The 121,896-nt window shown below is 37.6% G+C and overlaps 7 protein-coding genes, 1 long non-coding RNA gene and 1 pseudogene across 18 annotated transcripts in view; 4 read left to right on the top strand and 5 right to left on the bottom strand.

Moving 5' to 3' along the window:
- The first annotated feature begins 8,427 nt into the window (after positions 1-8,427).
- Positions 8,428-18,852, top strand: LOC127415379 (protein-serine O-palmitoleoyltransferase porcupine-like; annotated as a pseudogene).
- A 2,979-nt stretch (positions 18,853-21,831) lies between these two features.
- Positions 21,832-55,905, top strand: LOC127414853 (cold shock domain-containing protein E1-like). Of its 6 annotated transcripts, none has more exons than XM_051653204.1 (21): positions 21,832-21,897; positions 29,750-30,453; positions 37,049-37,222; positions 37,969-38,167; positions 38,518-38,627; positions 39,304-39,390; positions 39,647-39,744; positions 39,826-39,907; positions 42,983-43,111; positions 43,389-43,514; positions 43,638-43,853; positions 43,943-44,083; positions 48,857-49,024; positions 50,295-50,402; positions 50,587-50,762; positions 50,839-50,951; positions 51,055-51,174; positions 51,366-51,544; positions 51,671-51,834; positions 52,021-52,153; positions 54,392-55,905. In XM_051653204.1, exons 3-21 carry the CDS (start codon positions 37,079-37,081, stop codon positions 54,437-54,439), a joined length of 2,541 nt encoding a protein of 846 aa, XP_051509164.1. In that variant the 5' UTR covers positions 21,832-21,897; positions 29,750-30,453; positions 37,049-37,078; the 3' UTR covers positions 54,440-55,905. The 6 variants fall into 6 exon arrangements, with proteins under 6 accessions (XP_051509164.1, XP_051509163.1, XP_051509161.1 ...); XM_051653203.1 differs by having other exon boundaries at positions 39,304-39,396; XM_051653201.1 differs by having other exon boundaries at positions 38,518-38,684.
- Positions 55,906-57,908: 2,003 nt separating this feature from the next.
- Positions 57,909-61,416, bottom strand: LOC127414858 (ras association domain-containing protein 8-like). The gene is made up of 3 exons (XM_051653211.1): positions 61,344-61,416; positions 60,612-60,714; positions 57,909-59,589 (listed from the first exon to the last, which is right to left on the bottom strand). The coding sequence occupies exons 2-3, from the start codon at positions 60,712-60,714 to the stop codon at positions 58,250-58,252; spliced, it is 1,443 nt and encodes a 480-aa protein (XP_051509171.1). The 5' UTR covers positions 61,344-61,416; the 3' UTR covers positions 57,909-58,249.
- Positions 61,417-62,381: 965 nt separating this feature from the next.
- LOC127414862 (DNA-(apurinic or apyrimidinic site) endonuclease 2-like) lies at positions 62,382-69,624 on the top strand. Of its 2 annotated transcripts, none has more exons than XM_051653214.1 (5): positions 62,382-62,825; positions 62,938-63,033; positions 66,085-66,228; positions 68,433-68,502; positions 68,798-69,624. In XM_051653214.1, exons 2-5 carry the CDS (start codon positions 63,023-63,025, stop codon positions 69,599-69,601), a joined length of 1,029 nt encoding a protein of 342 aa, XP_051509174.1. In that variant the 5' UTR covers positions 62,382-62,825; positions 62,938-63,022; the 3' UTR covers positions 69,602-69,624. The 2 variants fall into 2 exon arrangements, with proteins under 2 accessions (XP_051509174.1, XP_051509175.1); XM_051653215.1 differs by having other exon boundaries at positions 68,761-69,077.
- Positions 69,625-70,270: 646 nt separating this feature from the next.
- On the top strand, positions 70,271-77,278 carry LOC127414850 (ligand-dependent nuclear receptor-interacting factor 1-like). 2 transcript variants are annotated; one of them, XM_051653193.1, is made up of 4 exons: positions 70,271-70,399; positions 72,457-74,182; positions 74,397-74,627; positions 75,916-77,278. In XM_051653193.1, the coding sequence occupies exons 1-4, from the start codon at positions 70,392-70,394 to the stop codon at positions 76,855-76,857; spliced, it is 2,907 nt and encodes a 968-aa protein (XP_051509153.1). In that variant the 5' UTR covers positions 70,271-70,391; the 3' UTR covers positions 76,858-77,278. The 2 variants fall into 2 exon arrangements, with proteins under 2 accessions (XP_051509153.1, XP_051509151.1); XM_051653191.1 differs by having other exon boundaries at positions 72,457-74,284.
- LOC127414866 (tumor necrosis factor receptor superfamily member 14-like) lies at positions 76,929-83,345 on the bottom strand. The gene is made up of 9 exons (XM_051653223.1): positions 83,096-83,345; positions 82,621-82,710; positions 78,937-79,062; positions 78,679-78,831; positions 78,476-78,560; positions 78,204-78,379; positions 77,835-77,860; positions 77,650-77,699; positions 76,929-77,559 (listed from the first exon to the last, which is right to left on the bottom strand). The coding sequence occupies exons 1-9, from the start codon at positions 83,187-83,189 to the stop codon at positions 77,517-77,519; spliced, it is 843 nt and encodes a 280-aa protein (XP_051509183.1). The 5' UTR covers positions 83,190-83,345; the 3' UTR covers positions 76,929-77,516.
- A 5,413-nt stretch (positions 83,346-88,758) lies between these two features.
- Positions 88,759-95,612, bottom strand: LOC127415378 (tumor necrosis factor receptor superfamily member 14-like). Its single transcript, XM_051654096.1, has 6 exons — positions 94,582-95,612; positions 91,931-92,086; positions 91,691-91,778; positions 91,400-91,549; positions 88,883-89,082; positions 88,759-88,814 (listed from the first exon to the last, which is right to left on the bottom strand). The coding sequence occupies exons 1-6, from the start codon at positions 94,613-94,615 to the stop codon at positions 88,759-88,761; spliced, it is 684 nt and encodes a 227-aa protein (XP_051510056.1). The 5' UTR covers positions 94,616-95,612.
- Positions 95,613-96,350: 738 nt separating this feature from the next.
- Positions 96,351-117,125, bottom strand: LOC127414864 (tumor necrosis factor receptor superfamily member 14-like). 4 transcript variants are annotated; one of them, XM_051653219.1, is made up of 9 exons: positions 116,921-117,123; positions 116,160-116,531; positions 115,100-115,225; positions 107,358-107,513; positions 107,027-107,114; positions 106,775-106,944; positions 106,127-106,143; positions 105,990-106,029; positions 96,355-97,081 (listed from the first exon to the last, which is right to left on the bottom strand). In XM_051653219.1, the coding sequence occupies exons 2-9, from the start codon at positions 116,284-116,286 to the stop codon at positions 97,068-97,070; spliced, it is 738 nt and encodes a 245-aa protein (XP_051509179.1). In that variant the 5' UTR covers positions 116,287-116,531; positions 116,921-117,123; the 3' UTR covers positions 96,355-97,067. The 4 variants fall into 4 exon arrangements, with proteins under 4 accessions (XP_051509181.1, XP_051509179.1, XP_051509177.1 ...); XM_051653217.1 differs by lacking the exon at positions 96,355-97,081 and adding an exon at positions 105,415-105,802 and having other exon boundaries at positions 116,921-117,119; XM_051653221.1 differs by lacking the exon at positions 106,775-106,944 and having other exon boundaries at positions 96,351-97,081; positions 116,921-117,125.
- A 4,205-nt stretch (positions 117,126-121,330) lies between these two features.
- Positions 121,331-121,896, bottom strand: part of LOC127414882 (uncharacterized) — a 2,357-nt gene continuing 1,791 nt past the window's right edge. Inside the window, exon 4 of the long non-coding RNA XR_007892865.1 lies at positions 121,331-121,896. This exon is cut by the window's right edge and continues 849 nt beyond it. This is a non-coding gene — a long non-coding RNA (uncharacterized LOC127414882).

Here is a 121,896-nt window from a genome sequence, read left to right as displayed (position 1 = left end):
CAGTAATATTATTTTATATTTTATATAGTAATTTAAATGAAACCAGTTAATTTAGATATTTCAACATGTAGCGCATTTATAAGATATCTGACAAAACATTTTTAGAGTGTAGTTTTAAAGTGCTTTATAAATCAATTTGACTTTGACTGCATGTCAGCAGTTGTCTTATTTGCTTCAATTAGCTTTTTTCCTCCTAAGTAATTTTAGGAGAAACATCTGAGACAAAGTTGATAAAACATAACTGGGACTACAAAAGAAAGCTATGAATGAGCAAACTCTGAATGCTAACATTTTTCTTGGAGAATGTACAGTTATACCTACCTTTAGAAATACTGTGTCATGTCGCAGCCTGAAAGCCTTCATCTCAACTCTCAAATCAAAGGAAGCACAGAGGAAGAGAGAGAAAAAGAGAGAGGTTGACAGAGAGGTGCGCATCTACTGCAGGGACCCTGCATAAATGACATGTTACAAGACTTCAGATAGTGAGGGATTTGACAAGCAATTATAGAAGACAACCCTTCCTCCTGCACAGTGCTGTTAGAAGACCAGAGAGAGTAAGAGAGAGAATCAGAGAGAATAATAGAGAGATAGTAGCAGTTATTGAAGTCTAGGAGACAGTTTTATAAGAGGTTGGCATTGGTGGGATCTAAAACAGATGAGGAGAAATTGCATTCTTCAGGGAAGAGTGCAGGGTTATGGATTACTGCCCCAAGGCCTCGAGAATGAGAAGGCACCTGTGTCTGCCTCTCTAATTAACTATAGAGAGCAGATATTCCAGACACAGGATCACAGATCCTGCAAGTGCATTATTCTTTAATGTGTTTGGCCATTGAAAAATGCCAATTGTACCTTTCTGGAATATTAAAATGTTTTAATTCAAGAAATGTATACAATGTCTCATTTCAAGCAATGTGAAGTTCTTTTAAAGGAATAGTCCAAGTTCAATACAAGTTAGTCTCAATCGACAGCATTTGTAGCATAATCTACATAATAAAAAAATTATTTTGACTCGTCCCTCCTTTTCTTTAAAAGCAAAAAAATAATAAAAAAAAAATACAGCAAAAATATGAGTTACAGTGAGGCACTTACTTAAGGCCAAATTTTAGAATGTTTAAATGCAGAAATGTGAAGCTTTTAACTTTGTAAAATAACACATTAATTATTCAGTTAAAATTAATGTATTATTTGCAGGGTTGGGGAGTAACGAAATACATGTAACGGGAATATGAATTTAAAATTCAAAATATAAGTAACTGTATTCCACTACAGTTACAGTTTAAATCATTGGTAATTAGAATACAGTTACATTCAAAAAGTATTTTGATTACTGAAGAGATTACTTTGCATTTTATTGTCATTTGTTTCATTTAATATTTAGTCTGTTCAGTTGGAATACATTTATACATATAAATGATGCAATCCAAAGATTGTTTGATCAGTGGTGGAACACTTTCTTATGATGTGTTACATTCATACGAGCAGACAGAGAAAACGTTTGAAGTAAGTTTGGAGCAGCAGAAATTGAAATAATCCTTGTGTAAATTGTCATGTGAACATTTAGCTTTATGCTAAGCTAAAATGCTATTTCTAGCCATTTTACATGCACCTGTTAACTGGCATGTTCATATTTTTAATCAAGAAAATCCACATTAGATATAAGGGCAAAAACTGTATTCTTGATGATAATTTTTGTATTGTTTTTCTGTAAAAATATCTAAAAATCCTACATTTTACAGCATGTATTCTGTAATCTGTAGTGGAATACATTTTAAAAGTAACCCTCCCAACCCTGGTTATATAGTTATGGCAACAAAGTTGTCAAATTGTATATAACTTTACACAGAAAAGATTAGTACGTGATTTTTTCACAGTAAAATCATGTTAACACATATTGTTTATGTCTTGTGGCTATACTTTTGAAACATTGAGTATTTTAACATTTACGTATTGGCCCCATTCACTTCCGTTGTTAGTGCCTCACTGTAAACCAGATTTTAGTTTTTTTGAAGAAGCGGAGGGTCAAGTCAAATAATTTTTTGTGGTAGTCCACATTATGCTGCAAATGCTGTCAACTGAGTTTAACTTGCACTGAACCCAGAATATTTCTATTAAAAAATCTCATTAAGGTCCCTAAAGTTCCTAATGATCCATGTCCATATCTTGTATATCTTGAATTGTGGGTAGAATATACTGTCGTCCTATAATATAGACTACTAGAATCCACAGGATCCATGCAAACCTACAGAACATCTTGCTGAGAAAAATTAATTACCTCATTCGTAACTCATGTAAATGCATTGTGCTTCCAGCAATGAATAAATATGGAGCCCTGTTGTGAAGAAAATTCCACAGCACTTCACAGTCAGTGAGGAGAGGGGGGAGGGAGATTTTCCAGAAATTAGCCTGAGGACAAATTTCATACAACCACACTCTCCAGTTAGGATGCTAGAATTTATAAATTCAAGTTGCAATATATTTAACAAGCAAGCCAAAAAGTGAAGAAGATTGGATTTTACGTTGCATTCATAGTTACAGGGCTTAAAAGCCTATAGCCCAAAATTACTCTGAAACTGAAAGATCTGATTGATTCTCAAAAAGTATGGTCCTCTGAGATAGGTGATATTGAAATGAATGTGTTTGCAATTAATCAGAATTTTATTCTGTTCATGCAAATATTACTTGCCCTCAAATTGCTCTAAAAGCCATTTGAAGAACCAATTAAGAAACTGAGGGGGGCCACCCCTCCCTCAATATTCTGAATACAGTTTGATTACCAATCCTTAAACTTTTTCAATTGTTTCCCCCAATCTTGATAATTTGGTAATATCCTCATAGTATAATACCCAAGACATAAATATTCTGTGACACAAGGCCCTGGCAGAAGACGCCCCAAGATTTATGTCTGAGGAAGAGGTCAGCCAAGAGGAATAGATCCTTAATATGTCACCGTCTACAGCCGAGACATCACTGTTTACAGACTATTATTCTATATAGAGAGCCATTCAACATACAGATATGATCTAAAATCTGACATTTGTAGATATTGACCAGATCTCCCAGTCTTCTAATTAAAAAAAACACAACACAGTCACATTGCAATATAATACAATGTACAAAAATCTGTTCCTCTCCTTGCTTTTGGGGGGATGGAATACATCTAGAGAGAATGAGAGAGGAAAGCCTGAAGGTACGTGAAGTGGACAAGATGGAGAATGGATTGGGGGAGGATGGAGAATAATGGGGGAGGGCCAAATGTGGTGAAGCATATGTGTAATTGTGGTTTTGTGGTGCAACCTCTTATTCTTGAGGGACAGATTGATCTGTAAACTGTGTCCAATAACACAAATGTGCATTAGATAATTTACAATGACAAGAAAATATAGAAATGGAAAGCTATAATTTTATCCAAAATGTCTCTTCATTGGTGTTTCTATGTCAGAACGTACTCATTTCACATCGGTATGAAGTTTCTGAGCAAATCTGATTCAATTGTGTGTCATATCTCAAATCAACCGAGACCTTTTGACCCAGACATGATCAATTCCAGTTCTCCTCTATTATTGAGCCAAACTGCTCGTAAATAAGGGCACCTCTCTTCTCTCCTGAGGGCAGAGAGGCAATAAGCAGAACTCAATCAGCTACCCCAGGGGCCTTAAGCCACGTCCTCTCTCCAAGGGCAGCACTGTGCAGTTCATTTAATTTCCCAGCATTCCCAATACATTCCACATCTCAAATCTGTACGAGGCAAACATGTCCCACTGGCTGACAAGCATGCCTGTTTTTAATTAATATTTCACCCTCAGCTGATGTGTGCCAATCACATTGTGTTAAGACTCTCGCACGCGGTCCAGAGTGTGAAGGATAAGGGAGGAGTTTGAGAAGAGAGATGCTGTGATTCAGGGCCTAATTCATCAAGTCCTATACCTGTCTCATGTGGGTCATAGTGGGGGAAGGGAAAAGCGAGTCTGCATAGGTTTGGTGGTTGAGAACGAAGCAGATCTCAATGCCCTCAGACAAGCAGAACAGAGAGTTCCAGGCAGTAATTCGTACATTCTTGCAATGAGAGCAACAGAGACATCTAGCTCACAGTGGCTGTAACTAGCGTCTACACTCACTGAGCACTTTATTAAGAACACCTGTACACCTACTTATCCATGCAATTATCTAATCAGCCAATCGTGTGGCAGCAGTACAATGCATAAAATCATGCAGATAAGGGTCAGAACCATCAGTTAATGTTCACATCAACCATCAGAATGAGGAAAAATGTGATCTCATTGATTTCGACCGTGGCATGATTGTTTGTGCCAGACAGGCTGTTTTGAGTATTTCTGTAACTGCTGATCTATAGGGATTTTCATGCACAACAGTCTCTAGAGTTTATTCGGAATGGTGCAAAAAAACATCCAGTGACACGGTGAATGGTCAGACTGGTTCGGGCTGACAGAAAGGCTACGGTAACTCAGATAACCACTCAATTGTACAATTGTAGTGAGCAGAATAGCATCTCAGAATGCACAAGACGTCGAACCTTGAGGCAGATGGGCTACAACAGCAGAAGACCATGTCGGGCACTAATAAAGTGCTCAGTGAGTGTAACTATCAGGTAGAAGGCATAGCTGATGGCAAACTGCTTCATTATTACAGTATGCACAATTAGAAATGTATTTCAGTCATTTTGCATTATTGACTGTTAAACTAATTCAATATTATTCTTTCATTGTAATTATGTTAATAATTTTTTTTTAGTAAAATAAATGTATATCAGGAAGACTTGCAGACTTGAGTGAAATTCAAGATGACATTTATTTGATGAATATAAAACAGAAAATGTAATATCTCTCTTTGGCATAAGCCCCGTCTGGTGGTCCGAAGAAGTTGTACTCGGAGGCAGGGGCGAGGAGCCTACCCCCGTGCAGGACGGGGCTCAACTAGTGGTGGTGGGGTGGTGGAGGTTGCCGTGTTAGCACACTGAAACAGCAATGTGATAGATTTTGAGCAGACTTATAAAGCAATGGCTTACATGTGATTGGCTAGGAGTTACCTAGCTAATGGTGCGATGATGCACAGCTGCTAGTCTTCCCACTAGAGCTACGCTGCGCTTACATAGATAGCTGGAAATTGCTCATTTCAGTCCAGCCTAGAAACAGTGCTTTTAGAAGGTATTAATGCTGTGAGATGTGCTTTCCTATTGTCTTCCCATTGTTTCTGTGCTTTCTACCATAGTCAATATCTGAATTCCCTTGATTACACACAAACCTATGAATTCATTAGAGGAATTATGTTATCTCTACTTAACCTGCATCTAATCACCCAGCTGATTTTTTTCAAGGCCAAAAGAATTAATAATGAATCTTTATATTTGTATGACTGTCTATTGACAATGCGGTCAATTACATTTACAGAAGAAAAGATTCAAGGAAATGAGAGACAGGAGTCTTGCATGCAAGAACTAAATTTAGACTGAGCTTGTCCAGTGTCATATGAACAATTACCATGGAAACAAGTGTCACAGTGTTCCAGTGCCTCACTTGCAGCTCTGTGAGTTACAGTGCATCCTGAAATCAACCACAGCAGGAGACGCACCACTGCAAAATAGCATTACAAATCATAAAAAAAAAAAATTTAAAAAAAAAAGGTAATTAGACGTCATTAATTCATCAAAACTGTTGCTCATTCAAAAGATTACAAATAATTCTTACATGTACAGGGCAGAATATAGGAAAAAAAAAATTTCTGGACTGATCTAGGTTGTTTGATTGTATATATTTAAATTTAAAATAAAGATGACCGCTTTGTACTATGTTTGTATTACTCCAATTAATATCTCATGATGGGCTTATTTTTGAACGTTGTTTTGGTCTATAAACACATAATAATAATAATAATAAAAATAATAATAATATTTTTATTTTATATAGCGCCTTTCTTGAACCCAAGGTCGCTTTACATGAGAGCAAATACATGAAATACAGCAAATGGACAGATAACCCATACATTCCAAAAAACAACAACAACAAAACAAAAAAATCCCTAACAAGCAGCCGAGAGATAACACTGAGTACCTACCTGAGTACATACCTTGAGGAAGCCTTGAATACAAAAAAACAACTGAAATTGTTTTCCTTTTTTTGCACAGGAAAACAAATACAGTTCATTCAACACATTTTCTGCATACCATTCCAAAAAATTAAAAAAATTCGCTTACTGCACCTTTAACCCTTAAATGCATGGGAATTTCATGAAACACTCTTACATATTCATCTAAATTGATGCACGACTTACATAATTTCAGTAGTACACCCAAATGACAATAGTCATATAGTGTTCAAGTGTTGTAATTGTTATTGTTTACTTCCATGTTGTTTCTTCATCAAATAGCAATGTCAGATGTAAATCAAGACAATCACTAAAACATCAGTGCCACTTTGAGTAAGAAATATCATGTAGGCCTACAATATGTATGTGTACACGCATATGAGTACAGATAATTCACAATTGTTGATAAATCATTGTTGCACAGAAAATCAACGTGATATAGTATTTATTTGTATGAATGAAATAATCATAAAAAATTATTTATGGAAGTGCAAAAAAAAATGCTTTTGGTACTTAATCCATTATTATTATTATTATTTGCAATTTTGGCATTTATTTATTTTTTGCAATTTTCGCATTTATTTATCTATTTATTGTTACTTATGAAAGGGAGACTGAGGAATACTAAAGAGATGTGGTCACAACTCAAAAAAAATAAATAAATAAATAAATTAAAAAAAGGGTTGATGTAAAGGGGATGGAATGAGGTCCCAGGTCACTAAAATGTAAAGATTAAAGCAAATCTGAAACACAAAACAATTCATGAAACAGCCACATTTGAAAAGGTTACATACAAAAATATAAAACCATTGTAATTAATGAATTATATAAAATTACAATATAATAAATAGGCCCACCCTTGTCCTAAGAACCTGATTAACATTTTCGATTAAAATCTGCTTTCACAATATTGTTAAACCTATAATATAGCAATAATAGGCAATAAATAACAATTTAATGCATTCCTTTGTGGTTCTATTGTGTTTACTTATTTAGTCTACCCAACAGCTATTACAAACATAAAATAAGAAGAAATTGCTTTTGAATGGATTTCGATGATAATTCAAAAAGAATACAGAATGTGTATCACTTTATTCCCATTATAAATCAAAGCCTCCTCCAGTCCAAAGGCACTCCAGCACCTCCACTGGCTCTGCGGAGAAACTGAACACAGCACGCTGCTGGAGTCAAGTTTGGTTGAACTCCGACTCCGGTATGTTTATTAGAGTCTTACAGATGTTTATGATCTTTCTATCGGAGTGGAAATGACAACTGGACGACACATTTTTATCAGACATGTTCACATCCCACTTCCGCGTGTAATAGTCAGGCAGGCAGTATTGCAGCATCAGGACCCGCACCAGCCAACTTCATGACAGCTTCTTCACCCAAGCAATCAGACTTCTGAACTCTTGATCTCTCACGATCAATTTACATCAGCACTGCACTTTATTAGTCTTCACAATGGCCTCAGTGTGGACGGACCATGTGAGTTCCTCAGTGATGTGGACACCGAGGAACTTGAAGCTGCTGACTCACTCAACCAGTGCTCCACTGATAGTGATGGGACTGTGTTCTCTGTCTTTTCTCCTGAAGTCCACCACAAGCTCCTTTGTCTTGCTGACGTTGAGGGAGAGGTTGTGCTCCTGACACCAGCGTGTCAGAGTGAGCACCTCCTCTCTGTAGGCCGTTTCATCATTGTCAGTGATCAGACCTACCACCGTCGTATCATCAGCAAACTTAATGATGGCATTGGAGCTATGTGTTGCCACACAGTCATGTGTGTACAGGAAACACAGGAGTGGGCTGAGAACACAGCCCTGTGGGGCTCCAGTGTTGAGGGTCAGTGATGAGGAGATGTTGCTGCCCATTCTAACCACCTGGCGTCTGCTTGACAGGAAGTCCAGGATCCAGCTGCACAGCGAGCTGTTTAAGCCCAGAGCCTGGAGTTTCTCATCAGGCTTGGAGGGCACTATGGTGTTAAATGCTGAGCTGTAGTCTACAAACAGCATTCTCACATAAGTTTTCCTTTTTTCCAGGTGGGAGAGAGCAGTGTGTATTTTAGATGCAATGGCATCATCAGTGGAGCGGTTGTTGCGGTAAGCAAACTGCAATGGGTCCAGTGATGGAGGCAGCACAGAGCAGATGTAATCTCTGATTAGTCTCTCAAAGCATTTGCTGATGATGGCGATCAGAGCAACAGGATGCCAGTCATTTAAGCAAGTGATTTTGGATTGCTTTGGTACAGGCACAATGGTGGACGTTTTAAAGCATGTGGGGACCACAGACAAGGCACTGTCTGTGTAACAGTTTTCCAAGGGCATTGCTATGGATTCCTTTGGGAGGCTGGAGTTCCTGCAGGCTCTGGCAGAGGGTTGTGTGCTGCCCACTGCCCAGCAGGGTGTGGAGCAAGTGTGGCAGCTCCTGCTGGTCTACCTATTGTGTCGGGTCATCTGTATACTAGGTGAGTTCATCATGCTCGCACAGGGCACAACCATAGCCCTCTAACACCTGTTACACTGACCCAGAGTTCCCCCAAAGGACAGGACCAAAGCTGTGCTGACTGATTTCTTTAGGATGCTCTTCAAAGCCAGATGTTACAATTGGGGATGGGGCTAGTAATGCCTCTTTATTTGATAAATCACAGGTACGGCATACCAAATGTACTGCTCTAATGTATTGGTATTCATGAAGGAATGCTTAGTTGTGGTATCATGGGTTGTCTGTACACAGTGAGTACATCCAACACAGACCCCTGGGTTTACCTAAAATTTTAAAATGTACCCATTTAATCACCCTCATATCTTATGAAACTCATGTGTTTTTAGAAATGGCTCAAGATTTTTACTTAATAAAGAGTAGAATAATTTTTGTAGCTTGACAGTATAAATCACAAATCACTTTCAGTATATGGAAAAAAGCAGCTTGGATATTCTGTTACATATCTAAATGAGGATAAATGATGAGGAAGTATATATATATATATATATACAGTACTGTGCAAAAGTCTTAAGAAGGCACATAAGATGTTTCACAAAATCATTTGTCTTAAAATGGTTATTTATATCTTCAGCTTTAGTGTGTCAATAGGAAATATAAATGTTAGATTCCCAAACATTACTTTTGCAAATAGAAAAGATTAGAATAGAAGAACAGGGAGCGCTGCAACAGATGTCATAGCCCCCACAAAACCCCCCACTGAACATCGTGTCAGTCTGGGATTACATGAAGAGGCAGAAGCAACTGAGACAGCCTAAATAGATAGAAGAACTGTGGTGAATTCTCCAAGAAGCTTGAAACATCCTATCTGCCAACAACCAAGAAAAACTGTGTCCAGGTGTACCTAGGAGAATTGTTGCTGTTTTTAAAGGCAAAGGTGGTCACATCGAATATTGATTTAGCTTTTTTATGTTTACTGGACTTTGTATGACATTAAGTGATAAATGAAAACTATTTATGTCATTGTTTTTGAAGACATCCTCACTATGCAACATTTTTCACAAGTGCCTAAAACATTTGCACAGTACTGTGTATATATGTATATACAGTATATGTCAGTATATATATATATATATATATATATATATATATATACACACACACACACACACACACACACAGTATATGTCAGTTGATTAAAATGTTTATTCGCGATTAATCACATAATTTTTTGTTGTGAACTGCGATTAATCACAGATTATAAAGTGCTGAAATTTGACACTATATATACTTATTTTCTTGTAAAAATTCATTTATTTGCATTTAAGGAAATAAAACAAAACAATATGTAGCAATATAATGCTTTATTAACATGTTCCATACAAACCCTTCCACAATATAAAGATAGAAATGCACTAAAATATCACCAATTCAAGTAACATTAAACGTTTCCCAACGTCTTAAGTGTGAGTATGACTAATTTAAATAACTAGTCCCCACATAGGTTGCTTAATCACTGCAAAGGGCATTAAATACCTTAAACTCTCATCGTCCACACTATTAATCTGCCGTTAGCCTGTGGCTATCCATTTTTCAACAGCAATCGTGAAGCTGCGTTCATGATTCACATCAACACCAGCGTCGTGGGTCACTTTGAACTTGCCATGAAAAGTGCTTGCAAATAAACACATCTCATTCTGCGTTTTGGTGATAGTTAAGACTTGATGTGCTTCTGTGGTAATTAAAATGAGCCTTACATAGGCTGAAGTCCCATCTGGGCTTGTTTTGTACATCAAAAAGCGCTAAGAGCTCCATCATTTTATCACTGACAGGGAAGCGCTGTCAGAGATTCTTTTATTTATCGAGATAACCTTAGTGGCTCTATCATAGGAGAGAGCGTAACGGTCAACTAGTGTGTTACAACAGTACCGCCCCCTTTTGCTGTTTTATGCTAAGCTTGTAGGCTCACTTGGTTAAGGGCTCTGGTGCTGTGGCGTGTGCGTCAGTGTAATGACTCCGGGCGGACACATTTCAAAGTTTCCACCCTTCACACCAGTGTTTATGCTGTATTAAAGGTCAATGCATTAATCACAATTAAGAAAATTTGACGTGTTAAACTTTTTTTAAATTAATTGCATGTGTTAACGCATTTATTGTGACAACTCTGATATTTATATACTGTATATTAGACTTGCCACAGTATCATAATTTTCACACCGGTGCGGTGTTCACGTTCAAACCGACTAACACAGGTATTACAGCTGGTTGGGCGCTAACTGGTACTATGGGGTAATTTTCATTAAGCAATAGCCTTCACAATAACGCAAGGCAGCTTGATTTCAAACTTTGAATTTGATATTTTATTGATTTTAACTAAAAATTAAAATGAAACTGAAAAAAAGTGCATTTAAAATAGTGTTATTCAACTTTATAAAGATGGCTTTTCAACAGTTGTGAAGGGCAACATCTCTTTGGAAACTAACCTACTTCATCCATGCATTCTGGTCACAATATTTTTCACAGTTTGATCACAATATTTTTATTAAAAATTACGGCTTTAAAGTGGTTCTGGGTTACTGACCAGAAGGTCAGGGGTTCAAGTCCCAACACTGCCAAGATGCCACTGTTGGGCCCTTGAGCAAGGCCCTTGACCCTATCTGCTCCAGGAGTGCCGTATCATGGCTGACCCTGTGCTCTGACCCCAGCTTAGTTGGGATATGCAAAAAAAAAAAAAAAAAAAAAAAAAAGAATTTCACTGTCTGTTCCAGGGGTGCTGTATCATGGCTGACCCTGTGCTCTGACCCCGGCTTAGTTGGGATATGCAAAAAAAAATAAAGTATAATGTGTGACAAAATAAACGCTTCTTCAACTGCTCTGTGGAAATAAAGCAAACTGAATTCAAAGCACCTCCTGAAGTCTGAGGTCATTTGCAGCATTCTCATAGACAATACTATTCTTGCATTTTTTTTTTCAGAAAACTGAAACAAAGAAAGAGTGAGAACCCTTTACATATGCGTGTTCCACGAGACTGCACGCCTCCGAACAAACAGCGCATCAGACATGCGCATAGATAGCTTTTCTGTCATCTGTTCTTAAAAATATAATAAAGTGTGTTTCTTCAAGTGCGTGTCTGTGTGTCTCACATCATTTCTTGTGTCATTCTGAATCCGAGTCATCTTACAGTTACCCACCATGCACATTATATTTGCTACCTGCAATTAAACGTCTTCTGTCAATGCACATACTTTGCTGCCTGTGTAATTTGATACGTTGGTAAAGAACATCTGGCTTTCAATGCGTTATTTAGGTTCATTTATCATGGGTCACAAACTCTTCATTAGGCAACTATTCCTTATTTTAAGGCTGTTCTATTCGTTAGGCTATTGTATTGATATTGGAAGTTCTATACATAATGTTTCCACCGGTATAAACTTTCACCCCGGTGTTGTCCCTTGTACCGAGTAAAACCAGTAACACCGTACACCGTGGCAACCCTACTGGATATTAGGGCTGGGAAATTTATCGCACAGATTTCTGCGATTAAAACTTAACTGTTAAAAAAAATGAATGCAGTATCTGGTTTTTTTTTTTTTTTTTTTTTTTTTAACTTTCTGAAACTTCACTAAAGTTTTTCCCCACTTCCTGTGGCTAAAATTGGAATATATAAATTTCCAGAAGGAACACGCTCTACTCGACTGAATGTCCTAGCACACAGAAACTGATTGTGTAGAGCAGTGCACGCTTAATTATTATAAAAATGGGAGTGGGTTTACTGTAACGAGAATGGAGACTTCACCCACAATTGGTGAGCCAGGTGTGGTAGAGTTATGACCAAGCTGCTATTTTTCTTCGCATTGCCCGAAAACACTCCCTCACTGTCATCTGAGCCAGTGTCAAAAACAAAACTGTGCGAGAGACACCTCGCTGTTTGCGCGATAGAGACTGAACAGCAGCCAGAGAAAATAACAGTTTTGAGATTTTAAACTTTAGCAAATTAAACTTCAGCATTCAATTTGTTTTATATCTGTATAGGGATGGGCACGAGTACTCAGGTACTCGGACGTGGCAGCAATGATCGATCATGAAAATGATGATCGATGGTGATCATGCATGATGTGACTTTTCACTTAATTCGAAATTCAGTGACAATTTCCTGACAACTAAACACAAACGTATCAAAGAGGGAGCTTATTTTTAATTTTGAGATTGATTATGTTGTGATTTTGAGGGGTACACTGATTGTCAGAGACGTCTCACAGCTACCAAACTGATATACGACGTTAAACAATGCTATCGTTACGATAACGTTACGATTACGGTAATTAACCATGTTTTGAACACCGCTCTCTGCAAAACGTTTGCTAAACACGTTTTATTATCATTTAATGTAAGAACTTTGACTCGTTAATGGATACTATTTAATAAAAGTAAACCTCCCTGCCCTGGGTGCCGAAATGTTTGCGTTATGTAACACACACCTGCATCTCGACGAAATGGGAGTTGAAGATCTCCGCACGAGTTTCCAAGTTAGAAGTCCAACATAAAGTGTCCTTCCGTTGCACTTACCCCAGTTGAAAGGTGGAAATTCCAGGTGTCTGAGTTGAAAGGAACGCTTCATGAATAAACACAGTAACAACAATACGGAGCATCGCGGCTTTCCCCACAGGAGCGAACACTTGGGGAGAAATACACACACGCCAGGCGTGTGGCAGTGGACTCAACGCATATACAGCACGTGAATGTTTCAAACAGCTAGACAGAGCGCAGCTAAATGGAACAGAATGCAGCAGCTTAAAAACTGAACTTCAACTTAACACGCATATTAAAGACGCTATGGTTATGGCGTCTCCTACACATCTGGGATGGCATGAAGGTGAGTAAATGATGAGAGAATTTTCATTTTTGGTGAACTAACCCTTTAAATCAAGAACATAATAATAGAAATTGATAACAAAATAATATGTGTAATAATTTAATTTGATAAAAATCTGCTGAATGATGTGCAGTTTAATAAGAACTCATTTCTGGTTTGACGAGAGGTACTTGAGCCTTGCTGATGGGGTTGTGGGGGTTACGTAAGACAGAAAAGGTTGGGGAAACACTACTTTAAACAATCTCCCAATGTGTCTTCCAAACACACAAACACGCACAGCTGTTAACATTTAAATCAATTAAATGAGGTCCGTTTTAGGCTATTAAATGGGAAAATAATTGTTTCTTTGATGAAGAAAAGATAAGCTTTATTGTGCAGGACACATTTTCAATCAGTTGAATGCTTCTTATTTAATAACTATCTAACTCTCTCATGCAGAGTGTTGCCTGGCTTGGAAAGATTGCTCTGAGCTTTCTGAGGAGTCAAACCTGCCTGGTTATTTCCAACTGTATTGCTCCTTATCTCTTTCCTTACTTCATTCCTATCTATGGAGACGGACTTCCTCGTAGGTGAGCCACGATCTCCCCCATCCCATGCAGCGATTCTACATCAAGAGGATGTTTGAACAGACTGGCTATCTTGAATGTTTAAATTTAATTTATTTCAATAAATGTGTTATGTTGTTTTTATTTGCTTTTTGTCCTCAGGTTGCTTCATACTTATGAAAATGCAGTGTCCTTCACTTCAGTAATTATTTGTCAGCTACTTGAGTGAAACAACCACTGTAATGGCTGGAGCTGGATTCTCTGAGTACAAAGACAACCTCAAATTGTCAGTCAGATGTATTTATACTTTATCTCTCTTTCTGTAAGTTTCTTTGTTAAATAAAGGAGTTATTGAAAGATCTAATAATCTAATATTTTGTCATTCAAAGGGATATCAAAGTTGCTAAACCTGTGAATGTGGAATTGCCGAGGTCCATGGTGGAATTGTTACTTCTTGGAATCTACCCACGTCAAAGTGGCTAAATGCATGTATGTGCCTTAAGAATGTGTTGTGCTTTCAGGTTTTTGACATATTAGTAATATATATACAGTAGCTCCAAAATGTATTTGGACACTTAAGCTGCACTTAAAAATGTAGGAATGTCATTGCATATTATCAAAAAATATTTATCTGGGGGAAATATAACATTTTTCAAGAGAAACATTTCACAAAAATACATTTGTTAGGATTCAAACTATAAACAATAGATACAGTATAAAGTTTAGGATTAAAAAAGAAGGTATTTGGACACTTTGTGGTTGTCAGAGCTTAGTGGAACATATCCATATTTAATTAAATTTTTAGTGCGACTTGAGTGTTCAAAAGTGTCCAAATACTTTTTTGGGGCCACTGAATAACACATTCACATTCAAAAATGTATGTTATCACGTTTTTGCACAGATGTTTTTAAAAGTGCACTCAGATTTGGGAAGTTTCCTGCTATCTTGGTGACCTACACAGCCAGTGCATTATTACATGTCAGATTGATTTGCAACTCTCTGTTTGTTATCATTATCCTCAGCGGTTTACTGGATTTTTTATGGAAGGTTTGTTGGCTAAGTATCAGGTTCCATCTGTTTAAACAGATTTTAGTTTTGTTAGGATTAAGAAAACAGTGGATCCAGAAGCCAGTTTCCCTTTAAACATGGCAGCTAAGATAAAGATGGTTTCTTATCTCAAAACACCACAACCCAGATTTAAAATGCCCTCTACAGCTGGTATGGTTTGATAATTCATTCACTGCTGACTAGCTTGCCCCATGTCACTTAGCAAGCATTGTAGTTTTGCCTGTTAGGTTGTGGCCTAGAGTGTAGCACAGATAACACTGTATATCATTCATGCTATATACCAGTTTGACCTTTAAGAAGATTTAGAGGTGCTAAAAGTCATTTTTTGGGATAACACATAAAATGTCCCTACTCCTTTACATATCACTGAAATAGGTGTCCTGAGAAACCGCACCTGTCTCTGTGACAGCCCTAGGTGCTGTAAATGGCACAAAAGAAAAGGAGCAGCCTACCAATTTTTTTTTAGCCAGTCAGAACATAGCTAATCAGAAACCCTCTCTGCCTTTGGATCATTTTGCATGTTTCTGTTTGCTGACTTGTCTTTGAAGTGGGGTTTTGGAGCGAGGGTGTGGTTGAAGGGATAGGGGTGGTCCAATTTAGTCGGCTAAGTCTGGTGAAAGAGAGTGAATCTCGTTCATAGAAATGTCTTTTCAATAAATTATCATAGTTGGGTGGAGACCTCTGCTGGTAATTATTGGACATTGCACGTTTCAAAGTGATCCTAAATGTACTTTTTTCAGAGTTGATAATTACATGATTAAGTCATTATGTGTTGTTTGGCAGGGTTTCAGCTTCCATCTCGGAGCAGTGCTGTTGTCTTTGGGTTTCATCACTTATGTTGAACATGGTAAACTATTTTATTCTTGCATTCATGGCATGGCATCCATAAAATTACAAGAACTTTAATAAGACAATCAGTTAATCAGTTTATTAAATTGAAACATTAATAATGTTTACAACCAACATTTCTATGCAGAATCCTTTTTTTTTTTTTTTCTTACTCTCCTGTCACTTTCCTGAATGTGTAATTATTCTAACATCTGTGTGGTGAAGCTGCAAATTGTCCCCTTACTTGAATGTCCAACATTACTGTCACCAACTGACTGAATACTGACTAAACTATCTGTCTTTGTTTCCTCCTCTAGTTCTGAGAAAACGGTTGGCGGCTATTTTCAGTGCCTGTATACTGTCAAAGTGCTGTCCAAGTGACTGCCATCACCCAAATAAGATGGTGATCGTTTTATTCTTTTAGTTCTAGGGTTGTTTTAGTCTCTGTTTACAGTAACAGTGCAGGGTCCCCATGGTCATGGAAAACCAGGGAAACATGGAATATCAGGGAATTTTATAATTGTGATTTTAAGTCACAATCAAATCTTTAAAACAATGAAAAAGTAATGGAAATGTATATAGTGAATATACATTTTTCTAGTTTTCCTCTGCTTAGAAATATCTCATCAGCCATATATTGATTTTGTTGTAGAGAAAAACTTGTTCACAAGCCATAGTGATGTATTATTTGTGAGCAAATTGTTCTTTTGGGTCAGTGAATAGGTCAAAACAGTTTACAAATCAGTCTGAATTATTTGTTAACTAATTAGTCTGAATCAAAATGACTTAAAAATCTGTATCCAACAAACCTAAATAACTGGAAAGGTCATAGTATTGTATTTAGTAAAAAGGGTGAGAATCCTTATAGTAGCTGCTGTAGTTAAGGGAAACTCCTGCACTGCAGAATCAGTTGAATGTTATTTGTAATAGAATCAGTTTTAATGAAGTTTGAGATATCAACATCACAATTATGCCCACTTACATTTTTTATGGAGTTATATATACAGGTGCATCTCAATAAATTAGAATGTCGTGGAAAAGTTCATTTATTTCAGTAATTCAACTCAAATTGTGAAACTCGTGTATTAAATAAATTCAATGCACACAGACTGAAGTAGTTTAAGTCTTTGGTTCTTTTAATTGTGATGATTTTGGCTCACATTTAACAAAAACCCACCAATTCACTATCTCAAAAAATTAGAATATGGTGACATGCCAATCAGCTAATCAAATCAAAACACCTGCAAAGGTTTCCTGAGCCTTCAAAATGGTCTCTCAGTTTGGTTCACTAGGCTACACAATCATGGGGAAGACTGCTGATCTGACAGTTGTCCCTTCACAAGGAGGGTAAGCCACAAACATTCATTGCCAAAGAAGCTGGCTGTTCACAGAGTGCTGTATCCAAGCATGTTAACAGAAAGTTGAGTGGAAGGAAAAAGTGTGGAAGAAAAAGATGCACAACCAACCGAGAGAACCGCAGCCTTATGATTGTCAAGCAAAATCGATTCAAGAATTTGGGTGAACTTCACAAGGAATGGACTGAGGCTGGGGTCAAGGCATCAAGAGTCACCACACACAGACGTGTCAAGGAATTTGGCTACAGTGGTCATATTCCTCTTGTTAAGCCACTCCTGAACCACAGACAATGTCAGAGGCATCTTACCTGGGCTAAGGAGAAGAACTGGACTGTTGCCCAGTGGTCCAAAGTCCTCTTTTCAGATGAGAGCAAGTTTTGTATTTCATTTGGAAACCAAGGTCCTAGAGTCTGGAGGAAGGGTGGAGAAGCTCATAGCCCAAGTTGCTTGAAGTCCAGTGTTAAGTTTCCACAGTCTGTGATGATTTGGGGTGCAATGTCATCTGCTGGTGTTGGTCCATTGTGTTTTTTGAAAACCAAAGTCACTGCACCCGTTTACCAAGAAATTTTGGAGCACTTCATGCTTCCTTCTGCTGACCAACTTTTTAAAGATGCTGATTTCATTTTCCAGCAGGATTTGGCACCTGCCCACACTGCCAAAAGTTGGTTAAATGACCATGGTGTTGGTGTGCTTGACTGGCCAGCAAACTCACCAGACCTGAACCCCATAGAGAATCTATGGGGTATTGTCAAGAGGAAAATGAGAAACGAGAGACCAAAAAAATGCAGATGAGCTGAAGGCCACTGTCAAAGAAACCTGGGCTTCCATACCACCTCAGCAATGCCACAAACTGATCACCTCCATGCCACACCCAATTGAGGCAGTAATTAAAGCAAAAGGAGCCCCTACCAAGTATTGAGTACATGTACAGTAAATGAACATACTTTCCAGGCCAACAATTCACTAAAGATGTTTTTTTATTGGTCTTATGTTGTATTCTAATTTTGAGATGGTGAATTGGTGGGTTTTTGTTAAATGTGAGCCAAAATCATCACAATTAAAAGAACCAAAGACTTATACTACTTCAGTCTGTGTGCATTGAATTTATTTAATACACGAGTTTCACAATTTGAGTTGAATTACTGAAATAAATGAACTTTTCCACGACATTCTAATTTATTGAGATGCACCTGTATATATTGAGGGTTTTTTTTTTTTTTTTTTTTTTTTTTTTTTTATAAGAGTGGGTGTATGGTGTTAACCTGTTCTTCAGTGCACTATCAATATTTCATCTGACATACCTGGGCTCACTGATTAACTCTGAAATGGACAACATGAATGGTGAGGAGGTGAGCATTTTCATGTGCATTCTTTTGTTATATACAATTAGGGGTGGATAGAATATGTAAATGTTTCATTTATTGAACTTATATTATAGAAACACATTGCAATAACATTTCATTTTACTGTTTCATTCCTTAAAATTGGTCATGAGGACAGGTATCTACTTGGAAATATCAATTCAATAAGAAATTTTGCTTGATTTGCTGTATTAAAGATTTTGTTTTCTCCCCACACTCAGGGTTACATGGCCAGTTACACCATTCAGAAATGGTCGGAGCTAAACTGGGCCAGCCATTGGTGATGCTTGGCTGTTTTGTGTTTTATTGGCTCATTTAAAAAGCAGATTATAGGATTTAATCTGAACCTTAAAGATGAGGGTGCTTGTTTACAAGCCTTTAGCTGCTGAGGTACTATGGACTGCAGCCAGAGTTACCACATCAACCCAGCTGTCCTTCAACTGGAGAAGCGCGTCATGGATAAAGTGCCTTGTTATGACTCATATTGTTAAAAAATATATGTTTTCATAATGTTGATTACATGTTCTTTGTATTTTGATTTAGATTAGGTAGAATTTTGGATTAAGCAAATGGAAGAAAATTATATTAGAATGTATGTCAAGTGTTCTTTGTATCTCTTTTGTTAGGTGATAATTTGTATGGCTTTATATAGAGAATAACATATTCATTTAGTGTCACTTGTATAGTATATGTCTTGGGCCTGTATACATGTTTCATATTTTTTTAACAAAAGGTGTAGATTAGATCCGACAATTATATATATTTTTTTCTAATAAAATTGCTACCACGCCTATTTTTTTATGCCATGTCATTTTGTTATGTTTACTTCAGATATTTGCCAGTTTGGACACTTTTTATTAATTTAACTGCAGAAACATTTCCCCTGGGAACTGCTTGGATTGAAGTGCCTTATTAAAGGGATAGTTCACCCAAAAATGAAAATTCTCTCTTCATTTACACACCCTCATGCCATCCCAGAACAGTGAACAGTGGCCAGAAATCTGAAGGTCCAAAAAGCAGCATAAAAGTAATCCCTAAGACTCTAGTTGTTAAATCCATAATTTAAAAGGCAATATGATATGTGTGGGTGAGAAACTGATCAATTTTTAAGTCCTTTTTTACTATAAATCTCTGAAAGTCACATAAGGTGCCTGTTTAGTTTCATTTTCACATCTGAAAGTGAAAGTGGAGATTTATAGTAAAAAGGACTTAAATATTAATCTGTTTCTTACCCACACTTATATATCGCTTTTAGAGATATGGATTTAACCACTGGGGTCAGATCAATTACTTTTATGCTGCATTTATCTGCTTTTTGGGCCTTCAGATTTCTGGCCACTGTTCACTTACATTGACAGAGCAACAGACCAACTGAGCTTAAATATTCTTCTAAAAATCTTCGTTTGTGTTCAGCAGAAAAAAAGAAAGTCATACACATCTGGGATGGCATGAGCGTAAGTAAATGATAAGAGAATTTTCATTTTTGGGTCAACTGTCCCTTTAAGGCTACAATACTTTGTAACTTTGTAACTGTTCTTTGTCATTTAGTAAATACTTTTTATCCAAAGTGATAATCACTCATGTTGATAGAGCAGCCTGTAACACCTCGACAGACCTGAGACTTATGCAAGGATCCTATTTGTGGACTTCAGTTCAGCCTTCAATATCATCATGCCTGATCTTCTCTCAACCAAACTGACACAGCTCTCCATGCCAGCCACAATCTGTCGGTGGATCAATAGCTTTCTGACAGAAAGGCAGGATCTAGTAAGACTGGGGAAAATCACATCCGGGACCCTCACTATTAGCACTGGTGCTCCTCAGGGATGTGTTCTCTCTCCACTGCTCTTCTCCCTGTACATGAATTACTACACTGCAAAGGACCCCACTGTCAAGCTCCTGAAGTTCACTGATGACACCACAGTCATCGGCCTCATCAGCGATGGTGATGTGTCTGCATTCAGATGGGAGGTTGATCAGGCTGTGAAATTAGGCTGACAATTAATTGTCAAACAAATAATTGCGATTATGACAATTAATTGCCTGTTTTAGGGCTATGATGATTAATTGTCTGTTTTAGGTGGTTCGCAAATATGACGATTAATTACCATACAAACTCACTATGTGTGCTTATGGAGGTTGATCAGCTGGCTGTCTGGTGCGGTCACAACAACCTTGAGCTGAACACACTCAAAACAGTGGAGATGATAGTGGACTTAAGGAGAAATCCCCCCCCCCCCCCAAGAAACTACAACGGACAGTCAGGACTGCTGAGAGGATTATTGGTGCCCCCCTGCCCACCCTCCAAGATCTGTACGTCTCCAGAGTGAGGAAACGTGCAGGTAGAATCACTATGGACCCCACACACCCTGCCCACTCCCATTTTGAACTGTTGCCCTCTGGCCGACGCTACAGAGCACTCAGCGCCAGGACATACAGGCACAAGAACAGTTTTTACCCTCAGGCCATTTTTCACATGAACAATTAAACTGCCTCTGGACTCCATTAGTGCAATAATGTATAAATATGTCATGTCCATATGTAAATTCACTCCTGTTTAATTCAATAACTGTACATACCCCTACCTTGCATATATATTACCACTTGCACATGTACATATGCCATTCTATGCTATATATCCTATTTTTGTGGTATGTCTATTTATACTCTTACCTTGTTTTATATTTCGTCTCACTGTAATGTTCTGTGTGCACTTGTTTCTCCTATCACCAAAAAAATAAAAAAAATTCCTTGTGTACGTGAGCACACTTGGCAATAAATCTCATTCTTTTTCTGATTCTGTAATGTGGCAGTCCCACTGTGCAGTGATGGTATCAGATAGTAATACTATGGTACTTTGATAAAATACATTAGTACTACTGAATGATTACCTATTCTTGTGCCGTATTTACAAAGTACTTCAAAGAAAACCATTATTACACAGGTACATGTCCAAAACACATGGTAGTGCCATTATAGCAATTAAGAACAAATGTACAAATCATTGTACACAATAGTGGCTTTTACATTTTACACAGATATAAGACTAAGGTTGGAAAATGAGTGTATGCATAAATGGAAGAGTCTGGGTAAAATAATGAAGACTTCTTTCCATTTACTCAATCTGATATAAGCATTTGAAGTCGGAGCCTTTTTATGCAAACATTTCTAACAGTGTCCCAAAACGTGACCTCTGACCGAGTGGCGTGTCCCCATGGAGCTCGCACGGGATTGTGAAATATCGCGAGAATTCTTATAGCCCCCTCACTACTACGTAATGTGCCGTGCTGCTTATGGCGGCGCTGGTGACAGTGCTGAAAGCTGTTGGGGTGAGTTTTTCTCTATTTTTAAAAGAAGTTGGAATGTTATAAGACTCTGACAAGGATATATGATCGTAAGGAGTTTCGATACGTACATTTAATGTACTGTATGTCAATTATTTTGCGTGTTTTTAACAGTTAACGGTCTAGGGTGGGGTGGGGGCAGTGTTTCCCTGCGTGTGCTCTAGCCGCTAATATAACTGTTGCTGGCTAACAGGCTAACCCACTAGACTCCAGCCAGCAACACTTATACTAGAGTTATTACATCTAAGAAAAATGCCATTTACAATCAATAAAACCGACGTTTAGATATCTACCACGCTTCTCTGTCGAGGCAGACGAATCGCTTATAAAAATCAACCAGCGCGTCCTCCAGTCGTGGCGACAGCGGCGGCCCAGCGTGCCGATGCAGTGTGTCTTTTGTTGTCAGGCTGAGTTATTATTTTAAGCCCGACTGGATCACTGTCTGGCTCTCTTCATCAACACACACGTTTACTTTTGACATGGCTCTAGCTAAACACGAAATCCATCTTTCTATCAGGGCAGGAGTTGAGTCATGGTTGAACAGATGTGGCTTTTATTAAACTAGGGGGGGAAAGTCGCCTCAAATCCAGTCGAGATAATCCCTGTTGATATTCTCTCGTTTAGATATAAAAAGTCCTCGATTCTACTGTTTAAACAGTTTTCTTGTTAGTCTCCGTTTCACCTGGTTTTAAGTCAGTTCACACCCTTGGTAAGTGTCTGACACTTGTTTACCTCGAATAGGACAATGTTCATCAGAGTACTATGTATTGGAGCTGTCTGCCAGTGATTTTCTTTCTGGAAGAACTCCAGATGGATCTGCTCCAGCTGTTGCTCAAGCGCTGTTGCGTCACCTGGTTTCATGTCCTCATTTTGTCTTCTTGTATTACAACAAAAACAAGACTTTTAATGTAAACATTTACAATTTTTGACAGTGTTTAGGACGAACAGTGGTCGTTGTGTGAACTGGACACTTTTTATTATTATTGTTATTATTAATTTAATGTATATATTGGAGTCGTTTTCGTGCACAGTGTGTCCACGTCACGCGCTAATGTCTATTAACTTGCTCTCAGGAGGTGAGATCAAAGTGCTAAATCAGATCGCTTAAAATGGGGTTTTCTGTCTTTCTGCTTTCTTTGGGCTCTTTCCCTACATTTCTTAAAGGGTTCACTCCGAAAGAAAAAATGTGTCTGAAAGAGAACTGTCATTCTTTCCAAACCTGTATTTACCAATGAGATATTTTGTGGAATGACTGAGAAGGTTTTTTTTTCTTTTTCTTTTTTTTTAATTTAACGAAAGGGAATGGTGATTTAATATTCTCATGCTTACAAGAAGCATTAAAAGCAGTCCATACAACTCCTGCGCTATATTCCAACTTTTCTGAAGCATGAAAGAGATTTGAAAGCTACAGCGGAGGAAAGATTTTCACCAGAAATCGACTGAAATTTTGGCCTTTTGTCACACAAGGCTATTGTATTGTGACTTCAGAAGACTTGGAATACAGCACATGATTTGTATGGTCTACTTCTATGTCCTTTTTGGGGCTTGACCGTATAAATCATCATTCACTTTCATTTTATGGAAAAAAGCAGCACGGACATAATTAAAAAGTCGTCCTTTTTATCTTACTGTTTTTTTTTTTTTTTTTTCTCTGACTTTGAAGTCATGGGCAGAACATTGGTTGGCTAGATAAGATGTTGTCTCCCTCCCTTTTAAAGTAATAGTTCACCCAAAAAATGAGAATTCTCTCATTTACTAACCCTCATGTCATCCCAGATGTATATGACTTTATTTCTTCTGCAGAACGCAAACGAGGATTTTTAGAAGAATATCTCAAATCTGTAGGTCCATACAAGGCAAGTTAATAGAGACCAAAATTTTGAAGCTCCAAAAAGCACAAAGGCATCATAAAAGTAATCCATATGACTCCAGTGGTTAAATCCATGTCTTCCGAAATGAATTTAAAGGCCCTTTTCACACTTATGCGTTCGTACAACAAAAACTTAGTTTTGTAGCTTGTGCCGCAGTCTGTTTCAATTCAGTGCCCATAGTGCCAAATTATTATGGTGTATTTTATGTACAATTTATCTCAAATACTTGATCTAAACAGACCTACCTCACTTTCCAATTAGGTCTAATGATTATTTTGATAATTGACTAATCTAACGATTATTGGAACAATTATTTGACTATTCGGGCGATTATTGCTAATCATTAGCTCTTAACCGACTGTTCAACTTGTGCCCTAACTTAAAAGGTTGTATTAAACATGCTTGCTAATAATACAGAGGACAAAATCATCTTTTAAAAATACCGCTAAATGACATTCACTGAATTACAGGAAAAAAATAACTGCAAAAAATCCTATTGTTATCAAGTGTTTTTGTCTTGATTTCCATTTAAAATGGTCAAAATAAATTAACAAGATATTTAGACTTGCTTTAAGAGACAAATATAAGTGTATTTTTTCACTTGGTTATACTTATGCAAGTGCAGTAAAGACAAAATATACTTATTTAAGATCTATTCTCTAAAAGCAAGTCTAAATATGTTATATGCTGCTTCTCAGGTGAATGCATCTTTTTTTTAAAGGAATTTTTGAGATATGTATTTTTAATATTATATTCAACTTTCTCAGATAATTTTTTTTTCTTCTGCAGTATAGCTGCTTAAGTAAATGTATGTTGTTTTAAAGGAGTTTTAGATATTTATTTTGGAAAACATGCCAAAACAAGCAACTTGTTTGCTCTTCAGCGAAGAGGCGCTGACCGCACAGAGAAATGCCAGTTTCGGAGTTTGTAGTTATTTACATGACCTGCTCCCTTTTTATTTCAGCCCTCTACATTGTGAGTAAATCACTCGCATATGCAAGTAAATTTCGCACTTTGCGACCAAAAAACATCTGTTATTAGCCACTGGCAAGTAAATATTAAAATTTCATTTGCCAGTGATAGAGTTGTGTAGTGTCGAAGCACCGAGGCCCTTTTACTGAATAAAAAGCAGTTGATTAAGAAGCTGGATTCAGCCTCGTCTTTCACTGCATGCTGTCTCATGAGCACGCAGGAAAAAGCACTTGTCTCATTCAGTTGAACTCAGAGCATCTCAGAGAACCGCATCACGGTCGTCACGAGCAGCTCTCTTGAGAGCGTGTGAAGATGAACCACTTCTCAAGCGCTCTGATATGCACGCCGTCTACAGGGGCTTGCGCCAGACTCCTGCGAAAATATAAACAAGGTATAAACGTATTAATTTTGTGAACGCAAAGCACTCCAGTTTCACTTAACGGCCATGTAATGGCAAATGTCCGTGGTCATTGTGGGTTTATTCACGCAGTATTAACACGCAGTGAGACAGAGGAGATGCCCTGCTCTATTTCTGTGGAGATGATAAAATACAAGAAACAGAATCTCAAAGTCTTCCTTCACAAGAAATAAGGGCTTTTGAGTTAATCAGAGAGTCTTAATGTGTGAAAGTGAAGAATTTAAGGCAGAAATATTTTACTATAATATAATAGCTATACATGTTGGCTGGGTTACAAAAGAAAACAAAACATTGAAAAAGTCCAATGGATCAAAAGTAAATCAGACAAATAAGAGAGAGATTTTAGTTTAGACATATTTTGATAATTCAAATATTATTTTAAATTTTATACTTTTATATTTGACTGTCATTCATAAGTTTTTGAAGCCTGAAAAGGAAATCATATACCCTTATTTTATTATATGACCCAAGCTAAATTTGTATAAATGAATTTGTGTGCATGAAGCACACATAGTGAGTTTGTATGGTAATTAATCTTCATATTCGTGAAACACCTAAAACAGACAATCATCATAGCCCTAAAACAGGCAAATAATTGTCATAATCGCAATTATTTGTTTGACAATTAATTGTCAGCCTAATTTCACAATCGTGACCCCTAATTTTCATTATTAGGTTCCTATCTGTGAATTGTTTTGTTAAAAATGTGTACGAAATTTCAAACAGTGACAACAGTTTGTATCATTATTAAAAATGCGATTTCATGACATCATATAAATTGATTCAGGATCAGAATGTGAAATTTGTACATTTTTAAAAAGCTAAAATGTGATTTAAAATCAAAGTAAAATATATATATATATATATATATATATATAAAAAAATAATTACAATATACTATATTGCATGAATATAAATGAAGAGGCCCCCTCTCTGTTTGCTTAATATATTTTTTTGTTACATTATGCTTGCATATCTTTAAAATCTGGCAAGTAGAAACTAAAATGTACTAGCCAATGACGATTCTTTCTCCAACATGATCGTAGAGAGTTGTATTTGAACATTAATAAAGCTATAACGCATTAAATATAACTGCATTAAAGATGTAACGCCGGGATGTTTCCATTAAAGACACTCGACATGCAAGTTTTGCTTAAGCGGAGCGGAATGAACATGTTGCAATAGAGAAACAATGACAATAAAAGATTTATACACAGTGTTTTCAGACTCTAGATGAGCACATTAATCTTTTGGGAATCCTGAACAGTGCACAGCTCCTCATGAACCGGGAAATCTTTGCCCTGATAATCACCTCGTTCCAGATACTTTTATACATTAAAGTGGAAAATGACACACATGGTGAAATGCTGTGTTAAGCCAAAGAAACAATTTAAATGGTTAATGTTTACTGCCAAGTCCATCTAAGTTAGTTTAGTTTTATTTATAAAAACTGGCAATCATCCATAGACGGATCTGTTGGCGGATGTTTGATTACGTTACTATTCGGATGTGACAACATGCAGACTGTGATTAAGGCCTATTGGTTTTGGGTGACAACAGACCAAAATTTATCTCCTTTTTCACTTTGAATCTTGACATCAGCAGTCTCCTTGGCGATCCTGATTTCAAGTGATCATGATTTCAAGCTCAATTACACTTCCTAGCGCTCTGCGCATGCTAGAAGCACAAGGAAGTGTAATCGAGCTTGAAATCTTGATTGTGCTTAGAGTCTGCAATAGCAAGATGTACAGTGAAAAAGGAATGATATTTTGGTCTGTTCTCACCAAAACCAATTAGATCATTTCAGAAGACATTACGTTTATGCCTCTTATGTGCTTTATGAAACTAACTTTTGATCACTACCTACAGATCTGAGATATTCTTATAAAAATCTTTGTTCTACAAAAAACAAAACAAAAACAAATGTCATATATATCAGGGATAGCATGAGGGTGAGTAAATGATAAGAGAATTTTAATTTTTGGGTGAACTATCCCTTTAAGGCTATATGTGATCTCTCAAAGCATGTCATGAACTGGCCTATATATCAGTCACTTAGAACCTTTCTTCTCGTGTGTAACAGCAGTGAGAACTGAATGATTGGCATGCTGGATATTTGCAGTTGTTGACCGATTGAATTAAATGTATTCCATAAATACTCAGCCAACTGCTTGTTCATGCTGAGGCTTGTTGATCCTCAGGCTTGTGTGTGTTGTTAGTCAGCTGCCCTTGCAGCCTGCACATAAGGCCACTGAGGAAACTTTATTTTTAGGCCTGTGTACCAACATGAGAATAACATGTCAATCCGTTTTAAAGGAGTGGGTCACTCAAAAATGAAAATTGTCATTTACTCGCCATTATGTTGCTTCAAACCCGTATGACCTTCCATGAAACACAAAAGGAGATGTTGGACAGTATGATGGCATCAGTCACAATTCACTTTCATTAAATGGAAAGAATGGAGGTAAAGGGTCTTCCACGAAAAAATTTCATATAGCTTTGGAAAAAATGACACCCTCACTGATGATGACAATTTGAATTTTTGGATTAACTCTTCCTGGAACATTGTCTGGGGATGCATAGACCTTATTTACAGCAGCGGCATCTTTAATTTTTGACAAGAATGACAACAAGGTTGTGAGGGATAGATGTGAAGTCTCTTCATTGGGTTGTACAGTCATGTGAAAAAATTAGGACACCCCATGAAATATTTAGTTCTTTTTTAAGAAATATGGACATATCAATATTTGATCTTCTTTCAAACAATATATATAGATAAAGGTGATGTAATTGAACCAAAAACAATGAAATTTGAACCATGATATCATTTATTTAACAAAAAATTTACAAAGATGCCAATTCCTACTGAGGAAAAAGTTAGGACACCCTATGCCCTAATAGCTGGTATTGCCCCCTTTGGCTGAAATAACCTCAATAAGATGTTTCTCTAACTGTCTAACAGTCTCTAACACCGACTGGGAGAAAGTTTTTCCCACTCCTCCATGCAGAATTTTTTCAGCTGTGTGATGTTTGAGGGGATTCAAACAACCCCACAGCATCTCAATAGGATTAAGGTCCGGACTTTGACTTGGCCATTCCAGAACTCTACATTTCTTTTTTTGAGCCATTCCTTGGTGGATTTACTGGAATGTTTTGGGTCATTGTCATGTTGCATAGTCCACATCCGCTTCAGCTTCAATTTTCGGACAGATGGTCTTACATTTTCCTCAAGCACTCTCTGATACAATGAAGAATTCATAGTGGATTCTATGATAGTGAGCTGGCCAGGCCCTGCTGCAGCAAAGCAGCCCCAAACCATGACATTTCCACCCCCCATGCTTCACAGCCGGTATGAGATTCTTGTGTTCAAATGCTGTCTTTGGTTTGTACCACATGTCTTCTGTTACTGTGCTCAAACAATTCAACTTTGGATTCATCTGTCCAAAGCACATTGTTCCAGAAGTCCTGGTCTTTGTCTAGGTGTTCTCTGGCAAACTTTAGTCTTGCCCTGATGGGTTTTTTTTTTTTTTTTTTTTTTTTTTGACAGCAAGGGTTTCCTCCTTGCACACCTCCCATGCAAATCAAACTTGTGCAGCCTCTTTCTTATGGTAGATGCATGTACTTTGACATCAACTATGGCAAGAGCTACCTGTAGGTCCCGAGATGACCTTTAGGATTGTTGGAGACTTCTATAAGCATCTTGCTGTCTGCTCTTGGGCTGAACTTGTTAGGACGGCCTGACCTGGGCATGTTGGCAGTTGTTTTAAATGTTCTCCATTTGTAAATTATTTTCCGGACAGTGGATTGGCTGATTTCAAATTGTTTGGAGATGTTTTTTTTAAATCCCTTCCCAGACTCGTATGCATCTACAACCTTGTTTCTGAAGGCCTCAGAGAGCTCTTTTGATCTCACAATGGTGATTTCACTCACTTCAACAATCAAGAGCAAACCAAACTAAATGTCTGAGGTTTAAATAAGACAGGCTCCTCCACAATCCTCTCTAATGATGTTCTAATCTTTTGCACCTGATGTGGTGCACCTGATTCTAATTTTATGCATTTTAAATAATTTAAAAAAGACATTTCTTCAGTTTTATTCGTTTATTTATATTACCTCCATCTCTGAATATTGTTAAAATGAAGATCCAATGTCCATATGTTGAAAAAGACAAAGGTTTTCATGGGGTGTCCTATCTTTTTCACATGACTGTACATATGTCTTAAGTGTTTTTGGATCATTATGCTGACAACACATTTAAAATATATATTTACAAGAAGTTTCAGTAGACAAAAACTCTAGACAACATATGTAGAAAATTAGTTGTGATCTAGGAGCATTTTGATATCTTTATACAATGCATGTCATTAAGGGATAGACTTAACGTTTTCAGCCTCGTTTTCATTCCCGTCAAAAGTGGCGCTACTGTGAAAGGTCTATTACCTCCGTGTTAAATCTGTAATGTCTTGAGGTGATATTCATCTAAAAATGAAGGAGCTTAATGTGCTTTAAAATTATTTGTGGAATTATTTTATGGCATCTAATGTTCTGTGGCTCTTTCTTTCTTTTCTCCAAACAGTATGAAGTGAAACAGAATTGATTTTGTACCATCTGAAACCTACTTCAAGTTCAGATCATCGATCGGTCAGAAGAAACATCAAAAGAAACAAACGAACATCCCCAAAACGACCCAACAGTACAACAACTCTGAAGTCAAGACAAAGAACTGCACTGCTGGAAAAGAGAGAACTAAAGCAACCCGAAGCAACCAAATTAACAAACCAAAGATTTAAGAAACAATCAGGCTGCAACCGACCATCAACGTTAACAGCGAAGGCGAGACCTGATCTGAGACAAGAAGTTTGTGCCTACTCAACAGCTTTGATAAAGCACACGTCCCAACGCTGCACCAAGCCCTCCTCATCCTCCCCGCACCTCTTCCTCCTCTGGGGTGCGGAGAGGGCTGCTGTCTGCTAGTCTTTTCATTTTAACCTTTTCTTTGTCAATTGCAGACCGAATCCTCCCTGTTGTTTTTTTGTTTTGTTTTTTAATTATTATTATTTCAGTTCACTTTTCTAAAAGCAGTGTGTCTACAACTGCACTTGCCTTTTTATTTGAATTTTTTTGTCCCTGATTTTGCAACTTTTGTAATTAGAACGTGTGCCAGAAAGCCGAAGCTTACAATAGTGTGTGTGCGTGCGTGCATGTGAGCAGAGTCTGAAGCATCGTTTAAGTGATTTGATTGGTCCAAATCATTACCGCCTTCCGAGACAACAGAACAAGGTATGCCATAAACTTTGCTTCCACCTATTTATTCTTTGCTTAAAGGAATAGTTCACCCCAAAAAACTTGTCATCATTATTCACCCTCATTGTTCCAAACCCATATGACTTTCTTCCTTCCGTGGTCCACAAAAGGACACTGTTTTTAAACAATTAAAAGGGAATGGTGACAAAGGCTATCCATTCTGCCTAACATCTCCTTTTGTATTCCACGAAAGAAAGTTATATGGGTTTGGAACAATATGAGGGTGAGTAAATGATGACAGTGTGCTCTCTGGGGGAATTATCCCTTTAATAAAAATTCTGATTTGTTTTTCATTTACAATGTTAGTGCAAAATGGGCCAGTTGTTCATGGCATTTAAAGTGCACTTTCTTAAATTGAAAAGGTAAAAATTTAAGGTAAATGGTTGATAATACAATCTGATTATGAATATACTGCAGTTGTTTTGAATCCTTATATATTAATATCCTTGTCTTATCCTGTTTGTCTTGTTCTCTAGATCAATATAGACATTGAATGAACTTAATCTCTACTAGATTTAATTGTTTACACAAGCACAAACTTCTAATGACCTCTAATGGCAAAGGTCAACATGACCACATGGCAAGTGTCATTGCAGCAAAATGTTGCTTTATGGCACAACGTGACTCTAGTTTTGCTCAGGAAATGACACTGAAGAAGTCACCCTTCTAGTAAGCCAGAAAACATCCCTGCTATACTTCAGATATGATGTTTTGGGTGGATTTAAAAACTCTGAGAAAAATATGCAGCAGGTTGTGGCACGCTTGCATGTTTTTTGCAGGGTCCTCACCCCGATACAAACTCGCAACCCTTGACTGACCTGACCCCTATTGTGCTGCTTTGTTCACTGGATGTTCTTGTTGCCTTTCCCTTAGTTTATTTTCACCCCCTTCCCTCCTTTCTTCACCTTTGCAGAAACCCAGAGGTGTTTTGTTGGGTGTGTAACGAAAAGGAGAGGGGAAAGGGAAGCTGCAACACAACAACGGAATAAAAAAGTTCAGAGAAAAAGAAAATCTATATACTGAAAACGGGTGTAATCCGTTCAATCCCAAGTGTAGTAGATTTGGCCACAGTGTATAGGAGAATTATGGGTAGTACCTGGAAAGGTTTTGTTGAGTTTACCTTGCCGGCGTCACCACCTGCAGCATTTGTTAGCACTGACCTGAACAGCACCTCGCCCATCGGGCTCAGCCTGTCACCCTATGTCCGATCCGTAAGTGCCCTGCCTTCCGCTCTCCACCCCACTTTACCCTACTCCCGTTCTCCCGAACTCGACTTGTTCCTTCATCGCACACCCACTGTTGCCCCTCTTTGCGCTGTTCCTTTACTTCATCACCCTGATCAGCAGGCTTAGAGGCTGGCCTCGATCACTTGCCGTAGAGAGGAGCAGCAGCAAAGGAGACAAAGTAGAAATATTTGATGCTGTTGCCTTCAGAAGACTAATATAAAGGTTGTTACAGTTCCATTTCAAGTGTGGACTTATCTAGTGGGTGTTTGAAACCAGCATCAAAATGGTTAAACCTGTTTACTAATTTTTTTTGGCTGTCCTCTTGATTTTCTTCAAAAAAAATAGTCTTATAGTCTTCAAAAAAGGCCAAATAGGGCCTGGGTAGCTCAGTGGTAAAATACGCTGGCTACCACCCCTGGAGTTCGCTAGTTCGAATCCCAGGGCGTGCTGAGTGACTCCAGCCAGGTCTCCTAAGCAACAAAATTGGCCCGGTTGCTAGGGAGGGTAGTCACATGGGGTAAACTCCTCGTGGTCGCTATAATATGGTTCGTTCTCGGTGAGGAGCGTAGCGAGTTGAGCGCGGATGCCGCGGTTGATGGCGTGAAGCCGCCTCAAGCGCTGTGTCTCCGTGGCAATGCGCTCAACAAGCCACGTGATAAGATGCGCAGGTTGATGGTCTCAGATGCGGTGGCAACTGGGATTCGTCCTCCGCCACCTGGACTGGGGCGAATCACTACGTGACCACGAGGACTTAAAAGCACATTGGGAATTGGGCATTCCAAATTAGGAGAAAAATGAAAAAAAAAAAAATATATATATATTATAAAAAAAGCCAAATAACTGACCCCAGATTATTTTTATAGATACATTTCGACAAAATTGAATGTTGATGGACGGCCACCTGTGTCCCAGCTGTATGTGCGGTTATTGGTCTTGAGCACGGCGGCTGTTGAACCGTATCTGATTGACAGTGAAAGTGGATTTGGTTTTGTCTTGTCTGACACCATGAGTGATTCTAAAGCATTTATGGGTGTGAAAGTCCTATATCTGTTTCTCTAGAATGGCCCAGTGGTCGAGGCTGGTCGGAGTCTGTTTCATCTAACCATTTGCTCGTACCATGTAGTCTAGTAGTGCCATTTCCAATTGCCTCATCAAACTAACATATCATTTTGATTTATTTCGAGCATGTCTCCAAGCACAGGGAAGTGTAATAGAGTTTAGGCCTATTCACTCCAAGAGCTATGTGACCAAACCATTTGAGTTGCAGCCGAAAATCGGCAACAAACTGGAGCAGCGGAACTATGTCCTGAATGGAAGCGAAACATGCTCCAGACATTCTCATGCTATAATGCCCGATGCAACCCCTTTGACTCAATACAGATTTGATGCAACCATCGCAAAAATGTAACGGATATGTTGTCATTCTCCAGGAAAGGAGCATTGGTGTGATAGTGTGACATTGGAATGTCTAACCGTGCAAAGATAACGGTCTTCTGTTTTTAATTAAGAGTAGTAGTAGAGCTGTTGTTATAAATATGGTGATAGGTATAAGTATATATCAGTGCTGACAAAATTGAAATGTGATTTTTTTTTTTGTTTGTTTTTTTTGTTTTTTTATATATTATTTATTATTATTATTTAGCAGCCAATTTTATCTAAAGCAAGAAAAAAAAAACATTCTTGCCATATTACTATTCACTCCCGATTGTTTGCTGCCACTATCAGGTTTTTGTTTCTTGTGCTTCTAAACCAACAATATCAACAGCTTGACATTAACCTGACTAAAGGTGCGGTCACATTAAACTTAGCAACGAGGAATTCTGCGGGTGAAACACTGTCATCTTGGAATCCACGCAATCATGAATTTCACACGATTGTCTTCCGGTGGCAAAATTTTTCCAGAGATCGTCCATATTGCGATAACAACCTACGCGCTTTAACCATAGGAGATAACGTAATGGTCAACTAGCGTGTTACAACAGTAAGTCACCATTACATATGAATGGGGAGAGCCGTAAACTGACACCTACCTGTCACAAAATCGTCCGTGACTTCCTTTATAAAACAGCAAATTTATCGTAGTGAACTCCACACATAGTTAATTCCAAAAAGATTATTTAGTGGAAAACAAGAAGATTGCCATACCGTCGGTCAGATCATTAAGTGATGAGCTGTTTCCTCACAAAAGCAGTTTATTCAGCACACTGAAGCATCTCCTCAATTAGACATCCATTTAAAAAGAACGGCCTCTTGGCTTCTCACCAGTGTACTGTAGGGCTGCAACTAACGATTATTTTGATAATTAATCTAACAATTATTAGAACGATAATTCGACTATTCAGTGATTATTGCAACAATTAATCCTTAGCTCTTAACAGATTATTAAGCTTGTGTCGACTTAAAAGATTGTATTAAAATTGTATTACTAACAATAAAGAGGACAAAATCATCTTTTAAAAATACTTCTAAATTACATTCACTGAATTAAAAGAAAAAAAAAACTTTTTAATTCAGTAAAGAAATTCACTGCAAAAAATCCTATCATTATGAAGTGTTTTTGTCTTGTTTTCCATTTAAAATTGTCTAAAAATCCTTAAAACAATATGCATTTACTTGAGAATCAACGTATAAGATATTTAGACTTGCTTTAAGAGAATGCATATAAAATATGTGTAATTTGTATATGTGTATACTTCTGCAATTGCAGTAAAGACAAATTATACTTGTATTAAAGATCTATTCTCTAAAGCAAGTCTGAATATCTTATATGCTGCTTTTCAGGTGAATGCATCTTTTTTAATTTTTTTTTATTATTTTTTTTTTTTTAAAGGATTTTTAGATATTTTAATATATTTGTATTTTTAATATGTGTAACAATGTTAGTAGTTCAGGGAAGGAGGAGGCGGGAACCGGCAAACGTTCAAACACTTAATTATAAAATAAACACAAAACGAAAGTAAAGCGGCTGCCCCTCACGGACGACAGCAAAAAACACACCGTAAATAGTCCAGGCCTGGTCCTCTCTCATCCTTCACTGTCATCACTCCTCCTTTTATCCTCCCGGAGCTCCTCCATGAGACACGAGTCCGGTGCAGCACGCAGGTGACGCTCATTAGCAATCGCTCCAGCAGCCTCGCTCCGTTCCCACGGCTCTCAGCCCCGCCCTGCTTGCCACATACCCCCCTCACTGGCAGGGGGGTACCCTCGAGACTGTGCTCTACTCCCCTCCTGTCACAGTGGCCGCAGAACCTGGGGTAAGGACAGACGAGGTGAAAGAAAAGGAGACCGAGGGGAGAGAGAAAAAAGTCTCGGTTTGGTTCCCAGACACACTGCCGCTCGGTCCTCCACCAGCCGAGAGGCCCTCACTCACGGTGCCATGCGATGGTATTAGACGCTCCTCAGTGGACGGCTTGATACTCCTCCGCCTCCTGGCGGCTGGCGATGGCTCCTCCGTTACGGCGGCCAGCAGAGAGCTCCCCGTTCCATCTGTCTGCCTGCTCCTCCCACATCATGCCGTACGGCAGCAGGTCTGACCTCAGGCGAATGGCGGCAACCCCTCCGTCCCCTCACGGACGGCAGCCACCCCTCCTCGACCCAGGAGAACGGCAGCAAGCTCTCCGTCCCACCTGTCATTCACTCGCTCCAGCACCACCGCCTAGGGCAGCCACTGGTGGTCGCCACTCCCTCGTGCTGCCCGACCTCCTCAGCAGCGAGTGCTCTCTGACAGCATGTCCCTCCTTCCGTCCCGGGTTTCGACATCAGTGTAACAAGGTTAGTAGTTCAGGGAAGGAGGCGGGAACCGGCGAACGTTCAAACATACGTTAATTATAAGGCCTGGTCCTCTCTCGTCCTTCACTGTCGTCACTCTTCCTCTTATCCTCCCGGAGCTCCTCCGTGAGACACGAGGCCGGTGCGGCGTGCAGGTGACGCTCATTAGCAATCGTGCCAGCGGCCTCGCTCCGTTCCCATGGCTCTCGGCCCCGCCCTGCTTGCCACAATATTATATTCAACATTCTCAGATAACAATTTTTTTTCTTCTGCAGTATAACTGCTAAAGAAAATTTAAATTGTTTTAATATTTATATTGGAAAACAAGCCAAAACAAAAACGTATTTTGTTGCAGTGTAAAATGGGGCAAAGACTACCCTCTCTCACCTTTCTGTTCACTTCAATCCATCTTTAACTCACAAAAAAACAAACTTTCAATTTTCTTCATGATAAGAAATGCACAGTGACACACATACTGTATTATGATACAGTAAGTTGTGAGCCAATATATTATAATCTAGCTGCAGCATGCGCTCGAGGAATGAGCGTCCCTGTGACAGAGTGTGCCTTAGCCTTCAATCTCTCCCACTTAGAACGGGACATTCACGCAACTCATAAAAGAGGCATTGAACGCACAGAGGAATGGCAGTTTCGGAATTTGAAGTTATTTACATGATCTGTTTCCTTATTTGAACTTTAATAAAGCTATAACGCATTAAATATAACTGCATTAAAGATGTAATGCCGGGGTGTTTCCTTTAAAGAAGCTCAATGCAAGTTTTCACTGTGACAGGCGAATTCTCTGCGTTGACCAATAGGAAGTTGCTTGGTTTGACAGTGACCTTTGTGTGGGTGGTGCTTCGTACACAGTTACACTGACTATTCACAATGGACAATGATATTATTTTAGTGGCGAGTTTCTTTTTAACTTCTCTCAAATTATAAAGTGCAGCATTAAAAAGAGGCTGCTCGGCAATTCGTTTCTTGCTGGATTCTCACGTGTTAAACATCTGCCCACGGTGCCTTTTGCATGGCTAAATTCCGCAGGCAAGGTAAATATGACTGCACCTTAATTGGTAGGAGTTTTTAGCCAAGCACTTTTTTTCTTAGCAGCCAAAAATATTTTTTTTCCGCTTTTTAAAATTAACACTCCATGCGAAAGGGGTTTTGAGGATGCATTGTTCCATGTTAAGATCTTGACGCAAAGAAAACTCGTGCTCTGTGTGAATAAGTTATTTTCCACGATGACTCTTAAAATTTTGTATCAACTATATTTTCTGGAAGCTATTCATTTTGTTTGGACTAATACAGATTAATTTCTAATGCTAGCACATAAACAAAAGGAAGCATGTTAAATTTTGGTGTTTTCACTTTGGCCTTTGGAGTTACATCGCTGTTGTGTTATGGCCTCTTTGATGCATTTTATTTTTAGCAGTGTGATTTTCACAGAGAATTGAATTCCCCCGTCAGATGCTCTGATTGGTTCTTGATGCCATGTTTGGCTCTTTCTGATTGGACATCCTCTTTAGCTGGTATTTTTTATAAATACATATATCTACTCCTCCCTTATCCCCCAGTGTCCCCCCAATCCTTACCCTCACCTGACGATGGAGGTCTCTGATGCACCCGTTGCTGCCCCCACCCCATCCACCTCAAGCCAACCAATCCCTCGCTCTGCCTCAGTCTCATGTCATACCCCGCGTGCAGTGGGGGGTAAAAAGCAAAAGCGGACCCCCCTGTACCAGCGCTCTGTAAGTGGGCATGATGGGTCAGTGTGTGCACACCAAACCCTTTGAGCTAGTGTGTGCTCAACTGGCATCCTCACTGGCAAATATACCTAACACTGTAACCGCATGCTCTAAGGTTTATTGTGTTCAGAAGAGGTTGATTTAATGGAGCTTTTTTCAAACCCATAGAATCCGTATCTGTTTGTATCTAACTTTTTAGGACCACATGCCTGCTGACTGTTCACTTACAACTCACTCCGTTTGCTGTTTGTGGATGGAGATGGTGTCCACAGAATGGCTTGGTCATAGTCCAGTGTATTGTTTTGAGGTTGTGTTTGTGTGTGAATTCTAATATCTAACTAGATCCTTGTGCATTCTATAAGTGCATGAACTTCATTTCTAGGTTTAATATGAAAAGCAGGTTTCGTACGCAACACTTTGTGAAGTGATTATGTAATATAATATGGAGTAGGTTTAGCAGATCTAACTCCGAACCAGTGCAAGCAGACCAAACTGAATGTTAAATTCATAAAATTGTTTGCTTGTGAAACCAATTTCTGACCATGTTTTCTACTTCTAATTTCTTCTGTTCCATAGTTGCAAATACCAGTTTTTTTGTTTTTGTTTTTTGTTTTTTTTAAACCCTATTTCATCCCATTTTACCATTTCCACACCTAAGATCTATTGAGAATCAGTTAGATGTTTGGACAAAACAGAATATTGAATGTTTAAGCTTTATTTTGAACATATCCTTGTTCTTTTCTCCACAGATGAGTTTTGACCCCAGTCTGCTGCATAATAACGGCCACAGTGGCTTTGCCAACGGGACCGGCATGGGAATCCGAGAGACGGGTGTGGTCGAGAAACTGCTTGCATCATACGGCTTCATTCAGTGCTCTGAAAGACAGGCCCGCCTCTTCTTCCATTGCTCTCAGTACAGCGGCAACCTGCAGGAGCTTAAGATCGGAGGTATGGGCAGAAAGGAAGAAAAAAACAGAAAATGTAAAGAACCTCGAGAAGGCTTAAAGACTTTGCAATATACACAGTATTTTCAAATCTGGTGTGCCCTTTGAATGACCCAATGTATCAAAATTGATGTTATGTGGCATTTAAAGCACGTGTGTTAGCTTTGAGGCCATCTTAGCAGATGTGTGCTAAGATGGGGGGCGGGGGGTAGTAGTCTTTAATGTCTTTCAATAGGAAATACGTCAACACCGTAAAGAACCTGCACTCGTTCAGCGATTTCACGGGGTCTTTAACATGCATATTAATGTAGAAGTTGTCTTATTCCATTTGTTGTCTGTCGGTTCCCTTTTCAGATGATGTGGAGTTTGAGGTGTCGTCTGATAGACGCACTGGCAAACCAATCGCGGTGAAGCTGGTAAAAATCAAAGCAGAAATGTTGCCAGAAGAGCGAATTTCTGGGCAGGTGGGGCCTGACTTGCACGCCTCTCCTTTAACTGTGCTGCATGGTTTTATTCATCCAGTTAAGGAACACATTTTACTTTCATGTTTTTATTGTCCTTGTCTGATTAATGTCAGTCATTGTTGGGATTTCAAGCTCATCATTAATTGTTGGGATTTCAAGCTCATCATTAATTGCTGGGATTTCAAGCTCATTATTAATTCATATTGACCTGGCCAGAAAAAAATGCATTGTTGTATGACACTGTAAATTTTTGCCTGGAAGTCATAACTGCCAGCAGTCCAAATTTGTTGTGCTCTAAACAGACCTGACACTAAGTGTTATGTTGTGGATTCACAATGAGCTTGATTTGTCTGTTTTGTGTCTTGTTGAGGGTACTTTTCATCTTCATTTAATATACAGTTATGATGGAAACAGTTCTAGATTTGTTCTCTGTTTAGGTGTCAATCATGTGCTTAGATATTAAGAGTATGTATGACTGATTCCTTGAACACAGATGTACAAAGATTTTTTTTTTTTTAATAAGTAATGACATTAATAGTCCATTTAATTCTGTAAAGTGTTGAATATCTATGTCCAGTGATGACCTCCTTAGCATTTTAGCATGGTTAGGTGAGCCTCTCTCTTACCATTGCAGTCTCTAACCCAGTCTGTCTGTCTGCATGGTCCTGCTCTTCAGGTAGTGTCAGCTATCCCTTCTCACCTGGATGGGAAGTCTGCACCTGGCCAGGTGCCCACAGGCAGTGTGTGTTACGAGAGGAACGGGGTGAGTGTCAGTATCCTTTCCTGCGGGTTTTCCCATACATTTTTACAGTCTTTATGTATATTGCTTTGTGTGAAATAACATTACCATTTGCTGTTTTGTTTTTTTTCTCTCTTTTGGAAACAAAGTCTTTGAATTTATATAAAAACAGATTTTGCTGATGAAACCAGCAGAAGATCAAGTAACAGTTCTGTGGTTCATTGGCAGGTCCTTATCAGTTGATATTCTAAAAATGTGTGTGGTTTGAATCTTCTCACAGGAAGTGTTTTATTTGACTTACACCCCTGAGGATGTGGAAGGAAATGTTACTTTAGATACTGGAGATAAAGTCAGTTTTTTCATGGAGACCAACAAGCAGTAAGTTTATCTATAATGTCTGAAAGCTAAAATATGATGAGGATCAACTTTATTTATGATGTGATTAAATTTTTGTTTCAGTACTGGTGCTGTTAGTGCTCACAACGTTGTATTGGTAAAGAAGAAACAGTCAAGATGCCAGGGAGTTGTTTGTGCTACCAAGGTACGGAGTCGATTCAGAGATGAATGTGGATAATGTTCTAATTAGCTGCTTGTTTTATAGACATTACCCCAACATTTTTTACATTTATTTACTCAATGTTCATGTTGTTGAATATCTGTATGACTTTCATGGGATACAAAAGGAAATATTGGGCAGAATGACTGCTTTAGTCATCATTCACATTCATTGTATGGAAAAGATGCAGTGAAAGTGAGGCTGACAGTCCCTGCCATTTTGGCTAACATCTCCACAGAAGAAAGTTACAGTTGAAGTCAGAAGTTTACATACACCTTAGCCAAATACATTTAAACTCACTTTTTCCACAATTCCTGACATTTAATCGTAGAAAATATTTCCTGTTTCAGGTCAGTTAGAATCACTACTTTATTTTAAGAATGTGAAATGTCAGAATAATAGTAGAGAATGATTTATTTCAGCTTTTATTTCTTTCATCACATTCCCAGTGGGTCAGATGTTTACATACACTTTGTTAGTATTTGGTATCATTGCCTTTAAATTGTTTAACTTGGGTCAAATGTTTTGGGTAGCCTTCCACAAGCTTCTCACAATAAGTTGCCTGAATTTTGGCCCATTCCTCCAGACAGAACTGGTGTAACGGAGTCAGGTTTGTAGGCCTCCTTGCTCACACACACTTTTTCAGTTCTGCCCACAAATTAGATTGAGGTCAGGGCTTTGTGATGGCCACTCCAGTAAGCCATTTTGCCACAACTTTGGAAGTATGCTTGTGGTCATTGTCCATTTGGAAGACCTATTTGTGACTGAGCTTTAACTTCATGGCTGATGTCTTGAGATATTGCTTCAGTATATCCACATAATTTTCCTTCCTCATGATGCCAACTATTTAAGTGCACCAGTCCCTCCTGCAGCAAAACACCCCCACAACATGATGCTGCCACCCCCATGCTTCATGGTTGGGATGGTGTTCTTCGGCTTGCAAGCCTCACCCTTTTTCCTCCAAACATAACGATGGTCATTATGGCCAAACAGTTAATTTTTTGTTTCATCAGACCAGAGGACATTTCTCAAAAGTAAGATCTTTGTCCCATGTGCACTTGCAAACTGTAGTCTGGCTTTTTAATGGTGGTTTTGGAGCAGTGGCTTCTTCCTTGATGAGCAGCCTTTCAGGTTGTGTCAATAGAGGACTCGTTTTACTGTGGATATAGATACTTGTCTACCCATTTCCTCCAGCATCTTCACAAGGTCCTTTGCTGTTGTTCTGGGATTGATTTGCACCAAACTACGTTCATATCTAGGAGACTGAATGCATCTCCTTCCTGAGCGGTATGATGGCTGCATGGTCCCATGGTGTTTATACTTGCGTACTGTTTTTTGTACAGATGAACGTGGTACCTTCAGGTGTTTGGAAATTGCTCCCAAGGATGAACCAGACTTGTGGAGGTCCACAATTTTTTTTCTGAGGTCTTGGCTGATTTCTTTTGATTTTCCCATGATGTCAAGCAAAGAGCCACTGAGTTTGAAGGTAGGCCTTAAAATACCTCCACAGGTGCAACTACAATTGACTCCAATTAGCCTATCAGAAGCTAATTGGTTTATTGCCTAAGGACTTGACATCATTTTCTGGAATTTTCCAAGCTGCTTAAAGGCACAGTTAACTTAGTGTATGTAAACTTCTGACTCACTGGAATTGTGATTATAATCAATTAAAAGTGAAACGATTTGTATGTAAACAATTGTTGAAAAAATTACTCATGTCATGCACAAAGTAGATGTCCTAAACGACTTGCCAAAACTATAGTTTGCTAATATGAAATCTGTGGAGTGGGGGAAAAAAGTTTTAATAACTTCAACCTAAGTGTATGTAAACTTCTGACTTCAACTGTATATGGGTTTGGAACAACATGAGCGTGAGTAAATTACCATTTTTGTTTAAAAAAATTTAACTATCCCTTTAATAATGTGGTCATTAGGGATGTGTAAAACTACCTATTTAAAATTGACTAGTCAGTCAGTTGTTTGAATGACTATTCAGTGTTAAGGATAATAATGTATAATTGGGCTCCGTTATGGTCACGTGACCCCGATCAGACACGTTTCAGAGGGATACACGAACGCTAAGCGCAGCACTTCAACAAGGTGACCATTTTGTTTTTTACTGGACTGTCCTGCTGTTAATAACGATACAACGGCTCTAATCAGAAAATTCTTTATTGGATGTGTTTAAAAATGTTTCACCAGGAAAACATTTAGAATTTCCATCAAATGCCAAACTGAAAGATCTTGCAAAGTTTTTCTTGTAACAGCTACTTTGATCTTGCCATGAAAATAGCCATTGATGCTGATATGGCATCAAAAGAATAATAAGAAAGGCAGGTAATAAAAGAGGCTCCAATAAAGAATGGCACAAAAATGCTTATACGCATCCTTAACGCAGAATGATGCTATTCAAGGTAAACGGAGAGCTTGGGAGTGGCAATCCTCGCTGCGCATTCAAAAGCGCAAAACTGCAAGATGTACACATCTAGTTCAAGACATCGAGCAGTTTAATATTTCTAACTGCAACTATTGATTAAGTCCATGTCAAGACAGAATCAGCAAAAGACTAAAAGACAAAAGACTTTCCAAAGCACTTTCCAGAGAACATTATTCACAGCAGAAGATTTAACATCCGACAGTGATCGTCCTGTAATATGTTCTTTATGCAGCGCTTTGGCTGTAAAAGCAGCGGTGCATAAATGGAAACTTCTTGCAGAGGGTTTTACTATGCTGACTATAATCTTTTTTTCAGCACAGCAAGTTATAATCACGCAAAACGCTCTCTAAGAAGTTGCGTCTCCAATTAAAAACACCACCATTAAATTTAATGTTAGTAGTCAGTTGTTGTATGACTAGTTGATTATTCGACCACCGTAGCAAATCCCTTGTGGAATGGCAGATGTTCTTTTTAGATTGCTACTATCTCTACACTTTGCTTTGAAGATCTGGTTTAGTGAGTGCTCACTTCTGATACCTGTAATTTTTCTAAGTATCTAAGACGCATCAATGTTTAGGAAACTTTTTTTTGTCTTGTTTCAAACCCATGATTGTGTTCTGCAGGAGGCCTTTGGATTCATTGAACGAGGAGATGTGGTCAAAGAGATATTCTTCCACTACAGTGAGTTTAAAGGAGATCTAGAGGCTCTACAAGCTGGAGATGATGTTGAATTCACTATTAAAGAAAGAAATGTAAGCACATGTGGTAAAATTATATTATTTCTTAAACCACTGAAGAAAATATCCCTCATTTTTAATTGATATTCAATTAGTCTTTTGTACAGGTACTGTATCAAGTATGTTTGTTTCTGAAATTAAAGAGATTATAATAAAAATAATTGACAAGACACCAATAGATTTTAATTCCATACTTTTTGATTGGAAGTACCAGTCTTGAGATACATTGCTGTTTCAAGCAGCTTTATTTGGGACCTGTATTTGTTAAGCCTTTTTTCTATATGTCAAATAGGGCAAGGAAGTGGCTACAGATGTAAGACTGTTGCCCCAGGGCACTGTTATATTTGAAGACATCAGTATTGAGACCTTTGAAGGCACCGTCAACAAGGTTATTCCCAAGGCCCCAACTAAGAATCAGGTTTGTGTTCAAAGCTCAGTCTTCAAAAACTCACATGATAACATTCCCATATAATTGTGATTGTGTTTGTTTGTTTGTTAACACTGAAAAAGCCTGATAACTTTTTTTTTTTTTTTTTTTCAGAATGACCCACTGCCTGGGCGAATCGGTGCCAGAATTAATTTCACAGACAAAGAGCTGCTATTCGGGGAGAAGGACACCAAGTCCAAAGTGACGCTGCTGGAAGGAGACCATGTCCAGTTCAATATTTCAACTGACCGTCGAGACAAATTGGAAAGGGCGACTAACATTGACATCCTCCCTGACACCTTCCATTTCACAAAGGAGGCCCGTGAAATGGTGCGACTGGAGAAAATTTCGACTTGTGTATTTTACTGCTTTTTTCTTTTCTGCTTTTGTTCATGTCTGTTCTTTCTCCATCTCTGCAGGGTGTGATAGCTGCCATGCGTGATGGTTTCGGCTTTATCAAGTGTGTGGACCGTGATGCACGAATGTTCTTTCATTTCAGCGAGGTTCTGGAGGATAGCCAGCTGCACATTTCTGATGAAGTGGAGTTCACTGTTGTTCCTGTGAGTTCTTAGACATCACCAAACCAGAACCAACGTGTGTTGCTCCTTTTCGCTCTACTTTTTGGTGATAGATCAATGTATGGTTCAGGCTAAACGATTTGGAAAATATATGATCTGAGGTTATCAATCGATTAAATTATTTTTAATTGTGATTAATTAAACGCATGTTAATATTTACTGAAAGAGGCCAACAAATTAAGTTAATTTAATATATTATAAATATAATATATACATAATAAAAATTATAATGCTAATTCAAATACATATATTGTGGGAGCAGACAAGCATTTACACAATACAAAACATGGCTTAAGTCAAAATATTGTTTGTTGTATTTCCATATCATTGAACATAACCCTTTTATTGCCCTACTTTGTGCTGTTTTTATTTGTTGGTCTATGTCCTCGTGCTTCAGAAGGATACTTTAAGAACATCTTTGGTTGCGTCGTTTCTCAATGGTTTTCAGCATCTCTAGTAGGGCTGGGTAAAAATATTGATTTTCCAATGCTTTGCAATCTTCATTTGAAGGATATAGATTCTTAAATCTTAAGATCGATCTTTCACTTTATATGGCAACCCTCTATAATGCAAGTAAATTAATGGAATGTGCAACCAAATCTCACACTATGTGACTTAAAATGCCTATGATTAGCCAATGTCTGGAAAATGGCCAGCAGCCATATCACCCTGTAGCTCAAGACCGGTTGCCCACTGAAGCTAAGCAAGGTTGAGCCTGGTCAGTGCCTGGATGGGAGGCCTCCTGAGGAAAACTAAGGTTGCTGCTGGAGAGGTATTAGGGAGGCCAGCAGGGGATGCTCACCCTGTAGTCTGTGTGGGTCCTAATTTCCCAGTAGTGTGATGGGAAGCTATACTGTAAAAAGGCACTGTCCTTCGGATGAGACGTTAAACCGTTGTCCTGACTCTCTGTGGTCATTAAAAATCCCAGGGCACTTTCACTGCAAACTGCAAAGTTTGGTTTAACTCATTCTGTGTCCCAAGACGAGATCCACAGATCCATATGTCATTGTTGTTGATTAAAAAACAAAATAAATATTTCATTTTAATCACACATGGATGCGCTAAATAAACCACGCATGTCTTCTCTTGTTATATGTGGTAGTCTTAAAGAGACAGCACCAATTTAGCATGTGTTCTACATAGTGTAAATACTTGTAAAAAGCACATTATACAAGTAAACAATAAAAATTTTATATATATATATATATATATATATATATATATATATATATATATATATATATATATATATTAGTGTGTGTGTATATATATATACATTTGTGCTCAAGTTTGCATACCCTTGGAGAATTGATAATATATGTGCCATTTTTAAAGAAAACATGAGTGAGCAGGCAAAACACTTCTTTTATTTCTTATGGGATTCATATTCAACTGTAGGTTATAAAAGTATTGCACTATCATAAAACAAAATATGGCAACAAAGAAAAAATGAAATGACCCCTGTTCAAAAGTCTGCATACCCTTAGTTCTTAATATTGTGTATTGCCCCCTTTAGCATCAATGACAGCGTGCAGTCTTTTGTAATAGTTGTCTATGAGGCCCCAAATTCTTGCAGGTGGTATAGCTGCCCATTCATCTTGGCAAAATGCCTCCAGGTAATGCTAAGTCTGTGGTCGTCTTGCATGAACCACACGTTTGAGATCTCCCCAGAGTGGCTTGATGATATTAAGGTCAGGAGACTGTGATGGTCACTCCAGAACCTTCACCTTTTTCTGCTGTAACCACTGGAGGGTCAACTTGGCCTTGTGCTTAGGGTCATTGTCGTGCTGGAAAGTCCAAGAGCGTCCCATGCGCAGCTTTCATTCAGAAGAATACAAATTGTCTGCTAGTATTTTCTGATAACATGCTGCATTCATCTTGCCAGAAGCTGTGAGGCATGTCAAGGTGTTGTCGGGCATATTGTAACCAGGCTTTTTTGTTGCATTGGCGCAGTAAAGGCTTCTTTCTGGCAACTCAACCATGCAGCTCATTTTTTTCAAGTATCGTCGTATTGTGCTCCTTGAAACAACCACACCGTCTTTTTCCAGAGCAGCCTGTGTTTCTCCTGAGGTTATCTGTGGGTTTTTCTTTGTATCCCAAACAATTCTTCTTGCAGTTGTGGCTGAAATCTTACTTGGTCTACCTGACCGTGGCTTGGTATCAAGAGATCCCTGAATTTTCCACTTCTTAAGTGATTGAACAGTACTGACTGGCATTTTCAAGGCTTTGGATATCTTTATATACTTTTCCATCTTTATAAAGTTCCATTACCTTGTTACGCATGTCTTTTGACAGTTCTTTTCTGCTCCCAATGGCTCAGTATCTAGCCTGCTCAGTGCATCCTCGTGAGAGCTAACAAACTCATTGACTATTTATACACAGACACTAATTGCAATTTGAAAAGCCACAGGTGTGGGAAATTAACCTTTAATTGCCATTTAAACCTGTGTGTGTCACCTTGTGTGTCTGTAACAAGGCCAAACATTCAAGGGTATGTAAACTTTTGATCAGAGCCATTTAGGTGATTTCTGTTATTATGATTTAAAAAGGAGGCAAACAACTATGTGATAATAAATGGCTTCATATGATCACTATTCTTAAAAGAAATTTTGCATGATCAGTCATATTTTCAAAATAAATGCTAAAATTTCACAATTTCTGCCAGGGTATGCAAACTTTTGAGCACAACCGTGTGTGTGTGTGTGTGTGTGTGTGTGTGTGTATATATAATATATATATATATATATATATATATATATATATATAATTTCAAGATATTAATTGATGGAATAGACTAATATTCATAATTTTTCAATAGCTAAAAGTGACCGAAATGAGAATGCAAATGGAAGACTGCTACCTTGGCTAAAAAGATATACAAAAAGAATCGTATAAGAAGAGATGCTCATTGCCGAATGGGGCTGATATCAACATCAAATTGGTCACTTTTTAGAGTTGAAAACGATGAAGGCACTCAATCTCCAAAACCAATACTCCAGTCTTAGGCAACAAAACATTAAAAACGCATATCTGCAGACTAGCTGCCTTCGTCAAAATAATTATGTATTAGAGTGCTTTGCTCTTTCAACTCTAAAAAGTTACCAATTTGATGAAAAAGCAAATGATAAAATATAGTTTGTAAAATTAATATTTTTGAATTGTACCTAGAAGGGTTTAGAGGTCTGCACGGGCAAAAAAAAAATGAAACCTGTACCCAAGACCTTGTGGCCCGACCCTACCCGGCCCGAACGATACCATCAGATTTTAAGCCCAAGCCCGAACCCAACCCAAAATCGCTCACTATCTTTATAATTTCTTCTAGCAGGAACTGTTGCTATAGGCTGTATTTTATGTAAGCATATAGGCAACATTCCCAGCAGTATTGAAACTGTAAACATACAGTTTTAACAAGGCATAGTTCTGCTTGGTGCAGAACAATCTGGAATAATATGAAACAATGCAACTGTCCCCTCTTTGCAGCCTGAACTTTAGAATGTTGAATTTTTTTGATGCCTGCGCTAAAAACAATCTAGACGCAGCACAAAGAATGAAACCGAGCACAGGTGTATCGACATTTGAAAATTTGAAGTTCTTTTTAACATTGTGTTTAAAATGTGCTGGTCCTGTGCGAGACACTGAAGAAACAGCGAGACGCTGTGCAACAGACAGACACATTCATTCAGCTTGTGTTTACATAGGAAAACAATGGGAAAACGGAACACACTCACACAAAAACACGTTCAGTGTGAATGGCCCCTAACGTTCGTGCTTGTCTGTCGCCGAGTGACGGCGCATGCGTGAAATGAGTTCAGTAGGCTGGTTTATTTGTTCATTAATTACAAACCTCAACTCGAAGTCCTACTTGAAAAACTGACCCGAACCTGGGTTGCAGACCTCTAGAAGGGTTGCCTAGAAGTTTCCTTTATAGTTAGGAGCATTAGCTGAGAGAGAATTTCTTTAATATTTAAGCAAAATGAATATGAATCTCAACCCATATGAATCGAGATCGGAATCGAATCGATAGCTTGTGAATCGAATCGGAAAATCTGTATCAATACCCAGCCCCAAACTTTAGTCATAAGCACAGTGTTTTTAGGGCGCTGTGTCAAGTTAAATGTAGTTTAAAACTTTGAAAAACGCATCTCGAGATCCCTGAATTCTGTTGTGCTCCGTTCAGCTGTCTTTGAGTGCAAGAACGCATCATCTGTGGAAGGCTGTGCTGCCTGCTCTCGTTGGTTTGACTAGGCGTGTACAGCTGGAGCTTCGACTGCCCCCTATTGCCACATATTCGTAAAACATCAGTGTGGTACATCAAGCTTGAATTGCTCCGATGGTAAGAACGTTCCTTATTATGGAAATTACGTACGGGTCAGGGGAAGGATTAATTGCGTACATATTTTTTAACGCGTTATTTTTCATAATCGCACCAAATTAATGTGTTAAATCGACAGCCCTAATATAAACATTTTGTATTGGAAGTTTTTTTGGACACCAACATCAGCCCATAACAGTGCCAGCTTGGTCGAAGAAGGCTGCCCATTTCAGCAAGCACATTTCTTGTTTTTAAATATTTTGGAATGAAGTTTGTGTCAATGTGAATATTGTATTATGTATCAGTTGGTCATCGGCCACCCTTTTTTTTTTTTAGATATTAGGATCATACATTGAAAAACCTAGATCATTAGACATCTAGTAGTTTTTGCTGTACACAAGGCAGAGATAAAGGTAAAATTGACATCTTGCATACCCTCTTAGGACATGCTGTCAGCCCAGAGGAACCATGCTGTGCGGATCAAAAAGCTACCCAAAGGCACTGTGTCATTCCACACTCAATCTGATCTGCGTTTTGTGGGACTGGTGGAGAAAGAAGCCGTGTCTGCAACCGCCACCAAGATCTCCAGTCCCAGCAAAGGCAAAGAGAAGGTAGGAGAGCTTTCTACTTCCTGAGTTAGACTTGACTCCCCAGAAAGACCAAAAGGATGCTAATCAAAGTAGAGGGAACCACAATTTTCATAAAGGTCTAATAAATCTGTGAAGATTTTAGGAGAACCACCAGCCATTAGTGGAAAATAGGGACTTTGAACATGGTAGAAAGTCAGTATTTTTCTCTACTTGGAATTCTCCAAATTTTTATCTGCCAGTTTTTGTTTTAAACGGTCTCTGTGGCTAAGTAATGAAGTACAAATAGCATGGATTGAGTTGAGACAAATTTTTGCTTTTGGCTGCTTTTTCTGATCTTCTTTCCTTTTCTTTCCTCTTTCCTTTTTTTTAAACCATGCTCCTCTTCATTAGAAAAAAGACAAGGTAGGCTGCTGTTTTCTGCATGCTGCCTCTTCTCAACATAAACAGCTTAGTCATATCTGTTCTCAACTTTTTTTTTATTTTACTGAAGAGGCATACACAGGATGTGGTTTACCCTGTTGTGATGTTACTTTCACAAAGGTTTTATTTTAACTCCTCTGCATGGATTGTAGTTGAGTTACAGACCTGCCCCCAAATTGAACTTGCTAAATTCTTGCAGTATCTGCAAATCGCATACATGCTTGGATTTGGTTAGCAAAGTCATAGATTAGCACAGATCACTGTCTAATCCTCTGCCTTTTTCCTTTTTTAAGGGTAAAGTTGAAAAGGTCAGTTTGATGTGTTTGACACTTTTTGGGGAACACGGGCTGTTGGCATGAGCAGAGATTGATTTGAACCGCTTTAAATCATAAGATGCGTCATTAACTTCAAAACCATGCCAAGTCAACCAAGCTCTGCCACTCAAGAGTGTGCATTCTTGTGTTAATGTGTGCATGATGACTAACTCATGTGATGCATTAAATATCTGGATTTATTTTGGCTTTTCATTCACTCATCATGTAAATGCACATTTCCCCATGCTTTGCGGCTTTTTGGAGATTTGTTCTGCAAGGCCATATTAATGGAGTTCCAAAATTTCAAACTACTGTTATCCAGAGACAAAGTCTTGTTTACATATGGTCCTCAAGTATATGCAGTCCCATGCTTCTCCACAGTTCACAATACAAGTTCTTGCTCTTACTTTGAACTAATCTAAGAAGTTATTTTCCTAGGAGAAATAAACAACGCATTAGTCCAGAGCTTTGCCAAATCGGTATATTTGAAATCAGTCCTAAATGTATTGTTTGTTAAATGTAAATGGCTGCTTATGTGCTTATGTTTGTGCCACCAGGATGTAGAGGAAGGCTTGATTGCGTTTGAAGACATTGGAGTGAAACAGTCTATTCCCTACCATATTAAAGACCTGGAGGGAGCCGCTTACCCACAACTTGGAGACAAGGTACTTTCAGTTTTGACTGACTGAAAGGTTGAAATGCTTTAATTTTTTAGGATGCAAATAGAAATTAGTTCAACCAAAGAAATCTATATATGTGCACATCTTTCTCATTTTCATTTTAAAATCAAATGGGTGATATTAAATGGTGGTAATTGAGTTTTTAATGTAAGCCTCATATCTCCACTAGGTGGAGTTCTCTATCAGTGAGGTGAAACGCACTGGACAGCAGAGTGCTGTGTCCATCAAGATCCTTAATCGCACTGTTGGCTCCAAGAGACTTTTGGGATACATAGCAACGCTGAAAGATAACTTTGGCTTCATAGAGACGGCCAATCATGATCAGGAGATCTTCTTCCACTATAGGTAATGCAAGTTTCTTACTGGCTTTGAATGTCATCATTATGTTGTGAATTGTTGCTGAAATGTGTTCTCTGTGCAGTGAGGTATGCGGGGATGTTGATAACTTTGACCTGGGTGATACAGTAGAATACACTCTCTCCAAGGGCAAAGGAAACAAAATCAGTGCTGAGAAGGTCACCAAAGTTGCTGCTGGTATGTTGTTTTTAGCCTTTCTTTGTGGCTTCTCAGCTTGGTTTAAGACGTCAATAATACTTGGTCCATGCAAGTGATGCAACTGTGTGACTGTCTGTCTCAGTGAATGGAGTGGGAGAGGATGTCAGTAGTACAGTGTTCCTGGGGAAATTGGTTCGGCCCCTGCGCAGTGTGGACCCTTCACAGACTGAGTACCAAGGCCTCATTGAGATCACAGAGGAGGGTGAGTGACATGATACAAAGACCCAGTGTGTTTTTTCCTCGATGTGAAAAATGGGAAGAAACTGTCCTAGTTCTTTCGTATGCAGTCCCTCACAAAATCTGCATCTTCATTCTATCAGAGTTCCTTGAAACCTTTTAATAATTATACTCAATTGTAATTTCATACTGTTCTCCGATCAATCACTTTACCAGGCTCCAGTAAGGGTCAGAGTTATCCATTTGGCATTGTTGGTATGGCCAATAAAGGTGACTGTCTGCAAAAGGGGGAGATGGTAAAATTTCAGTTATGTACAGTGGCCCAGACTGGACAAAAGATGGCCTGCAACATAATGCCTCAGCGTAGAGCCCTGGTAGAGTGCGTCAAAGATCAGGTATTGAAACATGTCCATTGTGAGTTTAATGATAACACACTGACTTGAAAAACATTAGCTTGAATTACTGCTGTTGTTCCCTGTTATAATGAAGACTCTGGCAAACTGTGGTCTGTATGTCCCCAGTTTGGTTTCATCACATATGAAATTGGAGAAAGCAAGAAGCTGTTTTTCCATGTAAAGGAGGTGCAGGAAGGTCTGGAGCTGCAGACAGGAGATGAAGTGGAGTTTTCGGTTATCTTGAACCAACGCACAGGCAAGTGCAGTGCCTGCAATGTCCACAGAGTCAGGTAAGTGTTCGCATCTCGGTAGTATCTTTTGTTATAAAGACCCGATTTGTTTTCTGAATGATGATTGTTGTAATAGATTCTGAACTGTAAAAGGTGTATTATAGTCTTGTTTACCGCTGTTTTGCATAATTTTGCCCTCTTCATTGTTACTCGATTTAACCAGTTTAATTCATTTATTGTTTACAGTGAAGGTCCAAAACCAGTAGCAACACCTCGACCTGACAGACTTGTCAATCGCTTGAAGAGCATTACTCTGGATGACAGCAATGCCCCCCGTCTGGTTATCATCAGACAGCCTCGTGGCCCAGACAATTCTAAGGTAATCGGAGGAGTCTACACTTCCAACCATGCATTTCTCAGTGTTTAATGATTTCATAGATGCATGCACACATGGTCCGGAATTACCTCTTTACTTACATTTTGACATGGGATGCACTGATGTACCAGGCCACCATTATGTATCGGCCAATTATTGACCAAATTAAAACCATCGGCAAATCGGGTTAAGCATAAAAAGCAGATATAAAAAAAACTAATGGTTCATTCATAATTATCAACACTTTTTTTTTGTTGTTGTTTTTTTTTAACAAAGTGAATTCAAATTCACAATCAATAAATAATGATAGCCACAAAATGTGATATAACATTTTTAATCATTCTCTTTCTCTCATTGAGGAAAAACCATTGTTATGTGACTGTTGTGAAAGTGGCACTTATACATGAGGTAAAATCATCCAAAATGCTTTCAAACCAGCAAACTTTGACTTCTAAGACAGTGGTATGGTATCCATTAAGGCTGCAGAATTAATTGAGTTGAGATTGAAATCGCAATATGGTCTTGTGCGATTACAAAACTTGAAAGGCTGCTTTTTAAAACAGACTGCAATAAGTGCTTCAGCCAGCATTGTGTAAGCTAGCGGCACCCTCTAGCGGTGTAGATGGCAATATCCATTATCTATTATGCCCCGAAAGAAGGGCATTTTGTTCCTTTTTGGTTTAAAATGTTTTATTTTTCCATGATATGGTTGACATTTCCGTGGAATTGCCCAACATATGCATTGTATGAATTTGTGATGATCGATTATATACAGTACAGACATGTAAAATGTATGTTCTGTTATTTTGAACTGCAAAAATATTTTGGAATTACAAAATAAATCACATCAATCATCATGCTATGGCATTTACTGTAGTTATTTAAAAAAAAAATCTTTTATCCTCTATTTGTTTTTGATTGTGGCCCTCTTTATATATATATATATATATATATATATATATATATATATATATATATATATATATATATATATATATATATACACATATATACACACACACACACACACACACACACACACACACACACATTAGTATTTTTGGGGGGCCTGGGTAGCTCAGCAAGTAAAGATGCTGACTACCACCCCTGGAGTCGTGAGCTCGAATCCAGGGCATGCTGAGTAACTCCAGCCAGGTCTCCTAAGCAACTAAATTGGCCCAGTTGCTAGGGAGGGTAGAGTTCTCGTGGTCGCTATAATGTGGTTTGCTCTCGGTGGGGCGCATCTCCTCGTATGTCTCCGTGGTAACGCACTCAAGCCACGTGATAAGATGCGTGGATTGACAGTCTCGGATGCGGAGGCAACTGAGATTCGTCCTCCGCCACCCGGATTGAGGCGAGTCACTACACCACCACGAGGACTTAGCGCGCATTGGGAATTGGGCATTCCAAATTGTGGAGAAAAAGGGGAGGAAAAAATATATATTTTATTTTTAATTAATTTTATCCCCTTTTCTCCCAATTTGGAATGCCCAATTCCCACTACTTACTAGGTCCTCGTGGTGGCGCATTTACTCTCCTCAATCCGGGTGGCGGAGGACAAGTCTCAGTTGCCTCCGCTTCTGAGACAGTCAATCCATGCATCTTATCACGTGGCTCGCTGTGCATGACACCGCGGAGACTCGCAGTATGTGGAGGCTCATGCTATTCTCCGATCCATGCACAACTTACCACGCGCCCCATTGAGAGTGAGAACCACTAATTGCGACCACGAGGAGGTTACCCCATGTGACTACCCTCCCTAGCAACCAGGCCAATTTGGTTGCTTAGGAGACCTGGCTGGAGTCACTCAGCACACCCTGGATTCGAACTCGCGACTCCAGGGGTGGTAGTCGGCGTCAATACTCGCTGAGCTACCCAGGCCCCCTTGGCTCTCTTTAAAATTTTGGCCTGTCATGTGTTAAACAGATCCAATCCATGTTCAATTGAAATTATTTGTAGTTAGAACAATAAAAAGCTTTTGTACCTCTTTGTACATTTTTAAAACTTGAGCAAAACAGTGATCTTTTGACAAAATAAGGTAAGTGGCATAATATCTGTATCGGCCTATAATTTTTTATTAATATCGGTATCGGCCAAATATTTTTAGATCGGTGCATCCTTATGACATCGGTGCATGAGTTCTGGTTTGAGATATTCTAGAGATTTTTAGGCATGAACCATTGTTAATGAGAGGATGTTCTTGTAAGTGAATTTATGTTTTCTGGAACTTTGTTTATACAGGGCTTCAATGTTGAGAGAAAATCCCGCCAGCCTGGTGTTACTGACTGAGTACTCTTCACCCCCTCCTCGTTATGGAAGAAACGCCTTGAGAAGAAAAGCAATCAGACAAGGACAGGGGAAGGGATTTGTGTTTCTGTCCCTCTTTCTTTCTTTCTTTCTCCCTCTCTCTCACCCACAGACACAATTCATTGAGTACCATGCACATCAAAACTTGACAATAAGCACACAAGTCCCTTCCACTGTCACAGAATCCCTTGCAACAAGACAATTCTCATCTCATTTGTCTTCATTGTTTGCGTTACGTTTTTGCAAAGTACAACCCCCTGTTGTATGAGTGTGTGTGGGTATGCATCACATGTTTGGAAACTTGTAAGGGTATGATTGTTATGCAGAGGTGAGAGGGGAAAAAAGGGGGGTTTGTGTTCTCACACCTTTTAGGTTGAGGTGTTTGACCTGTTTCATTTCTGCTGAAATTGAAATGCCTGGAATTCTGCACCTGCTACTGTGTGAGTGAGTTGTTTTGTTTGTTTTAGAGTAGCTTTGCTTGTCTATATTTCAAATTTTGTTATATACTTTATTCTTCCTGTATCACTTGAAAACTTGTCCCTATGTTGAGTTTCTTGCCCAGTGACTAAATATATCTGGGCTCTTTTGGGTGAGAAGTAAATGTGTCCTAAGTTTTTCTCATTTTTTTTTTTCATACTCAATTCTATTTCTAGTGTAGCTTTTAACATGACATAGATCTGATAAACAACAAAATAAATAGCTCTGGCCTCAGAACTCTCTTGTGTATGCTTTTTCTGATTGTGTAAATTACCTTGGCCTTTTTCCGTAAAAGCCTTATATATATATATATATATATATATATATATATATATATATATATATATATATATATATATATTCCTGTCCTGATTTCACAAGATCTCTGTTTTTTTGGGCAAGTGCAGAATTCCTAATGGCATCTTGTAGCCTGCAGTTCTTTTTATATAGATTTTTCTTTTTTCTTTGCACATGCATTTCATGAGTTCAATTTAAACTCAATGTCTGCTAATGAATAAATTAATAAAGAAAAAGGTCCCTAAAAACAGAAAAAAAAAAGAAAAAAAATGTGGTGTCTCTATCCCCAATCAGCCACTGAAATATAAGAGCAAGTTTAGGATGAGTATTCCCAAGTACAAAATACTGGTGTGCATACTCCCGTACCTGTGGGTTGAAATATACTCTTATGTAATGTGTGCTTTTACTTGGGTGGGCTTTTAAAAACCTAAATAAATTAAACAAATGTGTGTATTGAGGAAAAGGGGGAAATGTAATGAGTAAAAATTAGCAGGAATTCAGTTACATGGATAGAAGCTATTTGCAGTGCTGCTTATGACAAATGGAACTATAACTGTCATAAGTTTTCTCTGGAGCACCCTGGGTTTGTGTTGAACCTTAGGATTCTATATACTTTTGTTAATGGTCTTGAATGAAACAATTGAAATAAACATTTTATGAGAATCAAAGATGCATCACGTTTAATTTTGTACCAGCAAGAACTGTTCAGAAACTCAAAACTCGCCTTTAAATACTAACATTTTGTGACAATAAAGGAATTTTCTGGGTTTAATACAAGTTAAACTTCATCAAAAGCATTTGTGGCATACTGTCTACCACCTTTTTTTTCGCTGATCCTTTTTGCCCTTTGTTTATTAAAAAAAAATATATATATATATATATACAGGTGCATCTCAATAAATTAGAATGTCGTGGAAAAGTTCATTTATTTCAGTAATTCAACTCAAATTGTGAAACTCATGTATTAAATAAATTCAATGCACACAGACTGAAGTAGTATAAGTCTTTGGTTCTTTTAATTGTGATGATTTTGGCTCACATTTAACAAAAACCCACCAATTCACTATCTCAAAAAATTAAAATAAGGTGACATGCCAATCAGATAATCAACTCAAAACACCTGCAAAGGTTTCCTGAGCCTTCAAAATGGTCTCTCAGTTTGGTTCACTAGGCTACACAATCATGGGGAAGACTGCTGATCTGACAGTTGTCCAGAAGACAATCATTGACACCCTTCACAAGGAGGGTAAGCCACAAACATTCAAGCTGGCTGTTCACAGAGTGCTGTATCCAAGCATGTTAACATAAAGTTGAGTGGAAGGAAAAAGTGTGGAAGAAAAAGATGCACAACCGAGAGAACCGCAGCCTTATGAGGATTGTCAAGCAAAATCGATTCAAGAATTTGGGTGAACTTCACAAGGAATGGACTGAGGCTGGGGTCAAGGCATCAAGAGCCACCATACACAGACATGTCAAGGAATTTGGCTACAGTTGTCGTATTCCTCTTGTTAAGCCACTCCTGAACCACAGACAACGTCAGAGGCGTCTTACCTGGGCTAAGGAGAAGAAGAACTGGACTGTTGCCCAGTGGTCCAAAGTCCTCTTTTCAGATGAGAGCAAGTTTTGTATTTCATTTGGAAACCAAGGTCTTAGAGTCTGGAGGAAGGGTGGAGAAGCTCATAGCCCAAGTTGCTTGAAGTCCAGTGTTAAGTTTCCACAGTCTGTGATGATTTGGGGTGCAATGTCATCTGCTGGTGTTGGTCCATTGTGTTTTTTGAAAACCAAAGTCACTGCACCCATTTACCAAGAAATTTTGGAGCACTTCATGTTTCCTTCTGCTGACCAGCTTTTTAAAGATGCTGATTTCATTTTCCAGCAGGATTTGGCACCTGCCCACACTGCCAAAAGCACCAAAAGTTGGTTAAATGACCATGGTGTTGGTGTGCTTGACTGGCCAGCAAACTCACCAGACCTGAACCCCATAGAGAATCTATGGGGTATTGTCAAGAGGGAAATGAGAAACAAGAGACCAAAAAATGCAGATGAGCTGAAGGCCACTGTCAAAGAAACCTGGGCTTCCATACCACCTCAGCAGTGCCACAAACTAATCACCTCCATGCCACGCCGAACTGAGGCAGTAATTAAAGCAAAAGGAGCCCCTACCAAGTATTGAGTACATAATACAGTAAATGAACATACTTTCCAGAAGGCCAACAATTCACTAAAAATGTTTTTTTTATTGGTCTTATGATGTATTCTAATTTTTTGAGATAGTGAATTGGTGGGTTTTTGTTAAATGTGAGCCAAAATCATCACAATTAAAAGAACCAAAGACTTAAAATACTTCAGTCTGTGTGCACTGAATTTATTTAATACACGAGTTTCACAATTTGAGTTGAATTACTGAAATAAATGAACTTTTCCACGACATTCTAATTTATTGAGATGCACCTGTATATATATATATATATATATGAGAAAACTGGTACAGTAAGTCACCCACAATGGAACTGAATGAGGCTGGTCCATAAATGTTTAACAATTTTAAAAGTATAGCCAAAAGACAAAAAATGATATGTTAACATAAATTTAGTGTGATAGAATAGCTTACAAATTTTATCTGTGTAAAATAATATTCAATATTACAACTTCATTGTCATGAGGATGTAAGGCTGGCAAACCCTGTAATCAGGTCAAAATGCTATAATGCCAGTTAATCCCTGATTTTATCACACTAAAATCAAGGTAACGTATAATGTTTTCACTTGTGGCTATGCTTTTGAAACGTGTATTTTAACAATTATGGACTGGCCCCTTTCAATTCCACATGCCTTATTGCAACAGATTTATATATATATATATATATATCAAAATTATTTTTTGTGGTAATCAACATTATGCCTCAAATGCAGTCATAACTGACAGAGCATAACTTGTTTTGAACCCAGAACATTCCTTTAAGCATGCATGAGGTGTCAGTGAACAGCACAAGGCAGATTTAGAACTGTATTTATTTGCCTAAACTCTTGTGCTTCCAAGGTGTATGGTGATTTCAGAGCGATGCACAACTTTTGGTTTTGTCCCTTTTGATGGATTCTGACTCTGTGACCATCGCGTCCACCATTCCCTCAGGTCTGCTGGTCCACTTGATGGGGGATGTGATATCTGGTTTGCAGAAACAAACACGTATGGAAGTTTGGACTCCAGTGTTGTGACTACACTTTTTGATCCATTGTCTCCATGTAACACATCCGCTGACATCGGTGTTTGTTTGATGCTTGGGTCAGCATGCTGCAACACAGGATTCGGTGTGTCCACTTGACTATTCTGTCCAGTGGCATTTTCATGCAAATGTCCCATTTGAAGCTGCAGAGTGTGTCGCAGGTCCATAGCTTGGCATTTCTGTTTGTATTCTTCTAATTTAGCTTTGCACTTTGCAGCTTCCTCCTTAATCTGAAAGAACTGCCTCTGCAGGTCTCTCTCGTGGCCTTCCTCTGCCTTGAGCTCATTCATCCAAAACTCGATCTGTTCCTCTTCTTCCAACAGTGACTCGAAACTCTGTCTGGAATCTTGTTGCTCTTCAAGCTCACTGATCAGCTGGTCAGTTGATTCTATTTTCAGTTTGAGATTTTTCAGACTTGCTTGTTGTTGGATGATCAGTCTTCTTAACTCTACAATCTCCTCACTTTCAGTTTTAGGAATCTGTGGAATCATTGCCTTGCCAGTTGTGATGGTTTTCAACTCCTCTGTGTCTTTTCTTATCACTTCCTCTTTTCTCACACTCATACCATACTCATCATTACATCTGCCACGTTTCCCAAGGCAACTGATCAAAGGCTGATGTAGAGTGACTCTATTTTTGTCTTTTTTGTCCTTTCCTTGTAGTGCTCCAGAGACCAAGGTACTTTTGGTTTGTTTCGGAGATGCCTTATCTGAGTACTCATTTCCTTCTTTCCCCTTATCTTGTCCTAATTGTGGCCTCCCGCCTTTGCCCAAGTTTTCCAGCCAACCCCATGCTTCCTCCATTAGTGTCAGCGACTTCCTCTTGGGTCTCTTTGGTTCCTCGGGGGGCGGCTCGGAGTGGAGGCAGAGACGCGATAGTGGTGGAAGACTCTGTCGGTGTAGGGCAATTCCCCCACTGCCTCTCCTTGCCCTCCCGCCCCCTTCTGCTCGCCTCATTTGAGCTTTGGGCTGGCTTGTTTCTTCCCCAAGGGATGGACCGATATGCTTCAAAGTAAGCTGCACCTCCTTCGCTTGTTCACCATATTTTTCCAAGGACTCCAGGAGCCGTTCATCCGGAGTTACATTACGTTCATACTCTTTGAACTTCTCTCTCAGAGTATATCGCCCAGTGCGACCTAAGTGTAAGAACAACATTAAAAAGTGGGAAACATTATAGGGTTAATTTTACTCTGCCCATGTACTGTATTTCCAACAAATACCTGCAACCTACTAGTAGTATGTTCTCTTTGGTCATGTTATATGTCATATACACTCACTTAGTGCTTTATTAGGAACACTTATGTTCCTAATAAAGTGCTCGACATGGTCTTCTGCTGTTGTAGCCCATCCGCCTCAAGGTTTGGCATGTTGTGCATTCTGAGATGCTATTCTGCTCACTACAATTGCACAGAGTGGTTATCTGAGTTACTGTAGCCTTTGTCAACTCGAACCAGTCTGGCCATTCTCTGTTGACCTCATCAACGAGGCGTTTCTGTCTGCAGAACTGCCGCTCACTGTATTTTTTGTTTGTTTTTGGCACCATTCTGAGTAAACTCTAGAGACTGTTGTGCATGAAAATCCCTGGAGATCAGCAGTTACAGAAATACCCAAACCAGCTCGTCTGGCACCAACAATCATGCCATGGTTTAAATCACTGAGATCACTTTTTTTCCCCCATTCTGATGGTTGATGTGAACATTAACTGAAGCTCCTGACCTGTATCTGAGTGATTTTTGCATTGTACTGCTGCCACACAATTGGCTAATTAGATAATCGCATGATTAAGTAGGTGTACAGGTGTTCCTAATAAAGTGCTTAGTGAGTGTATATCAGATTATGCATCAATCGTTGTTTTTTTTTTGCATGTTTATGCTATAGTAAGTACCCTCCAGGTACCCTTTAAAGGAGTCCCAAATATCTATTTATGTACTCTAGTAACTTCAAAATATTTTTCAAGTGCCTCAAAGCTTTTCCCTTATCATGGATTTACTGGATGAACCATTCACAGTCCTTAGAGTTCTGGTAGAAACTAAAAGTTTCTCAGAGACCTGAAAGGCTGTCTGAAAAACCTCCAGAGGATTCTGCCAGTGTGGCACCTGAGGAACCCCAAATGGTTCTTTAATATCTTTAAATATGTACAGTTCAGACATAGACTTACCAAGTGCCCGTGCTAAAGCGATGACCACCTCCTGACACGTTGTTTTTTCAGTGACTCCACAAACGATGCGCTGAACTCCTTCAACATACACCTTTACCTCCATCTAAAAACAAAATATTCTATCTCAGGCTGTTTCTATAATTATAATTAATTAATAATTAATTATTCTCTAAACTTTATTGTAAGTTCTACAATGTCCCGTTCTCAAGACAACTATTTAATAAGACAAACACCAACCCAACACCATTCATTATCAACTGAAACTTAAAGCAAAGAGAGAAAATTTTCCTCATGTTCACTGTATTTAATCCAACAGTGACATGATCATTGGTTTAGGCTCTTTGTAGAAAACAATTACCTAATCTAAACAAACAATTCGATCTTGGTTGTATTATACATTTGGGAAACACTACAATGAGGTTGTGTTCATTACCATTAACTACAATAGTTAACAAGAACTTAATAATTCAACAATATTTTTACAGCACTTATTAATCTTGGTTAACTGTGGTTAACATACTCAAATAGCTTTTTAGAAAAACTGAAAAACAAATAGCCTAGACAAATAGAACCTCGTTGTTAGGTGTTAACCAAATTAGAAAAGAAACAAACAAATTATTGGCATGAAAATTATTAAAAAATATGCTTCACTAATCAAGAAATTTTCCAAAAATGGGAAAAAGAACATAGCAGACACTAACCACTGTTCATTATGAAAGGTGTGCACTGTACCTGTCCTTCAGCTGATCTCAAGATTCTTTCAGTTGAAATGTGTCTTCCAGTAAAATCCTTGCATTTAGATGAGGGGCAGTTCGGTATATGTTGTCCTGTACATGGAAAAGTCTTGTCACCATTGACTTAACTGGACATGTACAAACCCTTCCCTTCAGTAAACACTCAGATCAAGACTGATAACAGTTTCCCAAGACAAGTTTTTTTTTTTTTTTTTTTTTTTTTTTTTAATGGATGCTAATTATTTTGAATCTGAGTAAACATGTTTACACTGAACTTGAGTCCCTAAACATGCTGTAGAATTACTCTCCTCCTAAAGTATCTTAATATTTTTGTTTAGATAAATAGGCAACATTAAGTTGTTTTAAACTTTAACTTAAAGGAATATTCCAGGTTCAATACAGGTTAAGCTCAGTCGACAGCATTTATGGCATAATGTTGATTACCACAAAAAATAATTTAGACCCATCCCTCCTTTTCTTTAAAAATGCAAAACTCTGGATTACACTGAGACATTTACAATGGAAGTGAATGTTAAAATACTCACTGTTTCAAACGTATAACCACAAGATGTAAACAATATGCATATTAAGATTATTTTAGTCTGATAAAATCGCTTTCTAACCTTTTCTGTGTAAAGTTATATTTAATTTTACACTTCGCTGCCATGACGACGTAATGCCGTAATCCTAAAACGACTGTAAAAATGACTATTTAAACAACTTTACAGCTCAAATAATACACACGTTTTAACAGAAGAATTAGTGTAAGTGCTTGCATAACATTATAAGCTTCACATTTCTGCCTTTAAACCCTCCAAAAATTTGGCCCCATTCACTTCCATTGTAAGTGCCTCACTGTAACCCCCTTTTTTTTTTCTTTCTTTCTTTTTTTTTTTTTTTTTTTAAGAAAAGGAGAGACGAGTCGAAATAATTTTTTGTTATCAACATTTTGCCACAAATTCCCGTTGATTGAGCCCAAACGTTTAAAGACTTTTATTTTGAAAAGCTGTGTGATTTCCTCTTCAAAGCGCAGCAGTTTGCATACCGATCAATGTTCAGGTCATCTGACGTTGTTTGACAGATTGTAACATGGAACATCAACGGGATACGAACATTTTAAAATGGCATTAAAAAAAGCTCTAGATTCATTCGATGCTGATATCATCTGCGTCCAAGAGACTAAAGTTACTCGTAACTGCACGCGGGTTTTTGAATGGGTTGATAGGAGCTCCTTCTTTTAATTTAATAACTCTTTCAGTATTGCATAATGCATAACATTTTTCCAGGTGACCTATTGGATGAAAAGACCGCGATTGTTGATGGCTACAATTCACACTTCAGTTTTAGCCGAGGACGAAGTGGATACTCCGGTAAACGGCACCATAAAACAACCAACAAATTATAGGAGTTGGTACGAATGGTTTCGCAGAAGATTCATGTCCAATTAGTCCTATGTTTTGCATTTGAAATGTCTCGTTTTGTAAGTAAATGTCAAGCATCTCATGTTACATTATTGTAAAAGATTTACAACTTTTCATGGTTGTTTAAACCATGTTCATATGGTATCTCCTTAATTTTTTTCATCTGACCAGGTGTTGCGACCTTCTGTAAAGATACTGGTACTCCATTCCTGGATTGACAGGTCTGCTCACCAGTCATGAAGGAGTATTGGTTGCTATGGTGACCAGGTAGAGTTTTCTAGTGACAACGTGGGAAGAGCTGTTAAAGGTCCAAGAATGTTTAATATGGCGTTGATATTTTTCCGACTTTAAAATTTTACTGTTTTTTTTTTTTTTTTTTACTCTTTAAGATAGACTCTGCATGTTCTTTTTTATTTTTTCAATTAAATTTTTTTATTGATTCATAGACATATAACAAAGAGAAAAAACAACATATATACACTGAATCAACATTTAACCCCCACTAATACCCCTACCCCTCCCCAATCCCCAACCCCACCCTGACCCCCCCAAAGAATACCCCTGTGGTCACAAATAAGAATACACACACACACACACACACACAAAAACAGAACAAAAAAAAAATATATAATAATCATACATAATTAAAACTTAACTACTCTCTCCACAGCCCCTCCCTGAGAGTCCTCCAAAAACACTTAAGCACTTACCCCATTTCCTATCAAACAAATTCCGAACCCCCAGCCTTCTGCTTGACCCCTCCTCGAAAGCAGCCACCCTCCCCATCTCCTCACACCACTCCGGAAATAAGGGGGCTCCATCCGACTTCCATCCCCTTAAAATAATTAGCCTGCCAATCATAATACTGGTTAGAACCCAATTTTTTATGTGTTTATCCCCCAAATTTATGGCCGCCCCATCGCCCAAAATACAGAGTCTGGGGCAAAATGAAATTTAAGTGCCCAAAACGTGACACATAAAACCAAAATTCTTGGATCTTGACACACCCCCAAAAAACATGGGTTGTGTCTCCATCTTCTGATTGGCATCACCAGCAGGTGGGTGTCTTTAAGACCAAGCTTATATAATCTAGAGGGGGTCCAATAGAATATATGTAAAATCTTGAATTGCATAAGGCGCACCCTTGCATCTCTAGATACAGACTTGATGTTTTTTAGAATCCTAGCACACACTCCCTCCTCCAATGCCAAGTTTAAATCTTTCTCCCATAATCTCTTGATAGAAGTTAAAGCTCCATCCCCCAGACTCTGAATTAGCAGGGAGTAATACACTGATGCCTCATGACCTTTTCCAAAAGCAGTAATCACCTCTCCCAGAGTATCTGCCGCTTTAAGGGGGGTGTGTGCTACTTCCAAAAACAATACAGCGCAGGTGGCGCAGCTGTAAATACCTATAGAACTGAGATCTGGGAATCCCCAAATGTTGAACCAAATTTTCAAAAGATCTCAACACTCCACTCTCATATAGGTCACCGAGTGTAGTAACCCCCCTCACAATCCACTCTGACCAGCAGAAAGGGGACTTGTTGATAAATAATTTAGGGTTCAGCCATATGCTTGAGGCAACATTTAAATAAATGTCTGAATTAAACACTCTGGATACTTTTGTCCATACTGAGTGCAAATGCAAGATAACGGGGTGTAACTTCTCCAATTAGTTTGATAGGCTTTGCAATGGTGAAATAGGGGCAATAACTGCCTGTTCAATACAAAACCAGGGAGGGGCTCTCTCAGGTGGAAGTGACCAATGAGCCAAATGTCTGAGACAGAATGCATAATAATAAAACAAAATCTTGGGTAGGCCTAGCCCACCTTTGTCAATTGGCCTATGTAACTTATTGAAATGTAATCTGGGACGCTTACCATTCCAAATGAAGGACTTCGCTATGCTATCAAATTGCTTGAAATAAAAGAGGGGGACATCTACAGTAAGAGATCATAGTAGGTAGTTAAATTTTGGAATACAATTCATTTTAATAACATTAACCTTCCCAATCATAGATAAATGTAATGAATCCCACCTGCCACATCATTCAAAAACCTTTTTCTTAAAGGGTCAAAATTAACTAAGTAATCAAACAAATTTGCTGGGAATAAAATACTCAAATACTTAATGCTCTGTTTGGGCCATTGGAAGGCACCCGGCTGGAAAGCTGTTACTGGACAGTACACAGTCAGAGCCAAAGCTTCAGATTTAGACCAATTGAACTTAGAAAAGGAATTAATAATTCTATGGAGGCAAGGCATAGATCTAATGGGGTCGGTGACGAATAATAAAATTTCATCTGCATAAAGCAAAAGCTTATGTGCCACACCTCCTGCCATCACCCCTGGAAAATCATCTTCCCTTCTTATCGTGGCTGCTAATGGTTCCAGGGCAAGACAGAACAATAATGGGGAAAGAGGGCAACCCTGCCGGGTGCCCTTATCCAGAGTAAAATAATCTGAAATTAATCAGTTGTTTGTACTGCCGCTACCAGGTGTCTATAAAGTAACTTAATCCGTCCAATAAAAGTATTCCCGAACCTGTATATTTCCAAAATCTTAAAAAGATAATCCCATTCTACCATATCAAACGCCTTTTCGGCGTCAAGTGAGATGGCAGCGACCGGAGTCTGATCATTCGCCACTGACCACAAGATATTGATGAAATGCCTAATGTTATCAGAAGAGCTGTGGCCCCGAATAAACCCCACCTGATCTATATGTATAAGAGATGTCATAACTTTACTTAATCGGTTAGCCAGAATATTTGACAATATTTTTACGTAGGGAATCAGGGAAATTGGACGGTAACTCTTACACTCGCTTGGGTCGTTGTCCTTTTTAAGAATCGGACTGATCCGGGCTTGTGTCATGGTTGACGGAATCTTTCCATTCTTTAATGATTCCGGATAAACTTCTAACAAAAGTGGAGCCAGTTCTACAGCATAAGATCTAAAAAATTCAGTGGCAAAACCATCTGGCTCCGGAGCCTTGCCTGTAGGCAAGGCCTTAATTACCTCGCCAAGCTCCTCCAAGGTTATCTCAGAATCAAGAGAATTTTTGCTCAGTCGTCAGTTTAGGAAGTTCTAATGGTTCCACAAAGTTTCTAATATTTTCATCAGTAGACGAAGATGTGGAACTATAAAGATCAAGATAGAATTCTTTAAAAGCATTATTTATCAATGGCCGAGGTAAAACAATTTCACCACCAGCAGATGGAATGGTAGAAAAAGACTCTCTCTGACTTTGCATGTTCTTAATGCTTCATATGTTTTTGGATGTCAGAAGTTGTTTATTGATTGATTTTTCTCAGTGGAGCAGACGGACCAGAGAAGCTGACTGTGAGTAATGTATACTGTCCCCATGCTGATCTGGACAAACTGGAGAGAAAACAGTACAAGCTTCAGTTTTACAGGCTCCTACAGGTCAGAGCTGAAGCCATTTTGAGCTCAGGGAGGTAAGAGAGACAGCACTGATTGGAATCATGACTTTTAAGGCTTATTTATACTTCTGTGTTGAACCTATGCCGTATGCTCCGTGTTTGCATTTATAGTTCTGTGTTGGTGTGTCTGCATCATTTTGTGAGTACACAACCAAGTGTTAGTATATTGAGAGAAAATGTCTTCATTTCTGAAATAATTAAACATTTGATGAATAAAAGCAATATAATTTGTGGATTCAAAAGTATTTATTCATTATTGTAGCTTTAAAAATGAGTTCAGGTTTAGATTTAGATCACTGATATATATATACATATATAGAATTGGACCACTGATGCAACGGTAAACTGCCAGCAGGAGGTGAAGCGACCGGAAATGTTTGAGCGGCCATCTTGGTATGCCCAAACTGCCACAGAGCATCAATGACATCGATAGATGTCATAAATTACGTGTTCGTTTGCCATTTAAATCTAGCGTATCAGTTTAATTTTAACCAGCTATGCTTTGCATGTCTCCCTCAGGCGCTGCGCTTGTGAGAGAGAGCGCACGCTCTTATTCAAGTGACCGTGAGAAAAAGGCACTTTTTTTAATGAAAACATAAAACAAGTAACTGAATAAACACTTTGTTCACAATAAATAAGTCTGAAAATGTCTTTTTGTATCTTACCTCAGTTTCGGTTAACTCATGTACATTCAACTGATCTGTTCACCATTTAAGTTTGTTAGAGGTGGATACTGTTTGATTCAGATATAATTCACTCAAGTTTTCAAGAAACAGGAAAAATTCCCAACTTCAAATAAATAAATAATTACATGTGTAGGACGTTTGCGTTGTAGGGATGTACATGCAGATTTCAGATATCAAATCGGTGATTGAATGTTTGGGCATAGCAATAGGGCGGTGCAGTGGCTTCACTGATATGACATCATGAGCAATCCAGTTCAATATATATATATATAAGTGATTTAGTTACATATTTATTGTACATGTTGTCTGCCATGCAGCGAGAAAATAAATTACGTAGCCATATTCTGTATGCTTGCTCTTAAGCTGCTTAAATAATAAATATTTTGGCATATTTTTGACACTCCATGCTGTGGAAAAAAGAAAATCATCAAAATAATTAATGACTACTTGCTTTACCATTTTAACGGAAGTTAATGAAAATTCTCTCAGTCAAGACTTTTAGAAGAACATTTCTGCTCTGTAGGTCCATACAACGCAAGTAAGTGGTGAACAGAACTTTGAAGCTCCAAAAAGACCATAAATGCAGCATAAAAGTAATCCATGCTCCTGTGTTTAATCCATGTCTTCTGAAGCAATTGAATCAGTTTTGGGTGAGAACAAACCAAAATATAACTCCTTTTTCACTGTACATCTTGCCATAGCAGTCTCTAGGCACGATCATGATTTCAAGCTCGATTACACTTTCTAGTGCTTGACGCATGAGCAGAGCACTAGATGGCACTAGGAAGTGTAATTGAGTTTGAAATCATGATCGCCAAGGAGACTGCTGATATCAAGTTTTGTAGTGAAAAAAAGTTTCATTTTGGTCTGTTCTCTCACAAAACCGATTGGATCGCTACAGAAGACATGGATTAAAACACTGGAGTCTTATGGATTACTTTTATACTGCCTTTGTGCTTTTTGGAGCTTCACAGTTTTGGTCACCATTCACTTGCATTATATGAACATACAGAGCTGAGATATTCTTCTAAAAATCTTCATTTGTGTTCTGTAGAAGAAAGAAAGTCATTGAAAAAGTCATATATATATCTGGGATGGCATGAATTTTCATTTTTGGATGAACTATTCCTTTAAAACTTAAAAGCTGGACATTACAGTGCATATAGGCAATATAACCAACTTTAAACAGGTGCATTTTAATCTAAGTTTTAACAGCCAAATAATGCAAGTGTGTTTCTAAAATTATATGATTAAAACCATTCAACAACTGGCTCCATTCAGTTCCATTGTAAGTGTCTCTCGGTAACCTCGATTTTTGCTGCTGCTGCTGCTTTTTTTTTATTTTTTATTTTTTTTTATTTTTTTTAAGAAATAGAGGGGCGAGTCGAAATTATTTTTTGTGGTAATCAACATTAAGCCACAAATCTGGAATATTTCTTTAAGTACACCTTAGACATTCTTCTTCTCAAAATGTTGTTGGCATGTGAGATTCTTCTTTTTGTTTGATTTATGCACCCCTCCATCTGTCTTCAGTCATGTGATTGTCTTGGGGGATGTGAACACTTCTCATCAACCCATAGACCACTGTGAACCAAATGATGTGGTAAGTCCTTTAGCCATGTTTCTCCATCTTCTCATGATTTCAGTTAATGCCATGTACTAACCAGGTGTAACACAACTTAAATCGACACAAGTTGATGTTTAATATAGTTATGTGGTGCTGGATTTTGGAATGATGAGATTTCAATGTGGGCGGGACTACCCAGTGCAATGCCACAGAAATAAAACCAGGTGACCAAAGTTCCCTGTCGTTTGTTGCGGTTATGGCTTTGTTGATTCCTTCCGTCATTTCCACCCTAAGAGGTCCAGTGCATTCACATGCTGGTCCACACTCACAGGTGCCAGGCAGACCAACTACGGCACATGTATCGACTACATCTTTTCCAACTGCTCTCTGGTCGAAACTGCTTTTATTGGAGCGGACATTATGCGTGGAGGGATCCAATCACTGCCCTGTATGGGCACAGCTCATCTGTACCCTCCTGCCTAGTCCCAAGTGCCCACCCCTGTGCACGCGTCACATGCCAGAATTCACTGGCAGACAGCAGAAACTCTTACGGTTTTTTGTCAGATTTTCTGAGAAACAGAACATTTCCAAAGACTCTGAAGAGAGTCTTCCTGGATCACAGGATTGTGAGGAAATCCGAGAAAACCTGAATCCTCTAGTACAGGGAGAAAATGTTGCGAAGAAGAGATCCACAGATAAAGAGGCGGAGACAACTGCGCACAAAGCCAAGAGAAGTACGCAGACAAAAACAGAAAGTAAACCTAAGGGCAGTCTTTTAGCCTTTTTTAAGCCTACACAAACACAACTGAACTTGAGCCTGAAACAAGTAGAAAGCTCTGAGCATGGCAGAGGTACTGAGAGTTCAGGGTGTCAAATCACCAATACTGGACTGACTGATGAAACAGACTGCAATACTATGCACCACAGTGGTATGCATAAGGAAATGCATCTCTCCTTGGGAGCAAAGACTGAAAATCAGGATGAAGTGGAAGAAGAATCTACACCAGTACACATGTCAAAGGACTGTAACAAAGGGCTGTCCTCTGGCTTTTGGAAATTGGTCTTACATGGACCTCCTCAGCCGCTGCCATGCAAGTCACACAATGAGCCCTGTGTCCTACGAACTGTAAAATAGGCAGGGCCTAATTTAGGCTGGCAGTTTTTCGTATGTGCCCAACCTCAAGGACATGCCTCCAATCCTCAGGCCAGGTGTAATATTTTTGCCTGGGTTGAAAAAGTAGATTAAACTCAAAGGAATCTGTATGAATACTGTGCTAAATATTTCATTGTATGTATTTGTATTATATGTAACATTTCTATTGTGCTACTTGAATTAGAATTTTGAAATGATACATTTTACTCTAGAAATAATGTTCTTTTCAGCTTGGGTACTTTTGCCAGAGCATTTCAGAAAATGTACCTTCTGCAATCTAGTAATAATTCTGTAATATCTCAGGTTCTGTCTTACACTTCTCTTTATTATCCAAGGAGAAAATTCCAAGTGTTCCAAAGGACCTTAATAAACACTAAGTGTTAAATTTGACATTCATTAACTGAGCAGGAACGATTATGGTGGCATTAAGTCCTCTAAATAGGTATTTTATTGTTATTTAGGGGTATTATGTTTTAGATGTAAGTGTCATGACTAAAGACTAATATGGCAAATGTAATGTTTAGTGTGAAACCATTTAGGGATGGCAAATACTGTGATAATTTATTTTGAAGGTTTTCACTTTACATATTTTCTTTCCGTTTGAGAGTCTTCGAACTAGTGTCTTTTATTTTGATATAGCTACTTCCGTTGGCCGGATTTCATATCCTTTCAAGAGAGCGGTCTTCAATTTGGTGGATAAAATCTAACGGTGCGGTAAAGAAAGCATTGACAAGAGTTATTTCTTGAGGTGTGATGTCTACAGACAATCGCGATGGAAGGGTAAGCTTTTCAACTCCACGTTTAAACGCGAACTGTCGTGTGTGTCGTTGGTCGAGCGTTCTAAACCCATGCAAAATGGCGCGTGTTTTGGTGAGTTTCATTCGAGCGCACCCCGTTATAGAAAACACGAAGAAAACGATTAAAAAATACCAACGTAAACTCTGAGGTTGTTCTGGAAATATCTACGTGACTGACGGTGAATACATGACAATTGACCGGGGGTTCAGGGTTATCAGTATTTGCTGTGAGACGATGTTGAATTGCTGCATTTTACACACCCTTTGTAACTACTTGACAATTCTGAAGCGGTTGTCTTTTTTTTTTTTTTTTTTTTTTTTTTAATTATTTAACAACAGAAATTCTGGGACTGTTCTGGAAAGATCCTCGTAACTGACGAGTGAATAAATGATAGTTGACCTATGATTAATGTTATCAGTCGGCATATTTGCATTGATAACACGTTCATTGCTACGTTTTTACACACGTTTGGTAACTATTTGAAAATTGTAAAGCAATTGTTTTATTAATTTGTCCTTTGTGCGTCAATTTAAAAAAGTTACTCAGAGGTCCTTAGAGGACAAAAATGTCCGCATAAAAAAAAAAAAAAAAAACTTAAATGAGTTAATTTTTTTTAACCAACATCAGTCCTGATCATAACTACCAAATATTCATTCATTTTCTGGATTTTAACCCTTTAAATGCCAGTTTGTTTACATAATGCCCCTGTTGTTGTTGTTTTTTTTTTTTTTTTTTATGAAAAAAACTAAAAATGAATTATTTTCCATATACGAAATAATGGGATTTGTGGATGGTCTGGGATATGTCAGTGATAAGCAACAACATTGATTTTGATGCACTATTATTTTTTAATAGTGTCAGATTAAAAAAATAAATAAATAAAAATAAAAATCTGCCATAAATATTATATATTAATATTATTTTCCACTTACACCTGATCATAACTACCAAATCTAAATTTATTTTTAGGATTTTAACCGTCTTAATGCCAGTGTGTTTACATAATGCCACTGTTGTTTTTTTTACACACACACACACACACACATTTCTCAATACACACATACAAAACACACACTGACATCCATACCAATGCACCCACACAATTTTAGCTGCATCATTTATTCAATTGGTCTGCAGTGCTCTATAATACAGTAAACAGAAAATAGGAAAAAAGCATCTATTTGCTCCATAGGCTAAACATAAGAAAAAGGGCGCCATCTGGTGGAAAATATTAATAAATACAATTTTGAAGCCAGGGAAACCCATGAAAGCATAATATCATAGAATTCATGATTTTATGCTTTAATGACACTGGGATCACATATTGCAGTTTTAATGGGTTTCAATGGGGACATTTTTGTCCTTGAGGTCCTGAGTGTAACTATTTTGTGTACACAGTGTATTATAGATGTATTATAGGAACTGAGGTTGAAATTCCCCCAAAAATACACACCTTTGGCAAAATGTATGCCGGTGGCATTAACACAGCCAAAATTATTGAAAAAACAAAAATGAAAAAGACAAAATTTTCCCTACAGTCTTATAACAATTTGGGGACTGTTCTTCAGAAAGACCCACGTAAATGACTAGTGAATGCAGGACAGATGTGTAGTGTTATCGGTTTTTGTTGTGAGAACACTTGCTACATTTTTACATACGTTTCGTAACTAGACATTTTTGAAGCAATTGAACTTTTTCTATATATAATTTTATTCATTTAATAATTTTACTATTAGAAAATATTTGAACAGTCACTGGAATGTGTTTAGATAGTTGTTAAAATAGTATTACACATAAAGGTAAAACATCTAGTTTACAAGAAATTGTCATTTATTTACATGTTCTGGAGACTGCTTAGGTTTTCTCTAGTCTAATAGATTTTTTTTATTAACAATTCACATTTTGAACTCTGCCCTTGAGGTATTTTACATGTTCACAGTAAGTAAAAGTCTGTATTGAAGCTCCATCCAGTCTATTTGTGATTATTTGATTTTTTGTAAGAAAAAATATATAATTTTGTTTTCTTCATTTCCTGTTAGTGGAACTGGAGTCTACTACCAAGCAATGCCTGCAGTGGGACCGGATGGGAAAAATGTCATGAAGTTGATCCCTGTCCACAAAGTGAACGGACAGTTTTTCCAGACACCGTTCATTGCAGAAAGGGACAATGTTGATATACAGCTAAAAGTTCTAACAAAACCTGTTCATCCGTCCCCAGCCCCTTCATCTCAGCCACAGACTAGACTCCCATCTGTTCAGCCTATAGCAGATGGACGGTATGTCTTAACGCCGCCAGAGGTCAGCACTTTATTTAACTCCAAAAAAGTTCAAAACAGTGGAACTAATGAGTTATCCAAACTCGCTCCTAAGCAAGTGCTTGTTCCTCTTGCAGTGCACACAGTTTCTCAGTGTGCAGTACAGTTACCCCCTCAAACCAATGGACAGACCATGGCAGTTGTCCAAAAGCTGCCTGTTACCGTAAAGTCACCTGTTCTTCCAAATGGTCATTGCCTTCAGATCCCTCCAAATGCGAAAGTTAGGACTCTTCCAGCCTCTGCACTCCCACCTTCCATCAAAAGCCGGATAATGAAGTCTGTAAATAACATCTCTAACAATGAGAAGAGTCCACCGACAGTTGTGTTGGTGTCCCCTGTGAACTCTGTGAAGATAAATTCTGACCAACAAGTGTTGTTGGCAAACCCAAGTCAAATACAGAAGGCCTTGTCTCAAAATCAGCCTGCAAACTTTGGGACAAACCCAACTGTTTGTTCCCCATCCAATAAAAAACCAAGTGAAAATGTGAACACTCCAATTAAATGGGTAGTTCAGGAGGGGACGGGTGCATTTGCTCCTTGTCTTGTACCTGTATCATCAACACACGTGAACTCTGATTCCATAGGAGTCAAGCATGTAGAGTCAGTCACCACAACAAGTGAATACTTGGCAAGCAAAGCCACGCCTGCTCAAATCAGCCAAGAAAAGATCAACCCAGGCAAGGACAATGCCCTTGTCATGTGCAATGGGAAGGTCTACTTTGTGGCCAAAAAGAATTCGGAGATCGCAAGGGATGTGATGGTCAGTGAAGGTGGGAAAAAGGGGTTTATCAGCACCTCTCCTGCTCTGCCCTCTAGCTCTGCTCTGGCATTAGAATCTTCTAAGGTAACTAAAGAGCAGAACTTAAAAATAAATGTAAACAGTGGTACTCCAAGTGAAATTATTGATCTCTGTGATGATGACGAGGAGAGTTCCACATGCCTGGGAGGTTCCCCTGGCAATTTGCCCACACCAAGTCAAACAGAAGTGGATGAGAGTGATGAAGACTCTAATGTAATATTTGTATCATATATTCCACCAAAGTCAGAGACTCACGCTGGTGAGAAGGAGACAAATTCTGCCTCTTGGAACAAAAGGATAGAAATGGCACACACAGAGATGGAAATGTCTGCAAAATCCACCTCTCAGAATGAAAGGGAAGAAATGGCACACGCAGGGATAGAAATAAGTGAAAAATCTGCCTCTCAGAACGAAAGGGAAGAAACGGCGCACACAAAGATAGAAATTTGCAAAAAATCTGGCTCTCTGAGGGAAAGGGTTGAAACGGCACATGCAGAAATGGAAAAAGATGGAGATCAGGAAAATCCTGCTGCTATGGATGGTGATGATAAGATGGGTGTGGATGAGAAGGCCAAGGAATCTGAAATGGCAGAGAAGAACTTGAGTTTTCTATCTGAAAATGAGGATATGGAGGATAAAGAATTGGAGAGTGTAAGTCCATCGACCACTTTGTTGGCAGAGTCAAAATGCCAAGACGATGCAGCCGTTGGTGAAACTTTCAGCAGTGGACATCTCCATAATGTTTGCACTCAAGTGACTGATTTTACTGAAAAGATAATATGCAAAAAATGTGTATATATAATATTCATCCATCATCATTTTAAACCACCGTGTATTTAATACTTTCTTTCCTCCTCTTTTTCAGTCCTTGGTAAATCCAGCCCCTGATCAAGAGAGTCAACACAAGAGCGACCTTAAGCTAAGACAGGAATTTGGCATCATCTCTGACATACAAATTTGTATGCAAAGAATAAATACAACTGCAAAGCCAGATCTACAACCAGAAAAACTTGTAGTAAACAAGCTCACATTAGACGGCCTTCGCAAATTGATCCAAGAGTCACAGCTACAGTCAAAAATCCAGCAGATGATTCAGGTGAGTTACATACATTATTCTTCTGTTTTATTTGTAACATCTGAAATTTCTGTACATTCTATTCTAGATCTAGGTATACAAATTATTGCATAAAACCTAAGATATAATAATTAGGATAGAGAATTTATGTTAATACTTTTTTTTAATTGAAGTATTTGACAAAAAAAAAATTAAATGATTGAAAACAAATGCCCTCGTAAAGGTAAAAACGCCCTTGAAAATCAAATCCAGCGGGCAGAATGTTAAAGGAATATTCCCGGTTTAATACAAGTTAAGCTCAATTGACAGCATTTGTGGCATAATTTTGATTATCACAGAAAGTTATTAAATAAATTGACCTTTTTTTTTTTTTTTTTTTTAAGAAAAAAAGCACATCAGCAAGGCACTTAAAATGGAAGTGAATGGGCCCGATCCGTAAACGTTAAAATACTCACTGTTTCAAAAGTATAGCAACAAGACGTAAGCAAATGCGTGTTAACATGATTTTAATGTGATAAAATCACTTACTAACTTCTCTGTGTAAAGTTTTATCCTAGTGTACAACTTTGTCATGACAACGTAATGCCGTAAACCCTGCAATCCTGCAAAAAGAGATTTGATGTTATCGACATCGCCGCCAAATTTAAGTGCTTTACCTTATTGATATGATTTGAGAGCGAAAAACAACTTAAATTTAGTTCTGTTCATCAGAGTGATCGTATTGCTTTAGAAGACTTGGAATAGAGTGCATATCGTTTACTTTTGGTGTTTGGTAGTTTTTAGTTTTTTTTTTTTTTTTTTTTTTTTTGGGATGTTTTCGAGCTTAATAGACCAGAGTCATTAATCACTTACATTATGGCAAGTAAAAGAATGTGAAAACTTCTTCACCCAAAATTAACCTTTTGTGTTCCATAAATAATGACAGAATTGTAATTCTTGGGTGAACTAGTCTTTTAAATTGGAATATTAAATACAATTCATTGCTTTTCAAAATTTTGTGACAAACACTTATTGAATTGTGATATTCAATTCGGTCAAGCACATCACAGATAGTGTTTGTTAGTGTGGTACATTTGCTCTAGATGTACAAGACTTGACCTAAAAAAGCACATTAAAGAATACTTGTTTATATGCTGTTGAAAAATCCCAAAACTAAAATTATGTAGGTCCTAAAATGCGTTAAAATATTAACTTGCTTTGATCAAAGTTTTTGCAAGGAAAGCATTTACACTTTTTTGAACAGAATATACTGTGGCAGAAACAGCATTGAAGAGTTGAATAACCCTTTGCTTGACGATTGTACTTGTAGGAGCCCCAAACAAAGATTGAGGAGGATAGAGGCATGAATGAAGTCGAAAGAAAAAAGCTGGAGCAAAATGGAAAGGGTGCACATCAAGATGTTCCCTCACTCAGCACCACAAACATTTCATTTGACTCTAAATGCAAAGGCAAAAAGTCACAAAATGTTTCAGTTTCTTCCATTGAAAACAGTTTGGTTTCACAGACTTTTCAAGATGAAGTTTGTTCATCCAGTCAAAATTCTGGAGAAGTAGCAGAATCTACAGCCAATAAGGTTCAAATGCAATATGAAATTCCAGGAGATATTACTTGTAACACACATTGTGTTACTCTCTCATCAGAACAAGCTGTTACACAGACTACTAGTCAAACCCTCTCGCCTTCCTCTGCAACAAGAAAGACACCACCACGTGCAAAGAGAGGTAAGGTGTGCACGGCCTGTCCCTGTGGGACTGTGTTAGGGACTGCAGAGGCAACTTCATCACTCCAACCACAAGAGAGGCCGAACCCACACACTGTTGTTGAGTCACACAAAGAGGCAAGAAACTGCTTAAATAAAACACCAGTGGAGAGCTGTCAGTCTGACACTCCTCAGCCAACAAGAGAATGTGATCCTGTTAAGAAAGCAGGGAAGAAACGGTTATCAAGCAGTCCACAGAATGACAAATCTCTGTCTAAAAAGTGCATTAAAGAAACCTCACATGCTATCTCTGAGATGTCAGAACAAGACATTAGCCATACACGAATAACATCAAACGAAACCAGCATGCGGTCCAATCCTTGGAAACAGCAGGGTCCTAAAGTAAATGAATTGTCAACTCAAGATCTGTACTCTGTGGAAGTTCTGGATGCTGAGGAGATAAAACGCCGTGAGAGAATCAAACGCTTGAAGGATCTTCTTAAGGAGAAGGAGGCTGCGCTGGAAAGGATGCAACGAAGCATGGATTTTTAGTCATGTCTGATTCTGTTTAAAAGACTACACCACATGACAACAACATGAATATAACTGGGAATACCACCATCAAATGTATAAGAAATTTATTTATTTTGCACAGCATCTTTGTTTGCTCTTACCTTTTTTCCCTTTTAATATGTATTGCAAATTTCTGTCATATTTTATTGAAACTTTGTTGTGATACCCAAGCACCTTGTGTTATGCGTCTTATTTATAGTTTGCAGTATATTTAAGCAACACTAGATGCTGTCTGTTTTTGTCATCTTTGTGATTTGATTTTAGGTGCCTTTATAAATATTTTGGTATGTTTTTTTTTCTGTATAAAACTACAGCCTAATTTTTTTTTTTTTTATATAACAAACTTCAAATACATAGTGTAAATACAATACAAATAAAATATGAAATTGTTGTAGTGTCAGGAGTTTGTCTCTGCTGTACTTTTATGCTGATTGTTTACATACAAAATAGCTGCCCAGCCTGCTCAGGAGTGTTCCAACGATGGCTGCCGAGTGAACTGACTTGCCTTGAAAGGGATTTTGGTCAATGTCACAGCAATCAGAGAGGATTACAAACTCTGCACCCTCCTCTCTCATTATATGTATTTCATAATGGAGTGACCAGTGAAGGGATAAGAGATTGATACGAGGCTGAACATTTTAGGTTACATTTGTTATTTCCTCTCCTTCTGTGATTTCCTCCCTGTGAAAAGAACAAATATAATAGATGTATAGAATATTGTGTCACCTTATCAAGTAGAAAAATAAGACAAAAGAAAGATGTCACTCTTACAGTTTGTCCCATGATGTTATTAATGTAGAGTTTGTTTCTTGAATAGGAGACTGTTGAATATAGCACCAACCAATTTCAGACAATGTGTCAGCATGTGATTCAAGGCAGCATCATACTGTTTATGAAACTGACATAAGATCTTAAATTGGCCTCAAGATATTATATAAAAATGCTGAACAACTTACATGCAAAACATTTTGCAGTTCAGGACCTGGAAAACATTAAAAGGGAAATTATCTAAGTTGAAAATATTTATAATATGACAAAAAAAAAAAAAGCAATTAACAAAATTGCAATCACTGATGCATATTCTATTATTTTATAGCCTTTTCAAACCACGTTTATAAAATTAACCAATACTGTAAACAGTATTAGCAGATTCATATTTGAAAACCTTAATTTTTGCAGATGATAAATGAGGATACAACTGTTTTTACTACCACTGACAAATAATATTTATTACGGCCATACAGATTTTTTAGCAAAATCTCAAAAACCAAACAGTCCTGATTGTACTCTGCAACAAATTCAATTAAGATAAATCCTGCAAATACCTGTATCAAGCTGTGGAACTTCTGACCTTGTGCAGTGGAATATGGTCAGAACAGTAAGAAAAGCTGCAAGACCTAGAGCTACTATGAGGCCATATCTTGCCCTTGTTTTCTGTGCACATGTGACATCTTTAATAGAACTGCCGTCTGCTGTCTCAATTTCATTTCTGGTGGCACAGCTTAGATAAAATAATGAGAGTAAGTAAGATATATACACACACACGCACATACATGCAAACAAGGCAGAGCACACAAAATAATGTGTAAAAACTTACTCTGTCCATTTCTTGCAGTTCAAACCTAATGAAGAATAAAACCCATTATCACAGTCCACACATACTGTATCTGATCTCTTTGTACCTGGAAGCAGAAACAGTGACTTAAAATTTTCAGAGATCGACCTTACCTTGTGGGGGAAATTATTGACTTTTACATGGGGAAAAAGTTTAAATTGTTTTTAAGCATTCAGAAATAGTACCTAATTTTGTTTCTTGACCTGGTCTACATACACTATGATTTCGAGTATAGATGCATTCTGAATTGTGGTATTCAATGCAGTAATATCCATCAAGCACATCACAGATGGTGTTTCTTATTGTGGTACATTTGCTCTGGATGTACAGGCCTTGACCTAAAAAAAAGGACATTAAATACCACTTGTTTACATATTGGTGAAAAATCCCCAAACTAAAACTATGCATTTTATTCCAAAATGCATGTGAAAATATGAACTTACTTTGATCACAGTTTTTGCAAGATAAGCATTCATAGTGGCCATTTGGTTGATTCATATATGTTCCTTGACTACAGAGATTGCAAGTGGTACTGGAATCTCCAGTGCAGTCTTGGGAAACCACTGACCCTACAAACAACACACAGTGACAATAATTACACTAAACATTCAGTAATAAGTGGGCTTTGGGGAATGCAGGGTAAGGTATAAGAATAAATGAATACAGAAACCCACTATTTCATAAAGGTACACAGTAAGTGTTTTCCTCATTTAAAAAGTTTTGCTTCAAAAGAATAGTTATTTTGAAAAATATGTATAAAATCATGACCACCTGTGAGATGAAGAGTTCAGTCATATCAGTAACTTTATAAAAGCTCTTTTATTCTACATGTGGCAGGGGTGCCTCATGGGGGCAGCCATTTTATGATCAAATGACCAGCCAAATACTACTTGCTTAATCTCAGTAACTACCCTGTTATTGGACACTTTCATACATGGATTAAATCAATCCTGGCTTACTGTACATAGTGAATTTCTACAATGGCATTGGTAACTGAAAACTACTGTTTGAATTATGCGGCATCCAGGCCACTAGGTGTCAGTGTAAGCCAATGTTAGCCACTTTGACATTCTTCAAAAAATTACTGAGTGCACCTTTAATAAATGTGAGGACGATTTTAATAAATGATCCTCTTTTTGAACCATATGCGTATTTTCTATGTATTATGTGGTATTAACAATGGGCTGAAATAGGGCAGATTCAGAGATATATGCACACTGATTTCATAAGCTGTCCCTATTGTACACGGGGCTGTTGTGAGGGCAGAGGACAGGGTATCTGCATGTATCAGCACATCCAATTTAATTCTTTTTAATACCATTTTCAAGACCATTTCAAAAATATTTAAGACCTGCACATCACTTCAATCACTATCGGGGTTAATGCATATACTTACCCATCACTAGATGCAACATGAAGTCACATATTAAAATGACTGCTAATGCGAGAGTAAAGGGCTGGTTTGATAGTGTATACCTACTGTGTGTATTTTTATGCAGACATCTACAGTAGTTATTAAAGCTCATTACTTATGTTCGTACTATACCGATGGTACCTCGACTGGACGCCACTCCAAAAATCTTACATAAACATCCATTTTTCTGTTTTTCAGTGCATTAATTGAGGTTCTCATCAAACATGAGCACAAATGGCCCTGCGTTATTAACACTACTAACAAGCTTCTTCTTGAACTAGGCTATATTGAATTATATAAGTCGTCATGCCACATGTGAAACTTTTTGCTTTATCTGAGCTATATTTTTGCTATATCGGGGAAACATTGTTTGAAAAAGCTGGCAAATATCTTTGTTCAACCTGTACTGGAACTTTCATTTTGTGAAATTTATTCACTTTTTTTTTTGGAACCCATTTGAATATTTGATATCAGATATACATTCTCCAGCTATCACAAACATAGTTGGCTTTTGTTCCAAATTGCATAAAGACTGCATTTAATATGTACAGTTTTACTATTAGCTATGTAGCAGATATTAAAATTAATCTTCAATTATTGGTATGTATGTGTATGTGAGTGTGTGTGTATATAAATATATATATATATATATATATATATATATATATATATATATATATATATATATATATACACACACACACACACACACACACATATAGCATATTAATGTAAAGTTAATTCCACCATATTGTGGGATATCCTAAAATAATCTGTATTGTTAAATATTTAATTTTTACACTGTAATTAAATTAATGTTCGTATTAATTTCAAAATTAATTAATTAAAAGTGAGACTTTTATTTTGAAAAATATCACCAGCATCTCCTCTCATTGAGCAGTTCAGGTTGTAGTCCACAAACCCAGAAGTGAATTTGCCATGGGTTCCCTCTGGATTTTTCTATGGGTTTTTATAATGTTTTTTTTTACTTGTGCATAAAATAATGAATGTGGTAAACATTACTTGACGATTCGTGGATATTTTGTTCTACAACATAAATTACACACAGTCATACCTCTAACGTGAATTTTGAAACCGTAATGAATTGCAAAAATTTTTAAAACACACGGCGGATTCAAAATTCACATTTGAGGTATGATTGTAAAATCCCATTATAAAAAGCCATAGGAAAATCCTGAGGAAACCAATGGCGAATTAGACTTCCGGGTACGCCTACAAATTGACGTCACGGCTGGACAGCTCTATTATCTTCACTCACACCAACGCAAAGTGAAAGCACAGGACAGCGCCGGATACAGCTACATATGCACAAACTGTGACATGTTCCATCATTTGAGTTAGATGTAGTTTTTAGGAGAAACACGATTTTAGTTTAAGCTTTCAAATGAAGTCACTTATTTCACTGCAACACCCCACCGATCTGGGCTTTATGGCAGAGTGGCCAGACGGAAGCCTCTCCACAATGCAAAACCCATAAAAAGAGCACCTAAAGGACTCTCAGACTGTGAGAAACAAGATTCTCTGGTCTGATGAAACAAAGATTGAACTGTTTGGCCTCAATTCCAAGCATCATGTCTGGAGGAAACAAGGCACAGCTCATCACCTGCGCAATACCATACCAACGGTGAAGCATGGTGATGGTAGCATCATGCTGTGGGGGTGTTTTTCAGCGGCAGGGGCTGGGGGACTGGTCAGGGTTGAAGGAAAGCTGAACGCAGCAAAGTACAGAGATATCCTTAATGAAAACCTGGTCCAGGTCGCTCAGTAACTCAGACTGGGCCAAAGGTTCACCTTCCAACAGGACAATGACCCTAAGCACACAGCCAAGACAACGCTTGAATGTCCTTGAGTGGCCCAGCCAGAGCCCGGACTTGAACCCAATTGTGGAAGGTGTTCATTCGTAAGGTTTTTATTCAAACTTACAACCCAAGAAGGGAAAAAAAAAAAAAAACATTATACCTCGGGACATATAATTTAAGACTTTTTAATACTTTTTAAAGGCCTTCATTTTCACCAAATTGACTTATTACCTTTTAATACTTTTTATGGATGTCACAAGAGTCCATAAGCATTTGCCATTTTTCAAGAAACCAGACATACATGTAAGGTAATAAATATGCTTGCTTGTAGGCTATTATTCCGTTTATGACAGCATCCAGCAGTTGTCTTAGGATTCTGATTAAAGAGTTTAGTATGTGCATCACTACAAAACCTGTAAGTAATTTGTTTATCTTTTAACATTAGATGACACCAAAATAAATGCAGATTAAAGCTGACGTATTTTACTTTTCAGTGCTAAAACACTTTCTCTAATCCCAGTTTAATACGCAGAGAAAACTATAACAGGGCTGCCAACTTTTGAGTTCAGCTCGGCGTGAGAGTTGTTGGGGGGAAGAGCAGTGTCAATTGCGTGTCTCTCACCCTCAATGCGTGAGAGTTGGCAGCTCTGCGTGACGTTCATAGATTAATTTTTAACACTTTGTCTCTGTGGCACTATAACATTCCTATGTTTGTTTTAAAAGACCCGCCCCAACAACATTACTCAGCTTCAGAAAGCTGTTTTGAAACTATTGTTTATTTTTGAAAATCCGTTTAGTGGCGCAGCAGAAATGATATACTTCGCTTTAAAGTTTTCATTTGCAAATGCCTTCGAATGACTTCTGGAATTTGATTTAAAGATAAATAAGCTTACCTATATTACACATTGGACAACATTCTCCTCCATGTGATTCATATTCACTCGGGCCACAAGTATGCCCAAATGGAAGAAGAGTATGAATCCCTGTAAAAAGAGAGAATACGCCCTTCTGTAAAGCAGGAACCAACAACAAACTCTTTGAATTCATTTTTATTAGTATACAGTTTACTTAATGCCAGTTACAGCAGCACATTTTATAAACATGCCTTGGTAATTTTTTCTTATACCACTTTATAATATTTGGCGGTAGTATAATCGTCTTTATTTACATATTTTACACACTTTCGATTTGACGTTTTCAGCGTAACACTAAGTAGATCGTACGATCAACTTAAGCTTGCGATTCCTTTGGGAAACGCAGCCCTGTTCTATAGGTTCACACGATATTTTTCGCAATTTTGTTGCCTAAACGTTTTTTTTTTTTATTTTTTTTTTATAAATCACAGAAGCATATTTTTCCTTGTCTTACCAAATATGTGAATAAGAAGTCTCAAACACGTCGTCATTGTGTTCTGCCTGAAAAACATCCACCATCTTTTCCCTTCTTTTTTCTTATACTGCATTTCTTAAATTTGATTAAAACAGCAAACTCCATATTTTCACCCTCTAATCAGAAAATAGCGAAGAACCCCAACTTAGAATAAAAACCTACCAATTTTAATTTTAATTTTACTGAAATCAAACAAATTTACAAACAAATAGGCATCAAAGAAACAGATATTAACAATAGGCAGACATTGAAGATAAACATACGGTATAAGTGACAGTTGGAGTAAAAAAAAAAAAAAAAAAAAAAAAATATATATATATATATATATATATATATATATATATATATATATATATATATATATATATATATATATAAAACAAAATAAAATAAAATACAAATAAAAAACAACCGTAAAGTAATAGTATGGATAAATGGACGAGTTTACACAAAGGCAAAAAAAGATCTACAGAGCACTCAAATCATTCGGTATATTCGCTAATGTAGTGACTTTTTCATTTAAGAGAAAGTGGAGGGATGAACCAAGAATTTAAGTTCATTTACAAAATGAACAAAGGAAGGATTCTTTATTCACACTTGTGAATAAAGAATTTAGCAATTATAAAAATGTTGTTGGCCAAACAGTGTTGTGTATATTCTTTCTTGAGTACACCAAATCTAATTTGCTTATAACTAATGGTGTTTACATGAATATTGATGTAAGACATTTTGTTGTACAACTGAGCCCAAAACAGCCTTGAATATGTATAACAAAGAACATGTGCTCAGTGGATTCAATGTCATTCTCACAGAATTGACAAGACTTTTCCCCAATACCAAATTTTGACCTAAGGAATTCCTTAGATGGATAAATGTCGTTCATTATTTTAAAGTATAGTATTGGAAAAGTAAGGTAATTCCTTATCTCTTGCAACTCCTCTGACTCAAAGTCTTTGAAGATGTAGTGACGTCTAAGCCAACTTGGATGAAGTCTATCAATGAAAACACTTCTAATATGCATGTCTCTAATAGAGTTGCCCAAACATAGAGCCGGGAGAGAGAATGTCACAGAAGAGTATGTAAGAGTACCTTTAAGCAATATCAACATGCTTTGAGGTATGGCATTTGTAATGGTGTAAAACTCCTTAGGATGACATACAAATCCATGCTTGAAGTCACTGTAGTTGAAAATATTACCATGGCTGTCCATCATATCCAGTAAAGAAAGAATATAATACTTAAACCAGTTTTCATAAAATAAAGATTTGTTATGGTGTACAGTAAAACGATTATTCCAAATACAAGTCTTGTGGGGACTAAAGTTGTGAGAAAAAGCTAATTTCCAACACAGAAGCACTTGCTGTTGAAAGGCGGATAATCTTAGAGGCAGCGTGGACATCTCAAAATCACATTTTAGCAAAAACTCCAAACACTGAAGAAGAGACAGCGAACCATAAGCCATTTTTATTATGAAGAATAGATCTTAGCCATTGAGTCTTTAAGACTCCGTTCATTATTTCGAAATCAGTAACTTTTAAGCCCCCATCTTCATAGCTGCTTACCAAATCATTTTTATTAATATAGTGAGGCTTGTTTTTTCCAAATAAAGTTAAAAATAGCACCAATACCTTCCTTTACTAAATGAGGTGGAATAGCTAGTGAGGATGCTGGGTAAATGAATCTAGAAAGCAATTCCACTTTGGTTAAAAGTATTCTTCCAAAGACTGAGATATCTCTTTGGAGCCAACTACTGAGTATAGTTTTTGCTTTTAGGAATATGTTCACAAAATTCTCTTGAATGCTATGATTATTGTCTTTAGTAATAGTTATACCTAAATATTTTACAGAGGTTTAAACAGGGATATTACATAAAGAGTTGGAGTCGCAACCATGAATTGCAATTAGTTTGCATTTGTTTATATTTAGGTGTAGACCAGATGCTCTGGAGAAGAAATTAACCAAATGAATAGCTTTATCAATCTGGTGTTTGTCCTTTAAGAAGAGTGTTGTGTCATTTGACTAATACCAATTTGTCTTCCAAACACACTCAGCTTGTCAATACTACTATCCTTATTAATCAAAATAGCAAGCATTTCTACAGCTAAGATGAATAGGAAAGGAGAAATGGGGCATAGAGCTATCGATATCTTTGTATAACATTTTTATAAAAGAGATACATTTGTTACCGAAACCATACTTTTCAAGAGAACTGAATATGAATATGTTCAGTTGTGTCAAACGCTTTCCTAAAGTCCAAAAATAAAATATATCCATCATCTTCAATCCATTTCTGATAATCTAAAATGTCTAGGACTAGTCTAATGTTATGTATTGATCTACCTTTCATAAAGCCAGATTGTGATTCACTGATTATTTGGGCTAATCCTTCCTTAAATCTGTTGGCAAATATATGGGTTAAAATCTTATAATCACAGTTAAGTAGGGTAATATGGCAAAGTGTCTATTTGTCTAGCATCTTTGCCTGGATTGGGTATAAGAACAATCAGGCCTTGCTTCATGGTCGAAGTTAGGGAATTATTCTGAACACATTCAAGAAAGGCTTGAAATAGTAGTTCTGCGGTATGCTATCATGAATTCTATCAAAGAAAGTATAGCAATCCATTGCTGAGAAGGATGAGCTGTATAACGAACTATAGAATTGAAGATGCTCTGAAGAAATGGATTTTGGGCAGTCATTTATAACTCCATTAATATAAAGCTAGTTTATTTTTTTCCTGTCACCTCTTTTCAAGTCTGCAAAAATAAGAAGTGCTTTTTTCACCTTTCTCTATTCATCTTGCTCTAGATCTCACATACGCTCCTTTCGCCTTTTGGATATATAAATTATCAATTTTGGATTGTAAGGACAGAATTTTAGATTTGGTTTCTTAGTCCATTTCACTTCTATCACATAAATAATTTATCTCATCAGCTCAAGCTCCAATTGTGTTCTAGCTTTACTCAAAACTTTGCTAAAATGAATATAGAATTCCCGAATCTTATGTTTTAGATACTCTCATTTACTTGAGAATGAAGTAAGCTCCTCATTTAACTTAATTATCTCTATTTGTGAACAGAAATGGTTGTGTTTTAGTAAATCATCATTACATTTCCAGTAACCCTTGTTATGTGATTCTCCTTTGATTGACTGAAAAGATAAAGAGATACAACAATAATCTGTTAAGGGTGCTGCTGAGATGGAGGCATCTTTGATAGTCAATTAAACTGGAAGAAGTTAACCAGTAATCAATTCTAGATTTACAGTTACCATTTGGCTTGAACCAAGATAATTGTTTTAAATTTGGGTTTCCAATTCTCCAAACATCCACTACATTTGTGTTCAAATAGAAATTTAGGAAGTTAGGATTAGAGTTACTAAATCTAGGTGGAAAACGGTCTAAAGCCTCATCCATAACCATATTGAAGTCCCCTCCTATAATAATACTATCAGTTGGGTACAAAAGCTTCAATTCAAACAACAAAGTGATTTCAGAAAATAATTTGTCATTAAGGGAGGTACTATTATAGTCATACACATTAAACAAAATAAACAGAACACCATCAATGTTTAGAACAACTGAGACCCAGTGACCGTTGCAGTCTGTACTTGTCTTCACAATTTTGCCTGGGAAGTTGTTAAATAATATTGTTACCCCTGCAGACTGCATAGTAGCATGGCTGAATACTATTTTATCCCCCCACTGACTTGACCAGAACTTAACATCATCAGGTTTGGAGTGTGTTTACTGCAAAAATGTTCAATGAAAAAATAGCTTTTCTTTTGACAGCACTGCAAAGACCCCTTGTGTTTGAAGAAATACAGGAAAAAGACAACTTTACCGGGAACATTTAACTGATAAAGAACAAAAACAAATAAATGAAAATAAGATAATAAATAAATTCAATCAGTCAAAAAGAGGAAAATATATCTAAAGAAATACCTGTAGATTGCAAATAATTTGGCTTTAGTTGCATTACGATGTGCATCTGGTCTAATACTTCATTGTGTGTGCGCACATATTTGCATTGCTTTAATCCCTCTTTGTAAGTCCCGCCTTCTCGCACAACAATTGGTCGATTATAAGAGGCTTGCAGCAACTATTGGCCAGATTCCTGCCTGTCAATCTCTCCGTGAACGCGCAAAGCGCTGTTGTGTTCGGCATCAAACAGTTGCTTGACAGCAGCAGCAAATGACAACTGAGTGGAAACAATGCCCAAACGAAAGTGCAAATTTACAGAAGATTTGCACAAAAAATTCCCATGCTTTCGTCCAGGTCGAGATCCGTGGGAAGCAGAATGTATGACATGTAAAGCTGGCACTTATGTGTCAGTTATTAATAAAGGTGCAAGTGATTTAGAATCACACATTAGCTCTGCGAAGCATAAAGGGTCAGCAAAAGGTGAATGTTCATCAGGTAAATTAACGGACTACTTTTTGCGACCAGGTAAAATTGTTATCGCATTGCTTCATTTTCCATGGCCATTCAGAATAATAGTAATAGTAAATGAAGGTACACTCATGGCATCAAATAGTTTATTTTACTACATGGACATTCAAAATAATGTTGGAAATTTGTATTTATTTATATATATTTATGTTATCCTAATAGAGTGTCTTTTTCACTGTATTAAAGTTTGCATTCATAGTAACACTGTTTTGAACCCTATTATTCCACCCCAGCTCCTCCCATTGCTCGCCGGTCTATTGCCATAGATAGCGTCCATTTGGTTGAACCACTTCCACTTTCTTCTGTTTGAACCACTCCGGCTGTTGAGGTCCTTGATGGTTCTGTAGTCACTTTTAAGTTTTTTTTACTTTTCCCAACACTGTTGGTAGGTCCGGTGTGTAGCCAACAGCTGAGACACTTCCTGAAATACTTTTTAGTTTTGTGTTGTTTCATTCGTCGCTAACAAGAGGAACGTCTGCACCTCGTTTATTGACCACGGTGTGGTTTTACGCACAGCCGTTTCACAATTAGAAAGTTGCGTGAACAAATGATACTGCTATCGCTGTTGCTAACTTTAAAACTAGCGGGTTGATGTCCCGCGTTGCAAATCCAATGACGCTGGTAGTGACGATTCTCTCTGACCAATCAGTGATATGCAGGGTTTTGACATCACATATAGTATCGGCTCGGCTTGCTTGGAACCTCGACTGAGGTGGTACTAAAAAAAGTACCAGGTACCAGGTACTATCCACAGTGGAAAACCCCCAAAAAGCGAGCAGAGTCGAGTCGAGCTGTACCGTGCAGTGGAAAAGCCCCAGATGTTATTGGAATCTGTGCCCAGGACAATTATGCTACGGTAGTATGCTTTCTTCCCCGCAGCTCTGGCCTTGCTGATCTTCAGACACAGCGCGGTGCGAGCCTCTCGATCTCCCTTGGATAAGTCCTCGGTAAACTTTATTCCCCTGGCTTTGCAGACATCGGAGAACTTGGTGGAGTGCCAAAACTCATCTCTGTATTTCCGGATGCTGAATTAAATAATCACTTCCCTGGATTTTCCTTTTTCTTGGGGCCGACACAGTGAACTGTGTCAGCAATCTTGTCAAGCTTGTGCTGCAGATGAGGATCAATTTCAGCTAACAGTGAGACCGTTTCTCTCCAGATAACTTCGTCTGCAGTTTCCTTTATTCCAGTCACTCAGAGGTTCCATCTTCTCTTATAGCGTTCCAGCTCCGATGTTCGGGTCACCAGATCTGCATGCGAAACGAGGGCAGACGAAAGTTGTTTGTCGAACAGCTTTATTATGTCTTGCAATCCTTACTTTCCGCTGCGCTGAATTCCACTGCCTTCAACAGGTTCACGATCAGCAAACCGTTCTCATTAATTTTGCTTTCAGTGTTACTCAGTTTCCCATCTTGTACATCAAACCTGGCAGCTAAGGCTTCCAGGAGAGCTGCGTTGGAAATCTCTAGGTCCTTGTCACCTTTCAGTTTCTTAGATGAAACCCTCGGTTGGGGTGTTCTGTAAGGATGAAGATTCTTTGCGTTTATCCTTGTGATTAATCTCCATGGCATATTCATGTTTAGCGTTAGCCTCCGAAGCTTTTGTAGCAGTTCCCTTTTGTCCTGGGATAAATATTTTAGGGTGGCTAGAAGTATTTTTTGCTGACATTTCGTTCAAAATTCTTACCAAAGAACAAATAAAGCAAACAAGTGTAAATTAGGATGAAAAAAAAACCTTTTGATTTGAGCATAAAATTCAAGATTTGCTGAAGAGCTGGGAAAACCACGTGTTCAGCTTGCCATCTTGCTGGAACCTCCAAAAAAAAAACAACCAATTGACGACGACTTGCCTTGTGTGACGTCACACGAGCATAGACAGAAGTTCTCCTCTTTCCTTCTTTATGAAGTTTAAGCGAATAAAATGCATCAATCAAACAACAAATAGTTTAATATAAGTTTATGTAGTTTATTTTTACAAAATGAACAAAGCAAAACAGCATCAATTGGCTAACACTTGAAAACAATGCATTCATGGTAAAGAGAGCTCCACCACGTTATTTCTGCATCCATGAATCATGGTGTCAGATCATTCAGGTGTTTCTTCTTATAAACCACTGTCATGGTTCTGTTGAGAGAAGAGCATAATTAATCAATACCTCTGATGTGCTTGGTCATAATCTCTTCATGTGATTCTCTTACCTGTTTCCTCTTCACATAACTCATAACAGGAAAAGGTGCATTTTATACACACCTCAATTGACCTATCCTTCTAGAAGGAACGTTTCCATTTTAATGTTTTTTTCTGAACTCCGTGTACTGCAATATCTATAAAACTTCCGTCTGTCTGTCTTCTCTTTTTCAATGTTGTAATTGGATTTAGTTAAACTACTTCATAATATGTAGTTCTTGTGTCATGCAAGTGATCACGTGGAAAACAATTCTGGACAGAAGGCATAGACAGGAGCGAAATGGCTGAGATTTGATTTATTTTTTGTAACAATTTATTTTTTTCTTTGGAGGTCCATTTAAAATGTCCTTGACCCTTAGAATTAAACAGGCCATTTTCTACAGCTGTGGTGGTTTGCTGTCAAGTCCTATAGTTTTTAACTACTCCATCCTTCCATAAAAGCCTCTCTGCAAAGCCTGCATTACATTATGGCACAAAACAATCCACACTGAAATGTACCACACACACTGTTAAGGTGAGAGTGAAATGATCATGGACCTTGTTTAAAATAACCTTTAGACACTCTTTATTAATGTTGAGATCCCTTGGAAGGACAAGCAGGGTGCCAGGTGTTTCCCACATTTACTCTTGTCATTAGATCTTCTGGTGTTTAGAATAATTACATTTGGTTTATTTATATAATATTTTATTACAATACTTTTTCTTCCAAAGCAGCTTTACAGAAAATAAGCTCTCTATGGTGAGCAAATCAAAGGCAACAGTGGAAAGAAGAAAAAAAAAAAGGTAAAGAGGTAAATGTGGAAGGAACCTAGGAACAAGGACTAAGCTGGGAAAGCCCTCCTCCTTGAGGGTTAGTGGCTTTTCAAAAATTAATTATGTTTTTAATTCTGTTTATAAACAATATCTTTGGTCTGTGTTAAAAAAATAAATGGATGTGATTTGTAGAGTTTCTACTGTGGGAAATGTATGAAAAATGTCAGAACCTTTACTGTCAAGCACATTTGCAAGGTGCAAGGAAGAACTACACAACAGGAATAATTGGAGAACTATAAACAGACCCTATGGATCTTATTACTCTTACCTCATACTGATTTATCAAAATAGGTGTCACTGTGTCTGGTGTTTTCTGTAAGAAAAGTAGAGCGATGAATTCAGTAAAATGGGGCTAAACAACTGAGTCCAAGCACTAAATCAGATAAGGTTTAAAAATGGCTTTTCCAAATAATAAAACTTTTTAACTGCATTAATTTTGAAGAGCAGGTTAAATATTCACTTACTGTTTCTAAGTAACACTGAATTGTCAAAACATTACTCTCAGGTATCGAGTAGCTTGCACCAAAAAAATGAAAAATATTAACACTGCCTTTAAAACATTAAAATTACATTTGATGGAATTTTGTCTCGGCTCCTCAGCACAAAACCTGAATGAGTGGTTGCATACCAGCTCCTTTTATACCCGTATGTCCGGGGGAGTCGCATGCATATTCCACTCGCCAATTCCCATTGGCCTTTTTTCAAAATGCAGAGGTGTTTGGGGCTCCCAAGAGTGACCCCTAGTGTCACTACATCGACACAACATCATCAGGGAACGGAGGTTACGAAAGTAACCAGGACGTTTTTACCTATGTCAGCGGATTGTGTTTTATGCTTGAATTTCCTATATGCTAATGGTATCCCAATGGCAGCCACTAAGGGACCAACTATTCCAACTATGAGATAAACTGGAGTTGATTTCCCACATTCAGCATCAGCTGACATTGTTCCTGGTTTTATTTCCTTAAGGCCCTCTGTCTCACATCTGTAAATGTGTAACATAACAATATTCGTTTTCAAACTGAGTAATTTTAGTGTCAGTGTCCTGTACAATGTCTAGTCTTATTACAATAATCTTTTTTTTTTTACACTTTTAAATCTACTGTATGTGTGTGTAACTACTCACTTTGAATGTGGTTGACAGGTTGTCAAAGAACCGTTTGAGTAAGTGCCAACTATGCAGTCAGCACATACAGTGTCAGTGTACCCTGTTCCTGTAAAAATATCCACACACTAAATCTCTTAAGCAGAGTTTGTCATTAAAAAGCTACATGCTAAAAGTGCTTCTTATGTCTTTTTTTTAACATTACTATTTAAAAATGTACATACTGTTCCTGTTAAGTAAACTGAGTACAGACACACTCACCTGCATGTTTGATATATTGTCCAGGGTTACATTTAGAGTGTTTCACAGCAAAAGTGCAGCTGCCTTTTTTTCTGTTAGTGCAATAGAATCCATCCAGTGGATCACAAAATGTATCTGCAGAACATGTGCAGGCTTTCTTTAATCTTAGTCCTTGGTCTGTGGAAAGCACAAAATTCTTTGTACTTCTGAAAATGTAATGTAGCAGAAAGCCATCCTTTGCTATATACAGCTGAAGTCTGAAGTTTACATACACTTAGGCTGAAGTCATTAAAACTCATTTTTTTAACCACTCAGCAAACTATAGTTTTGGCAAGTCCTTTAGGACATCTACTTTGTGCATAACATGAGTAAGTTTTCCAACAATTGTTTACAGACAGACTGTTTCACTTTTAATTGACTATTTCACAATTCCATTGGGTCAGAAGTTTACATACACTAAGTTAACTGTGCCTTTAAGCAGCTTGGAAAATTCCAGAAAATGATGCCAAGCCTTTAGGCAATTAGCCATTTAGCTTCTGATAGGCTAGTTGGAGTCAATTGGAGGTGTACCTGTGAATGTATTTTAAAGCCTACCTTCAAACTCAGTGCCTCTTTGCTTGACATCATGGGAAAAAGAAATCAGCCAATACCTCAGAAAGAAAATTGTGGATCTCCACAAGTCTGGGTCATCCTTGGGAGCATTTCCAAACACCTCAAGGTACCATGTTCATCTGTCCAAACAATAGTACACAAGTATAAACACCATGGGACCACACAGCCATCATACCGCTCAGGAAGGAGACACATTCTGTCTCCTAGAGTTGAACGTAGTTTGATGCGAAAAGTGAAAATCTAATAATTAACTGTTAATTAACAGAGGTTTGGGAGGAGCATGTTAATTTTAATTGGACAAATCACAGCCCACGAGCAGGAGTATGTATATAAGTATATAGTAGTATATATGCTTACCTGCTTCCTGTGACAACTCTCCTGACATCCCATCTCCACCTATTCTCTAGATTAATTATCTAAATAAGTTAAGTCCAGGGGGGTAATCAGGACTCGAATCGAGTCTTGAGCTCCGAGCCCTCCAGTATATGGACAGCAAGCCAAATATGTTTACTGCTTCAACACAAGATTACATTAACATACGAACTATTGAATCCCAGAACAACAGCAAAGGACCTTGTGAAAATGCTGGAGGAAACAGGTAGACAAGTATCTATATCCACAGTAAAACGAGTCCTATATCGATATAACCTGAAAGGCTGCTCAGCAAGGAAGAAGCCACTGCTCCAAAACTGCCATAAAAAGCCAGACTACAGTCTGCAAGTGCACATGGTGACAAAGATCTTACTTTTTGGAGAAATGTCCTCTGGTCTGATGAAACAAAAATTTAACTGTTTGGCCATAACGACCATTATGTTTGGAGGAAAAAGAGTGAGGCTTGCAAGCTGAAGAACACCATCCCAACCGTGAAGCATGGGGGTGGCAGCATCATGTTGTGGGGGTGCTTTGCTGCAGGAGAGACTGGTGCACTTCACAAAATAGGTGGCATCATGAGGAAGAAAAATTATGTGGATATATTGAAGCAACATCTCAAGACATCAGCCAGGAAGTTAAAGCTTGGTCACAAATGGGTCTTCCAAATGGACAAAGACCTCAAGCATACCTCCAAAGTTGTAGCAAAATGGCTTAAGGACAACAAAGTCAAGATACTGGAGTGGCCATCACAAAGCCCTGACCTCAATCCGATAGAAAATTTGCGGGCAGATCTGAAAAAGCATGTGCGAGCAAGGTGGCCTATAAACCTGACTCAGTTACACCAGTTCTGTCTGGAGGAATGGGACAAAATTCCAACTTATTGTGAGAAGCTTGTGGAAGGCTACCCAAAACGTTTAACCCAAGTTAAACAATTTAAAGGCAATGCTACCAAATACTAACAAAGTGTATGTAAACTTCTGACCCACTGGGAATGTGATGAAATTAATAAAGCTGAAATAAATCATTCTTTCTACTATTATTTCATATTCTTAAAATAAAGAAGTAATCCTAAATGACCTAAGACAGGGAATGTTTTCTATGATTAAATGTCAGGAATTGTGAAAAACTGAGTTTAAATGTTTTTGGCTAAGGTGTATGTAAACTTCTGACTTCAACTATACACTCACTGAGCACCTTATCACCTACTAATTAATGCGATTTTCTAATCAATCATGTTCACATCAACCATCAGAATGAGGAAAAATTTGATCTCAGTGATTTCCATTGTTGAATGATTGTTGGTGCCAGACTGGCTGGTTTGAGTATTTCTGTATCTGCTGGTCTCCTGGGATTTTCATAAACAATAGTCTATAGAGTTTACTCAGAATGGTGCCAAAAACAAAAAACATCCAGTGAGTGGCAATTCAGTGGACGGAAATGTTGATGAGAGAGGTCAACGGAGAATGGCTAGACTGGTTTGAGCTGACAGAAAGGGTACGGTATTTCAGATAACCACTCTGTACAACTGTAGTGAGCAGAATTGCATCTCAGAATGCACAACACATCAAATTTACTACAACATTAGAAGACATCATCGGGAACTTTATCAGGACCATAGTGTTCCTAATAAAGTGCTCAGTGAGTGTATTTTAATAGTTTCATGTCTTCGTCATTGAGGTCACACTCACTTGCATCACACATTGTGCAGAGAAAGCATTTCATTAATCCACTGGGTTCATCAGTGTACGTTGATGCAGGACATGGAACACAAGTTGTATTGGTATCTTCAGTGCAGTGCCAATAGACATGATTTCCTAAAGTATAAAAGTTCTGTCTTTTACATATACTGGTTTGTTGAATTATTCAAGGTAAACTCAGATATATTTTTGTTAAACTTTGAAACAAAAAGAAATTATATAGTTTCTCTGTTTAAAGTGATGTACTGTACACTCACATGAGATAACACTAGTTATATCAGCCTTAGAGAAAAAGCTGCTTTACTCTATATGGTGCTGGGTACAGATTCATATGCGCTTCCATGTTGAGATCATATTACCTGAAGAACAATTGATAATTCCCTGTGATCTGATGTTTTCACTCACAGAATAAAATAATCATGGCTAATTGCAAATAGAGTATTTCCAGAATGGCAACGTTAACAGAACTTTCGCTCTTGCGTGATGCTGCATCAACACAATTAGGTGTAAGTAAATGTCTTGAAAAACACCTTGAAACACAACTCCGTTTACACATGTAAGCTCAGTTCCCTGAGATGAAAGGAATGAGACATTGCGGTAAACACTTTGGGGAATTCCTTCTCCGACGACCTAACTACAACCCTTGTATAATAACGCCAATCCTATGATTGGCAATGGTGTTTGAGCCCCGCCCCTTTAGGCGCGCAGTTGGCCTATATAAGTGTGCACTCATTCACCATTTCCTCAGAATGTTCTGACTGAAGGACAAGAACGCATCGCTCATACCTCGAAACTCTGAAGTAGTAGTGTGGCCAGCTTTCACAATGTCTCATTACCTTCATCTCAGGCAACCGAGGTTACATGAGTAACCGATGATGTTCACTTTTGATTACGGTTCACTCGACATTGCGGTAAACACTTTGGGGAACGGAGTCCCATCACACCGCACTACATGAAGTCATTCCCCAGAGATGCACCAGGGTATATACATTTGTAAAAGAATATGTATATGAGGTCATGGGCCTGCCGGTGACTTATTACAAAATATTTTCAAGTGTATAGAATAATGATTAACCCCACATGGTGAAAACCAGACGGGAAGTTAATTTTAGGCTGGGGATCTATATGAGTCGTATAATACAGACAGTATAAATGTAACCCCTTCATAACCAGAGGTTGGGAGAGAGGTTTATTCTTATTGGAAGTGCTTGTGACTTTTAGAGCGAGTAATTCGGATAACAGCCCACACAGACAGTTGTATTAAAATATAAACACATTTGCGAAATGTGTAGATGTGGAGCTCGCCCCATTGAAGATGAGCGGCATGCGCATTCTGAATTACCTCAACGATCGGCTATTACTAGCCCAATCAGAGGCTCTACTATGCAAGCACAGAGACTTGATACTTCACAATTTGAACAGCCTAGGTCTCAATGTCAACTGGGCAGGCTGAAAGGGAGGACTTTGAATTGATATGCAGTTCCTTCGAATGCCAAGTGTTTACCGCAATGTCGAGTGAACCGTAATCGAAACGGAACTCAAGTTTATGCTGAGTAAATCTTTAGAACTGCTGAATACAACAGTGTTCTCTTTCATGAGATCATTTTGTTAATATGACCCTTTACAGCATCATAAAAATTGTAAGACTGCATCTTAAACTTCATTCTCTAAAAATGAAGGAATAAAACATTTGAAACTTTGGTATCTACTGACTAGCATATATAATATAGTCAATTACAATGTTGACATTATAGACAAAAACAGTGCTTTGGCTTAAAACAGAGTATATTTTCAGATAACAGTTAGTCAACTAGTCTAAAGGAGTACATTTTGTTATAATTTACTTATAAAACGAAATGTAGGATACATTGGAAATCTTAATTGCCTCATGATTTGAAATCATAACTTTTTTATACTCACGGTTAAAAACTTTAAAAAAAAGTTTTATTGACTCTAATTCCATAACTTCTCTGGTAGAACCCATTATACACTTAAAAATTTACTGTACCAGGTGCGCAGATGGGGCAGCATCGTCCATTTATCTCATATTCCACATAAGCACATCCACTAATACACAGTTCAAAGTTCAGAGTGACAATAGCAGCAATAATTAAAATTATCCTTGACTTGAACATGTTCTTATAAAATTCAAGGGAGTTTATTCAGTCCATTCTAGAGATGGAGTGAAACGTTTCACCGTCAGACTTCTTTAACCTTTTATTATTGTCACCACATTAAAAGAAATGCTGCATTATTAGTTGTTGTTACTCTGGCATTCTGGAAGCTTTATCAACTGATGCTTCTAAGCCTTGAAGGTCCAAGCATGTGGGGTTGGGGGTGTAAAAGAGGAGGTGAGAGCAGTAAATCTCAGTTAGTTCATCTGCTTAATGTGGTTGGCTGAAATAATTAAAATAAATCCCTTAGATCTCCTCATCAACTTCTGCACTATTGTCATGTCTCCTCTTGACAAAGCTGAGTTAGAAGTTGCATTCTGTAAAAAAAAGTTGAAATGACAGTTTCAGTTTTAGGCTCGACACCATCAGAAAGTCATATAAAGAGCTGCAAAACATGTCTTAGTAATGTAATGTAGCCTATGACATTTTTGTGCACTTTAAAGCTAAAGTGTGTAATTTCTGCACCACCAAATGGAATTGCAAAAATAAACAATGTTCTTAAACACCTTTCCTAATACATTTCCTAATACAACTAATAAATTGTCAAGATCTCTTTTCAGTGGTATGTGTTTGACAATTAATAATTGATTAGTTATGGAAACGTTAATGTTAATATTTATAAAAGTAAGCTGTTGTACAAAAACTAGTATAAAAATAGCAGCAGAATATTTGTGATGGCTGCAAGTTAGACTAGATATTTTAATGCTTTCAACCTGTTAAAACTAAATTCTGATTCTTTGACAGTTTTTGTGTGAGTGCCATATAAAAAAATAAAATAAAAAAAAATTAAAAAAAAAAGAATGAATCCAGAATATGACCCCACCTTTAATAACTTTTTATAGGCTTGGTCTCATTTACATTAATAAAATTAATTGCTGAACAAAGGACAAATTGAAACAGTAAAGTGCAACTTTATATTCAGCACTAAGATGCAGTTAAAGATGCATGCAGTTTGCATGCAAGTTTGTTTTATTAATTATATACTGTTTATTAACCTTTTTTCTTTTTTTTTTTCAAAAAAGCTGCTTTTATACTTTTACTTGCATTTTGAACATTACTTTCACTTACACTGGAAAGTAACTAGACTATGAATAGCTATGTGTTATGAACCCGGATAGATCTAGGTATATAATGGATATAACATTAATTAAAATATGTAAAATTATTTAGTGCTGAGATGCAATGTACACAAACAATTTTGTCTATGTTAAAAAGAAGAAATGCACTGAACTGTGACGACTGAAGGTGTTTAAAAATGTTTTTTATATATCGGGTAACTAATGAAACCTAGTTTAGTTTCTCCATTGTAACTCCCAATGGGACCCCAGATATCACTCCATACACCCATGAATTTTGACCAACTACCTTATAGTTCATTACCATTTGTTTGCCCACCATTTTTAGTTTTATTTATTTATTTTTCTGCTCTTCGTTATTGCACGTAATCATCAATGCGCCGTCCTGTAGTATTTCAGCAAATTTAATTTCACCTACTAGTTTCCTTAATTCATGAGTCAACGCCACTGGTTTCATTCCTGCTATGCCATCTCTTTCTTTACATTTCAGTATTACCCGGCATTCCTACCTATTCTTATCCCTTTCAACTTCCTCTCCCTCACTATCTATGGAAGTATATTCCGATCCTTCCTCTTTCCCTCTTTTTTTGTTGCATATTTTCCTGTCATTCCTTCTACCTGTGTCCATCCTACCTCCATTTCATCCTCATCTTCATCTGTGTTTTCCACTGCTCTTTTAGTCTCTGATCCATTCCCAGTCCTGTTTTCTTGAGATCTTGTCACCTCAAGAGAAATTTTAAGTTTTCTCCGACCTCAGGCTCCTTAGTAGTCCTACAGCGAATCTCTGCTCCTCGTGTGCTCTCCTGCCGGTTTCGGTCTGCCTGTGTCGGTTCAACCTCGCACATCCGCGTCCCACATGAAAAGCATATTTACCGCTCATAAAATTAAATGAATGTAATAAGGTTGCTTCATTGCCTGACGGAAACGCATACAGGCGTGGCTGACATGAGAGTATTAAAATAAAGTTGCATCTTTAAAAAGCAAAATGTCTGTATCGATATTTACGCGTTGTATCGATAACATTGGATCGTTGGTTATTGGATCGATGCATTGATCCAGATCAATGGACCGTTACACCCCAGTTTCCACTGTAAGTCTCTCCTAGATTATTACTCACATTCAACAAGCTCTTCAGAGACCAGAAAACATTCAACCTGCTCAACTTGACAATACACACATCAAACAAACTGGTCTGTCTGTTAGAATTCTGCATCGAAATACCATCAATTAAACGAATTGAAGAATTCAGTGATGATACATTGTCAGTTGTTTTAGCCTCAATCTGGTCAACTGCTGCAACTGGTTCGCTACTGCTCAACACAAATGTTTTAAATTTTAAAATGTAGTCATTAAATCGTGTGCCTTTTACTTCCCAATAAACCAGAGATAATTTTAAAATAGGGAAAGTGCAAGTTACTGACTCATGCTTGAACAGTATTTCCTTCATGTTTCCATCACATTACTATCACATGTTTTATGATCACACTGTCAAAAATTGTGTTCTTCCTCAATTCCCAGGCACCTGATTTCATACACCCAGGTGCTCTATGTATCAGTAATTTTCCTGGCACAATGACACACACACACACACACAAATGGCTCCAACAGCCTTGTTGTAATCAGCTTTTATTTGCAAGCATTGTATTGGCACATAAAGATAAGATTAAACTGACGTTGTTTATGAACGAATGCACCTCACACTGATGTGATTCTAGTTGTGTTACTGCAGGACCAGAATATTTACTGATTCACAGGGTTGGGGAGTAACGGAATTCAGTATGTAACTTCATTACATACTGAAGAAGTAATCCAAAGTATTTAGATTACGTTACTGACTTTGAGTAATCTAATGGAATATGTTACAAATTACATTTTACAGCATGTATTCTGTAATCTGAAGTGGAATACTTTTTAAAAGTAACCTTCCCAACCCTGCTGATACAGTATGTAAAGGATGGACTGGTAATTCTTCAGTTAGTTCTTTCACATTCTGCAGAATTTATACATATTTTTTAAAGGCATTTCACTTCTTTCTTCCAAGATCCTTTAAAGAGAGCAGATTTATGAGGAAACACTGAATTTGTGTGACTGGTTGGGCAGATTAATTTGTTGTATATATTTGTTTTAGTTTTATTTATATACACAGGTGGCCAAAAGTTTGGAATAATGTACAGATTTTGCTGTTTCGGAAGGAAATCGGTACTTTAATTCACCAAAGTGGCATTCAGCTGATCACAAAGTATAGTCAGGACATTACTGATGTAAAAAACAAAAGTAATTTTTGATCAAATCTAGACAGGCCCTATTTCCAGCAGCCATCACTCCAACAGCTTATCCTTGAGTAATCATGCTAAATTACTATTTTGGTACTACAAAATCACTTGCCATTATATCAAACACTGTTGAAAGCTATATGGTTCTTTAAATGAAGCTTATTGTTTTTGTGTCTGTTTTTGAGTTGCCACAGTATGCAATAGACTGGCATGTCTTAATATGTCAATATTAGGTCAAAAATGGCAAAAAAGAAACAGCTTTCTCTAGAAACTCGTAAATCAATCATTGTTTTGAGGAATCAAAGCTTGAAATTGCCAAAAAAACTGAAGATTTCATACAAAGGTGTACACTACAGTCTTCAAAGACAAAGGACAACTGGCTCTAACAAGGACAGAAAGAGATGTGGAAGGCCAGATGTACAACTAAACAAGAGGATTAGCACATCAGAGTCTCTAGTTTGAGAAATAGACGCCTAACCTGTCCTCAGCTGACAGCTTCATTGAATTCTACCCGCTCAACCCCAGTTTCATGTACAACAGTAAAGAGAAGACTCAGGGGTGCAGGCCATATGGGAAGAATTGCAAAGAAAAAGACACTTTTGAAACAGAAAAAAAAAAAGAAAAGGTTAGAGTGGGCAAAGAATCACAGACATTGGACAACAGATAATTGGAAAAGAATGTTATGGATCTTAACCTCATTGAGCTTTTGTGGGATCAGCTAGACTGTAAGGTGCGTGAGATGTGCCCGACAAGACAGCCACATCTATGGCAAGTGCTACAGGAAGCATGGGGTGAAATGTCACAAACTGACAGCTAGAATGCGAAGAATCTGCAAAGCTGTCATTGCTGCACATGGAGGATTTTTCGATGAAAACTCTTTGAAGTAGTTTAAGAAGTTCTGAACATTTTTTTCAAATTGTAATAGTAATTTTTCACGTTACACACATCTGATGTAGTTTAGTTCATGTTTATTGCATTATTTTAATTTCACGTTACCCTGATGGTGTTTAGTGTTTGTGTGAGTGAGACTGAGCACTGTCTCTTCATGATTATTGGTTATTGCTCTTGGAAAGGCCACTACTTATGAACTTCCTGTCATCATGAGCCTATTTGTAAATACTATGGTGAATAATACATTATCAAGTGAAAAGCAGATTTTTACAATTTCAGAAGGTTAAAGTCTTAATTTTATATCATTTAATAATATAAACAGTAATGCACCATAAAATATACAGGCATCAAAATTATATCCCGGAAAGCCTGAAACGTAGCCACTGTATTTTTTACAGTGAATTTCTGGCAACCACAGCTGCCAGTTTTTTACTGTAAATTTAACCGAATTTTTTTTTTTTACAGTGTATATTCTTGTTAATAAAAAATATTTTTAAAATAACATATTATGATCTAAAAATACGGAGTATGTGCATGCAATTTAAGGCAAAGCACAGTTATTTTAAGCAGTGGGCTTCTAAGTTAAATTTAAAAAAAGAAATTTAAATCACTCGCAAATCACAATCAGTTTCTTGAATGTTGTCAGAATGAAATAGGCATTGAGAATCCAATTTTTGCAAATGAAAGAGAATCAGGTCCTGTCTCAGCTGTCAAAAATCCTGAATATGTTAAGAGAAAAGTCAAAGATTTTTTGGGGGAATAGAGGTCATACATTCTGTCATCTCTGTGAAATGGTATATCCTCAGTGGCAATAAGTACATCAGTGGGAAGTCTATGATTATCACAGATGTGGATGATGCTTTCCCAGTGTTTGGACTGATAAAGGATATCTTTGTGATTCCTCTTTTGCTGCTTTTGAGTACCAGAGTTATGAAACTTTAAATTTGAATCAAGACTTGTTGGCATATGAAGTGGCAGTGCCCACTCTTGGCCAGGCTACAGAATTAGTACATGAGCTCATTGATTACACTTCATATTTTTCAATGAGTTTCAAATAAAGTGTGTTTGTGCCAATAAAATATAGTCTTTGTGATATTAATGCCCATAAAAATGGGCGTGAGGATATGTAATTGTATCATGAGTTGTGGTTGAGCTAAAGGTTTATCTTCCATGCTGTTTGTACATGTTTGTAGAAGTCTGAGGCATTCTATTTAATAAATTATATTTTCAACAGATGCTTTATGTGTTATTCTTAAATCAAGTAACTTGGTTGTTACTGAATCTAAAAACAAGTTTTATTTTGGTGAGAGCTAGAGCTAGAAAAAATTTTAACATTTATTCACTCAATTTTAAGATTCCCAGACTAGTCATGTCCATGATCAATTTAAGATTATACCATAAATGCAAAGATTAAAAACAAGTAAATAAATTTTAAAACAAGATAATCCACCTAACATGTCTAAATCTAAGATTTTAAATCTTGGCAAGTGTAGAATTATTTGCAGTGTATAACCCATGCCAAAAATGTAGAATATAGAAAATATAAAAGGTCAAAGTGGTGAAAGGGTGATATGGTGTGGGGATTTGAATGTGCATAACACGTTATGGGGTGGAAAAAGAACAGATATAAATGGAATGATGAATGAAGAATTGATGTAAGTGAAAAACTTGGTATGCTTAAATGATGGGAATTGTACACAGGTGGAAGTGAAATCGGGATTAGGGTCAACACTGGATCTAACACTTGTATCAAGTACATTAGGAGGAATAATGAACTGGGAAGTTTTAAAGAAATGTACAGTTGGAAGTGATCATTACCCAATAATAAGTACAATCATGAAAACTAGTGAGATAAGGAAGGGAAAGCAAGGAAATGCAGGAGAATGGAAGTATGAGAAAGCCAATTGGGAAAAATTAAGATAATGAGTGAGGAAGGATTGCAAAGAATCGAGATTAATGAAGAAAGAAGTATAGATGGGATAAATACAGAAATAGTTGCAGCCATAAAGAATGCTGCAGAAATATGTATTCCAAAAAGAAAATATGATAATATATAAGAAATCTTAGGCAAAAATAAGAACAACAATAAGAGAAGCAAAGAAAGAATACTGGAGATCATTTTGTGAAGAAATAGGTAAAAAAAAACAAAAAAACACCTATACAAGTATTATGGAACACGATTAAAAAGATGAGTGGAATCTGAAGAGAATATGATTATCCAGTGTTAAATATGGATGCTATAGAAGATAAGGAGAAAGCCGAAATGTTCAGGAGTGCATTGACAAAAAAAAAAAAAAATCAGCTCAGACAATTTGACACAGGAGAGTAAGGAAATGAGAGAGAAACTGTCAAAAGAATATCCACATCTATTGGAAAAGAGGGGAAAATCGAATGGTATGTTAGAAGTACCTTTCTCAAATCAGGAATTAAAGAGAGCATTAAAAAAATGAAGGCATCAGCACCAGGACAAGATGAAATAAGCTATAGTATGTTAAAGCAACTCAGCGAAGACTCATTAGAAATAATATTAAAGTTTTATATTAGAATATGGGAGAAAGGAGCTTTACCATAGAATTGGAAAGAAACATTAATAACACCAATAAGGAAATCAGGGAAAGATCCAAGCAAACCATAAAATTACAGGCCTATAGCTTTAACTACACATTTATGTAAATTAATGGAAAACATTATTACTAATCGATTAATGTACTATCTGGAGGAAAGACATTTCTTCTCCCCATGCCAAAGTGAATTTAGAAGAGGAAGGGGAACAATGGACCCTATCATAAATTTGGAGGAAGATATAAGGAAAGCCTTAATAAGTAAAGAAACAGTAATAGCAGTATTTGAGCTAAAAATGGAGGAGCTGAACACGCAGCGCCACTGGAAGCTTTTAGTCCTGATAAGCCTGGGAAAGTCTATAGTATGAAAGTCTCTGACCCACAGTAGATGGCAGTGATGCACTAAGAATGCGAACCGCCAACAATAATAATAATAAATAAATAAATAAATAAATAAATAAATAAAATAAAAAAAGAAGAAAAAGAAGACACGGATGTGCGCTGGGTCTTTGAAGCCAAATTGCGCTCTGCTATCTGTGCGCGCGAGTCAACCGGGCTTCCCGCGAAACGAGAGCTCCAGGCCAGTGACAGGATCCGTGCGAGCACGTTAACCGGACGCTCCTTAAAATGGGAGGTCTCCTGACAAACGCAGAGCGGCTCACATGCGCGATTAATGGCTTCCATCGATAACGTTGCGCATGCGACCCATTTGAATTTGCTATTTAAAAATACAATGGAGCAGTTCAACCATCATGTGAAACGTCTTGACAACGCCGACATTCTGAGCAGCACTAACGAGGGAAAGAGAAACACCTGCTCAACTCCAGCATCAGTTATAAGACTTTAAACATCAACACCCTTACTAACATTTATCCCAGTTAACTGTAACAGAATTTTTCATTACAACCGTGGAAGCTATATCAAAGAAAACCACGGATAGCTGGAAACAAGTCATGGGTATGTTCTACGATTCACTGTTGTCTGCCCTGTGTTTTGCCCTGTCATCTGTTCCCCCTGGACTACACTTCCCATAATCCCCTGCCCTGATCACTTCCAGCTGTTCCCTATTGTTCTCACCTGTGGTTCATTTAGTCATGCGTGTGCAGTATGTGTTTTGACCTCCTGTTTATCGAGCAGTTCCAATCACTGATGTTTCCTTTTTTGTTTCTGTGTTATCCCCGTTATTTTGTACTTTATTTTAAAAGTTTGCCGCACCTAGATCCAGCCTCCCGTGAACTCCTTCCTCACGTTACAGTCTGTAAGTACTTTGAATTGTATTAAACTGAAAAATAAGCTGTCAAACGACTGATCACGTGTGTGGCTTTTTTTTTTTATTTTGTTTTTGGATGTCCCAATGTGGATACTAAATTTTCACTTTTCAGAGAGCTCAATAAAATATTCCAATGATATTTTTGTTGCATATTAGGGCAAAAAAAATCGCAGGGCCCTGAAATCGTATTGCAGCAGACTTTGAAGTATCGGCAAATATTGGATTGCAGGCCAAGAGAATCGATATAAGATCATATTGTGATGAAATGTCCGATTTTACACCTCTAGTGGAAACCTCTTACCCCAGGGGGTGTCATTTTTACCCCATGCACCATCTTTTCCTATGTATTTGGTGACATGGACACTTCACTATGCTGATAGTGAAATTAATTGAACTTTACATTTTATATAATAATATGAAAATAAACCTATATGATTGCTCAAAGGTTTTGTGTCTGTAAAAGTGTTTAATACAAAGTGAATAACACTGATAGCTTTATAGAATATACTTAGTGTAAATAAGTACATTTCCATGTGCATTTACAATGTGCTTTACAGAAATACATAACGATACCCTACATTCAAATATAAGGAATGTCATTTATTATGTTGCTACATATCTCATACACAGTTCTGTGAAAAAGTCTTGGTCTCACAAAAACATTTGTCTTATGTCAGTTATTTTATATCTTCTGCTTTGGTGTGTCAGGAAATATTAATTTCCAACATTACTTTTTTTTTTAGACTGCAGTAGTGTCATAACACTCGTAGTAAAGGCATTAGCTGTTTGTTTGGTTTTGTTTCAAAGTCCGATTGTTCAGGCCACTGGATTTCAGGTTGGACAAATTCTTGAGAGTGTGAGGAATCATTTTTGAGTAGAATAGGATCTCTCATTTCCAGTTCATTTTGATTCTCTTGTCTGACTTGGTCCTCTGAACTCAAGTGGTATGACTCATTATTTACTGTGCCTCAAAAAAAAAATTGAAGAAAATCATTACTTTTCAAGTAGTATGAACATGAAGAATTAGTGCATGGTTTTCCTTGTCAACCATAGGAGATAAGTGTTAACGCATTAAAATCTAATACTTTATATAAGCCATTCAAGTTTCTCATCATAAATGATTAACTCTACTTTCAAAATTACATTATTCTTACCTGTTGAACTGCCTTTTTCATGGGATTCCTTTCTTGATTCCTTTAAACAAAAACAAATATAATTTACAATTTAAAACAAATGTTTCCTTTTTCATGTCAAAGAGTTTTCAGTGCATAGAAATTAAGTTTCAATATACCTGTATCCCTGTTTGACCTGATCAAAGAAAAATACATTTATTAATAATGTAGTCCTCTTTATGCTATATAGTGTACTGTATATAGGGTAAGTGTATAGGGTAAAGTCAGGTAAATTGGGCCATCAAGTTAAATGGACCAGATAATTTTGGTGCCACAGTCCTTTAGGAATCAAGAGCCAATGATTGTAAATATTTATAAAATTTTGCTGTTCTTTTCTTTACATGAGCCATTGAATTGATTGGTCTGAGTTCGCTAAGGTGGTTGTCTTCTCAAGTACACAAACTCTCAGTTTCACTCAGAGCGACTTGAATGAGGTTTAAAGGTTTATACTGCTGCAATTATATAAATTAATGTTGTGGCATTTCAATGTTAACATTTATTCTCCTTTACCATTTAAAGTCATCAAATATTTTGTTACATAGTTTAACACAGAATGACAGAAGAAACCTGACACACACGCACTTTTAAAAATTGCCCAATTTACCTGACCACATCAATATTATGTACTGTATGTTCTATTGTTCTATTCTATTGATTTAATCTGGTTGTTGTATTTTCATAGAAAGTCCGTTAGGAAAACAACTATATATCTCATATAAATGCCACTACATCACAAAATATTTTTAAGAGGGTAGAATTAAGCTTACGTGATCTTGCAGATTGTTTCTTCAAAATATATATTAAAACACTTAATGCAAATATTACAGTTCCTATGATGCATGCAGTGATGATTGTTGGAGCAACAGAAGGTTTTCCACATTCAGCATCAGATGAATATGTTCCTGGGTTTATTTCAGTAAGCCCCATGTCCTCACATCTGTGAATGTTATCCAGGATCAGAGTTTTTGAAAAATGATAACGAACAGTAAACCACACAATCAGCTCTAGTGAACACTCACTTTGTGTGCGGTAAGCAGGATGAGAAAGATCCATTTGAATATTTGTCCCCTGTACAGTTTGCACACACGGTATCTGTGGAGCCAGAACCTGCAGAGACAGTAAACATATAGATTATGGATGTTTTCTTCTTTTGCAAATGATGCAATAAGATATCTTGCATAAAATTCTAATACAGTAACAACTCATTTTAATCCTTTCAAAGCGCAGCAGAGAATTGCTGTTAAGCATTTATAGACTTAATAAAATACCTTCCTATTTGAACAATAATAATAAAAAAAGAACTGTGTTTCATGCACTGTGTATTTTTATACATTAGTTTTAGATTATTACCTGTTTGTTTGATGTATTGTCCAGGGCTGCATTTAGAGTGTTCCACAGCAAAATTGCAGCTGCCTTTACTTTTGGCAATGCAGTAAAATCCCTCCAGTGGTCCACAAACAGTATCTGAAGACCGAGTGCATGCTTTATCGACTCTTAAGCCTTGGCCTAAGATGGACATGAGTCAGTAAAGGTTTGTTAATAATTCTGGCATAGAAAACATCATGCATCAAGTTAGCTGCTTGTCTTTTAGCAGATACTTTTGCAGTTGCATCTGAATGAACTGATAGTACACTGTAAAAATGATTCTTAGATCAAGTAAATTATGCTGGAAAAATAATGTTTGACTTTCTTCAGCAGAACACAAAGATTTTTAGAAGAATATCCCAGCTCTGTACGTCCTTACAATGCAAGTGAATCGGGATCATACCTTTGAAGCTCTAAGCATCACATAAAGGCAGCATAAAAGTCATCCATATGACTCCAGTGATTGAATCTACAGTATATCTTCAGAAGCAATATGAGTGTGGGTGAGAAACAGATCAATATTTAAGTCCTTTTTTACTATAAATCTCCACATTTACGTTCACATCTGAAAGTTACTGTCACATATTCCCTGTTTTTGTGTTGACTTTTATGTTGAAATTCTTGTTTAGTTCCTGTTTCCTGTTAGTTTGTAGTCCTTTTGTAGTTTCATTTTATGATTGGTTTTCCCTGATTGTTTCCACAGGTGTTCCTTGTTCCCTTGTTTGCCCCCATGTATTTAAGCCTTTGTTATCCCCTGGTTTCTTTGTCAGTCTTCACATGTGTTGTCTTGTTCTGTGCTTGGTTTCCCGTGTTTTTGTTTCATTCTAGTCTGAGTTACTATGTTTATTTTTGGTTTCCATTAAAAGCTGTATTTAGATCCTCATTCCACGTCTGCCTCGTTACAGAAAGACTGACCATCCAAAATGGATCTAGCAGCGTGCTTTGTCCAGTTGAGCTGAGCAAACTTACCAGTTAGAGAATACTCTCATCTGTTTTGCACTGTTGCCAGGTACACGGGATTTTCCGATTCCCACTTGAAGTCCTTATATCAGATCGGTCTCCTAGCTCACAAGTGGAGGGAATTGCTGGAGACCGGTGATTACATGTGGGAGGAATATGTGGAGTTAATTTTAGAGACATTCGCTTCAGAGGAACCTCTTCTCTCAACCCCGGATCCAGTTTCCGAGTCTTCTGCACCTCAGCCTGTTCCATGTCGTGTCACAGCAATGCCTCAGCCTGCTCCATAACATGTCTCAGCCAAATCTCAGCCTGCTCCGCGCCATACCACAACCCAGCCTCTCACGGCCCTTGTTTCCAAGTTAAATTATCCACCACATAAGACCCATTCTCACAGCTTGTCAGTACTCACGCCTGCCACGGCCAACGAGCCTACGCCCACGCCTGCCACGGCCAACGAACTAGAAGCCTCGTCCGTCCCAGAGCCAGCATTGTCAACTTTGGCCATCCGGAGGAGGAGGAGAAGAAAAGTTTCTCCGCCCACGACCACGGAGGTTGTTCCCGAGTCTCTGCCCACGACCACGGAGGTCGTTCCCAAATCTCATCCCATGAATGCGACCATGGAGGTCGTTTCCCATTCATCCAGGACTCTTTATCTCGAGCCTGCCACGGCTCTGCCCCCAGAGACTATTTCCCCAGCGGCTCCGCCCACTCCCCCAGAGACGACACCTACAGCGGCTCCGCCGCCTGACCCAGTCCCTGTCCTGCAGCCACCTCCCAGGACTCCTGACCCAGTCCCCACCTTGAGGTGGTCTCCTTGGTCTCCTGGCCGTCCGCCTGATCTGCTCTGGTCTCCTGGTCATCCGCCTGATCTGCTCTGGTCTACTTGGTCCTCCAAGCCTGCAGCGTCGCTCTGGCTCTCCATCCCTTCAGCTCCGCCTTGGTTTCAAACCTCCCTGACTTTGCCTTGTTCCTCTGCTCCCCTTGCCCCTTGTGCCCCCCTGAACTGCCTGTTTACCCTTGTGCCCCCCCTGAACTACCTGTTTTCCCCCACACTCCATGAACAATTTGTTTTTGTTTTTTGGAGCGTCTGGAATCCAGTCCTTTAAAAGGGGGGCTCTGTCACATTCCCTGTTTTTGTGTTGACTTATGTTGAAATTCTTGTTTAGTTCCTGTTTCCTGTTAGTTTTTAGTCCTTTTTGTAGTTTCATTTTATGAATTGGTTTTCCCCTGATTGTTTCCACAGGTGCTCCTCGTTCCCTTGTTTTCTCCCATGTATTTAAGCCCTTGTTATCCCCTGGTTTCTTTGTCAGTCTTCACTTGTGTTGTCTTGTTCTGTTCTTGGTTTCCTGTGTTTTTGTTTCATTCTATTCTGAGTTACTTTGTTTTTGGTTTCCATTAAAAGCTGCATTTAGATCCAAATTACATGTCTGCCTGAAACTTCAGATGTGATATTTGTTCTAAAAATCTTAATTTGTGTTCAGCAGAACAAAAAGTCATACACATGTGGGAAGGCATGAGGGTGAGTTAATGATAATTTTCATTTTGGGGTGAATTATCCCTTTAAAACGACAAGCATAGCAGAATATTTCTCATAGAAAACATGAGATGAAACTCCACAATATACACCCATATAAATAGAGTACAATTTGCATATAACTCTTCTTTGTCATATAGTGCATTAAAGAAGAAAAAAGAAGTGTTGCCTACAAACCCTTTTTGTTATTTGCAGGGACAGTTTTTAGGATAAAGAAAAATAGCCACAGGTGATTATATGGTTTGGAAAATGGATTCTAACAATGTTTAAAGAAATGTGAAAAATGTGTCTTATCAATCAAGAAAAACTGTAACAAACACTGTAAGAGGCCATTCCACTGGTCCAATGGTGGTATCCAGCAGGATGGCTTTTCAGGACGCACGTTTGATTTTACGTCTTAAACTAAGTTTAATTTAGACTAAATCTGAGTCCATTAATAATATAATCTGAATCCAATTACAGTTTTACTGAATTGCTAAAACACTAAAACCCCATTCTCTGAACCAAATGCTCAGTGGCCTAAATCCATTTGTTGAATCATTTACCCTTTTGTCAATACCTTAAACAAGTTCAGGTAGTTAGACACCATTTGCAAATCTCATCCACTCTTTTTGCAAAATTCTAAACACACTGTAACTCACTAAAACACATTTTGCACTGTGATGCAGTTCTGTTGCAAAACGTTAAACACGGGCAGCAAAAGTTAAACACAACTACAACACAGTTGTCATCGTTTACACACAACGACTCAAAATTGTTCTCACTTGTTTTTAATGATGTGATCAAACCAATTGTACAAAATACACGAAGCATGAAGACGTGATGCTGAGGCAGATTTAATCTCTCATTTACTTTGATTTTGCAGTTGCACAACATTTTTGAGTGTACTATAATGTGCTTTTCATTTAGAGTTTTCTTTGGGCTTTTGCAGTTTGACTACTGTATTTTTACAGTATGCAAGTGCTGAATATACAGATATTCAATACAATAATATATAATATATTCACTGTATTATGTTGTAATTACTAAAATGCATTTACTATATACAATAAAAACAAACTGTGTAATACATGCCCTGGATGCTGTGTTCTCCGTTTGTTTTGTTTTTTTATGTAGTGTCTAATGAATGCTCTGTAGTGTTTATATATTGACTTGCTGTGTGTATGTTCCTAAAGCATTGTTTGATTTTGAGCATAGATGAAATGGTTTTGAGGCGATTGTTCGATTTTGCCAGAAGAGTCAGGGGTTTTGTGAATGTACAGTGCATCCGGAAAGTATTCACAGCGCTTCACTTTTTCCATATTTTATGTTACAGCCTTATTCCAAAATGGATTAAATTCATTATTTTCCTAAAAATTCTACAAACAATACCCCATAATGGCAACGTGAAAGAAGTTTGTTTGAAATCTTTGCAAATTTATACAAAAAAAAAAAAAAAAAAAAATCACATGTACATACAGGTGCATTTCAATAAATTAGAATGTCGTGGAAAAGTTCATTTATTTCAGTAATTCAACTCAAATTGTGAAACTCGTTTATTAAATAAATTCAGTGCACACAGACTGAAGTAGTTTAAGTCTTTGGTTCTTTTAATTGTGATGATTTTGGCTCACATTTAACAAAAACCCACCAATTCACTATCTCAAAAAATTAGAATACATAAGACCAATAAAAAAAAACATTTTTAGTGAATTGTTGGCCTTCTGGAAAGTATGTTCATTTACTGTATATGTACTCAATACTTGGTAGGCTCTCCTTTTGCTTTAATTACTGCCTCAATTCGGCGTGACATGGAGGTGATCAGTTTGTGGCACTGCTGAGGTGGTATGGAAGCCCAGGTTTCTTTGACAGTGGCCTTCAGCTCATCTGCATTTTTTGGTCTCTTGTTTCTCATTTTCCTCTTGACAATACCCCATAGATTCTCTATGGGGTTCAGGTCTGGTGAGTTTGCTGGCCAGTCAAGCACACCAACACCATGGTCATTTAACCAACTTTTGGTGCTTTTGGCAGTGTGGGCAGGTGCCAAATCCTGCTGGAAAATGAAATCAGCATCTTTAAAAAGCTGGTCAGCAGAAGGAAGCATGAAGTGCTCCAAAATTTCTTGGTAAATGGGTGCAGTGACTTTTGGTTTTCATGGACCAACACCAGCAGATGACATTGCACCCCAAATCATCACAGACTGTGGAAACTTAACACTGGACTTCAAGCAACTTGGGCTATGAGCTTCTCCACCCTTCCTCCAGACTCTAGGACCTTGGTTTCCAAATGAAATACAAAACATGCTCTCATCTGAAAAGAGGACTTTGGACCACTGGGCAACAGTCCAGTTCTTCTTCTCCTTAGCCCAGGTAAGACGCCTCTGACGTTGTCTGTGGTTCAGGAGTGGCTTAACAAGAGGAATACGACAACTGTAGCCAAATTCCTTGACACGTCTGTGTGTGGTGGCTCTTGATGCCTTGACCCCAGCCTCAGTCCATTCCTTGTGAAGTTCACCCAAATTCTTGAATCGATTTTGCTTGACAATCATAAGGCTGCGGTTCTCTTGGTTGGTTGTGCATCTTTTTCTTCCACACTTTTTCCTTCCACTCAACTTTCTGTTAACGTGCTTGGATACAGCACTCTGTGAACAGCCAGCTTCTTTGGCAATGAATGTTTGTGGCTTACCCTCCTTGTGAAGGGTGTCAATGATTGTCTTCTGGACAACTGTCAGATCAGCAGTCTTCCCCATGATTGTGTAGCCTAGTGAACCAAACCGAGAGACCATTTTGAAGGCTCAGGAAACCTTTGCAGGTGTTTTGAGCTGATTAGCTGATTGGCATGTCACCATATTCTAATTTTTTGAGATAGTGAATTGGTGGGTTTTTGTTAAATGTGAGCCAAAATCATCACAATTAAAAGAACCAAAGACTTAAACTACTTCAGTCTGTGTGCACTGAATTTATTTAATACACGAGTTTCACAATTTGAGTTGAATTACTGAAATAAATGAACTTTTCCACGACATTCTAATTTATTGAGATGCACCTGTAAGTATTCACAGCCTTTGCTCAATACTTTGTTGAAGCAGCTTTGGCACCAATTACAGCCTCAAGTCTTTTTGAGTATGATGCTACAAGCTTGGCACACCTATTTTTGGGCAGTTTCTCCCATTCTTCTTTGTAGGACCTCTCAAGCTCCATCAGGTTGGATGGGGAGTGTCGGTGCACAGCCATTTTCAGATCTCTCCAGAGATGTTCAATCGGGTTCAAGTCTGGGCTCTGGCTGGGCCACTCAAGGACATTCACAGAGTTGTCCCAGAGACACTGCTTTGTTATCTTGGCTGTGTGCTTAGGGTCGTTGTCCTGTTGGAAGATGAACCTTCGCCCCAGTCTGAGGTCCAAAGCGCTCTGGAGCAGGTTTTCATCAAGGATGTCTCTGTACATTGCTGCATTCATCTTTCCCTCGATCCTGACTAGTATCCCAGTTCCTGCCGCTGAAAAACATCCCCACAGCATGATGCTGCCACCACCATGCCTCACTGTAGGGATGGTATTGGCCAGGTGATGAGCAGTGCCTGGTTTCCTCCAGACACGACGCTTGCCATTCAGGCCAAAGAGTACAATCTTTGTTTCTCATGGTCTGAGAGTCCTTCAGGTGCCTTTTGGCAAACTCCAGGCGGGCTGTCATGTGCCTTTTACTGAGGAGTGGCTTCTGTCTGGTCACTCTACCATACAGGCCTGATTCGTTAAGTGCTGCAGAGATGGTTGTTCTTATAGAAGTTTCTCCTCTCTCCACAGAGAAATGCTGGAGCTCTGTCAGAGTGACCATTGGGTTCTTGGTCACCTCCCTGACTAAGGCCCTTCTCCCCCGATCGCTCAGTTTGGCCAGGCGGCCAGCTCTAAGAAGAGTCCTGGTGGTTCCAAACTTCTTCCATTACGGATGATGGAGGCCACTGTGCTCATTGGGACCTTCAATGCTGCAGAAATTTTTCTGAACCCTTCCCCAGATCTGTGCCTCTATACAATCCTGTCTCGGAGGTCTACAGACAATTCCTTGGACTTCATGGCTTGGTTTGTGCTCTGACATGCACTGTTAACTGTGGGACCTTATATAGACAGGTGTGTGCCTTTCCAAATCATATCCAATCAACTGAATTTACCACAGGTGGACTCCAATCAAGTTGTAGAAACATCTCAAGGATGATCAGTGGAAACAGGATGCACCTGAGCTCAATTTTGAGTGTCATGGCAAAGGCTGTGAATACTTATGTACATGTGATTTTTTTCGTTTTTTTATTTTCAAACAAACTTCTTTCACATTGTCATGGGGTATTGTTTGTAGAATTTTGAGGAAAATAATGAATTTAATCAATTTTGGAATAAGGCTGTAACATAACAAAATGTGGAAGAAGTGAAGCGCTGTGAATACTTTCCAGATGCACTGTAGTTTGATGATTTGGTTTTGTGTTTAAAGTTGTGAGAAAATGGTTGAAGTTTTCAAGAAATATGTCTTAGCAATTGTGAAAAACTGTAACGTAAAATAAAATACAAATCAGAGAAACATACCTGGCAGAATAAACAACACACAATAAATGTGTGGGAGAGGTGACTAACAGATTTCTCCCTGAACATTTTGCCAACCTTCCTTAAATACCCAGACAGAATAAACATCAAAGACCAAATGGGAAGGATTTGGGGATTAATAGGTTTCAGTTACTCAGAAGGAGACACCATTTGAAGACCTCTGGGAGACACATCCTTACAGCAGAGACATAATTTCTCTAAATACCAAATCTTTGTTATGACCAAGTCTACTGCTGTGGGATTGAGACTATAGTACTACTCGCACTGAGACTTTTTATATGATACTAAACATGTAGATACATTCTTTGTATACACATGATATGATACTTTTGCACATACAGAATTCAGATGGATTTGAGGTGATTTTGAGCTGGAAGAATGAGGAGAGGAAGAGGGGAGAGAGGAACAGATGTGAATAAACAACAATGAAGAGGGAGTTTTACAATGGTTGTTATCTCGGGTGGAGATGCTAACTTTGTGTGAGAGTTCTTATGTTTACTTCTCAAAAGTTCTTTGTTTTCTCAGGAAGCGATGCTCACTGAGCCCAGTCCACTTCCAACACTATATTTACCATCAAGCTACCAGCTTCCATTTACTTGTTGCTGAACAGCATCTAAAACATTTTTTTTTTTTTTTTATTCCTGATGAACATACATAAAGGGGACACTAACCTGTATCACACACAGTGCAGGGAAAGCATTTTGTAAGGCCACTGGGTTTATCAATGAAAGTGTACTCCTGGCATGGAACACAAGTTGTACTGGTATCATCTGTGCAGTGCCAATAAACACGATTTCCTAAAAAGGCAGTAAATGAAATTTGTCTGTGATACTTTTTAAGCTTAAGCAATGGTTTAACTTCTTGAAAGAGAGACATTTTTTGTAATTGCTTATTTTCCAAGATGTCTTGTTACCCAGACTCAGAATACATGATTTTTGTATGACATTGCTATGTACTGACTTTCTATTTAAACACGATTTTTAAGCAGAATAGAGTGCAACAGTGCCTGCCCAATTTTTCCAGCATCTTGGTTTCAAAAGTGTTTTTCCCATTTATTTTTTCATAGGGATTTTATAAGTCTTTGTAAAATAATTCTAAGACATGAACTAAACCAACCAGCACATAGGTGAAACACAAGATTACAAGCTTTGATTTTTGATGCCAAAAAGTTTTTGAAAAACAGACAAAAACAAAGCTACAAGACTAACATCATAAATGAGGAAATAAACTACAGCCTCAATGAAGCACTGCGAATGATGTATTCAAATTAAAAACAATGGAAATAAAACTATTGATTTCAAGTTGTTGATTATAAGTATATAAATACTATATTTTAGGTTTATTGAAAAATATTTAGATATTGATGGATCTTTACCAGAAGTTCCAATATTAAACGCATTTTTTAGTTTAAAAAAGTTTAAATAAGATGACTGATGGCTTCAGCAGAAGCATATACCATAATTTATCAACCTCAGATCTCACGGTATGTCTGTATATAAAGTTTTATCAGTTATTATTTAAAATCAATTCCCTCTATGGAATAAAAATGAATGGGATTTTTACTTCTGAATCCAAACCATTGTGTGTTATAAAGGCAATTACCTTCACCAAGGAACTATATTTGAACAAACATGGTGATACAAAAATAAACCTTATATATTAACAACTTTGTATAGAATTAAATACATTTGCATTTGTGTATTCAATTTGCCCATTTTCATGGAGTCTTACCAGGTGCACACATGGGACAGCATTGTATGTCTTTCTTGTATTCAGCATGGCCACATCCACATAAACAAACTTCATAGTTAAGAGGGACAATAATAGTTATAATAACAATATTTCTTAAAGTGAACATGGTCACATAAATCTCAAATATGCAGAGGAGTTTAGTCAGTTAATGTGAGTACAAAATATACATTTTCTTGCATTTCAGTACTATGCTGCCCAGTGCAGAAACTGGTTGCATAGTCTGATGTTTTCATGCTTTAAATTTTAGGGGATTTTATAGAAGAGACAATGTGACTGCTGTTCAAGATTCTTCAAGATGAGATCTAGTCATGTGAATAAGCTTCCTGCAGACACGATTCCTGCGGGAACAAACTGAAACATAAAGAAGGAAAAATGCATTTGAATGCCTTTAATTATGGACAATGATAATTGGACATTAACCATACAATTAAATGTTAACTTACAGTAATCTTTATCACGTAAAACAATATCAATCAACCAGCTGTGGAGAGGAATGAATCTAAAAACACTTTCACTTTCATTTTTTTCCTTTCAGAATTCCCCGTTTGATAACTAGTCGTAATGAGACTAAATAACACGCTGATATATGATCAGAATGACTACTATAACAAAAATAGAGCCTTTATGTTTATCGATATTTTTCGACTGACTGTAAAAAACGGTAAACACATACGTGTGGTGATACATTATTGAATGCTTTAGTTACGGTTTGCCTCAATAAAAACACTAAAACGACTTACCAAGGGATATAATCCGATTTATCTTCGATTTCATTCACAACGACAACAGACTTAGTTTGGTATGTGGTCTCGAAGCCTGGTGAATCGTTTCTTTCAGTTGTACTTTATGGCATCATATATTTCTGTGCGGAAGGGGGAGGTGTAAAGTTGGTTTAGGTAATCGATATTCTTTGGGTATGAACCGACGCACCATCAGGGACCGTCTGAAAACTACACACACTAAGCTAACACGTCACTGGCATTAGAGCATTCATTAGAGCATTCTGACTTGGATGTTTTACGGAAGCTCTGAACCGCAAGGTAAAAAAAAAAAAAAAAAAAAAAAAAGCTGAAAAACAACAACAACAAATAAATAAATAGATAATTAAAAATAGTGTCTCAGTTCCTTCCTGAGCCTAAGTCTTAAATTTTTTTTCTCTCATCAAAATTATTATTATTTTTGCTCAGGAAGGAACTGAGACAGTATTTTTTTTTTTCTCTTTTCTAAATTAAAAGATAATTTATAAATTAAATCTTTTAAAAATTTTGAAAACACTTCAAAAGGACAGACATAATAATAATTTCCCCATGTTTCCCGTTTTCCGCAATACATTCCTTCGTTTCCACCATGTAACACTGAGCAAACGGCATAGATGGTTTAGAAAGACCAACAACGAAAAAAAAAATTTTGAAGAGAGAAAAAAAGAAATGTTTTTTTTTTTTTTTGTACGTTCAATAATAATAATAATAAAAATCATTAAAAAAAAATTTAAAAAGGGAAAGAAAAACATTTCACATTCTGAAGGCGGTGTGATGGCTGTACATATGAATGTACAGTGTTTAGTTATATTATGAAAAAATAAATCACTGAAATTCATGAAAAAATTATTTTCACTTTCCAAAGGTTGTAGTTAATTCCCAGTGGATAGACTGACTTACAACAGGTGAGATTTTTTTACAGTAAGTTTAATAATATGAGTACAGTATTCAATTAGTTTGTAAACAAAAATCACTCATATTCACCAAAATGTTATTTTCACATTCCAAAAATTGTAGTTAGTCCCTAGTGGATAGTACCTGACTTACTACAGGTAGGGTTGGGGAATAACGGAATACATGTAACAGGATTTCGTATTTAAAATACAGAATATAAGTAACTGTATTCCACTACAGTTACAATTTAAATCATTGGTATTTAGAATACAGTTACATTCAAAAAGTATTTTGATTACTGAAGAGATTACTTTGTCATTTGTTTCATTTAATATTTAGTCCTTTCAGATGGAAAACATTTATACATCCAAAGTGCATTTGAACAGCGGTGAAACACTTTCTTATGATGTGTTACATTCATACGAGCAGACAGAGAAGTAAGTTTGAAGTAAGTTTGGAGCAGAAGAAATAGAAATAAACCTTGTGTAAATTGTCAGCTTTACGCTAAACTAAAATGCTATTTCTAGCCATTTTACATGCACATGTTACCAGGCACGATCATATTTTTTTATCAAGAAAATTCACATTGGATCATAATTTCTTTTTTTCTAGTAAGACCTTTGATATTAGGGCAAAAATCATATTCTTGATAATAATTTTTATTGTTTTCCTGTAAAAATATCTAAAAATCCTTAAAACAAGATCAGTTTGATTTATCTTGTTTTAGAAACAACACTGCATAAGATATTTAGGTTTTTCAGGGAATGTATTTTTAACAAGTGTATTTTGTCTTACTGTACTGGCAGAGTTTTTATAGTCAAAACAAGTAAAAAAAATCTACCAGTGCTGAAGAAGTTATCCAAAGTATTTAGATTACGTTACTGACCTTGAGTAATCTAACGGAATACGTTACAAATTTAATTTTACAGCATGTATTCTGTATCTGTAGTGGAATACATTTCAAAAGTAACCCTCCCAACCTTGACTACAGGTGAGAAGAGGGCTGATAAGATAAAAAAATGATCCCTCACCCTGCTCAACACATGTTCCAGCTCCTGCCTTCCAGGAAGCGCTGGCAAGCCATCAAAATAAAAACAGCCAGACATAAAAACAGCTTCTTTCCCCGAGCAGTGGCTGTCCTCTCCTCTTTAACTTATAACTGACCTGCACAATAATTAGACTGCTATGCAGTGGTGGCTCAGCGGTTAAGGCTCTGGGTTACTGGTCAGAGGTTCAAGCCCCAGCCCCAGCACTGCCAAGATGCCACTGTTGGGCCCTTGAGCAAGGCCCTTGACCCTATCTGCTCCAGGGGTGCTGTAACATGGCTGACCCTGCACTCTGACCCCAGCTTAGCTGGGATATGTGAAAAAAAAAAGAATTTCACTGTATATGTGCAGAGGTATAATGTGAGATAAATAAATACAAATTATAATTATAGTCCTCACTGCTACCACTTTAATTTATTGCTGCTTGACTCTATTTCTGATTTCTACATAGCATCTGTATATCCACACTAATACACACCAGAATGTGCACTGCATTTTATTACAGAGTATTGTATATTTATGTATTATATATATTGTTCTTGTATAGTCTATCTGTACACTCTTGTATATTGTATATAGTGTATTGTGCATGTGTAATATTTTACTTGTCCTTGGAGCAAATCACCAAAACAAATTCATTGTAAGCATAACTTACTTGGCCAATAAAGGAATTCTGTTTCTGATTCTGATTTGCACAGTAGATCTAATTATACGAGTACAGTATTAGATTATTTTAGGAATAAATTCATAAAAATTCATGAAAAGATATTTCAAAGGTTGTAGTTAGTTTCCAGTGGATAGACTGACTAACTACAGGAGATATTTTTACAGAACGTCCAATTATACAGTATGAGTACAGTATTCAGGTAGTTTAGAAAAAAATCACTAAAATTCACCAGAATGATATTTTCACATTCCAAAGGTTGTAGTAAGTTCCCAGTGGATAGACTGACTACTGAGCCTAAATAAAGCTGTGTATGATGTTTCAGCTCATTTATGTTGTTGGAGAAGTATTGACTAGCCTTGTTTATTTACACACTTATACGTAACCTGTGTAGTTTATTATATTATAGGTATTATTGATGTTTATGTTAATACAAAATAATAATAATAATAATAATAATAATAATAATAAAATAAAAAATTTATTTAAAAAATGTTTCTAAGTTTGTGGGGCTTTGAGTTTGCCACATTGTGTAACCATGCCAAGTCAAAAATATGATTCAATATGGAAGGAACCTAGAACAAGAACAACAAAGAATGCCTTTATCAAATATGTTGTAGAATCTGTACAAATAAATCTTGTTGACTGACATTTTGGGTATTTTAGATATTAACTGTGAAGAGTGAGAAATTTGAGGTTCTGTGTACGTACATGTCTATAGCAATCAAAACTTTCATATTGTGTGAAGAGATAAAATGTCTGAATTGGACTGTTTTATAGTCCAGTGAGACCAGCGAGTTACAGTACATCTGGTCAAACTAAAACTGCAAACTCACACCCTGTTTTTATCACAAAGAAATGTTGTGTGAAAAGGGGTGTTGGCTTTGTTTTTGGAAAGCCTGTTCATTGCCATGTGGTGAAAAGGGTAAACGCTCTCTGTGTGTGTATAGTCTTTTTGTACAAAAATGCACCAAATGCATGGGGACACAATGCAAGTGTGCAAGATAAAAGGATTTAATTATGTACTGGAAAATAGTTTTATAGGATCTGACCTTGGGGATGAGTAACAAGTTTTTTTTCTTTACAATAATCGTAACTCTAACAGACACTGCCACCACAAAGACTCCACACACACCGAAAATAAGAGGCAGTATGTACGGATTTTTCCCATCACAGCACTCAACCATCTCTGTTCCTGACTTGACTGTTATTTTCCCAAGAGACTCACACCTGTTAAAGAGAGAAGTACTCAAGTTGAACTTCAGGTTGCCTTTGTGTGTCTGTGAGAAGCTCTAACATACAAAGATATCTTTTGTTAGAAAAGGGCTCCATTTAATTTCAGATCTATTTAGGTAGAATTTAAACAAACAATGAACAAGTTTCATTTTTTCATCAGGAGGAAAGTCAATGTTGTAGGATAAATAATACTAACTTTGTATATAATTTGCAGAGAGTACCATCTGAATATGAACCAGCAGGACAGTCACCTGTTTCTATATTCTGTTCCTATAGAAACATAGGCAGAAATATACAGCATACACATTTAGTTACATTTTGTATCAAGGTCAAGGTCAATATATTTATAAAGTACATTTAAAAAACTAGTGTAGACCAAAGTGCTGTACATAAACAATTTTAACAAAGAACATAGACAGAATAGTACAAGATACAAGGACAAGCAATAAAATAAATCGCTATCACTCAAAAGCCAAGGAATACAGATAAGTCTTAAGAAGTGATCACTGTAATTTCAAAACTGTACTCATCAACAAGTTTAACTGAGGATATTTAGATGCAGAATTCTAACAGACAGACAGACAGACCGGTTTGAATGATGTGTGTATTGTCAAGTTGAACAGGTTGAATGTTTTCTGGCCTCTGAAGGGCTTAATTGTTGAGTGTGAGTAATACGCTCACAGTGGAAACATCTTACCCCAGGTTGTGTCATTTTACCCCATGCACCATCTTATCTTATGTATTTGGAGACAAGGACAATGATTGGAATACATGTAGCCTACACAACAATTTTTTTCAAAATACATTTACACTGCATTTCACCCATTGCACTGTACATAATAGTTGCTGTATATAAAAACAGAGACTGAATTTCTTAAATTCACCAGAGAAGTCAGTTATTGTACAGATTATGAATGATAGTATCAGTGTTCTTTAAATATGAAAATATGAAACTTTAAGAGAGTTCAGATGTGTTTGGAGAGTTTGACCAACATTAAAATGACAGTTTAACTCTTTGCAATAACTTTAACATAAGGAAAGCTTTTCAAGGTTTCAGAGTTTGTATTTTGCTTGTAAATATTTTTTTACATTTACAAGTAAAAAAACAACTAATATGC

Source organism: Myxocyprinus asiaticus, chromosome 24 (genome assembly GCF_019703515.2).
Source record: "Myxocyprinus asiaticus isolate MX2 ecotype Aquarium Trade chromosome 24, UBuf_Myxa_2, whole genome shotgun sequence".
In the NCBI taxonomy this organism is placed as follows: domain Eukaryota; kingdom Metazoa; phylum Chordata; class Actinopteri; order Cypriniformes; family Catostomidae; genus Myxocyprinus; species Myxocyprinus asiaticus.
This window is presented reverse-complemented; position numbering and strand designations above follow the sequence as displayed.

What these genes read in the sequence shown, in the direction of transcription:
- LOC127414853 (XM_051653200.1), top strand. Translation starts at nt 37,079, where the DNA reads ATGGAGGTCTCTGATGCACCCGTTGCTGCCCCCACCCCATCCACCTCA. An exon ending in GCAGGAGCTTAAGATCGGAG is followed by an intron (nt 38,168 to 38,517) that starts GTATGGGCAGAA and finishes TTCCCTTTTCAG; the next exon opens with ATGATGTGGAGTTTGAGGTG. An exon ending in GGTCACCAAAGTTGCTGCTG is followed by an intron (nt 50,952 to 51,054) that starts GTATGTTGTTTT and finishes TGTCTGTCTCAG; the next exon opens with TGAATGGAGTGGGAGAGGAT.
- LOC127414858 (XM_051653211.1), bottom strand. Translation starts at nt 60,714, where the DNA reads ATGGAGGTAAAGGTGTATGTTGAAGGAGTTCAGCGCATCGTTTGTGGA. An exon ending in CGCTTTAGCACGGGCACTTG is followed by an intron (nt 59,590 to 60,611) that starts GTAAGTCTATGT and finishes TCTTACACTTAG; the next exon opens with GTCGCACTGGGCGATATACT.
- LOC127414862 (XM_051653214.1), top strand. An exon ending in GCCATTTTGAGCTCAGGGAG is followed by an intron (nt 66,229 to 68,432) that starts GTAAGAGAGACA and finishes ATCTGTCTTCAG; the next exon opens with TCATGTGATTGTCTTGGGGG. An exon ending in ACTGTGAACCAAATGATGTG is followed by an intron (nt 68,503 to 68,797) that starts GTAAGTCCTTTA and finishes CCACACTCACAG; the next exon opens with GTGCCAGGCAGACCAACTAC.
- LOC127414850 (XM_051653191.1), top strand. An exon ending in TCCATAATGTTTGCACTCAA is followed by an intron (nt 74,285 to 74,396) that starts GTGACTGATTTT and finishes CCTCTTTTTCAG; the next exon opens with TCCTTGGTAAATCCAGCCCC. An exon ending in AAATCCAGCAGATGATTCAG is followed by an intron (nt 74,628 to 75,915) that starts GTGAGTTACATA and finishes TTGTACTTGTAG; the next exon opens with GAGCCCCAAACAAAGATTGA.
- LOC127414866 (XM_051653223.1), bottom strand. Translation starts at nt 83,189, where the DNA reads ATGCAGTATAAGAAAAAAGAAGGGAAAAGATGGTGGATGTTTTTCAGG. An exon ending in ACTTCTTATTCACATATTTG is followed by an intron (nt 82,711 to 83,095) that starts GTAAGACAAGGA and finishes CTCTTTTTACAG; the next exon opens with GGATTCATACTCTTCTTCCA. An exon ending in AGGTCAAGAAACAAAATTAG is followed by an intron (nt 78,561 to 78,678) that starts GTACTATTTCTG and finishes TTCTGCTTCCAG; the next exon opens with GTACAAAGAGATCAGATACA.
- LOC127415378 (XM_051654096.1), bottom strand. Translation starts at nt 94,615, where the DNA reads ATGAAATGCTTTCTCTGCACAATGTGTGATGCAA. An exon ending in CTGCACAATGTGTGATGCAA is followed by an intron (nt 92,087 to 94,581) that starts GTGAGTGTGACC and finishes TGCTTTCCACAG; the next exon opens with ACCAAGGACTAAGATTAAAG. An exon ending in GGAATTCAGCGCAGCGGAAA is followed by an intron (nt 88,815 to 88,882) that starts GTAAGGATTGCA and finishes TTTCGCATGCAG; the next exon opens with ATCTGGTGACCCGAACATCG.
- LOC127414864 (XM_051653217.1), bottom strand. Translation starts at nt 116,286, where the DNA reads ATGTTCACTTTAAGAAATATTGTTATTATAACTATTATTGTCCCTCTT. An exon ending in CTGTCCCATGTGTGCACCTG is followed by an intron (nt 115,226 to 116,159) that starts GTAAGACTCCAT and finishes CTGCCTTTTTAG; the next exon opens with GAAATCGTGTTTATTGGCAC. An exon ending in TGAAAAAGGCAGTTCAACAG is followed by an intron (nt 105,803 to 105,989) that starts GTAAGAATAATG and finishes TTTTTTTTTGAG; the next exon opens with GCACAGTAAATAATGAGTCA.